General features: G+C 34.1%; 1 protein-coding gene across 1 annotated transcript; it reads left to right on the top strand.

Annotated features, from left to right (window-relative positions):
• Positions 1-65,493: 65,493 nt before the first annotated feature.
• On the top strand, positions 65,494-127,367 carry LOC149532189 (disease resistance protein L6-like). Its single transcript, XM_089808445.1, has 5 exons — positions 65,494-65,735; positions 66,319-66,602; positions 66,990-67,441; positions 67,824-67,920; positions 127,231-127,367. Exons 1-5 carry the CDS (start codon positions 65,494-65,496, stop codon positions 127,365-127,367), a joined length of 1,212 nt encoding a protein of 403 aa, XP_089664571.1.
• Positions 127,368-127,724: the final 357 nt, after the last annotated feature.

Genomic DNA, 127,724 nt, shown 5'->3' with positions numbered 1-127,724 from the left:
GCACCATAAAAAATAATGAAATGCATTGATAAGACCTGTAGTAAAAGGCTTACACAATATTAGCATCATAAAATCACTTTTTGTTTCAATGCCTCATTGCAAATGAGTATTCAAACTTATTGACACCTTCCCCAAATTGTTTTTTAAGAAATCAAGTATTCTAATTGTTCATCCATACTTTCTAAATTTTTCTTATTTGATTAGTTTGATAAAAATAGTTTTAATAATCATAATGTCAGCTCTATGTCAAATATAAAAAAAGCCAAACTTGTAATAAGATATCCACAAGCAATTATCTTTCATATAGTTATAAATGCTCTTAAAATTGTCCTTATAGCCTTGTATCACATGCAAATATGATTTGCAAGAACTTGTTCAATATCTTCCTCTTATAATTTCTTGCAAAGAACCTACCAAAATAAAAATTAGAATGTGCAATCAATTTAACCTTTCTTTTTCATTATTACAAAAACCATATACAAAAAATGTTCACATTTTACATCATAATACATCATAAATCTTAGGAATTCTCCCCAACACCCCCCCCCCCCCCCCCCCCCCCCCCAACTCTTCATGATGTACCTACATTCCAATATCATAAAAAAATTAGTAACTTATTGTATTAAACAAGATAATCATCAGTTCATTGAATCATTATGAAAAAAATAACATAAGAAGTAAATATACCTAGTCGAGTGTTCTAGTAGGGTCCTCTCTCTGTTTAAGGGTCTCCAACAGGGCTTCATGATTAGCATTAGCAATAGTAAAAAGTTATTTTACTTTTGGTCTTCCTTGATGCTTCAACAATTTTACATTTGTTGCTATAATAAGATGCAAATATATGAGAATTATTTTGTGCTTCTGATAGTCTTCGAATGCAGGAATTCAATTCCTTCTAAGCATGTACGTCCGCAACCATGTTCCACCGACAACTACTGAACTAGTAGGATATGTGAATCCATCATCATCTGTGATCGATTGTGCAAGTTTTTGTTTACCTCTTACACAATATGCTAACCAATAATCAGATTTCTCATCATTTCCCTATGGTGCAACCAATGCAAAGACATGTCCTAGCTCAAGTAGATCTAATAGATGGTTATGCTCAAGTGAACTTTCCATGTCATCATTTTTTATAGAGGGTATGATAGAAAATGGAGTAAAATAATGTGGAGCCCATGTGTCCATCCACTCACTTGACTCACTGTCATCTCAATCACACTGAAAAACAACTAAGACAAAAGAAAGCTAGCTGTCATGTCCAAATGGTCCATGTACTAGAATCAGAGCTCCAGAATGAACACATTTTTTATGAGTCTCTCACTATAGCACAATCTGATCTATCAACTATGGACCCTTCCTCAACCAACCAAAAGAACTTGCGTACCACTGAATCAAGAGTCCCCCCCTGTGATAATGCTAAACTACACCAATCAACAATGCTACGAGCATCAAGAAGCTCTACTGCTAAAATCTTCAGTTGCTCCTTAACTAGAGCTCTCTTCACACATGCCCTTGCTCCATCATGTTCCCCTTTTCCATGGTCGGACTCAAAGAATTCCAAATATGAGCCACCCCTCTCTCTACGTGCACCCTACACAACCAATAAAACATGTGAGCCTTCTTGAATTGACTTGATAGTTATTTGACCAAATGATATGTCTATCCATAGCAATTGCATGCTCATGTAAGAAATCAAAATAATTCTCGAAAGAATGTTGCACAAACTCATGAGAGTGAGATCTATCATCACTCATATAAAAATGATACTCTCTAATAATCTTCTGATTATCTTTCGCACTATTAGGGGCATGTATATATGTTATGTGAACAAAAATAGCAATTTGAACGGAGTTGTAATACTGAGATTGTGTCTCATTTTGAGGTTGCAATGTGTAGTTCTTAGCAAAATCAACAATTGATATAATAGTGCCAATGGGAAAAGTCTCCTTACACATTCTAAATTGTTAATCCAACCACTGAGACCTGTGACTATGTCTTGCATACTTGTAAAAAAGATTTGCCTTGAAATCTAAAATAAAACTAGCCACACTGATATCTTTTCCAACCAATTCACATCTAGAGCTCTCACCCCCACTCTTCAATGTGTATTTCACTGTTTCATATACCTTTTTTTTCACTATTGTCTTTCCAAGATCTTGTTTGCATGCCTCATGGAAACATGTGTCAAACTTGGATAAGCCACCACATTCTGAACACTTCTCATTTAAGCAAGCATTTCTATAAAAGAAACAACCATCAACTCTACGACATAAAAGTTGATCTAGCAAGTCTCTTAATGATTTTGGAAGCCCACTAGCACCACAATCCTCCAACATTTTTTTACTATGCAAAGTAGAACGGATGGAGCTTAATAGTTCATGGTGCATAGAAAACTCAACATGATATTTGCAACAACACGTATTTTGAATTTTGAGTGGCACATAATAAAATGGCTTCAAAGATTCAAAATCCCTTTGTGATATATGAAGACTTGGATGACTCTCTCTAAATTTTTTGAACAACATAGTTTGACTTACCTCCAAATAGTGTTTAGGATGTGGTGTGCGGTCTCTGATGCCAATTCTCAACTTTAACACGTCTTTAGCATTGCGTGATACTCGTGAGCTAGAGTGCTAAAATTGTGTAATTTCTTCCTTCACATCATCGGATAGCTTCTTATCAAAACGTGGAAGACTCCCACCAAATGGCCATGTTTCATTTTGAAGAGGATCATCAATTTTCTCTCGTCGACTAAGTGCTCTTCTCAAAGTAGTACGATTTAGATTCAAATCAATACAAGTTTGTCTCATATATCTACCCTTTCTCAAATGATGACTTACCAAAGAGGTTGTAATAACCCTTCGAGTAGCTTTTTTATCCTTCTCGCTGCTATTTTTTCCAATGCTATTGAGAGCACTGAAAAGATTCTTCACAATAATAGCATTTCTTTCCAACTTTTTATTGACACGAATCTTCAATTTGGAAAGCATAGGTCTCATCTTTTGCATCTTTAATAAGTGCATGAAAAGCTGACATTGCTCTACCACTGTCTTGTTGCCGAAAAATATCTTAGATAGTCTTGAAGCCCATAACCGAATGGTTCTTTCTGATTTTTTCCCTTCCAAACTGGTAATAATCATTTCATTAATTTCAATTATCCATTTTGGTGTTTTAGAACCTTCATGTCGATTATAATTAGGAGATATGTAAGGTTCTTGTGCATTAGGTTCCTGTGCATTGTCATGTTCGACATGGTCAATTATGCAATTTGCATTATGACCTGGTAGCATTTCGTCCTCAAAATTTTCATTCTTTAAATTTTTAATTCTGGCATTATCATTTTCAATAGGTACATTTTCATTCCCCAATCGTACATATTCATTATCTGACTCTATATTTCACCTTCGACTAATTAATCGTCAACTTGACTGATATTTAACATACCTTGTCATTTTCTTCGGTGTTCCATTTTGTCCCTTTCCCTATATGCTGCAATGTCTTCATTGGATACATTCCTTTTGCATTTAGGCTTTCGACGACTGCTGCTCCCCATTCAGATGACAATATCAAACACCTAGGGTTATATTTTGAAACTTTTTTCGATTGGTTGGGCCCCAAAACATGACTTTTTGTAAAACTCGTAAAAAATATATCAAAAAGTGATGTTGTCGGGTTTTCAGGGACAGGCAATATGTTGGAAAATGATGCCAGTAATATCAAATATCCGATTTCAAATCGGATATTCGATATGCTCACAAAAATATTTTGGAGGGAAACCCGAATATGTGAGTTAAAGTTTGTGACTTTTCAATTATTTCAGTTATATATATATATATATATATATATATATATATATATATATATATATATATATATATATATATATATATATATATAATAACGTAACATAAAGATATAACATATAATCTATTAATATATAATAATATATTATGTTATTCTTATTATAACCTATAAATATAATATATATTATTATATCATATTATTGTTATTTTTCCTATATTTTTATTAAATATAATAACGTAATATATTATATATATATATATGTTATTAATAAATTATTATTATTATTATTATTATCTATAATATATTATTATTATTATTATGACCTATGTTATTAATATATCATAATATATTATGTTATTAGCATTATAATCTATAAATATAATATATATATGTCAAAGGGGGTCATGGGTTGACCTATGACCCCCTTCGACCCATTACATGATGACATATGTCCCTAGGGGTCCTAGGACCCCTAAGGACATATTAGAATGCTTCTTATGAATCAAAGGGGGTCATAGGTCTTTGACCCATTACATGACAACATATGTCCCTAGGGATCCTAGGACCCCTAGGGACATATTAGAATCCTTCTTATGGGTTGAAGGGGGTCATAGGTTGACCTATGACCCCTTTAGACCCATTACATGACAACATATGTCCTTAAGGGTCTTAGGACCCCTATGGACATATTAGAATCCTTCGTATGGGTCGAAGGGGGTCATAGGGTGACCTATGACCCCCTTCGACCCATTACTTGACAACATATGTCCCTAGGGGTCCCAGGACCCCTATGGACATATTAGAATCCTTCCTATGGGTCGAAGGGGGTCATAGGTTGACCCATTACATGACAACATATGTTCTTAGGGGTCCTAGGACCCCTAGGGACATATTAGAATCCTTCGTATCGGTCGAAGGGGGTCATAGGCCATTACATGATGACATATGTCCCTAGGGGTCCTAGGACCCCTACGAACATATTAGAATGCTTCTTATAGGTCGAAGGGGGTCATGGGGTGACCTATGATCCCCTTTGACTCATTACATGAGGACATATGTCTCTAGGGGTCCTAGGACCACTAGGGACATATTAGAATCCTTCTTGTGGGTCAAAGGGGGTGATAGGTTAACCTATGACCCCCTTCCACCCATTACATGATGACATATGTCCCTAAGGGTCCTAAGACCCCTAAGAACATATTAGAATCATTCCTATGGATCGAAGGGGGTCATAGGTTGACCTATGACCAACATATGTTCTTAGGACCTATGACCCACTTCGACCCATTAAATGATGACATATGTCCCTAGGGGTCCTAGGACCCCTAGGGACATATTAGAATGCTTCCTATGGGTCAAAGGGAGTCATAGGGTGAACAATGACCTCTTTCGACCCATTAAATGCTGACATATTTTCTTAAGGGTTCTAGGACCCCTAGGGACATATTAGAATGCTTCCTATGGGTCGAAGGGGGTCATAGGTTGACCTATGACCCCCTTTGACCCATTACATGATGATATATGTCCCTAGGGGTCATAGGACCCCTAAGGACATATTAGCATGCTTCATATGGGTCGAAGGGGGTCATAGGTTGACCTATGACCCACTTTGACCCATTACATGATGACATATGTCCCTAGGGGTCCTAGGACCCCTAGGGACATATTAGAATCTTTCGTATGGGTTGAAGAGGGTCATAGGTTGACCTATGACCCACTTTGACCCATTAAATGATAACATATGTCCCTAGGGGTCCTAGGACACCTAGGGACATGTTAGAATCCTTCATATAGGTCAAAGGGGGTCATGGGGTGACCTATGACCCCCTTCGACCCATTACATGACGACATATGTCCCTAAGGGTCCTAGGACCCCTAGGGACATATTATAATCCTTCGTATGGGTCGAAGGGGGTCATAGGTTGACCTATGACCCCCTTCGACCCATTACATAATGACATATGTCCCTAAGGCTCCTAGGACCCCTAGGGACATATAAGAATCCTTCGTATGGGTGGAAGGGGGTCATAGGTTGACCTATGACCCACTTTGACCCATTAAATGATGACACATGTCCCTAGGGGTCCTAAGGACATGTTACAATCCTTCATATGGGTCGAAGGGGGTCATGGGGTGACCTATGACCCTCTTCAACCCATTACATAATGACATATGTCCCTAGGGGTCCTAGGACCCCTAGGGACATATTAAAATGCTTCATATGGGTCGAAGGGGGTCATAGGGTGACCTATAACCCCCTTTGACTCATTACATGATGACATATGTCCCTAGGGGTCCCAGGATCCCTAGGGACATATTAGAATGCTTCCTATGGGTCGAAGGGGGTCATAGGGTAGGGTAACCTATGACCCCCTTTGAACCATTACATGACGACATATGTCCCTAGGCGTCCTAGGACTCCTAGGGACATATTAGAATGCTTCGTATGGGTCGAAGGGGGTCATAGCTTGACCTATGACCCCCTTCAACCCATTACATGACGACATATGTCCCTAGGGGTCCTAGGACCCCTAGGGACATATTAGAATGCTTCTTATGGGTCGAAGGTGGTCATAGGTCACCCTATGACCCCCTTCAACCTATTACATGATGACATATGTCCTTAGGGGTCCTTGGACCCCTAGGGATATATTAGAATCCTTCCTATGGGTCGAAGGGGGTCATACGTTGACCTATGACCCGTTTCGACCCATTACATGACGACATATGTCCCTAAGGGTCCTAGGACCCCTAAGGACATATTAGAATCCTTCGTATGGGTTGAAGGGGGTCATAGGTTGACCTATGACCCACTTTGACCCATTACATGATGACATATGTCCCCAGGGGTCCTAGGACCCCTAGGGACATATTAGATTGCTTCTTATGGGTCGAAGGAGGTCATAGGGTGACCTATGACGCCATTCGACCCATTACATGAGGACATATGACATATTAGAATGCTTCCTATGCATCGAAGGGGCTCATAGGTTGACCTATGACCCCTTTCGACCCATTATATGAAGACATATGTCCCTAGGGGTCCTAGGACCCCTAGGGACATATTAGAATCTTTTTAATGGGTTGAAGGGGGTCATAGGTTGACCTATGACCCATTTCGACCCATTAAATGATGACATATGTCCCTAGGGGTCCTAGGACCCCTAAGGACATATTAGAATGCTTCCTATGGGTTGAAGAGGGTCATAGGGTTACCTATGACCCCCTTCGACCCATTAAATGATGACATATTTTCGTAGGGGTCCTAGGACCCCTACAAAAATATTACAATGCTTCATATGGGTCAAAGGGGGTCATAGGTTTACCTATGACCCATTTTGACCCATTACATCATGACATATGTTGAATGGGGTCATAGGGTGACCTATGACCCCCTTCGACCCATTACATGATGACATATTTCCCTAGGGGTCCTAGGACCCTTAGGGACATATTAGAATGCTTCCTATGGGTTGAAGGGGGTCATAGGGTGACCTATGACCCCTTTCGACCCATTACATGACAACATATGTCCCTAGGGGTCCTAGGACCCCTAGGGACATATTAGAATGCTTCGTATGGGTCGAAGGGGGTCATAGGTTGACCTATGACCCCCTTCGATCCATTACATGATGACATATGTCCCTAGGGGTGCTAGGACACCTAGGGACATATTAGAATACTTCATATGGATCGTAAGGGGTCATAGGTTGACCTATGACCCCCTTCGACCCATTAAATGATGATATATGTCCCTAGGGGTCTTAAGATCCCTAGGGACATATTAGAATATTTCTTATGGGTCTAATGGGGTCATAGGGTGACCTATGACCGCCTTCGACCCATTAAATGACGACATGTTTCTAATGCTTCTTATGGGTCGAAGGGGGTCATAGGTCAACCTATGACCTCTTTCGACCCATTACATGACAACATATGTCCCTATGGGGTCATAGGACCCTTAGGGACATATTAGAATGCTTTGTATGGGTTGAAGGGGCTCATAGGTTGACCTATGACCCACTTCAACCCATTATATGATGACATATGTCCCTAGGGATCCTAAGACCCCTTGGGTCATATTAGAATGCTTCGTATGGGTTGAAAGGGGTCATAGGTTGATCTCTGACCCACTTCGACCCATTAAATGATGACATATGTCCCTAGGGTTCCTAGGACCCCTAAGGACATGTTAGAATCCTTCATATGGTTCGAAAGGGGTCATGGGGTGACCTATGACCCGCTTTGACCCATTACATGATGACATATGTCCCTAGGGGTCCTAGGACCCCTAGGGACATATTAGAATCCTTCCTATGGGTCAAAATGGGTCATAGGTTGACCTTTGACCCCCTTCGACCCATTACATGATGACATATGTCCCTAGGGGTCCTAGAACCCCTAGGGACATATTAGAATCTTTCCTATGGGTCGAAGGGGGTGGTCCTAGGACCCCTAGGGACATATTAAAATCGTTTGTCTGGGTCAAAGGGGGTCACAGGTTGATCTATGACTCCCTTCAACCCATTACATGATATTAGAATGCTTCTTATGGGTCGAAGGGGGTCATAGGGTGACCTATGACCCCTTTCGACCCATTACATGATGACATATGTCCCTAGGGGTCCTAGGACCCCTAGGGACATATTAGAATGCTTCATATGGGTCGAAGGTGGTCATAGGTTGACCTATGATCCCTTTCGACCCATTACATGATGACATATGTCCTTATGGGTCCTAGGACCCCTAGGGACATATTAGAATCCTTCCTATGGATCGAAGGGGGTCATAGGTTGACCTATGACCTCTTTCAACCCATTACATGACGATATATGTTAGAATCTTTCGTATGGGTGGAAGGGGGTCATAGGTTGACCTATAACCCACTTCAACCCATTAAATGATGACATATGTCTGTGGGGTCCTAGGACCCCTAGGGACATGTTAGAATCCTTCATATGGGTCAAAGGGGGTCATGGGGTGACCTATGACCCCCTTCAACCCATTACATGACAACATATGTCCCTAGGAGTCCTAGGACCCCTAGGGACATGTTAGAATCCTTCATATGGATCGAAGGGTGTCACAGGGTGACCTATGACCCCCTTCAACCCATTACATGATGACATATGTCCCTAGGGGTCCTAGGACCCTTAGGAACATATTAGAATCCTTCGTATGGGTCGAAGGGGTTCATAGTTTGACCTATGACCCACTTCGACCCATTAGATGACGACATATGTCCCTAGGGGTCCTAGGACCCCTAGGGACATGTTAGAATCCTTCATATGGGTCGAAGGGGGTCATTGGGTGACCTATGACCCCTTTCGACCCATTACATGATGACATATGTCCCTAGGGGTCCTAAGACCCCTAGGGACAAATTAGAATGCTTCCTATGGGTTGAAGGGGGTCATAGGGTGACCTATGACCCCCTTCGACCCATTGCATGATGACATATGTCCCTAGGGGTCCTAGGACCCCTAGGGACATATTAGAATCCTTCGTATGGGTTAAAGGGGGTCATAGGTTGACCTATGACCCCCTTCAACCTATTACATGGCGACATATGTTCCTCTAGGACCCCTAGGGACATATTAGAATATTTCGTATGGGTCAAATGGACAATATTATATTTAATAATTATATTATATTGTATACTTTAATATAATAATAATATATTATTATATTATATAACAATAATAATCATATATGTTACTATATTATAGATTTAATAATAATAATAACAATATATATTATTATATAGAATAATTTTGTCATATAATACTATTATATATATTTAGTAATAATAATATATATCATATATATCACTATATTATATTTAATAATAATAATCATATATATTATTATAATATAATAATAATTACAATATTAATGTTCACACATTCACGAAATATATTTTCTTCTAAAATTGTCTAAAGTTATTCTCTTAAGTTTATTTCCCTTTAAATTTGTCTCCCTCCAAATTTGTAATTAAAAAAAACTTCCCTTTTGAAATTCCCCTCCAAAAATGGGTGGGAACTTACCGAGCCATATCGGATATCTGATTTGAAATCAGACATTTGATTAGGCCTGGTATTTACCAAGCCTACTCAGTAAACCCAAAAAATGTGTTTGAGGAGGGTTTCAGTGACACTTAATCTTCGTGTAGCCATCTGACAATGTTATTTTGATCGAAATTGAATGAAACGAAAATGGTTTTTTAATATCACTCTCAAGATTCCATCGATATAATTACTGTCAAATTCTAATTTCGATAAGTATTTATTAGTTAATTTTCAATGAAGATTATTGTAAAGTGCTGATTGACATACTGATTGAAAATAGCTATAACTTTCAAACGGTATAACATTTTTTAAATCTAAAAGCTTTGTCACATTCTATGCTTCACCTAGTATAAGAAAAAAAAATTAAATAAAAAATTGGGTAAAATTTTCTATTAGCTAAGGTGGTCAAACACGGGATTTTTTTTTTCAAAAAAGTTTTGGTAGAAAATTCATATTTAATTATTTAATTGGAATAAAAATACGAAAAAATATGCATCACATTCGGGCATGAGTCTACTTTTTATATCTATAATTATATTAAAAAATAATTATCATTTGATTTTGACTAAGGTGGTAAGACATACACCTACTTTTTATTTTCACCCTGAAATTTTCGTTGTACTGCATTAAAATCCAAACTTTTGACCAATCAATTATTTTTTTCTCCTAATAAGGCTTAGTAGTTTAGAAACTACATTCAATTTCTTATAGATTATTTTCTTACAACTTTTTTATATAAAGTCCATAACAACTTTAAAATTATGTGTCAAGTTGACATAACCCTGATTTGTTGATTTTTCACTGCCACTTAACGCCATAGTTGTGTACACCATGATCCTGCACATACCGTATACATTTAGTATACTCTATTTAAGTACAAAGAGAAATAAAGGTAGAGATGGGAGAGAAATATCTAGACAAACATATATAACAATTATTATCTCTATCTCTATACATCTCCATGCCTACTCATCTCTCATTCTTTGCATCTTTATCTTTCCCTATCTATATCTCTATTTCTCTCTCTCTTTCTATCTACTTTTGTCCCTCCCTTTATGTGTTCATTTCTATCTTTATCTCTGCCTCCACCTCCACATCCACCTCCATCTTCTATATTTTCCCCCATGTCTCTCTATCTCTTATCATCTTCATACATATGATTTTTTTACATGAAACATGGTCATATATACTGTATAATTTTCTACACATTTTATGAAAATTAACTTGGAATGTTTAAAATTGCAATTCAGAACACTATCAAATTAAAAGTATAACATGCATATGCAACTCACTTGATATATTGAAGGGTTGTAATAATGAAATATGTTCAAATATAACCCATCATCAATATTGTATAACTTTCATCAAACTATTGGGTTGTTATGTGTGGATCATATGATAAAATATACTCCAAAATAGATAAGTTACAACTCATAAATAGTATTCCTAAGATTTTTAAGGATGGCTCAAAAATCAAACGTAACCCATAATTGATATAAAAAATTACCCTACATTCTAAAAAAATAAAAGATCATATTGTTTCTCATTCAATTTTACAAATATAATCTAAAATTTGTGTTATCCATAGATCATATACATTGATGTACATAAGGGAAGAAATAATAAAATGTCTTCTACTTTCCATTAGCATTGTTTACTTAGTTACTAGATGAAGGAAATTTAGTAGGGAGTTGAAGGATCCTATAATTACCATTACCATGTATTATAGGGCTTCAAACACAAACATCTCAGTATGGAAATTCACTTTATTTGCAAGGAAATAAGGATTTGGTTTTTTATCATGTGGAATGAGTGGGTGAGCCTCAAGGTTCTAATTGGACTGATAGAAAATCAAATGGTGAAGGATAGTTTAAATTTGATAGGAGTACGCTCTTACACTTGGTAAAAACCATCAGTATGATAGTTTTCACACACGCACGCACGCACGCACGCACGCACGCACGCACGCACACACACACACACACACACGACAAGGTTAGAGATCAGAAATTTCTTTGTAGAGTAATGCTAGAGAGTGATGAAATCATTTCACAGTATATGTGGAACTTGGATGAAAATACTTTTTCTTGGATGCTTGTAAATGACTCATGTAGAGATGTTAAGGATGGAGATTTAGTATATAAATTATATATTGAAGTAAAAGCTAATAAAATATGACAATATATGGAACTATGCTAAAATATGTTATATTTGAAATATACAGAGGGATAGATATAGAGGGACATAAAGCAATAGAGAGACAAATATCTAAGGGGGAAAGAGTGACAAAGAAGGTATTAATGAGATAGAGGTGGGGAGGAAGATAAAGATATAGTTGGAGATTGATATGGAGGAGAGGAATATATAGAGAAGAAAATGAATTTATAAAGACAAAAAAGAGGGGTGGATAGAGATGGTAGAGATAATTATATATAGAGGATACATAAAGAAAAAATGAGAGACGGGGAGCAAAAAAACGAAGATAGAGATAGGAAGTTATATAAAAATAGAGATAGAGAGAGGTATGGACCTAGAGGGATAGATAAAGACAAAAAGGTAATTTTTGTTTGTGTGTGTGTGTGTGTGTGTGTGTGTGTGTGTGTGTGTGTGTGTGAGAGAGAGAGAGAGAGAGAGAGAGAGAGAGAGAGAGAGAGTTGGGGTAGATAGAGAAGGGGATGGAATATATTAATATGTAAAGAAGAGAGAGCAAGATATGAAGAGATATAGATGGTGAGATAGATTGATAGAGAGATGAGGAGATTTAGAAAATATGAGGAGAGAAGAATAAGGGGATAAATAGTTAGTTGAACTTTCATACATTTTTGACGTACCCATTGCATACTAAGGTGTGATTGCTAGTTTAGAGATAGATCACCCTAAATACCGTGCTAGGTCTGGTTTTAATTTTATGAAACCACATCAAAACAATGTGTTGACATATTAGAAGGTTGCATACCTTGGTAAAAACCACGAGTAACAGGGGAAGAAGGTCGAAAGTAAAATAAAAATTCATGGCATGACAACTTTAATATAGCACGTTGTGGCAAATGAAAGGAAATGAAGCCACAATACAATATAACTCTTCCAATTGTAAATTCTCAAGGTGAGTGAATGTAACTTTGTTTTGAAAATCTTAGAACAACATTACAAATAAAAGAAAGGCGTCACAATATAACTTTCATACTTAAACAAATAAAATCATAAACAATAACACCAAATTTATATGGGAAACCCTTTCAAGAAAAAATATACCATACCAAAGTACAAGATTGTTGTATTACAATAAAAGGCTTTTACAAATAATATGAGTTCTTGAAGTTGTGTTTTATACTTCTCCTTTCCTTTTACTCCTTTCCTTTTACAACACTTTTCATTTATAGAGTTTTACAATGCACAAGAAAAATGTTTGTGTCTACATATTTTCTCAATAAGGTTTTAATACAAATATTATTCATCAACACATCTTAAATGTCCAAGACTCTTTCAAGAAAGCCTCTTTGGGGCTTTGACCTCCATTGCAAGCCACTTCCCAACGTACACATATATTACCTGCCCTAAGCTCATGAAAAGTACAAATCATAAAATCACAATTTTCACCTCAATCCTTTACAAGAAATTGGAGAGCAACTATAGATAAAATACGATATTCACCTCAGTACTTTACAAGCAATTGGAAAACACCTAAAGATGAATCACCTCTGTCTTATACAAGAAACTAGAAAGCACCAAGAGATAATCAATCGAAGACTCAAAGGTTACAGCAAGAAAATCACAATAATCACCTAAGTTATATACAAGCAACTGGATAGCACTAACAATCACTAATCAAAAAATCATCATAGAAACACGTGAATACATATCCATGGTCAGATGTAGAAGATCATGAGAAAAATATACATAAACTCACCACATAAGAACATCCCCTAGGCCTCTGGTAAACATCCAAGACTGGTCAACACACTAAGTCAACCCCAAACCCAATCCAACGTAAAATGTACAACATAACAAGTGTAGTTTCATATTTTGTTTGGTTTTTAAACATAAGATTTCAATTTAAAAATAGGGTTCAAGTTTCACAATTGGTTTTTAAGTTTTCATACTTCATTTAAAATATACCCCTAAAAGTCCATTTATAGTTTTTTACAAGTTCCCTCTTAGATAAAAGATCATTTAAGTAAATCAATAAGTAAATTGATTATACCTTGTTTGAATTAAAAATTAAAATCAATTTCCAAATATTCTAATTAAGTAAACTAAGTATGTTTTAATAAATATTATTAATATTAAATAATAAATTATTAAATTATTATTATTAAATCATTAATAAAATAATATTAATATTATTTATTAATAAAAATAATTATCAATTTAATAATGTAATATAAATTATTAATAATTAAAAATATATTAAATATTAATTAATATAATGATATAAAAAAAATCTTTAAAAACATATCCAAAGGTTTATAGCCCCTCGGCTTCATGCAACAACACAAGTCGCTGCTTGCAACGCTCATGGCTATTGTACACAACCTGAGCTGCCATAGCTGGGGAGAAAGGAAGGAGTAAGGGGGTTGGTGGCCCCTACCCACCCAACATTTAAAAAAAAAAAATCTAAACCAAAAAAAAAGTCCCCTGCAGAAACAATTTCATTTCTATTTTATTTTATTATATTTTTACAATTATCAAAATAATTATCAATTATTGTGGTATATATATATAGATAAATTTCTAATATAGACATGGTATAGCAACCTAGAATAAACAGTCGAAAATAATAAACAAATTTGGTTTCTCTTTTCCAAAACCCTCATCCTGATTACAATTAATTTAGTTACAAATCACCATATTTACCATACAAGGGTTTCCAATCTTAAATTTGTTTACAAACATTTTCAAAGTGAAGAACAATAAATTCACAAATAGGGGTTTCAACACAAATTAAATGCTGAATATAGAACCACAAAAAACAAGGAGAAGACAAAGATTTCAAAGAGGAATTTACCGCTTAAAACTCAACAAGATCCTACTTGAATTTGTTGCGAAATGATCGAATGCTCAGAGCTCACAAGAAAATTCCCTTCTTTTCGAAAACCCTCTTTCTAGGAAATTGGCTCCTCCAAACCTATGTGTGGAGAAATGGGTTCTAATCTCTTAATAAAGAGCTTTCTCCCTTTAGGGTTTTGGTTTTGCAATCACATGAAACCTTTTTTTAAATTATTTTATTTTAATTTAATTTCATGTGCAAAATTTTTACATTTTAATTAAAATAAACTTCATTAAATTTATTTATTTATTTTTTTAAATTAAGTCACAAGACGTCTTTAATAAAATATTTATTAATTTAACTAATAATAATATTTAGAGTTTATTATAAAAATGAAACTCCTAAATAAATTATTATTAAATTAAATAAATATAATTTATGACAAAATTAGAACTTTTATTAAATCTATTAAAATTTAATTCTTTTATTTAATTAATTTCTCAATTAATTAAATATAATTAAATATTTATTTTAATTTATAAAATTTTCATTAAATTAAATCATTAAATTATCTTTTAATTTGATTTAATTATAACTAAAAATACAATAGACCCACAAAATTAAATAAGAAAATCCATAATAAAGGACATAGTACTAAGTCAAACTCAAGTGTTAAAATCACAAATTGACATCACCTCATGAATTTGGAAGGGTGAATAACTTAGATACTTGTCCTATTTTCTAGGACAATTAGCTTAAGATTAGGATTTGAACTCAAGAATTATCTCCCCTCTTTTACCATTGAGATACTGTGATAGGGCACAATCATCCTAACAATTTAGGGAAGTTGATGTTTGGTACCTACAACCTGTATAAAATTTGAACATCTACTTACACATATAATCTAAAAAAAACAAGCAATGATGAGGAGTGGTGGGTTGTTTAGATCTTAACTAGCAATGACTTCCTCCCTCAACCACATTAGAAACATCAAACATAAAGTAAAATATACAGGTACACCATACACATGCAAGTATGGGGTAAGCAACCATAGAAACTGCATATAAATCATCCATCTAGCTATCATCATGAAATAACTGAAATCACCATATGAACATACTTGTATCATCATCAAAAGAATCATGAACACATGAAATAACTAAGTAACTTATCACATATATAAGCTAAGTCTGAAATAACATCTAGTCAAATCTGGTAACTAAGTACCACTAAACATAAAACATAATCATTAAACTGGCCTAAAAGAATTCGACAATCCAACAAGAAATGTAAACTAGGGGTAGACATTATAGTATGAACCTGGAAGAAGATTTTAAAATGTGCGAGTTTTAAAAAAAAAACTCAATAAGAACTGTGGGTTATTTTGATACCTTTCTTCGTTTCTACACTTCCATATCTACCATAAAATATTATGAAATAATATTTCAAAATAGATTATTATCTTTTTTGATCCCATCAATATGTTGAGTAACAATATCAAGAATAGTAAAATCCATAGGGGAAATGATACCGAAAATTTTCCAAACTTCCTTAGCAAATATACAATAAATAAAAAGTGTCTACTAGTATCAGGAAGCTTGCATAATTTATAGTAATCAATAGCAACATTTTTATCTCTAATAGGTAAACTATCAAGGAGCAGCAACCATTTAAAACAATTTATTTAGGTTCAATAGAGCCCTTCCACAAAATACTGAAATACTTCTTCCATGAGTAGATGTCAAGGGAGGAGTACCAAAGAGAGTTGACATAGTCAATTATGGAATCATCATATCCAATGATATTGTAAATGTTCTTTTATTTTATTTTGGATAAAATGGTTCCATCTGGCCATTTACAATTTAGGTATCTACGAGAGTCCACATGAGAGGTAGTAGGAAGGTCTTTGGTAGCTTTTATGACCATATTGTATTTTTTTTTTTCCTTTTCTGGGAGGCCAAAATATAAAACTTATTTTTAAGGTCCTCCTAGTTGATTACCCTATTATGTTCAAAGAGATCAACCAACTGAGAGATGCCTTTACTATTCCTATTGTTGTGCATTTTGTCACCACAAAATGTAGGTGACAATACGAAACTTTTTCAAGCTTAGTTTCATATTTATTTGAGTTTAGTTCATTATTTAATTGGTTAGTATTGATCAACCAATTAGTACTAATTGATATAATGAATCCTTTTACTGAAGACCTTCGTCAAGTCATTTTCGTTTTGCTTTCTGTCAAGCCTTTACTTGATTTTTGAAGCCTTCACAGTCTGTTCTTTGCTTTTGAGTTTGTGTTTGCTTGTTTTAGTCCCTTGGTTTTGCTCATGCAATGCCTTTCATTTTTCCCTTCAACTAGGTCTAACCTAGAGGTCAATCAGAGTTGTTAGTCAAGAGTTATGCCTGTTTTAGTGCATCAAAAGTGGACATTTTAGGTGCAACAACATGAATTAAAAATATGATGTTATATTTTCAATTTGACATTCACTTTTTGAAAAATATAACATTATATTCACTTTTTGTTATGCGTTTAAGTTACTTTAAATTTATAACTTAAAGTGACTATAGTGCACTTTATGTTATAATTTTAAGTTGAGTTACTTTTTAATTTTTTCCTTAAAGTAACTATATAACTATATAGTTTCATTTTAATTTTTGGTTTTAAAAATCAAATACTTGTTTAAATGTTACTTTAAAATGATGTTTCATTTTTATAATTTTAAATGAATTAAATGACTTAAAGGCTTCATAAGTGGACATTTTATATGAAATTACATGTAAAAACTATAAAAAGTGGACTTTTTACATTTCATTGCATATAAAGTTTACTTTGGTGGACATTTTTTATGTCATTACATCAAAAGTTCACCATAAGTAGACTTTTTTGATGCTATGACATGAAAAGTGGAGTTTTTATGCTTATGCATCTAAAAAATGAGATGCATTTTAAAATATGCATTTCCTTCCAAAAGGTTCGATTTTCACTTAGAAGTGAATTTAAAAATATGCATTGCACCCAAAAAGGTCCTATTTTCACTTGATGCATATTTTAAAACATGCATTGCACCTAAAAGGTCTGATTTGGAAGGAAAACATGTTTTAAAATATGCTATGCATCTCAAAAAGTTCGATTTTGAAAGGAAAGCATGCATTTGGCCTCCAAAAATTCGATTTTGCTCATAACTTGAGATTTTCTTGGTAGAATTGCATGAAATCTTCTCCATTGAAGATGTTTTTCCTTCGCAATGATTTTCTTTGCATCAAGAATGGATTTAACATGCTGAAAGCTATTTTTGGAGCTCAATCTTAGGGCACGTTTTTGAAGAAAAACTCTAAATTCCTTCATTTTTTCTCATAACTTGAGTTTTATTCAATGGATTTGCATGAGATTTGTTCCATTTGAAACGTTTTTGCATGGTAATAAGTTTCCTTGCTTCTAAAATGCATTCATTTACCTCAAAAACATTTTTGAAACCTTCATGATGAATCATGTTTTTGCTTTAAATGCCTGAAAAAATTGGGATTTTAATCCACTTTTATGCATTTTGAAGCCACATTTTTTCATTTTGATCCATGTATATGCATTTGGGGAATTTTTTTTGCATTTACAAGCCAAATATGACTCAAAAACATCATTTTTTTGCCACATTTTTGCAAAAACAGCCTAGATTTTTGCATTAAAAAGTCATGTTTTTGTTCAAAAAACTCAAAAAATTGCATTTTTAGACCATACCTTTGATCAAGATGGACTATTTTTAGTTTTAAATGCATGATATTGTCTTTGGAGAACATTTATTTGGAATTTTCATGTCAAATTCAACCACTGAATGTCCATTACATGCAAGTGCGAAAAATGTCAAAAGATTGTTTGAAAATCCAGATTTAAGGAAGAATTGGTCTTAAGTCTATAAAACTTGCTATTTTGGCTCTTTCTCCTTCATTTTTGGCACTTAATCTTCATGTAAGTGGACTCTTTCTAACTTGCTCATGAATTCATGCTTATCTTGCTATTTCCATGCATATTATTGTTTGATGATTGCCATTTGTCCATATATATATGCCATGAAATGTGCATTTTGCCTTTAAAAATGATGAAAACTCTCATTTTCACACTTTTGTTGAAATTTTTCCAAACTCCAAATTCAAATTTGAGCTTTAAAGTGCATTGTGTCTTGGCATGTTTGAGTTATTTTCAAAGGTATGTTGTTTCTTTTGTGTTTTATATTTTGTGTTTGCTTGTCAGTTTTCTCCACTTGGAGAAATTACAAGTTTTTTTCCAAGAACCTGTTTTTGCTTCATTACATGTGAAAGCATCGTCATCTTTCACATTTGATTTTCTATTTTCCATTTTTGTCTGTTCATATGCATTTGCACTTACATGAGCAAATACATGTTTTCGACTCATTTCATGCTTTACATCTTGACCTTGATTAGCACATACATGTGAAGTGTGTCCTTCACTCATGTTTGCATCTCATCTCACTTTTCATTCCTCATTACATGTCGCACTTACATGTAATCATTTTTCATGCAATGACATCTTGAAAGCCCAAGTCACATTTTGAAAATTAACAATCTCCATTTGCATGCATTCCCATGCACCAAGTACTTTACTTCAAAAAAAATGGAAAAAAAGGTGAAGGTGCTGGTGGAAAGTTGTTCCGAGTGTACATGCAGACATCGTCAAGAAGGTTTTGAAAGTGTCAGACACTCTAGTTTGTGCTGATCTAAAAAGGGAAATTCATGACAACTTGAATGAGAAAAGTTTAATTACATCAAGCTATCAAAAGATGTAACACCATGGTTATCAAGGTGAATGCAACGGTACAAAGTACATGAACTCCCAATCCTATTATCATCTGGGATTGCATCATCAAGTACAGGGCCCTTCAAAATTGTTTCCTTCTCTTCCGTCTTCTTTCTTCTTCTTTCATGTTAGTAGTTGTATAAAATGCATTACATGAAAAAGTGTAATTACATGTAATGCGAGTTACATGTATGTAAAAGGATGTAATTCGAGTTGCATATGAAGTTGTATGTTACCCTTTATTTTCTCTTGTAGTTAGACTAGGTCAAAGTTGGTTGAGTTGCTCCCACTTTTTTCTCCACCTTTTTCTCAACTTCTTTGCCTATATAAAGGAGTGCCCCCTCATTGCAAAATCAATATTATCTTTTATGCAAGAGAGCTCTGAAGAAATTGTGCCAGCAGAACTTTGTTTGTGTAAGCACTATTTTGAGAGAAAGTGAATACAAAGGAGCATTTGATACTTAACCTTGATTAAGTGAGATTGTTACTTGTGTGAGTTGTAGGCTTTGTCTATAATTCATCCAAGTTATCTTTGGTTCATATTATCTTGTGTTATTGGTAAGTGTATCATTTGAATTGAATAGAAAAGAGTTAAGAAGCAATTGAAGCCAGAGCTTTGATCAGGAGCAATTGTGAAAGTGTAGAGCTAGAAGCTTTGTCTATAACTTATATTTTCTTCTTAATTTGTAAAATAGTTTAATTATTTTTACTTTTAGGAGTCTTTATTCCCTAATTGTAAAGCTTTTTCCATATAGAAGTATGACTAGACTTAGAGCCAAACCGGTACATTTTTAGCTAACATTTGAGTTAGTAAAGATTTATCAGTATCACTATTTCCAGCTCTTGATAGAAGTGTAGTTAGAGATTCACCCTACCCACTACTCACTCCATGAGTAAGTGGAATATTTCTTGAAAGTTAAGAAGAAAGGATATTGGTAACACCCTTTTTACAAAATATCTCGACTTCTTGCTTATCTTGAGTTGATCCAAGGAACGGTGAGATGGGGGAGCCTTCCCTTTAAGGTAGGAGAGACTCTGTCTCACATGCTGTGGCTAGTCATCCTATTTTGTAACTAGATTTTTACCCAAAACTGTCGGTTGCAAAATATCCACCCAACAATTCCAATGCCTAGCAAAGCAACCTTGGGAGAGGGCGAGGGGCTTGCTAGATAACTACAAGTTCCACTAAATGGATCTTTCATGACAAAGTTGCTTATCATCATGGTAGGGCTTGTTAATAATATATTCCTTGACTTGATTCCAAGCTTTCCAAATAGAACTAAATACACTTGATCCATGCACAACAATAGGGAACTTTCCAATAATTAGTTCACTAAAGGGCAGATCCTTCCAAGACTTTACATTTTTTGGGAACCCCCTTTGGATGTATGTCTAACAAGAATTTTCCATGGAGCATTGCCATCCATAGAGTGAAATATCCATTTAGAGGCAAAGGCCACCCCTTGGAGCTTAAGATCCTTCAATTCCAAACCTCCAAGGGTTTATTAGAGTGGCACTAGTTCCATTTAACAACATGCAACTTCTTATTTCCTTTGCCATCAGACCAGAGAAAGTTCCTGACAACCTTTTGAATTTCTATAATTTGGTAATTACTGAACATCCAAGTCGAGGAATAGTATATATTGTAGGAAGAGAGAATTTTTTGGCCGACTTGTACTCTGTCAACTAGGGATAGGGACTTGTTGTGCCACTTATCCAACTTCTTAGTGATTTTCTCTTTAACCCAATACCACATATCCTTCAATGAGTGATCATAAAAAAAGGGAATGCCAAGATATCTCACAATTTTATGAGGACCTCTCCATTGGTAATCATAGTTATCAAACAGTCAGGTGGTTGTTCATCCCATCCAAGACATATAGTTTTGGAGTGCGATAAACGAGCACTAGAAATAATAATAAAAAAATTGAGTTTGGTTTGTAAAATTTCAAAGTTATTAACAAAAACTTCAAAGAAAATAGTAGTATCATCAAAAAATTGGCAATTTACAAGCTCATCATCATTAGGGAGAGATATGCACTTAACAATTGGGGAGATAGAGTTATCTCAAAGAGAATAATAAAGCACATCAAAAGCAATAAAAAAGAGGGAAGGAGTAACCTTACTTGATAGATCTACCAAGAAGGAAGGATTCAGTGAGGGAGCCATTCACATCAACCTAAGAAAAAGTATTCTTGAGCAGCATATTAACATAATTGATGTAGGAGCATCCAGAGGTATAAGGGCAATCCTATGTCACCCAAAAAAAATACTTAGACTTAGTTTCTATTTCATGTGTTTTCATTTTTGGATACCCATTTGGGTCAAATAAAGGTTCCAACTCTCACAGTTCCACTATCAGTGTTCGTGTAAATCTCAAAAAAAATAGGAGTATGTAATTGAGCCATCATTTTGGTGAACTAGGAGGTGTAAATTGGCTAGATGAATGTAACTGTAATTTAGAGCATTCCAGAAAAAGAATCAAGTCAAAAGGCCCCACGGTTTGAAAGTTATTACAGTTTTTTGAGTTGTTGAGACCTCCTAAGAATGCTTCAAAGTCAGGTTAGGGGCATTAAATGACCTCAAAAAGGGTCAAAAAATGGGGTATGAGCAAAGCTGGTCCATAGAGCTATAGAGCACTTCGAGAGCTTTCCAAAAATGTAAACGATTCATCAATCGGAGCTACGGTTCAAAAGTTATGCCTCCCAAAAGTGCGGTTATCATTTTTGGATTCTTCTAGATTTGCGCTGACTTCTAACATAGCTTTTGGAGCCTTCTATTTGGTTGGTGGATGCCTACTAGCACCTTCAAGAAGGTATTCCTAGTCCTTAACCCTCAGAGGTCTACTTAAGGAGATTCCTGGCATTGTAAAAGGCAGTTCAGAGTGGAGTTTGAGAGGAGGTACTAAAAGGAGAAATTATCTCCACATTTATGCTATTGTAAGCCCTTAGGGCATGTTTTGAAGTTTACTTTTCTCTGTACTAAATGTACTAGCTTATTTTTCAGTTAATACAATTTCCCTTTTCTATTGTGTCCATTCTGTTTTTCTGTTGTGTCCTCATCAAGTGGTATCAGAGCTAGTTTTTCTGAGTGTGTAGACAGAGCGCCGACTGTGAGGTAGTTTGCACCAGGACTGTGTGGTTGTGGGTTCAAGTTAGAAGATGCCTCCACAAAGAGAGCATAGTGAAAGGGCCAGAGCTATTAATCTTGAGGAGGTTAGAGCCCTCCAAAGGTAGGTACAAGCATTGCAAGAGGAGCTCCGTAGAGGAGCAAATGTTGCCGCAGGTGACGACAGTGAGGATGACAATGAAGAAGAAGAAATGGGACCAGAAGGGGAATTTGACAGGGAAGTTCTGAATCATGCAGAGGAAAGGCTTTTTAGGGCCATTACTAAGTTTTGAAAAAGACCTACAATTGAAGTGGTTGTATTTTCAGAAAATCTGAAACCAGATGAGTTGATCGATTGGATCAATGAACTGGAAGAATACTTTGAGTATGAGGATATCAAGGACCCAGATAGGGTTAAGTTTTTAAAGGCCAAACTGAAAGTCCATGCCAAAATCTGGTGGCAAGAGGTTCAATTGGAAAGAAACAGAAGAGGAAAGGAGAAGATCACAAGATGGGATCGCATGGTGGACAAATTGAAGAAGCAGTTCATTCCTATGGACTACAAGCTTGATTTGTTTAAGAAGATGCATGGATTAAAGCAAGCATGAAGATCAGTCCAAGAATATACGGAGGAATTTTACCGACTCTTGATTAGATCAGGGCATGCAGAAGCAAATAAGGAGAAGGTTGCTCGTTATATCAGTGGGTTGCGACCTAGCATCCAGGAGGAATTAAGTCTGGTAAGAATGACCAGCATTGAAGAGGCATACCAGTTTTCCCTACGAGTTGAAGAGAAGCTGAATAAAAGGTTTGAAGGAAGACAAAGAGGGCACAGTCAAGGAGGAAGGGGAAGCAGTAGATCATCTGGAGGCCACAATGAAACCCAAAAGAAAAATGAAGATGTGGGTACTAGCAGGAACCAGAGGAATGAGGGTTTCAACCACTCCCATGATCAAGACTTTGGGAATCAGAGAGGAAGAGGTAGAGGATGTGGACAAGGAAGAGGATGCTTCCGTGGTACCTATTTCCATTGCAATGAAGAAGGTCATCATGCCTTTGAATGCCCTCAATGACAAGGAAGGACATATAGGAGAGCTGAGGGCCAAGCTAGGGTTGCTCATGTGGATGAGGATGCACAATCATCACATTTAGAGGATGCAGAAATAGGAGAGACCTTGGTAAATGAAAGAGTCCTACTAAGCGGCGAGATTGAACTAGGACAATGGAGGAGTTTGTTCCGTACCAGATGCAAGTGTGAGGATAAATGTTGTGACGTGATCATTGATGGTGGTAGCACTGATAACTTGGTATCAGAAGAGATGGTCTCTAAGCTGAAGCTCAAGAGGGAGAAACATCCCCAACCCTATCGGATTTCTTGGGTAAAAGATGATCATAAGGTCCTGGTAAGTGAACAATATTTAGTGAAATTCAAAATTGGGAGTTACCATGATGAAGTTCTCTGTGATGTTATTCTGATGGATGTTTGCCATCTATTGTTGGGTAGACCATGGTAGCTTGATAGACATGCAGTACATGATGGGCACGCAAACACATACTCTCTAACAAAGGATGGAGTTCACCACAAATTGAAGCCCATGAAAAAGGAAGGTAAAAAGGTATGTAGCAGTGCTAGGATTTGTCTTGTTGATAGAAAGATGTTTTTAGATGGCATGAAACATCAGCATATGTGCTATACTTTGATTCCTAGGAAAGATAAAGAAGGTAGTAGTGAAATACCACTTGAAGTTTCAGATTTACTAGGGGAATTTGGAGATATTATCTCTGATAATGTTCTAGATGGATTGCCACCAGTAAGGAAAATCAGTCATCAGATAGATCTGATTCTAGGAGCTAGTTTGCCTAACAAGGCTGCTCACAGGATGACTCCTACTGAAACTTAAGAAGGAGGTACTTAAGAAGTTCTTGGGAAAATTTGTTATTGTTTATTTGGATGATATTTTAATTTTCAGCAAGACTTTAGAAGAACATTTATTGCATATTCGTAGTGTCCTTGAAAGGCTAAGGGAAGAGAAACTGTTAATTAATCTGAAGAAGTGTATCTTTCTAAAAAGGGAGTTAGTCTATTTGGGGTTTGTGATATCACCTGAAGGTCTCAAAATGGATCCAAAGAAGGTAAAAGCCATCTTGGAATGGCCTACTCCAAGATGTGCTACTGAGGTAAGATCATTTCATGGTCTTGTTAGTTTTTATAGGAAGTTTATTAAGAATTTCAGTGGCATATGTGCACCCCTAACTGATACAATAAGAGGGGATAGAAAAGAGTTCAAATGGACTGCAAAAGCTGCGAGAAATTTTGAATTGCTGAAGAAGAAGGTAATAGAACAACCTATGTTGGTACTTCCAAATTTTAGAAAGGTTTTTTAGGTGGATTGTGATGCCAGTGGCAGCGCTATTGGGGCTGTATTAAGCCAAGAAGGTAAGCCTATTGCATATTTTAGTGAAAAATTGAATGATGCAAAGAAGAAGTATTATGTTTATGATCAAGAGTTCTATGCAATAGTTCAGGCCTTAAAGAAATGGAGGAGTTATTTATTGCCAAAGGAATTTGTTTTTTATACTGATCATCAGGCATTATAGTACCTAAATAGCCAAGCTAAATTGAATCAGAGGCATATGAAGTGGGTAGAGTTCTTGCAGAGCTATACATTTGTGTTGAAGCATAGAAGTGGAAAATCTAACAGGGTTGCAGATGCACTAAGTAGGAGACAGTTGTTGCTTACAGTAATGTAGGTTGAAGTAGTTGGGTTTGATGAACTCAAGAAATTGTACCTCGAGTATCTTGATTTTGCTTAAGCATGGAAAGCTTGTAAAGAACCTGTTGCTATAGATAGAACCAAGTGGTTAGACTATTTGATTCAGGATGGCATGTTGTTCAAGGGTAGTCAATTGTGCATTCCAAGGAGTTCCATGAGGGAAAATCTGATTAAGGAGAAACACAGTGGAGGGATGGCAGGACATTTTGGTCAAGATAAGACCGTTGCCATTCTTAGAGAACATTATTTTTGGCCTCAAATTTCACAGGATGTGAAGAAGTTTGTACAGAGTTTTCGGGTTTGTCAAGTTGCCAAGGGGTTTAGTCACAATACTGGCCTATATCAGCCATTGCCTATTCCATCAAGGCCATGGGAGGACATAAGTATGGATTTTGTTCTTGGATTTCCAAGGACACAAAGGGGTACAATGACTCAATATTCGTGGTGGTTGATAGGTTCTCCAAAATGGCACATTTCATTCCATGCCACAAAACTCATGATGTTGTCCATATTGCAAACTTGTTTTTCAAAGAGGTGGTAAGACTACATGGACTTCCAAGGAGTATAGTTTCTGACAGAGATACTAAATTTGTGGGGTATTTCTTTAGGACATTGTGGAAGAAGTTGAGAACATACCTAAAATTTAGTTTCACACATCACCCGCAGACTGAGGGCCAAACAGAAGTGGTAAATAGAAGTCTGGGCAATTTGCTGAGATGTTTAGTTGGGGATAAGCCCAAGGGATGGGATTTGATTCTACCACAAGCAAAGTTTGCTTACAATAACTCTATAAATAGGAGTACTGGAAAATCACCATTCCAAATTGTATATGGGAATAGCCCAAGGACTGCACCAAAATTGAGGAAGATAGAGCAAGGGGAGAGGACAAGTGCTGAAGCAAAAGAATTTGCTGAACATATCAAGTGTCTACATGAGGAGGTTCAGGCACACATTACCAAGATGAATCAAGAGTATAAAGCTAGGGCTGATCAAAGGAGAAGACATAAGGAATTCGAAGTAGGGGATCTAGTCATGGTGCACTTACGAAAAGAAAGATTTCCAGCCAGTACTTACAACAAGCTGAAAATGAAGAAATTTGGCCCTTGCAAAATTTTGAAGAAACATGACTCAGGAAATGCATACGAGGTGGAGCTGCCAGATGGTATTCACATTTCTCCCATTTTCAACATTGCAAATTTAACAGAGTATCATGATGATGGTGCAGATGAGGAGCTGGTGTTAGAGCCATGTCCAATTCCTTCTTCTAAGAAGGAGGAGACAGAAGACATTCTAGATAGTGTGGGTAGGAGTACCAGAAATGGGCAGTATGAAGAGTATTTGGTCAAATGGAAAGGACGACTGATCAAGGACTCAACTTGGATTTCAGCAGCTGAGGTTTCCCATTTGGGATTTCCTCTACCATTCATAATGTGACAGGGTCACTTTTCAATCTACCCTGGGTGTCTGATGCAGGAGCATCCAGAGGTATAAGGGCAATCCAGTGTCACCCAAATAAATATACTTAGACTTAGTTTCTGTTTCATGTGTTTTCATTTTTGGATACCCATTTGGGTCAAATAAAGGTTCCAACTCTCACAGTTCCACTATCAGTGTTCGTGTAAATCTCAAAAGAATAGGAGCATGTAATTGAGCCATCATTTTGGTGAACTAGGAGGTGTAAATTGGCTAGATGAATGTAATTGTAATTTAGAGCATTCTAGAAAAAGAATCAAGTCAAAAGGTCCCACGGTTTGAAAGTTATTACAGTTTTTCAGGTTGTGGAGACCTCCTAAGAATGCTTCAAAGTCAAGTTAGGGGCATTAAATGATTTCAAAAAGGGAAAAAAATGGGGGACGAGTGAAGCTAGTCCATAGGGCTATAGAGCGCTTCGAGATCTTTTCGAAAATGTAAACGGTTCGTCAATCAGAGCTATGCTTCAAAAGTTATGCCTCCCGAAAGTTCGGTTACCGTTTCTGGATTCTTCTAGATTTGCACTGACTTCTAACGTAGCTTCTGGAGCCTTCTATTTGGTCGGTGGATGCCTACTAGCACCTTCTAGAAGGTATTCCTAGTTCTTAACCCTTCGGGGTCTATTTAAGGAGATTCCTGGCATTGTAAAAGGCAGTTCAGAGTGGAGTTTGAGAGGAGGTACTGAAAGGAGAAATTATCTCCACATTTATGCTATTGTAAGCCCTTAGGGCATGTTTTGAAGTTTATTTTTCTCTGTACTGAATGTACTAGCTTATTTTTCAATTAATACAATTTCCCTTTTTTGTTGTGTCCATTTTGTTTTTCTGTTGTGTCCCCATTAATAGTTGTAGGACACATTTTGAAATCCAAAAGCCTCAAGCATCATGGAGATAAAGCTTTATTTCACTCTATCACACACCTTTTCAAAATCTAAAAGAAGCATACCAAAATTCTACTAAGAGTAGTTGGTCCAGTTCATGGCCCTCTAGTTAGTGATCAGATTTTCAGGGATACATCTACCCTCAATGAAGCTAGTTTGGGTAGAAGAGATAAAATTGGGCAGGATTTTCTCAAGTCTAAGAGCAAGGATCTTGGCAAAAAAATTATAGGAGACATTAAGGAGAGTGATAAGTCTCCAATTTTTAATGAGGGTTTTGTCCCCATCCTTGGGAATTAACTTAATAATACCCCCATTGATGGAGCCACCCAAGGAACCTCTAGCCAAAACTTTAAAATAAATGGTTTGAAGATCTTTATAGATCCAACTAATATTAGCTTTGTAGAATTCCATAGGGAGTCCATCAAGTCCATGGACCTTGTCATTATTGAGGGAGTTGATGGCTTTTTCAATTTCTTCCAAAGAAATATCCTTAGATAGAAGGTCAGTATCTAGATTGGAGATCCTTTTAGGAATAAGAGATTTGCATTGATTTCTAAGGGAGGCAACTTCTTCTGAATCCTTAGATGTGAAAAGACTTTTGGAAAATTTAGCAAAGACCTTCTTAATATTTTCAAGGTCAGTAACATGTTGATTATCAATAATATAATATTTTGAATGTAATAATTAAAAATATAATTTTATTTATTGTATTAGTGAGCTTAAATATATTTCAAAATTAACAAATTTTGAAAGATAATATTTATGAACAAAAAAAAATCTTTCCAAAAATCTATTTAACATCTACTTTGTTTATTTTATATTACTAACAAATATAATTTTGAGTGTATTTAGTAATATCAATTTAATTTAAATGCATTAATTGTGACATTCAATGTTTAAATTATATTTTATCAAAAAAATCTTTATAATTAACTATAATTATATTTAAAAGTCATTATAATGTCAAGTAAATGCCACTAAATGCCACTTGTTATTTAATGAGCCCAATTAGTTTACACTTTAATATAAGAGCTTAATTTTCAGAATTAAGAAAGATGTAGAAAAAAATTATCCACTCAATAATCAATGAAAAAAGATAACCTCAATCACAAATATGTCTTAACTATTCTATATTCACAAATATGTCTTAACTATTAACTATTCTATATTTAGAGGAATTACAAGATTAAAATCCCTATCCCGAGACCACTTCCAACTCTATATATAATAATGGTAACTATGATTTAAAATTCTAAAAACACTAAATATTGTTGTTAGACATTAAACCTGGAAACCTCCAATAGTTAACCAAATTGCAATTTATTCATAAATGAGAACCTGAATATCCAAGGTGCTCATATTTGTAACAAATTAATCACCAATCCTTGATGTTGTCTTCAACTTGGCAATGCAAAATCACCTCTCCCAATCACAATTAGCAAGGATAGGAGCTTGAAGGGCCTATCGACCCTCTTAATTAATAGCCAAACATAGGATGTTTGGGTATCCAACTTTAGACCAAACACAATGCTGGACGTAGTAGAGATTTAAGACTCTAAAAGAAGGCTAAACAAGCTTCCCCCACATAACTCACATCACACCTCTAAATGTAGATTCTATCCACAAATTATCACCGCCCCTAATTTAGTAATTCTAGCATCTAGCTACAAGAAATATCAAACCCTTAATTTGTAGAGATTTATGCCACCAAGTATAGAGAATTATATCTTCAGGATATAGAAATTCCAAACACCTATATGTAGGTTGATATAACACCCAACAAAAGATAACGTTGGGCATCCAAAAACCTCCAATCCCTACCAAGAGATACTTCTTAGCCACAGTAGAAAACATAAAAGAAGTCTTTAGAAACCAATTCTTTTCAATAACAATGATTGCCAAAACAAAAAACAACAAAAACAAAAGACTAAATTCAGATAAAAAATTCAATCAAATGAATATCTTTATCCTCGGGTAAGGAAATCGAAAACACTAGATTATAAAAGCCTCTCAAAAACAATCAAAGACAAATAAATAATTGAATGCTTTTTCTCATCAAATAGATTCATATTTATAACATAATTTGGCACTTAGCATTTTTATTGCACCTTTCAGTTAAGAAGTTTCATCTACACAACTCCATTTTATAACATTAAATGTCATAATGTGCCTTTATACTTAAGAAGTCTCAATAATTAATTAATTAATATGAATCCATCCATTAAATAGTCCCATCCAATGCAATGATGAAAAATGTAATGTTCCCCATTTTGATGATTTCAATTTTGTATTATATATCTTATGTACATATTTGGTAATCAAAGGGAATGCTTTTGATATCTCTTATACACTTATCACTCCTGAACAATTGTGATTCTTTCGATGCCTTTGTTTAATTTTTATTATATTATAATTCACTAATGATTAAAATATTATTTTTTTATTATATAATTAGTTTATATTATGTTATTTCCATTAATATCATTTATCATTTATTAAGTTTTTAATATTTTTAATATTATAATAATACCAATTTTATATCATAATAATATTTGATGTGTTACTATTTAATATATGCATATAATAATATATTATATATAATATCATATTATGTTATTATATTGATACATATTATATATAATATTATATTATACTATATATTAATTATATCAATATTCAGTAATAATACATTGATAAGAAGGATACATTTTTCACACCCTGACAAATTGTGATATTGCTACCAGGATTTAACTGTGTAGTTTTTGAGTCAAGCACATTGACCCATGTATCATGAGTAGTGATTCATACATGAGTCCATCTCTCATGAGAATTAATGGGACACTTAACACACATTGGATCTAGGTAATGCTCACAAGGTGAAACACCGAGACTTTCTGGGAGGTCACCCATCCCAGTACTACTCCAGCTTGAGCGCACTTAACTATGGAATTTCCTCCATGGTTAAACTCACTCTTATTAAGTACATTCAATAATGTATATTGAGATTATTAAATATTATATTTATTATTATTAAACATTTTTCCTTAAAGGAGGACATTATAAATATAGTTCTAAGTGAGGGATATGGCAGTGCTCCCCTTTCAAAATTTGATCGTCCTCGAGCAAGGACAATAAATATTTCTCTATAAGGATAATATATACAAAATTATTATGTACAAAGAATATACAAAGTATAGATATTAATACATTAAGATATGAAGTAGACACAAAGTAGACATAGGAATGCATGAAAACATGAAGCAGATACATGAATGCATAAAGACATGAAGAAGACACAAAATAGACATATGAATGCATGAAGACGCGAAGAAGAAACACAATAGACATATGAATGCATACAAATGCAAAGCATACACCATTTTTACACATCCTTGTGATTTATAATGTTGATTTACAAAATTAACCACTTCAATAGAATCTTGCAATCAAAAGTGATTATGAGTACATACATGTGTATATAATTTTCAAAGGAATCATGATAAGTTGTATTTCAAGCCAATTCTATACTAAGATCACGCACAAAACCTTTTCGTGATTACATTTCTTTAAGATCTTAATATTGATTATAATGTTCCCTATTATAATTAGTTATTCATATTTAACACTCATATCAACTTCACAAGGATGAAAGAAGTTGATCTTATCAAAGTTACCTAAACATAAAATTTGCAATGGTTCCCTCAAAGTTTACAGGTCCAAGTATGCATCTTAAAAGATTACAGATCACTAATCCCTACCTTGTCTTGGGAAAAAGATCCAATTGCTTGGATTTAAACAAGCCCCTCCTTGGTAACATCATGTACTCTCTTCTTACTAGCCAAATAGGAATAGAATGAATGCCAAGTTACATATAGTCATGAATAGAAAGTAATTAAAATTCTCATATATTTAGTCATGTATTGTCATTTCAACTCAATTTAATGGACAAAGTACCTATATGTTATCCAAGTTTTCTAGATACTAAATTTGTAGTGGATTCCCTCAAAGCTTGCAAGTTCAAGTTCGCATCTCAAAGAATTACGGATCACTAACCTCTAACCTATCTTGGGACAAAGATCAATTGTCTTGGATTTAAAAAAGCCTCTTTTTGGTAACATCATACTCTTTTCTTACTATCCAAATAGGAATGCCATGAATGTCACTACATATAGTCATGAATAGGAAGTAATGTAATTCTCATATATTTAGTCATGTATTGTCATTTCAACTCAACAAGGGACAAAGTAGGTGTTATCCAAGTTTCCTAGATATCAAATTTGTAATGGATTCCCTCAAAGTTTATAGGTCTTAAGTTTGCATCTCAAAGGATTATAGTTCACTTACCCCTACCCTATCTTCGGACAAAGATCTAGTTTCTTGAATTAAAAAAGAGCCCCTCTTTGGTAGCATCATACTCTTCCTCTTATAAATTAAATAATGATAATGTTGAAAATAATTTTTTATTTATAATAATAATAATATTAGAATTTATAATAATATTGTCTCTCTAATTACTATATTCTTAATATTTTAAATGATGTTCTTATTTATTAGTAATACTTTTTTTTGATCGGTAAGAGGCTAAAGCCAAGATTCATTATTTTTAAGTGATGAGATTAATTATTAATCTTGTGTAGAGTCAAACCCAAGACCTCTCGGATAAGAGGCTCACAACTTACTGTTGTGTTGTAGGCTCTTGCCTAATTTTATTCTTAATACTTATCCTTACATTCTAAATCTCATAATAATATTAAACATTTCATTCATTAATAATACTAAAAAACTTATATTATTAGTATTGCCATAGGCAAGTAACTTATGCATCCATTAGATGTTAAAATATAATTAATTTAACTAATAAAATTAAAGAATTATTTTAAGACAAAATATATTATATAGTTTCTAAATTTTGACATATATATTAAATCTGAAAATAAATAGTATGACGGAAAAATGTAAGGAAGAAAATTATTTTTTCAAATAGAAATTATCAAAAAATCAAGGCTTGAATATCAGCAAACTAAAAAGACTTCACACATTTATATCGACCTATAAGATAAGAGTTTCACACATTTATATCCCCCTACAATTGTAATTAATAAGTATATGCTTAGTACATTGGAGAGTAACTTAAAAGGTTTCTCAATTTTAGCAATAAACTATTGATATATGATCTTCCTTTGTATAGGTCTACGTGGGGCTATTAACCCCAAAAGTAATTTTTAAATATTAATTCATAAAATTATATAATGAAATTTTATTTAATTTTTTTAATTGAGCACTTTTGATTATAATAAAGAAATGACTTTCACAAGTTGTGAGGAATCTCAGTATTTGAAATATTTATGTAATGCTAATAAATACAATATTATATAAATAATGATTGTTATTTTTATTTTTAGTGTTATTTATTTATTAATGGTATGTTTATAATGAATATTTAGAAGATAAAGTTATGCTATTTATAATACTAATAAAGATTAATGATTGTAATTTTAGTTATGAAAAAATAGATATTTTAGTTATTGGTACCATATTTTTTTTAAATGATTTTTTTTCCTATATTTTTATGTGGATTGATTTATTAAGAACTAATTATGTGTTAATTATTTTTTGTCATGTCATCTCAAATTAACCAAAGTTCAATTGCTATATATGAAACAAAGTTTGATTTGTTTTATTGTGATTACATGTTGAGATTGTGAAGTGTACGCTTTGAATTTCAAATAGAATAAAAATATTATGGAGCATGCCACTTATGTCATAATTTTGGTTGAACATGGGAAATTTTAAAGCTTTTGAGAAATATCTAATAGTTATGTATGATCTTTTGTACAATTTAATAATGATTTCATTCGGAGAATGCAACTATATTTACATTGGCAAAATTATGAGATTTGATATGGTCAAAATATGATGTATAATGTTATTTAAAACTTTTTAAAAACATAACCAATGACCACTAATTGTTTGTTTGTTTCTAATTTAATATTGGATAATAGATTTATATATTTGTGATGCAAAATATTTCAATAATAATATATGTACAACTTGTTATTTAATAACATTTTTCTAAGCCTCCTCAATAGGAGGGCAACCTAATTACTCACAATCTTCTTGGCTCAAACCAAAAAGCCCTAGATCAAATGCATTTCCCTATTGGCAGGAACTTATTTCTTCATACCTTGATGGTGGGTCACTGTGTCATAGGTGGCATGTGCAATGTCTTTACATATTTATGCCAAATGCTTACCTGTATTGAAGTTTAAAACATCATTGAACAATCAACGGTTGACAATGCTCATCTGGCAATACAAGATGATTGAAAATTTCAAAGTGATTAATTTCGATTCATATGCTGGTCCTCAACACTTACAAATTTATTTTTCCCAAGTCTACTTGAAAAAAAAGTGTGCGTGCAAATTGGCATTTACCCTTATAACTATCGTTTAAACCAAATAACCCATTTTGGTCAAGCTTTACAACATATCTAACCTTTTTTTCTTTCATTTTGCCAATTTTTTTTTGACCGATCGACAAGAATATTTTCTAGTGATCTTTTGAAAAATACCATAAAAATATGTTGCATTAGTTTCATTAATTTTTGGTGGTATAATGTACGTAATTCATGACTTTAGAGTAGATGTTTCCTTGAATTTGGGTATTTCTTGTGAAGAATTTGTGCCAAAAATTCCATTGTGCTTGTTTTTAGGAGGCTTTTAGTGAAGATGTGCAAATCTGATTTTAAGAGTATCAAATTAATGGATTTAATGACTCTGAAATTTTTTGTAGGACATGCATATTGGAATATTAAATGAAGCGTACGTTTGCCCCTTGAGCCAAATGCTCACCTACCACCTCTAACGTCCAAAATAGATAGAAACATAAATACAGTTGGTGAGATTTTTTTTGAAATAAAAAATGAGGGGGAAAATGGAATGTGAAAAAAGGGAATGTTTCTACATTCATTATTATTCAGTTAGATTATTCAGAGATTCAGTTCAACAGAGCAAAGAAAAGGAAGAAGAAGAAAGTGGTCAGCAGATCCACTTGTTGCAGAGACAGAAGGAAGTATGTTCAATGTCTCCAATTGCACATGACTCCTCTGTTCATTTTGTGAGTTGGTTGTTGTTTTGTTTTTTCTTGTTGAAGCAATGATTGCTCCAGGCACCTTTGTATGCAACCATTAAAGCTACAAGTTTACAAGTTTATTGAAGTTTGAAGTATTATCAGTTTAGGGCTATTTTAGGTTTTCTGGTTGAAGCAGAATGCTCTTAGGTTTTGTAATAGTTTAATGAAAGATTGAATGGAAAGCAAGAAGGCATACTTGAATCTATCTTCCTCTTCTGTTCATTGCATTTGACAAGTTTGTTTGGAAGTTTCAAGTGTTGGGTTTCTTTTGGTTTTAATGGTGAAAGCATTCGCATTGAAATTTCATAAGTTATAATATTTTTTCAGTTTGAACAGAACACTTGGCATCCTCTTCTCTTTCTCAGTTGGAGCTGAGTTTACTTGGCATCCATTGTTGTCGAGCAATTTTTCTTTGTGTGCCAAGCTCACTCGACACCTATTGACTTTCACTCGGCACCATCAAGTGTCGAGCAAGCGAGCAAAATTTTTAGGTTTAGGGTTGTGAGTATTGATTTTAATTTATATTTCTCACATGGTATCAGAGCTTTGAGGCCCCACATCCATAGTGAGTTAGGTCATTTGTTTTCTTGGGATATTTGACATGGCAGGAGATGCAGGAAAGATATGGCAGCAGCCACCATCCTTTAATGGGAAAAATTATGATACATGGGCAAAGAAGATGAAGACCATAATGGTTGCAAATAATTTATGGGAGTTTGTGGTTAATGGATTCAATGATGTAACAGACGCAACTCAATATGTTGCTCTCACAAATGCACAAAAGACTCATTTGAAAGAGTCAAGAAGGAAGGATGCTAAGGCATTAAGTTTGATTGAAGCAACAATGATAAAGACAGTATTCTCAAAGATTGCAGTAGAAAATTATGCAAAGGACGCATGGGATATCCTTGAGACAAACTTCAAGGGGACTGATAAAGTTCGCACAGTAAAGCTACAAAATATAAGGAGGGAGTTTGAGAACCTTCAAACGAAGGAAAATGAATCAGTTGTAGATTTCAGTTCAAGGACCTCCAATGTGATTAACCAACTGAAGTCAAATGGAGAAGACTATCAAGAGTAGAGGATAGTGGAAAAGATATTGAGGAGTTTGCCTCATAAATATGACAATTTGGTCATGACCATAGAAGAGGCAAAAGACCTCACTATTTTAACAATGGATGAGTTGATGGGTACACTTCAAACCCATGAGCATCAGATTAGATCTACTTCTTCAGCTTCCCAAGAGCAAGCATTCAAGGCTCAATGAAATTCAAGAGGAAGGGGGAGAGAAATAAATGGCTCAGGTAGAAACTCCAAAGGTAGAGGCCGAGGTAATGGAGGGCAAAGAAATGCTGCAATAGAAAGCTCAGGAAGAGCATATGGAGCAAGTAGCTCACAAAATACTTCAAGAGGAGGTAAGAAAAAATACAACTCAAATAAGAGTAATGTAGAATGCTACTACTGTCATAAATATGGGCATTATGAAAATAAATGCTGGAAGAAGCAAAATGATCAGTCAAGAGAAGCAAATGTGGCTGATGTGAATATGGGAAGTGGAAACAATGCCACTGCCTTCATCATGTGCAATGTTGGTGAAGAAGGAAGCCTTGAGGTTTGGTACCTTGACAGTGGATGTAGCAACCACATGAGTGGTAATGAAACCTTGTTTTCATTCATTGACAAGAGTTTCAAATCAGAAATTAAGATGGGTAACAATGGAACCCTACCAGTTGTGGGCAAAGGATCTATTATGGTCCGCACCAAGAAAGGTGAGAAGAAGGAAATACAAAAAGTGTATTTCACCCTTGGTATGAAGCACAATTTGATGATCATTGGTTAGCTCATTCAAAATGGATACAAGGTGCTGATGGAGAATGACACGTGTGTCATTCAAGAAAAGGATGGGAGCAAGAATTTACTTGTAGCAGTTCAAATGACAAAGAAAAGAATGTTTCCCTTGAGAATAGAGACATGTTTCTCATCTCAAGTTGGTGCTGCACCTCCCACACAATCAGCTCTAAGGAGTGTGATTGAAGACCCTTCACATTTGTGGTATCTCAGGTATGGTCATCTTGGCTATGCTGGTTTAAATTTATTGTCAAATAAAAGAATGGTAGAAGGTTTTCCACGTATAGAAAATTCATGTGACAAGTGTGAGGCTTGTATTTTGGGTAAGCAACATAGGCTTCCCTTTAATTCAAGAAATTCTAGGAGGTCTAGATATCCATTAGAATTAGTGCATATTGACCTAGTTGGTCCTATGCAAGTTACTTCCATTGGGGGGAGTACTTATTTTATGACATTCATAGATGATTTCAGTCATAGGACATGGGTGCATTTCTTAAAGAATAAATCTAAAGCATTTGATAAATTTGTAGAATTTAAAGCCTAGGCTGAAAGAGAACGTGGACACTATATCAAATTCCTAAGATTAGATAGAGGAGGGGAGTATACCTCCAATTCTTTTGTAAATTTTTGCAGGAAACATGGCATAAAGAAAGAGCTCATAGCCAGCTACACACCACAACAGAATGGAGTGGCTGAAAGAAAGAACATGACCATTGTTGAAATGGCAAGGAGCATGATGAAAGAGAAATGTCTCCCAACTAAATTAATGGGGAGAGGCTGTGGCAACAATAGTTTACCTAATTAATAGGTGTCCTACAAAGGCAGTTCATGATAGAATTCCAATAGAAGCATGGTCACGAGGAAGATGGACAGTTGAACACCTAAGGGTGTTTGGATGTGTTGCATAGACACATGTGCCTAAAGAGCAAAGACAAAAATTGGATGAAAAAAGTGTGAAGTGCATCTTCACAGGGTACAAATTAGAATCAAAGGCATACAGATTGTATGACCCATTGAACAACAAGATGACTCTTTCAAGAGATGCGAAATTTCTTGAAAATCAGTCTTGGTATGGTCCAATTGATGAGTCACCAAGCTCTTCAAGTAAAGTACCAATTATGAGTGAAGAAGACACTGATGAACAACAACAAGAAGGAACAAATAGAAGAAAAGGCAAGCAGGTTCAGTCATTTCCGAGCTCCTCTAGGCATGATTGAGTGTCAGTGCAGAATACTAGTGAAGATCGAGCTAGTCGGCAATGCAGCAGCAGTGAAGATTCTAATCCCACACTCTCCTCCCTATTACTAAGAAAGACCAAGAGTCTTAGGGAGATATACCAAGATGAAAGGTATGAAGATTATGATCAGAGTGTTAATTTTGCATTATTTTCTCATAGTGATCCAATATATTTTGAAGAAGCTATTAAGGAGAAGAAATGGTGTAAGGCCATGGATGAGTAAATAGATGCCATAGAAAGGAATGAGACATGGGAGCTAACTGAATTTCCCCCAAAGAAGCAAGTGATTGGAGTGAAATGGGTCTATAAGACCAAATGCAATGCTGAAGGCAAGATTGATAGGCATAAGCCAAGGCTGGTAGTCAAGGGCTACAAACAACAGTATGGAAGAGTATAATTTTTGCTTCTGGATTTGATTGTGTCAATTTTTTTAGCATCAACGTTTCAGATCACACTCTATGATCCATCATCAGGATGAGAGAATGCAAGAATGAAAAAGTGAGCAGATCAAGCCAGTTCAGGGGTTATTAAAGGGAAAAAAGAGGAGGGGTGCAGAAAGCGAGGTGGCTTGAGGAGAAAAAGAATAAAAAATAAAAAATAAAAAATAAAAAATGGGGGAATGGGGAGGGGGGGGGATTGGACCCAAGAAAGAGAAAATAAGTAAAAGAAAAGATTGAAACTACCCCTAGGAATTAAAGAACCCAAAAGTATGGAAGAGATTATGATGAGACCTATGCCCCAGTTGCAAGAATGAAAACTGTGCGTGCTGTCATAGCAATTGCAGCCTAGCACAAGTGGAAGCTATTTCAAATGGATGTGAAATTTGCCTTCCTAAATGGTATATTGAAGGAAGAAGTATATGTGGAGCAGCCACCTCGTTATGAAGTTGCAGGTGAAGAGAATAAAGTATATAGATTGAAGAGAGATCTTTATGGGCTCAAGCAAGCTCTAAGGGCATGGTATAGTAGGATTGACTCATATTTGATGAGCAATGTCTTTAGCAAAAGCAATGGTGAGCCCACTCTTTACATCAAGGCAGCAGATGGCAATGTATTGATTGTTGTCTTGTATGTAGATGACTTAATTTTCACAAGAAATGACAAGGCTCTAATTGGTGAGTTTAAAGAGGCCATGAAAAATGAATTTGAGATGACAGACCTAGGTCTCTTGAAATACTTTCTAGGCATAGAAGTAAAACAAATGCATGATGGCATTTTTATCTCTCAAGAAAAATATGTAGGGCAGATCTTGGAGAGATTTAAAATGCAGAACAGTAAGGCAGCCCCAACACCAATAGCAGTAGGTCTGAAGTTGAGCAAGGAAGACTCTAGCAAGAGAGTGGATCCAACACTATACAAGAGTATGGTTGGAAGTTTAATGTATTTGACTGCAACTCGACCAGACCTAATGCATGCAGTAAGTCTGATTTCCAGATTTATGGAAACACCAAAGGATTCCCATTGGCAAGCGGGAAAGAGGATCCTAAGGTATGTGAAAGGTACCAAGGGATTTGGAATTTTGTATACTACAAATGATGATTTCAATTTGGTTGGTTACACAGATAGTGATTGGGCTGGAAGTATAGATGATAGGAAGAGCACTTCTGGATACATGTTCAATATGGGATCGGGTGCAATTTCATGGGCATCCAAGAAGCAACCTATTGTTGCTCAATCTACAACAGAGGCTAAATACATAGTAGCAAATGTAGCAACATGTCAAGCTATTTGGTTAAGGTGGATCTTGATATATTTGAATGAAAGGCAAGAAGATGGAACCAAAATTTATTGTGACAACATCTCATCAATTGCATTGTCCAAGAATCCAATCTTCCATGGGAGAAGCAAGAATATAGAGATTAGATATCACTTCATTAGAGAGTTGGTGGAGAATGGGGATATCAAGAAAATTTTTTGGAAGTCTGAGGAGCAGCTAGTAGACATATTTACTAAGCCATTAGGCATTGAAACTTTTGTACACCTAAGAGAGAGTCTTGGTGTAGTTGATTTGGATCAGTAGTGATCCTTGTTTTTTTGGCTCAAGACAAAGGGGGAGTGTTGGAATATTAAATGAAGTGTACGTTTTCCCCTTGAGCCAAATGCTCACCTACCACCTTTGACGTCTAGAATAGACAGAAACATAAATACAGTTGGTGAGATTTTTTTTTAAATCGAAAATGAGGGGGAAAATGGAATGTGACAAAAGGGAATGTTTCTACATTCATTATTATTCATTCAGATTATTCAGAGATTCAGTTCAGCAGAGCAGAGAAAAGGAAGAAGAAGAAAGTGGTTAGCAAATCCACTTGTTGCAAAGACAGAAGGAAGTATGTTCAATGTCTCCAGTTGCACGTGACTTCTCTATTCATTCTGTGAGTTGGTTGTTGTTTTGTTTTGTCTTGTTGAAGTAGTGATTGCTCCAGGCACCTTTGTATGTAGCCATTAGAGCTGCAAGTTTAAAATTTTATTGAAGTTTGAAGTATTATCAGTTTAGGGCTATTTTAGGTTTTCTGGTTGAAGCTGAATGCTCCTATATTTTATAATAGTTTAATGAAAGATTGAATGGAAAGCAAGCAGGCATACTTGAATCTATCTTCCTCTTCTAGATTGGGTTTCTTTTGGTTTTAATGGTGAAAGCATTCACGTTGAAATTTCATAAGTTATAATATTTTTTCAATTTGGACAGAACACTCCTCTTCTCTTTTTCAGTTGGAGCTGAGCTTACTCAACATCCATTATTGTCGAGCAATTTTTCTTTGTGTGTCGAGCTCACTCGGAACCTATTGACTTTCACTCGGCACCATCAAGTGCCGAGAAAAAATGACACTCGACACCTTCAAGTGCCGAGCAATTTTTAAGTGCCGAGCAAAATTTTTAGGTTTAGGGTTGTGAGTATTGATTTTAATTATATTTTTCACAATGCAAAAATGCTTGGGCAGAAGTTGGAGAGATGACACTTTGCTATTGTAATTTATAGCACATGCATAAAAAAATTTATTGATTAGAACTTAGCAATGGATTTTCATGATCATCTATGCATGTATTAGAAATCTAATACTATATACATTGAGACTTTTCAAACCATTGTCAGCTGTGAAGATTTGAAGAAAGAATTATTGTAAATATCTTACAATTGGGAAGAACGTAAGTTGAAAAGGAACATCATAGTAAAAGGCTTGAGTTGTTTCCATCTTGAGTTACATTCATTTTTAGGTATATACATTTGCAGTCACGCAAGTTCCATTTCTATACTTTGTAACATTGTAAAGATTAGTATCTGCAATAGAATAAGACAAAAAATTAGTAAGATTCATAAAATCAAACACAAATACTTTGCAATAAGTAAATGTAAAATGAATAGAAAAATACTTAGCAATATGTAAATCTCAAATCTCTTCATCAATTTATTTTTGAATCTAAAACATATTTAAATTAATTCTAAGGTTGCATTGTGTGGTAAAGAACAGAAGATTCCAGGTTCCAGCCCTTGAGGTACCCTTAAGCATACTCTGGTGTGTGTCACATATCTATCTCATTAGTAGACAATCCTTGCCATGCTATCGTGTAATATTCGGGTACCCAAAACATATTGAGAACTTCTATTCAAATAACTTGTGATAGAATGCAATGGGAAACTATGCATCAAAAGAAAATAAGTAAGATAAGATTTAATAATTGTGGAGCTCAATTTGGTCATTTTAGGGAGAATTCAACAGCATTCAAATGCATCCAATGAAAAATTTTATTCAATCATAATATTCAAGCCTCTTGCACAATATTGGCATTCCATTTCTAGTTTCACAAGAGTTGCCACTTTATTTTTTTTTATGCAAAACAAAATGTCTCCATTTGGTTTTAAGAAATCAATGGAAGATATGTAAATGAGTAATTAGGAAGCCCAAAATCAGCCTCATTTTGGTTGCCAGAGGGGAAGTGTTTGAAACATGTCTTTTAATAAGGATTCTCTTCACCATATCAAATAGTCCAATTTCGCATGTCTTTATGGTTTGTCATTTTTTTTCATCTCACGATTGATTTGGATGTCTTCCCCATACTATATTTTAATACATTTGAAGACATTGCAAAAATTTATGATGAAAACTAATTTAAGTACTTTAAGTATAAACATGCCAGAGAAGTCATTCAAGTTCCTCAAAGTTTTTGATTCTCACATCAAATCTTGAATTATACACGAATTTTTAGGGAATTTCTCTTATAAGGAGTACTTTTGAGAACATTTTTGTTAATCTTAAACTTTTTTTTATTCATTCGTCACAACATTTCAAGTGTTGTTCAAGTTAACATTAGTCATTGTTATAATAATTAACCTTTTATAAAATATAATATGACTATATTATTATTTAATATTTACATTTGGATTTTTAAGGTTGATCTTCACGAAAAAAAGATTACCCGGATGCTTTTTTTTTAATGGGTATGTGGATGTTAAAAATTGAATTGCATACTCTGGTGTGTGTCACATATCTGTCTCATTAGCAAACAATCCTTGCCATGCTATCATGTAATATTCAAGGAACCCATAACATATTAAGAACTTCTATTCAAATAACTTGTGATAGAATGCAATGGGAAACTATGCATCAAAAGAAAATAAGTAAGAAAATATTTAATAATTGTGGAGCTCAATTTGGTCATTTTAGGGAGAATTCAACAACATACAGATGCGTCTAGTGAAAAAATAAATTCAATCATAATATTTAGGCCTCCTGCACAATATTGGCATTCCATTTCTAGTTTCACAAGAGTTGCCACTTTATTTTTTTTTATGCAAAACAAAACATCTCCATTTGGTTTTAAGCAATCAATGGAAGATATGTAAAGGAGTAATTAGGAAGCCAAAAATAAACCTCCTTTTGGCTACCAGAGGGGAAGTGTTTGAAACATGTCTTTCAATAAGGATTCTCTTCATCATATCAAATAGTCCAATTTTGCACGTCTTTATGGTTTGTCATTTGTTTTCATCTAACGATTGATTTGGATGTCTTCCCCATACTATATTTTAATACATTTGAAGACATTGCAAAAATTTATGATGAAAACTAATTTATGTACGTTAAGTATAAACATACCAGAGAAGTCATTCAAGTTCCTCAAAGTTTTTGATTCTCATATCAAATCTTGAATTATACATGAATTGTTAGGGAATTTCTCTTATAAGGAGTACTTTTGAGAACATTTTTGTTAATCTTAAACTTTTTTTTATTCATTCTTCACAACATTTCAAGTGTTGTTCAAGTTAACATTAGTCATTGTTATAATAATTAACCTTTTATAAAATATAATATGACTATATTATTATTTAATATTTTCATTTGGATTTTTAAGGTTGATCTTCACAAAAAAAAGATTACCCAGATGCTTTTTTTTAATGGGTATGTGGATGTTAAAAATTGAATTGCATACTCTAGTGTGTGTCACATATCTGTCTCATTAGCAGACAATCCTTTCCATGCTATTGTGTAATATTCAAGGAACCCATAACATATTAAGAACTTCTATTCAAATAACTTGTGATAGAATGCAATGGGAAACTATGCATCAAAAGAAAATAAGTAAGAAAAGACTTAATAATTGTGGAGCTCAATTTGGTCATTTTAGGGAGAATTCAACAACATACAAATGCGTCCAGTGAAAAAATAAAATTCAATCATAATATTTAGGCCTCCTACACAATATTGGCATTCCATTTCTAGTTTCACAAGATTTGCCACTTTATTTTTTTTTATGCAAAACAAAACATCTCCATTTGGTTTTAAGCAATCAATGGAAGATATGTAAAGGAGTAATTAGGAAGCCAAAAATCAACCTCATTTTGGCTACCAGAGGGGAAGTGTTTGAAACATGTCTTTCAATAAGGATTCTCTTCATCATATCAAATAGTCCAATTTTGCACGTCTTTATGGTTTGTCATTTGTTTTCATCTCACGCTTGATTTGGATATCTTCCCCATACTATATTTTAATACATTTGAAGGCATTGCAAAAATTTATGATGAAAACTAATTTATGTACTTTAAGTATAAACATGCCAGAGAAGTCATTCAAGTTCCTCAAAGTTTTTGATTCTCACATCAAATCTTGAATTATACACGAATTTTTAGGGAATTTCTCTTATAAGGAGTACTTTTGAAAACATTTTTGTTAATCTTAAACCTTTTTTTTATTCATTCATCACAACATTTCGAGTGTTGTTCAAGTTAACCTTAGTCATACCTTTTATAAAATATAATATGACTATATTATTATTTAATATTTATATTTGGGTTTTTTAGGTTGATTTTTACAGAAAAAGATTACATGGATTTTTTTTTCTTAATTGGTATGTGGATGTTAAAAATTGAATTGCATTATCTTTATTGAATTCTTCTAATGAAAATTCCATTGAAAATTTTAGTTACTAGGTCAATAGTTGTCCATTGGTATCTATTGGTATACTCAATAAGTGAAAAAAGAAGCTAGTAATTAGGCCAAATGCACAATTTTATTAGTATCAATAGTATTTCATTACTAGAGTGTTTGTGCATATTGAATCATTTGTACAATTTTTAAAGATCTAAGTGAATAGTGAATAGAGTAACAATGAATATGTATGGCACAACAACTCAAAATAATAACTTCTTTGTACCCTTGGAGATATATTGAATCCCATCATGTTCCATGCAACTACATAGTTCAGCCAAAATAATAGCTACTTAAGTCACATGCAAAGAAGACCACAAAATCATCTACTTCTATTGTATCATTTAGGACCTTAAGGTATGCAAAATTTTCTATAGTGACTATTGTTTCCCTTCTTATGATATACTTTATAATAGTATTCCATCTTACATTTTATATAATGTAAATTCATCTTTTAAAAAAAAACTAAACTTGTGCCTATAATTTTATATTATATTTAAATAGAAATGATTAGATACAAATATAATAATTTATAATATTATAAACTCAAAACCCTAAAGCTGCATTTATATTTATTTGTTGAGAACTAGTATGGACTCTTATATTGGGTAGTAATGCAAGGGTTTGTTTTAAGTGCCATGATTATTTTGAAGACATGAGAGCATTTCCACCATGACCGAAGTGATCAGATTGCTTGGTCTACTCCTACCATTGAAAAAAAAAAAAAAAGTTAATTATTTGAATTTCTCTTGCATAGAAAGTGTTAAATTGCTCTCTTGAATTCTACAAAGTACCTTCTCAACAATAACCAAATAAACCTAATCCTTGTTAACATATTTTATACAATCATATTAAAGGCAGTATTAATCACCTAAGCATCACACACAAAATTATCTCTTCTCACACAATTAACTTAAATATTTAAGGTACACAATCCTTCCCAAAACACACATATAACATCACATACAAAGAATTCAATAACAAACAATGCAAAATGTGGAATTGAAATTTGTTTATTTATATGAGTCAATTTATTTGGAATGTTGTATAATATCACTTTTTTAAAACTATTGTTGAATGTAATTATAGTTTCAAAGTAATGTTAATAATTTTAGATTACTCACTAATGTCATTGGTTACAATTAGGTTTAGAGTTTAATATTTGGGTTGTGATTACATATAGTATAATATCATTTTTTAAAAACTAATATTGTACATAATTGTAGTCTCAAAAAAATATTAATCATTTTATAGTACTCACTAATATCATGGTTAAGGTTATGATTAGATTTAGAGTTTGGGTTATAATTTAATTTTGGATTAGGGTTCAATATTTTAGTTAGGGTTAGAAGTAGGATTGGGGTTAGAGTTGTCAGTAAGGTTTAAGAATTACAATTAAAGGGTTGATCATAGTTTGTATTATGATTAGGGCTACAATTTTGATTAGAGTTAGTGTTAAGGTAAGGATTGAGGTTATATTTAAGAGTTTGGTTAGTTTTACAATTAAAGTTAGGGTTTTCATTATGGTTAAGATTAGGATAATGGGTTAGGGTTAGGGTTAGTATTGTATTTAAATAATTTTGATTATGATGTCATATTAAAAAATTACACCTAACTTAGTTTACTAAATATCTCTTCGACATACCTATTGCACCTTACTAAGGTGTGATTGCTAGTCTATTCTATCTTATTGGGGCTTCCACGTTCGATGGCATGGTTTTTTAAATTAAAATCTCCACCTTTTTGAATTCCAAGTTGTTATTTTCCATTAGTTCCACTGACTTTATCATGTCTAGCATTTTCTTTGTTTAGGGATCTTTCCTTTGGTTTATATAAATCTTCTATGTGGCTATGTTGCATGGTGAGGTGTTGCCCTCAATGACAATATACATGGATGTCCACTTAAATAGTTGTGTTTTAAACTTATTTCCCCATGGTGATATGTACAAGCCTACAAGTCAATCTACATGTGTCTCACATTTATTCATATGATAACACTTCATTGATGGATATTATTTTTACATTATTTGATATGAATCATTAGTTTTGATTAATGATTCCCTTATGGTCATCTGGCAATTCCTATTTGTGTTGTTGACTAAATTTTAGTAAATTATCTATCATCATTCATGTATCTTGCAATAATAATTGATGTTGGTCTCCAAGTGTGTCTTCTATTCTATAATTGAACTTCTCTTTAGATTTATCTGTAATCATCATTATCATATTTTTTCTACTCTTTAATTTATTACCCTACAAAATGTAATGTGGTAATGATTGTAGAATTTTTTAACATAGGGTAAGAACATAATATACAAGAAAAAATAAAGGTTTTTATCAGACACAAATCTACTACAATAGTAATCAAATTCTTATCATTCAACTCAAGAAAAATTTAATTGCATCACCTCTTTATATTATAGAGAATGGCATATTATTCATCTTAATTTTATCATCTAAACTAACCTTAAAACTCTATATACGTGGATATTCACTCCACTATGAGTAGTTCAAACAAATACAAATTTAACAGTTTTTAAATTGATCTTCTTGGATGGGAATAATTTCCACCTGGAGTCTTCACTAGTGTAGACTATGGATCTTGATTTCTAATTACATGCACAATCAAAGATAATCAATTACAACTATTATTATTGTGTGGTGGTAAATTGTTGTTATGCGGTGCTGAACTAATAGTTACCTTGCACGGTGGAACTAAGTCTCAACATCAATTATCTCAAAAATGATTATGTACTTGCTACCAAAGTTTTATAATTATGAAGTATAGATTCTTTGTAAAACCTCACAAATCAACCTCTAAAAACATTATTTATAGAGGAACGAAAGATCATGGTCATATTCTTATACTTTGAAATAACCAATCACTTGTTATTTCCATAGATACAATCAATTTCTCTTCTTAAATTGGTCAATCCAATTAGCATAGATGAATAGTGAATATGTTTATCATATTCCTAACATTTGATGTTCTTTTATAGGACTGACATACATAATTATTTCCTTGTCTTTATAAACTAACTAATTGATCATTGTAGAGAGTTCAATTGATCTATTACTTGATGAATCACATTTATTGTATTTGATAAAAGGTTTTAAATTTGTATATGTTGGGAATGGATGTGTTGATGATTATTTTTAATCATCTTTGGCCTTTTTATTGATGATGTGATGATTCAGTATATCCAGATCTTGAAGATTCACTTGTTCACTTGTCTAATTTGATTCATTGCACTTAAGTCTGTATGATATACATATAAATAAAATATGTTTTAATTTTTTATTGTGAATCTTTCACATATCTTATTATAATTTTACCCCTATGATCTACATAAATCTGCTTGTAAAATTTGATTATAAAATTCTTGTATATTTTTGCTTTGTTAAAGTAGTCCAAAAATAATATAAAACACCACAATAATAGATGCTACAATATAAGAGAATATGACAAAAATAGGAAAAAATAGAGATATATAATTGATAAACAAGAATATATTAATCTAACTTGCTTACAACCACTAGAGCTTTCAAATAGCTTATAACTATTCAATGCTTGTTTGTGCATAGTACATATTTATATAGGTAATCAAAAGATTTAGAACTTGCTCTTCTAGAATATTCTACATCCTAGAATGTTCTATTCACAATCTTGAATGTTTCATAGAAGACTCTAGAAATTTTCTCCCATCTACTCTAGAATATTCTAGACAATATTAATCTTCCTAACATCCCCCTTAAGATTGGCTAGAAGAATACAAAAGAGGATGAGAATATTATATTACTATATGGTGCAGGACCACATAGGTAAGGTCAATTGTTAACCTAGGGGTCCTAGTTAGGCTTTGGCTTGTAGTGGCCTTAGCCAATCCACTAGTATAATAAAGGGACTAATGAGTCCTAGTGTGTGTATTTTCCATTAGGAGGTCTAACTAGGTCCTTAGGAACATGCAAGATTACCTAGTCATCCAAAGTTGATAAGTGATGTTCAAATTGTTGCCATTATTGTTAAGAATGGAAATTGTGCATCTAGAGGGATAGATTAGTCAACTAAGGGGTTGAAGGATATTTTCATAACATAAATAGCATATCTAAGTAATTGGTAGATTTTTAGGGGGTCTGGACCAAGTTTGCTCTATCTAAGAAAAAAGTTGTAAAGTTGCTTGACAATTTTGCAAAATTGCAAAAGTTGTCATGACAACTTTATTGCAAAAAGTGCAACTTCGATCAGATGGTTGTGTAACCACCTCAAAATGGTTGAAGAAGGTGTAATCAAGATACATAAGTCCTCTCTCAACCTATAACAAGGGTTGGAGGGCATTGTGAAAGAATTTGGTTGAATGAGCAAGCATATTTCAGTGTTATTTTATCACAGTACACATCTTTGGCTTCTTGAGGGAATTTGATGGATTGAATTACATACTCTACCTTGTTACTAAGTTTTAAGGTGTTGTTTACTAGTTTTTTGTGTGATTATATAGTTTCTAGAATCCATTTCAATTTATTTTTGTAAATACTTTGGTTTCTGCATAGTTGCTATCCTCAACCAGACAATTTGCAAAGATGGGATCATAACTCACCTTTCCACCGTGGCATCCGTATGGTACCTTGAAATGCGTGAGGTGAATCCTTTTACTATAAGCTCTAGAAAGAAAGTTTGGTCAATTTGTAGTGATTCCCTAGGCAAGCCAAGTGAGCATGGTTAGGGATCACAGAGTTTGAAATAGTATTTGATGGGATTTAGTGCGATGAATGCTTCAGTATAAGTGGATCCAAAGAAGTAAATGAGAATAGAAAATTCCTAGATTCTAAAGGGGGCCTCTTGATAACATGCCTAGATAAGGAATTGATCAAACCCTTACGACTCTTGTGAAAAAATTTGCAAACCCTTAATTTTAGGCTTAAAATTAACATCTTGTTGTATGAACAGGTTGGGGAAGTGAGACTATGTAAATCTTAAAGGTCTTCCAAAAGGGTACCAGGATATCAAGTTAGTTTTCCATCTCATTAAGCCTTTTCTTGAGTTAAGTGCCAAAAGATGAGTTTGGAGGCCTAATTCCTTGTAACCCTTCTAGGCCTAAATTGGAGCAATTTCTTGGAATCTATAGAGATTTCAGTGGATTTTTGGTGGATGTGTATTGGAATGAAATCAAAGCCCTAGGGACAAACTTGTCCCTCTATGTTGAATGGATTGTTATCATGTGTTGGTGTTTGGTTTAGATTAGCCAATAAGGCACATAAGGAGTTGTGATTAGTTGATGTTAAGTTTTACATTGGTGTGGACAAGTTGAAAGAGGAAGGGATTGGGAGTGTGATCCTCCTAAGTTGGGGTTAGTGCAAGAACCCTGAAAGGCTAGAGAAGAGACCTAGAGTAGACCCAAGTAGAAGTTAGGGTTAAGGAGAAAGACATGTCCTTACATTAAAGTCGTATCAGAGCTCCAAAATATTTGGGATTGTGGATAGAGGTTTTAGACTATAGAAGAGTTGGTAAGTGAAACAAACATGGTGACTAATGAAGAGTTAGCCAAAGAGATGGGTCAGAAAAAGGAGAAAAATAGGATCCTTGAAGAATCCCTAGAAGAAATGAAGACTAAGCTAGAAGAAGTTGTTGAAGGAGCCAAGAATAAAGATGAAGAAGGTGGAAGTAGTGAAAAAGGAAAGGAAAATATTGATGAGGAGGAAATCATACCTAAAACATACCCTCCATTTAATGAAGAGTCATTCTTGAAGGCTATCAAAGCACTAGGAGGAAAATCCCTAGAAGGAATTCTATTGTTTAATGGAAAGATGGACACTAATACTATGATGGAGTATTGGATTGAGGAGATGGAGAATCATTTTGAATGTGAAGGTGTGAAAAAAGCACAAAAGGTGAAGGTTTCCACATCAAGACTCAGAGGATCAGCATTGACATGGTGGAAATACTTGCAGGATGGAAGGGTTAGTATCAAAAAGAAGCCTATAGCCAATTGGAATGCCATGGTGAGAAAAGTGAAAGAGAATTATCTGCTAGAGGATTATGAGGTAGAGTTGCATAGAAAGAGGCAAGGTCTAAAGTAGAAAGACTTGGATGTGGCCTCTTATACAGAGGAATTTCAAAAACTATGCCTAAGGTCCAAGATTCAGGAAAAGGAACCTATTAAGGTAGCAAGATACTTGGATGGGCTTAAATGGAGCATCCATGAGGAGCTAAACCTATGGACCCCTACAACTATTCAGAAGTTTCATCAATTGGTACTTAAGGTGGAAGAAAAGAATAGGAAGAAGGGAGATTCTAACTTCAAAGGTAGAAGCAGAGGAAGAGACCAAAGAGGGCATAGAGGTGGATACCAAAGTAGAGACAATGATCAAAGAAACCAAGGTGAGTCTAAACTAGCAAAGAAGGGTAGTGAAACTACTCCAAGAGGAGCTTATTCAAGAGGAAGATGCAATTAAGAAGGCTCAAATAAAGGAAGATGTATAGGTAGGAGCAACTCATATTTTTCAAGTATGAAGTGTTATACTTGTGGTCAATTAGGCCACCCTACCTATAGATGTCCTAACAAACCTACTTCTTCAAATGGTGAAAAGAGGGATGCCTATGCTCATGAAGACACCATGATTTCCAAGGTATCTAAGGTAGATCATATTGAGTTAGGGAGAGGAGAGAACTTAATGTTCAAGAGGGTATTGATCATACAACCAGCCAAGGATGAACTTAAGTGCAAAAGAGCCTTATTCAGAATTAGGTGCAAGATTTCAAGCAAGGTGTGAAAAGTGATTGTGGCACTAATACATTAGGGGTCAATTTGTGATGGCAGGAAAATGTAATGTTTTTTTGGCTTCTTTTTTTTTTCAATTTTAGCCTGATGATGTCGCAATTGCGATGCTAACACCAATACATTTGGAGTGGAATTGTGACGATGGAAAATGTTATGTGTTTTTGGCCTTTTTTTTCAATTATAACCCAAAAAAATCACAATTGCAATGCTAACGAGATATAAGACAAAAAAAAAAACCAAAAAATGTTGCTCATTTGAAATTGACACAGGGATCTCTGTGGCGAAAGGGCCAAGGCAACATTTAGAGGAGGATGATCGCAAGGTGCAAAACAAACAAACCCATTACTCTTAGAATCCTGTTTTCTCCAATCATTATTATTATTATTCCATGATCAATGAAATCTATGCCCCACATCTCTAGACATTGGTAGTTTTAAGGGCTTTTGCGAATCAGATGGAATCTTTATTTTTTAAGAAAGATCTTTGTCTTAGAAGCTGGAAAATTTTTGTGCCACACAGGGCATCAGTGTGAGAAGAGTTTAAAACCATGTAGCTTGTTCGAGTATAGAAACATATGAAGAATTTCATGCCAAGTAGCTTATTGGTGCACAGATTATGTGAGAAAATTTTTATGCCACGCTACCTATTCCTTCCTGAAAAATAACCCAACATTACTATAGGTAAAAGTAAACTTTCTCAGCTTATGTATAAATGGTCCAGTCACTCCACATGAAAAGGGAAATGTATCAATTTTTTATGTGGATTAATGTCTATATGAGTGTTGATTTGAGGGTGCAGGTGAATGGGTCCAAAACAAAGTAGGTTTTTGACATGTAGAGATTGTAATATGCTTTCTTCAAAGATTCACACATTCATTGCTTGTTTAATCTGGATGAAACATTCGCACCAGATATATCTCATTTTATTTCTTATTTCATAAGAATCGTAGACAAGTCTTATGAGAAGTCATATATTATTTCAGCTTTCTTAATCCCTATTGATGTTTGAGCTCGATCTACTAGGTTTTAGAGCTTGTGTTCTTTGATCTTTCATGATTCAGTTTCCTATGTTGCATATTCGATTGAGTTTTATATCCTAATATAATACATAATTTGAGTGCAGATTCACTTCTCAATTTAAAGATGATTACAAGCTACCTCATGGCACAAAAATAGATATATCTAGGCTCCCTGGTCATATCCTATAGACAAAGAGTAAGTGATATATGTACTTCTTCAATGCATTATTGTGGTTATCTTTCTCAACAAGAAGATTAATATTGAGAAAGAACTTAGTGATGCATGTCGTGGAATCAACTTATAGGATAGGAAATGAAGATAAAGTTGTCCATCTTTTTATGTACTTATTTTACATGTAAGCTTCTATCTACAAGGTTATGTCTTAAAATGCGGCAAGAAGGTTCTGCAGTTATAAGCAGTATCACTTTTAGATTTACCCTTGTTTTCAAAATATGATTCGTTTGAGTCCTTGAATGGAATTTAGTTCTCAATTCATTAAGATTGTAAATCTATCCAAGAAAAAATTATTTTCATTTGACTATTTATGGCACGTTATGTTTATTTTTTTGGATTGCAACTGCTCATATTGTTTTGCATTTTCTTTAAGAGAATTCTAAATTGGTCTTTTCCTCTAATATCTTGGAAATAATATGTTTGATCTTAGTAAATTATGAATACAAAAATATAAAATTTTGGAAGACAAATACTACATGGAATATTCTCAGACATATCAATTCTGGATGGATTGCATTTGATCTCTTCAATTTTTATATGTAATTCTTTTCATGTACATTTTGTATAGATTATACACAATATTTGGAATTGAAGAACCTAATTTGCTTTGATTAATCCCATATAGTTTATGATAAAGAGATTGGCAGCATTCAGAGCAAGCTATTATGTCAGTCTTTGTTTGATCTCTATATTGGAGAAGATCCACTTGACAAGCAGGCAAAAGAAGAAATTAGATTGGGTTTAGCATCCTTTCTAACCTAGTAATGCATACCTTTTGCTTCTCTTACCCAAGATAAAGCAATTTTCCACTTGCTATGAAGATGTAATGGTTTTGATTTAGAAAAATAAGTTGCATTGTCTAGGGACATGCAAGCAGTTTGTATGTTCTGAATTTTCGAGCTGTTTTAGAAAGTATCTTACTAGGCCATACAACATTGGCAGGCAACTTGAAATGACTCCATCAATATTTATGTGTGACTTCCTCATATGATTCAATGTTTATCAAATTTTTATTTTCCTTTTAGCACAAAGTGAAGGGATAAAATGTTGTATATTTTTGTCAGCCATTTGTTCACAGAGATCAGAAAACATGTAGAAAGTTTTTACTGCACGACGGTTCTGCTTGTTTGCATATAATAGTGAATAATTGTAGAGATCTTTCTTCCCAATCACATGTAAAATAAAAGCAGTGGAATACTTGTAATATAGTAAAAATTGAAGGAAAGGTAACATTGCAGATGAGCAATGCTTTTACCACTGAAAGTATGAGACACATTTTAGGGAAACATTCCTTGCTTAGATTAGTAATAACATTGAGAAAGTTTCAAAATCCTCTGATTTGGTGCATAAGTTTTGTAAGAACATAATTTTACCTTCTCTTCATTGTCATCATAGCCATACACATTTTAGAGTCCTACTTGTATCATTTCATTTAAATTTTAACCTCTACCTTTAGTGTTCAAAGTCTCGACATTTTGTTAAATGTTAGAAATTAATTTTGAATATCTATTATTAAACATTGTGAAATACTATCCACAACTACATTCATGGACTAAGAATTTGTATGGGACAATACGAAACTAAAAACCCCATTTGGACACAAAATCTGGCAATATGGAAGACTTTTCTACTAGCTAGGATTTCTTATCAAATCTTATTAAGTCCAATTACAATACCAACAATTGAAGCAATTTTAAGATGAGAAATGCATAACAATGACAGAGATTTATTAACTAGGGAAACCCTTGATCAGAGGGAAAACCCTGGTGGGGATGGCACCCACAAGATCATGTTCTAATATAAAAGTTCTTTGTAAGAGGATATGACCCTATTAGGAGCTAGTTACATACAATCAATACAAATGAGTCCCTAATAAGAGCCTTTGAATCCTTGTTAGAAGATTTCAAACTTTTTAGGATTTGTTTCAATCCTATTAGGCACTAAGAGGAAGACAACTGAATTCACTATCCAAGCTGCTTCATAACTGTTTTACAAAAAATATCTGTACAATAAGATACCCCAATTGTGAATTGATCAATACAACTTTATTGCCAATACAATTCTTTTGAAGTTAAACATAATCTCAACATCATCTGCTTATCTTCTATGATCAAATTCACATTCTTATCATCAATTTACACAATCACAACACAATTACACATAATACTATTACAACCAAGGAAATAACCTTTCCCTTATACCTTGTCATAAAACCCAATTGAGTCAACCTTGGGACTTTCCAATATACATTGAGTAATATAGGACCTCAATATGATATCACAACAGGGTTTCACACATTACAATACACTCTACAACTTCCAAAATAAATCTCAATTACAAAATTGGTTGCTAGTGAACATATTACACTTTACATTTCAACGACTACCATGGAATGATCTCCAACATCTGCTATCATGAACATAGCATCATGAGCATGTCTTCAACCATGATCTAGGCCCACTTAACATCATTCCATCTTGCTTAATAGATACAACTGAAATACTAGTAAGTTGTTTCCTGGTAGTTGGTGTGCAACCAATCTTCACTGAATCAACTACAACTCATTTGAATATTCATACTAACTTGAGTGAACATAGATGTAGCACTTGAACACATCCATGAATACTAATATAAGCCCACATAACTTAACTAGCTATACCCAAACCTCATTGATCAAATCCATCTTTGGGATAAATTGCAACTTTGTTTGTCATCAACTAGAATACATCAATGACAAACCACTTCACTAGATGTGCTTCCTACATCAGCCTTGTTTTTATCTTCAACAATTACATCTCAAGCAGTAGTTATTAATGTCTATTGTGAATCATTATCTAGTCGAGCATTGGTGATGTTAACTCCCCAAGCCTACTAAGAACCTTGTTCTAGCATTGGTGCATCAGAAATATTAGCTACAGATGCCTGTTGAGAATTTTGATCCAAGTTTGTGGACGTTTGATTTAAATTTTCTATCATTTCTTCAGAGGGCAAGAAAAATTCTAGCTATCCCTATCTAACTATTTCATTTCTTTAATATGCCCTATGGATGACCATTTCATTTCTTCAATATGCCCTATGCATGTCCCTATCTAACTATATATCTTTTAATTACATATAATAACTAATTTATGTGCTTTTTCATGACTATGTTTGACTCATATAATTGTGATCTCTCTAGCACTATGATGTCATTTAATATGTCTTGCTAAAGCTTGTAAATTTTGATCCTTTTTCCATGTCATGTAATATGTATTGCCTTGTAGCTTATATGTTTTGAAATTTTTGTTAGGCCTTGTAGCTATTATAATTTGATTGCTGGAGAGCTTCTACAGCTAAGCAAGAAGGCCATTGCACGAGTTATAGCTGCGTGCTCGGGTATGAAAATTGTATATTTTTTAATCTAATGTATATTTTAACTAGACTTTTAGCTTATATGTTTTGAAATTGCTTTTAGTGGCTTAATGTTGTAAGGTCTCTTGAAATAAGACCTTTAGGCGGTTGGTCAAAGTTTTACAAATAATCTTATCCACAAATTTGCCTAGAGCAATTGACTGAATGTTATAAAAGGTGATTGGGTTAAATGTCTTAGGAATAAAGTCAAAGAAAGTATTTTTAAAATATTAAAGTATTTAGCTAGGTCTAAGAAGATTTGTGTACTTTCGATAGTTTTTCTTAGTTTGTGAAAGTTGTAGACCAAATTTTTCATAGTCCAATTTTTGCTTCCTGCAAAGAACAATCATGTCAGATAATATAAGTGAAAAACAAAATAGGGAGACAATCGATAGATTTTGGTCTAACTTGAAAAGAAAAGGTGATGGAAAATGTTATTGTCCTTGTAAAATTTGTAACGCTTAAACAGTAGAAGACTGCAAATCAAAACAATTAAGAGACATTGTAGAGAGAATGGTCACATTGAAGGGGGGCATGACTATCATCCACTGGTAAGTTGTTCATTATATCATTTTAACAATTTATATACATATGAAATCACTTAATGATTAGTTGATGATCATGGTTTATTTATGTTAATCAATTTTATATAGGTTGATCTCCCCAGGGAAGTACATGATATGAACCACAACAATCTGAAGAATATGGTTTTCGAAGTGGAGGAACATGGAGGTGCGAATATCCAAGGTGAAGATAATGATCCCATGGAAGATGACGATCATGCGCCAGAAAACACAATTGAAGATGATGGTATAAATACATTGATCCATGACACATTTAGTCCAAGCGTATTTGATCATGATGATGATGATAGCCTCAATGTACCTCTACTTGAGAAGGCATACGAGCCCCTATACAAAGACTCCCAAACAATTCTTCTCTCTGTTGTATTGTTGTTGTTGAACTTAAAGGTTATTAATGGTTTATCCAACATAACAATGTCACATATGTTAAGGTATGTCATATATGTCTTTATAGTTAACAAAGGGTGAATAAGGTACCACTAATATTGTTTATATTAACAACTTATATTTTTTGCTGTAGATTGATAGGTGAGTTTCTATTACCACCATCAAATATTCTACCTCGCTCATATCAAGAATTATCTGCTATTATGAAAGATATTGGAATGGAGTATGAAGCAATACATGCTTGTCCCAATGATCATATTATATATTATAAAGAACATGAATTTTCAACACAATGCCTTGTATGTCATATGAGTAGATATTGAATAGATCGACTAACAAAAAAGGTGCCTCAAAAGGTTCTTTATTACATCCCCATTATTCCATGGATGCGACAATTATTCAAGTGTAGTAGCTTGGCTCAATTTATGGATTATCATGCATGCAATAGAAGTTGAGATGACATTATTTGAATCCCTATGGATGGTTCAAAATTTATGCACATAGAGGAAAAGTGGCAACACTTCAAAGAAGAACCTCGTAATCTTAGGTTTTCATTGACAACGAACGATGTCAATCCATTTGGAGAGATGAGATCTGTTTACTCGGTGTGGCCTGTTTTTGTTATCAACAATAACATTCCTCCATGGATGTCAATAAAGAGGGATCACATTATGTTGGCAATGATTGTTCTAGCTATCTTATCATTTGATAGTTATTAATTTACATGTACTTACAAATCTTGCAGTAAAATGGTCACAATAATTATGTAATGTTACTGTTCATTCAAGTAGGTAAATATCAAGTTAAAGATATGAATGTATATATTGAGCCTCTTCTCGACGAGTTGGTGGAGTTATGAAATGGTGTCACTATGTATGACGTGTCTAGACCAATAAGACAAAGACAATTTCAATTCCATGCAATACGTGCATGGACAATACATGATGCCCCAGGGCTAACACATTTTTGTGGTATGTTATAGTGAATTCAAGTTGCACACGATAATTCTAATTATAAAAATCAACATATTTAATAATCCAATTATATCATTATCTTGTAGGTCATCAAACAAAGGGAAAATTTGCATGTCCAGTTTGTGGTCCAAAGATGAACTCTCGTCATTCAAAAAGTTTAGGAAAGAAGATGTTTGATGAGTGTAGACACTTCCTCCACAGGAATCATAAGTATTGAAGTACGAAAAAATATCTTTTCAATGGGAAAGAAGAGACTACATCAAAGCCACGAAGAATGACACCTCATCTATGGAAGTTGGAATATAATAGAATTAATCATTGAGGTAATGTCATTCCACCTAATGGTTTATGTTTGTAATTTATATATTTCTATTGTGATTTTTGTTTACTAATTGTGTAATTAATGATCATGAAGGTCGTCAAGGCAATACTGAAAACCTTCCAAAGGGACTAAAAAGCTATCCCAGACAATTTAGCAAGTTGCCCTACTACGAGCACTTACAAATTGTGCATTTGTTTGATACTATGCATATTGGAAAGAATATAATAGAGACATTGTGGAAAATATTGGATGGAAGGCGTGACAAAGAAAAAATTGTCAAAATTTGTAATGACATTCATGAATCCAATCATGCATTGAAGAATTTCATTCACTCAAATATCAATAGAGATCAGATTAATAGAAGTGCCCTTCCTTGGTTATTAACGAAGCAGCAAAGTGATGCCATAAAAGAAGTCATACGAAAAATTCAATTTCCCACAAGATTTGCTGCGAACATAAAAAATATCATATAAAAAAAAAGTGAATTTGGGCCAGGGCTCAAAACACATGATTGGCATACTTTCATCAAGGTAAGTTATGTTCTTCTGTATTTACAATATATTCATAAACTATGTGTACTGTTCATTATGTTATGTTAGAAAACAATGAAATGATTGGTTTACAATTACTACAGTACGTACTTCCTCTATCTCTCCTAGAGCCCTTCAACAATAACATCAAACAAGTGATATAAGATCTTGGAAAATACATGAGGTAAGCAGTAATATCTGTTCAATTTGTTGTATATATTTATTATATTCGTGATTTGTTTTTCTTGCTATGTAATCTATTGTATATTATTTTGTAAAGTCCCGTATCTATATATTTTTTGTGACTTGAATCTCTTAATGTAGGTGGTTTCCATCTAAAGAAATCCATAAAGAAGATATAAATTATTAGAAGAGAAGAATTCCTCATTTACTGTGTCAAATGCAAAAGTGTCTACCTCCAACTTTTTGCAATGCATAGGAACACTACCTCATACACCTAGTTGAGGAGATTGAATTGTGTGGACCTGTACACACTAGGTCAATGTGGATGGTTGAGAGGCACTTGAAATATTTGAAGGCTTTGGTTTGACAAAGAGCACATCTTGAGGGTTCTATGGTAGAGGGATATATTGTATACCAAACTATGGTGTACATTACTGAATATCTTCCTAAGTTTGCATCAAATATCCATGTAGATCGCGTTTGGGATCTCGAGCCTTCTAAAAAATTAGAAGGGGAGTACTTGATGGGGAAAGGTACATTGAGGAAAGTGAGAGGTAATAAATTATAAGATTTTATTGTAATAAATTATTTCTTAATCTTCAAAGTAAATCGGTTGTAAGTTGTCTTCTTTTTTTTTTGTACAGGTGCTCGAGAGTAAGATGCACTATATTTGTATATTGCAAACAATCTTGATTGGATGATGGTATGGATTGAACGATGTCAACATTCTAGTCAGACATTAACATGGGAAGGTGTATCTTCATTGGTTAAAGAAGCTCATTGTAATGGAGATTCCAATGTTACGCAAAGGGAAATAGATTTAGCACATGGTTTAAGAGATTTCTAGGTACATACAAATTTATTAATCACCCGTATGTTTATCAACTCATGATACAATAATTTTGACATGTTTCACATATTATTGTAGGTTAAACACCACAAGGCTATGTTCTGTAATGGTCAAAAATTTTGCATCGAAGTGTTGGATGACACGAAGAAAACTTGTTATTCAGGAATAACTATAGTCTTTCAAGTGACTAATATTTCATCTAGAAATGACTTACATCCTTGAGAGTCTAAAAATTGATACTATGGCATTTTGGATGATATACTTGAGTGTGACTTTAGCTCCTTCAAATTAGTACTCTTCATTGTCAAATGGTATAGGCTACGACTTAATCCAAATGATCCTGATAGAACTATTATTGAACATGATAATGGATTTACAATGGTTAATACAAGGTCATTTGAGCCAGTTGGAGATGAGCCCTATGTTCTTCCAAGCCAATGTGAGTAGGTATTTTGCTTAGAGGTTCCACATAAATCGGGTTGGTCATTTGTTGTTAGACATGAATCAAGAGGAAGGCCAATAAAGTATAATGCGATGGAAGAAGAAGATACCGAAGAAGTAGAAGATGATGTAGATGCTGCTACTGATGATGATGATGATGATGATGTTGATGTTGATGATGATAATGTTGATGATGATGATGATGATGACGACGACGACGACGACAATGATGGCGAGGATGATGATGATGATGATGATGATGATGATGATGATGATGATGATGACGACGACGAGGATGATGATGATAAAATTTAGAGGTATGCCATCAATCCTTAATCTATTTAATATTCATTTCTTGATAGCAATATATTTGTCTTATATGGTTACATAGTTTATTCATTATCTATTTAAAAGCTACAAGTTTCAACTACAAATAGAATACTGCTAATCTAAATTAACTATTAATCTAAATTAATTAAATAAAACTATTTAAAACATAGATTGATGCATGAATGTATTGAGCCTTATTTTCTTTCAAGTCAAAAGCATTTGTAAGTGTTTAGTTTAGAAAAGGGAATTCATTAAATATCTATAAAAGGGAGTTGTACCTAGAATAAAATTCATAGGGAAAACATAATATAAGTGCTTAGCCCTTCACTAGGTGTACTTCCCTAGTAGGCTTATAATGTGAGCCTGATTTAAGTGTTATATTGTTTACCTTTCAATGTTTTTAATTTTTATGTGATGCTTATGATGGATGTGATTATGATTATGATGTGATTATGCTCACGGTAATTGAATTACATTTGCAAGAAACTGAACCCCTTTAAGGAGCATCCCGCACAGTCTTATGGATCAACAGGTATAAGTCAATACTCCTTATAGACAGTTTATTTAATACACTTATCAATAGTAAGATTGATGTCTTCTAAAATCTCTCCCATTTGCAGGTACCAGCGAATAGGTATTTGTTAGAAGTGTCTTCCTCGAGTGAGGGAAATATAGGAATAGAAGAGGAAAGTGAGACATGCAGTTTATCTAGAATAGGGAGATTAACTAGAGGTCAAAGGACTAGAAGGAAATTCAATAAATGCATGAAATTTTTCCTTGCTCAAAGGGGGTCATGTTCTTATGATGATGAGATAGAAGGCGACATCGAGGTGCCCTTGAGGTACCAACATCTATAGAAACATTGGGTACCCAAGGAACTTCCTCCAATAAACACTAATTTTTGTGTTAACGAGAGGATATATCGCATAGCACCATCATCATTACATCATTTGGGCCTATTTTCTATGGACGGCATAAAGGTTTCTTACAACAAAGTTTCTAAATTGATTGAGTATGTTGGACCATGTTACGATTACAAAAGTTGGATGCATATTGTTCAATATAAAAAAAGTATGCGTAGGTATGCCCTCTCGACAAATTATTTACAACAACAAGACAATAATCAAAGTAAAAGTTTGGCTATATACATTGATGGAAGGCCAAAAGCAATAGGGAATATTGTGGGTTTTATAGATAGTACACGACCTGGGTCAACTATAAAGCAACCCAATTGCATATTTGAGGTGCGTGAGGGAAATCGTGTATTCATCTATGTGATAAAATCAATACATGCAGGGGAAGAGCTTCTTATTGATTACAATTTGAATTGTATAGATACAATGAGGCTACTATCATGGGGGTGGTACATACTATTAAACCAACTTCTAATCAATGACTCCAACATACCATTTAGTCAATAAATTTTTGGCTACCATTTTTATACTCGATCTTTGACACAGGGGCACAATATGGAGCAATCGCCCAGAGGGGATGCTGGCGATGTTCTCGGCTCATCTACAGATGAGCAAGTAAAACTCATTGTAATTGTGCAAACTAGATAGAAGCAAAATGTTATTTTTTTAATGTTGTTTTCTTCATTGTTTTGGAGTAATTTTGATAATACTAATACTATGGAGGAAATTTCGTAGTTAAGCGCACTCAGGCTAGAGTAGTACTGGGATGGGTGACCTCCCGGGAAGTCCCGGTGCTTCACCCCTGTGAGCATCACCTAGATCCAATGAGTGCTAAGTGTTCCATTTATTCTCATGAGAGATGGATTCATGTTGAATCACTACTCATGAAACATGGGTCATCGAGTTTGACTCAAAATCACACAGTTAAAACCTGATATTCACATCACAATACTAATACTATTGTTGTCATAGAGGGCCAGTGGTCGGAGAGAGGGAAAGAAACCTATGCCAGTCCCTCAATAGCCCCCCCCCTGAGGAGGACCCTTTCTATATTTATTTAGCAGAGACCGATGACCCGATCAGTTTGAGTAAAAAGGTGCTAAAGAAAATTGGCAGAGAAATTATACGTTTGGCAACCATAAAGCCTACTACTCAGGAAATAAAAGATAGGGGATCTGAATTGTTGCACACCTCTGAAACCTTAAAAGTAAGTATTAATGAAATTTTTAATTATAACAAGAGTTCAATAATGGTTTTTATGTTATGCTCTTTTATGGCATTAATTAAAATATGGATGCATTGTCTTTACAGAGTTTTTTGCGTGATTTCGAGCCTCATTCCCATGATGAGGGTGTTGCAGGTGGTTCAGGTAGATCACATGTTCCATTCCCCACTTGTGTTTTCCACTTAATATATATAGGAATGATCATAATCATTGTCAATACATGCTTGAACAATCCTTTTTTTTAATTCTCTAACAATCTTGTCCATGCTAGTCCATGCGTTCTATATTTATGCATGCTCTAACAATTTTATTCTTTAGCTTCAAATCAATTGTATCCTATGATGACACCGCCTCCATCTAGGACAACCACAAATCTCTTTCTAACTGCTGAGTCGAAAACACACAGCTTAAAGGCATCGACTGTTGCACCATCTACTGGTACATAAATCCCTCTTTTTCTCTCTTATGAAAACAACAAACAATTTTTTTTTTTATAACTTTTTAACATCAATTATCATTTTTTCTTTTATACTTCGTGAAAAAGACTTATGAAACTTATGAAACTTTTTGCAATAGGAGCTGCAACATCATTTCTTGGATGTTCCTATGTTCCTAGTATGAGAACGGTGAAGGATGTCATATTGATCGTCAGGGACGATGAAGGCATTCCATTAAAAGTAGCCAAAGTTCCAGGTACTTTAAATTTATTATTATTCTATAGTGATATAATAGTAATTTAGTTTTTTATCACTCTTCATCGACTAATGATCCCATGATTTTTTTGTAGGGAATGATGTTTTTTGAAAAAAAACTTGGTGATGAGTGTTTGTGAATATTCGGGCCCACCCTGCATACTTGGTGGAGCATCATATCCTAACTAAAACCCCAAACCACTATTTTGATTTCATATCATTGCTAGAATAGTTTTCCTTTTCATCCATTTCTTGAACTATATTAAAGGTAGCTTCAGTTCATTTATGAGTCTAACATGTTTTTTTTGCTTAAAAGGTGGAATATCCAAGACAAAAAGTTGAAGGATGATCTTATAGAGAGCATGACCCAACTCTTTGGACCTCGTACATTCGAGAGAAACAAGCTCCTTGAAAAAGTTGGTTTATGTTTGAAGTATATTAGGGACCAGTACAGAAAAAATTTACAAGATAACCCTAGGTACGAGCGTCAGCCCTATGTTCTTGAGGCTGAGTGGAAGGCTCTGATTTTGGATGGAAAGTATAAAGCTGAGAAGAAAAATAATATTACCCCAGTAGAGATTACATCAAGGTATGTGATACTATTGAGAATGTAATTATGTACTAATTAACCTCTATATTTATACTATCTAACATATTTCAAACTTTTCATAGATTGCCTGACACATCAAAGGCAACAAAGGCAAGACTAGAAAAGCACGGGACACACAAGCTCAGCTCTGGTGGTTTTTTGAAACTTCAAGCACGAATTGTAAGTATTAGTAAATGAAAAATTGTATCATTTTTTTATATATTGTGTAACAAGGGTTGGAAACCCTACTAACTATTTACCATTTCCTTTTGATATTTTAACTACCCTCCATTGGTTGATGAAACAATGCAAGTAAAATTCACCATACCACGCAAAAATGCAGGGCTCAGAGTTCAAGAGATGCCTCACAAAAGAGGATAAGAGAATTGGCTTCCAACAAGGCTATAAAGCTATGGCTAAATGGCTACGAGCTGAAATCAGTGTGGAAGGTTCTAATAATGATGCATCTGAGCCATAGGTAAATAAGCTAAATGAAATTTATTTCAAATTGAATACTTTACCAATTAGTCTATTTGATGTTAAGTTCCAATATAAATTGATTATATTTGTTTTAAGCAAGCAATGATAACAATGCGTAGGATGTTGGAATGCAACCTAACAATCCTTCTACACAATCTGTGGATGCTGAAGGTTCGCATGATGTGCATCCCAATGATGGAGGTATACATTTTCTATTAAATTTTTTATATGTAATTGCAATTGGTGTTTGGATTAACGTAACATTTTGTATAGCAATTGTAGAGGATCGAGGGGTCGATGTTCATGAGCGTGTTGACATTGAGTCCAGACAAAATGATGTGGTCAGATTAGGTAAAGAGTGCCACAATTATGTTATTTAAAATAATTAAATACTTGTAACAATTACAATAAATTATTTTTAATTTAACTCTTTTATTTGTTATTGCAGAGGACCCCCCTTTGCAACATCATAGGAATTTGAGATCGTCAAGAATAGAAAACAAAACAACTGATGAGGGGGGAATTGATGATGACACTGATGCTCCTCTTAGAGCTTACATAGAAAAAAGAAATAGAAAGAAAAAAAAGAAATGATTGTCATCTACATACCTTAATTGATAATGACTGAATTTTATGTCTCAATGAATTTAATTATGTGCTAATGAATGTTCATGAATTATGTGTTAATGCAGAATATTGATGAATTTTGCATGTTAATGAATCTAATGTGTTAATGAATGTTATCATGTGATATTGATTGAATGTTACATTTTATTAATGGTTGAAAAAATGAATGAATGTTAGATGTTAACGGGGAATGTAAAGTGATGTTAGGGGGAGGGGGGTGGCGCCAAATGAGCTTCACCTTCATGTGGTTGGCCCTATTTAGTAGAGAATATTAAACTATTCTCGAAACAAAGTGAAGCTCAATAAGATACTAACAATGACAGGGGTCCTGATGTGAAATTTTTTTTGGCTCTGCCAGTTTACAATATTCTTCAAGGTATGGGAGTTCTAGTTTTTCTTGATTTGAGAGAGATGGACTTGGGAGACTTGTTTCCTTCTATCCTTCAGAACGCTATTAGCTTTGCTTCAGTTCAAATTGCCATATTCTCCAAAGGTTATGCAAATTCTCCTTGGTGTTTGGCTGAGCTTTCTCTCATGTCACAAACTAAGTCTTTGATTATACCAGTGTTTTATGATGTTGCTCCTGCTGATCTCCGTCACATCCAAAATGGAGTCTATGCAAATGCATTTTTTGAATATGAAAAGAAGGGCAGGTACCTAGACAAGCTTCAAGAGTGGAAGGAAGCCCTTCACTTTGTCTCATTCATCACTGGATATGAATTCAACAAATACTATCAGTAAGACTCTGTTTGTGTGTTTTCCATGAAGAAGTGTTTCTTACTTGATTTTAAACTCAGAGCATAAAATTTTGGCTTGTGTAGCATACTTTAGGTTTCAAGCTGTTTAAATGGCTCGCCAAAATATTTATTTATAGAGGGGCTTTATTGGTAAGTTAGATTTTATTGGATAAGCTATTGTAATTTCAGATGAACCATCTAAATAAATCATATCTTGAATGTTATGTGTAAGTTTGTTTCAATTATTTTAAATGATTCATCTAAAATTGTACTTATAAATAAGGACTATTATAATTCTAAATGACCAATCTAGACAAATCATAACTTTGAACATAGGATTTTAGCTTATAGAACATATCTAAATGAACAATCTAATCAAATAAAAAATTTGAACATAAGATTTTAGCTTACAGAACGTACCTAAATAAAACTTAGAATGTGGAATTTCAGATTACAAGAGCATAACATCTTTCTAATCAAAATTCTTGCAATTTTTTAGTAATCAGGAGCTGCTGCTTAAGAATATAGTGTCCACTATGCTAAAAGAGCTACAAAAGGAAAGATCTTTAGATGTAGCAAAACATCCTGTGGCATTAGATGAAATTATAGAAGATTTTGAACAACATTGTAGACAGGAGGAGGAGAATAGAGTTAAGATAGTTGGTATCTTTGGAATGGGTGGATCTGGGAAGACAACTCTAGCCAAAGAATTGTTCAATTGCAAATGCTTAGATTACCATGGTTCATGTTTTCTAACTGATGTGCAAGAAGTGTCTTCTAAAGGTGAGTTGCTTTCTATGCAAACTAAGCTCCTAAAAGATCTGGTACATGAAAAAGATCCTCCAAAATTTTAGAGTATAGATGAGGGAACTAGCTGTATAAGGAATCATATTGGAAGAGGCCATTTGTTGAGATTTCTTATTGTCGTAGATGACATTGATCACATTGACTAGTTAGATGCTATGTTAGTTAGTGATGTCCTAACTTCTTATAGCTATGTAATCATCACTACCCATGATAAAAGAGTGTTAATTCATGGTGGAATCCATATTCGTTACAAGATGAAAGCAATGAATGTGTATCATAGCAGGGAACTCTTTTGCTAGCATGCATTCCACCAGTCGTATCTTGCAAATGGATATGAAAGTTTAGTTTGAAGCTTTGTTGAAGTTTATGGGGGTTCACCCCTTTCTCTCAAAGTGTTGGGTGGGCATGTTTTTGGCAGAAATGACAAACATTATTGGGAGTTGGAGTTGGATAAAGATCACACAACATTGGATAGAGATATAAAACACAAGCTTAAAATAAGCTTTGATGCATTGGAAAGTGAAGAGAAACAGATTTTCATGGACATTGCATGCTTCTTCATCGGCAAAGAGAAGTGTATAGCCATGAGAATATGGGAGGCTTCTGGTTGGAGGGCAGAGCATGCAATTCAAAACCTCAAAGATAAGTGTCTTATTGAAATGGTTGAGTGCCAAATTCATGACCAAAATGATGAGGAATATGGCGACAAGCTTCAATTCAGAATGCATGATCATCTCTGTGATTTGGGAAGAGAAATGGAAAATGAATTGGGCACCCATCATCGCTTGCGGCACCCTAAGAAGCTTGAATTTTTGGTGGGCTCTTTCTTCCATGAAAATTTTATACTCTACATGCTTTATTCAATTTGTTTTTAAGAGGAAATGGAACATTTTGTTGTAAGCATTACATACCAAGAAAATAATAAGTCAATTTTGATTATTTAACACTTTTAACTTAGAATCAGTCATAAATGTGTAATTCTTACAACCAAAAAAATGTTTGATATGTGAAACAAGAATAATCAAAGATATTCCAACATACTCTCATCGAAAACAATGTTCATAGTTTGAGGTTTTTACACTCATTTGTAGATCCATCCACTGGTTTTGTGGTAACATTCTTTGTAGGAGATTCAAACAATTGGTGTGAAATATCAACATCTTTGTTATGGATTAAGCTTGATCTGAATTGGCGTAGAGTGAGGAGCATTCCTTCAAGTATTCCTTTGCAAAATACCCAGTGTTTGACAATCGTAAATGGACATCTCGAAAAACTGTGGCTGAACGATGCACAGGTATTTTTTCCCATTTTGTTAAAAGTTAGGTCTTCTTTTATGGTAAACCTTGCATTTTTCTATAGTTCTATCTCATGAAATTTTTTTACCTTTGGAATGAATTTATGTATGGATTCTTTTCAGGCCCCTTTTCAGTTAAAAGAGTTGGTGCTTGATGTAGTCTCACTAAAAGAGTTTCAAAACTCAATAGGGATGTTAACTCATTTGGAATATCTAGTCTTAGAAGGAGGGGGTGATCTAATGAGAATTGAATGGAAATCCTTTACTAAATCCCTTAGAAATCTCTCAAATCTTAGGAGATTAGTTTTATGTGATTTCACAAAAAGTAGTGGACAATTTTCTTTGAGCAATAGTGAGATACATACTGTTTCTAAGCCTCAGATGAGTAACCTTCGAATGATGGTGATTAGAGAAGGGAAATATGTATCCAAGGTATCAATTTGTGGAGATTATTGTCCCAATCTCATATCTCTCCACATTGAGTTCATGCCAAATCTAACCGAAGTGAATGTAACACTGACAAAACTGAATTGCGTTAAGTTGAAAGACTGCCCAATACTAAAAATAGTATGGTGGAGCTCTATTGATTTAGAAAAAATCTCAATATTGAATATAATGGAATGTCCCCAGCTTGAAGAGATTCCTATTCTTGCAAAATTGAACTACCTAGAAAGAATCACCATTGATGAATGTGGGAAGCTACAGAGTATAATAGGTATTGAAGAATTGGGACGATTGAAATGCTTGCACCTTTCAAAAGTCAGTGGAACTCTCTTGAATTCCATTCAAATGCTTTAGGTATGTATTTCACTTTTTTAATGTTTATAGGTGAACAATTTTATCTAAAGAGTGTGATCTTAAACTTGTGGAGATAATTGTAAAGTTATGATTTTTTAAGGTTTTTTTTAATGTTCTTTTATGTTTGATTTCATTCTGATGATGGATCACACAGTGTGATTCGAAAAATTGATGCTAGCATAATCAAATCTAAAAGTTGTTACAAATAATTATTATAAATTGAAGAAATCTATTTTCATCAATTTTCCTACATCTACTGATTAGTTCATTTTAACACCTCAGAGGCTTCCAACAAAGCTGATTAGTGTACTTGGGAGAGCAGTTGATGGAGTCAATTCAGTTTTAAATGCAAATTTCTTTTCTGATGTGATTGGGGTAGGGGCAATTAATGAAATCCATATAAATGAAAAGGGAATGCTTGAGGCATCATTAAAAATATCACACTCATTGAGTGCAATCATTATATGTGTTGTAATTCAAAGCTATGAAAATGGGGGAGTTATAAATCTTTGTCATTCAATTAATGAATGGATAGAGAGCACTATCTCAAAAGGGCAATGGATAGTCACCCTCGGAGTTACTGACCAAAAAAGAGTAAGCCATGCCCTAAACTATATTGCTCAATCTTTTTGGATTCCAAGAATAGGCGCTCAAGCTAGATTTGTGAAGGGATATATTGTGACACTAAACTTGGGTGAAAAATGTAAAACCCTGCTTATATGGAAAATAATTATTGGCCAGCTATATGAAAAAGGGATATAATAGTGGGGAAGATAGTCATAGCATTCAGCTAAGCTACTTTGAGCTGAGGGTAACTTGAGCTTCATTTATTTCCCTGTTAATCTTGTTGCAATACTATTTTTTTTACTTTTAGATATAATCAACACTTTCATACTATACCTAAGTCATTCAGTGGCATGTTGCTGCCAATATCTTGAAATTGTTTTATACATAAAGATTGTTAAAAGCCATTCAGTGTCAGTCAACTTTTTGACATAGAGTAGAGCCCTAGCAAAGAGATGGAATCAAGTTGATAATGCGAAAAAAACATGAAAGCCTTGATAATTTGGATTCTGAACTATTTATACATGAAAAATTATTTTGAACCTACAGTCGTGCTCATTAGAAATAATTCTAGCAAGTTGTAAATAGTGAATTAGATCTCTTCTTGTATTCATCCATAAGTTCTCAATAGTTTCATTCTTATGATAGATCATATAGTGTGATTCAAAATATTGATGATAAAAATCTTAATTGAATTGAATCTAGAAACCAATCACTATGATTATAATAAATAGTAGAAATTTAATATCTAATTCTCTATAATTTCTAACTTAATATAAAAAATTTGACTAAAGCTAACTATCACATATATCATTTTTGAAGGACTATCAATAATCTATTATTATAGGAGTGAATTCTATAGACATTAGTAACATTTCAACAAATAAAGCTAGCACGAGTCATCAACCATCTCGAGTGTTGAGTGTTCGATCAAGGGATAAGTATTAACTGTAGTCCTATCATTAGTTTTAGAAATTCAAGTCATGGTCCTCTAAAAGCATAGAATGCTTTTTCCTCCTCTGTTTTAAAGAAGAATAATGGTTCAAATGCAAGATTTTTTATTAGAATTCAAGTTATTTTGTGTTTATTGGCTTATTTTGAACTCTAAAAGATAGATGTTATTTATACCTTTATTTTAAAGAATTAGTAATTAATAAAATTTAAAGTAAAAACATTACTTAAGTCAAAAAGTTCATTTTTTTCCTTGCTAAAATTTTGAGAAAATAAAAATACCTATAAGATAGTTTTATTAATCAAAAAAACTACTTCAAAGTTACATCACTCCTCTATACATAGAATTTTCCAATATTCCTAGTGATTAAGGGTTTGGTCTTAATCATCATCATGAGATAGTGTGGTGACGTGATTTTTTTTATTTGTAATGAATTTTACACAAATTGGATTCATAAGATTTACTTGGAATGTCTCTAAGTAATTGCATTCTTATCATTTTTGTTTCATCTAATTTTCTATTCAATAAAAAAGAGGAATTTTTTGTAATATGTGTATTGATATAATAACAATGTTTACTCTTTATAACAAGATTTGAAGTAAGGATAATTCCTTCAGCATTCTTCTCAATTACAGAGGTCCCCATCAGGTGGTGAAGTGTTTACAGTGTGTGGTGCTTATGAGAATTGAGGGCGTGCAAAGTGCTCAAATGGTGGGCGAAAGGTGTAGAAAAGAACCGATGGGAGATATAGAGAAATGGAGAAGCAAGGAAAAAGTTTGAAAGAAGCTAGAATAGGGTGGGATCGCTAGAGACATTATGAAGTTGCATGGCTTTGATCAAGAGGTGACCAATAGTATGATCAGATAGTGGAAGGAAGGCAGAGTTAGGGTGAACGGGGTTTCTTTTCTAAAGTCAATGGGGCCACAATATGACTTGATGAGAAGATAAACACTATAATTGCATGAATGGAACAAACAGTTGATGTGCAAGGCACTAAATATAGCACTTGTTTTATCAATACAACCTGGAAAGGCATAAGGCAAAGGATTGTGTGTTGGTGAGAGCTTGAGTGATTAGTATTGGCCAACATCCTTCATTATTACAAAGTTCTACACTTAATTTTGGAAAACATAGAAATGATTTGTGTGCCCTATTACTATAGCTGAAGGGCACTACTATTAAAATATTGATATGAGGTATGAGAATCCAAAGCATGGCACATGTACTTGTAGAGTTGCAGAGGAATTTCTTGAATCCCAAGGAAAGAAAATGATGAAATATAGTTTGCAACAACCAACACCACATTCATACTATCATTTATGCACCACCCGTTATGCACCTTACCAACTACATGCACAAGTACCATTTTGTGCACCTAGATGGCAAGGAAAAGGTAGCTATCAACTGAGCCATGGGAATGGAAGGGATAACAAAGGCTACATGTTCACATTTCCCAAATTAAGAGAAAATGGCCAACATCCACAAAAGTGTATTGATTTCCCTCTACATGTGTTTCATGACACTCAAAATCAAATAAAGATTGCCCGGCCTTAATGCAAATATTTGTGTTGTGCAAGAAGACTGCACAAATGATCCATGCCAGAAAACAAAAGCTACGGAAAAGACATAGCTAGACAAGCTTTTCTAAGTTGTCAAAGTAAGTGGTGAATATGGCTTCAATGATGCACAAGATGACCCATGAGAAAAGAATGGTGCTACCAGGGAAACATGGTTATGATATGAGTAGAAATTATACACTTTGATATTGTTGAATGGTGAAAGTTAGTTCATGATGTAGTGCATTTGTTCAAAAAAGAAGAAGAAGAGATTTCTGCTAAAGTGTAGACTAGTAAAGGGAGAAATAAAAATCAATTACGGTAGCATACACCTATTACAATAAGGTGAAGTCCTTCCAAGTTTGGAATAGTTTGAACAAAGGGCTATTTTCAGTAGGTTAGCTCTAGCCAACTAAGTACTCAGAGAAGATGCACACGGTTAATAGAGTTAGAGAGAGAGAGAAGCTCCTAGTGGATACCTACTGTAAGAACATCTTCCTATTTTGTCCTTCAATTTTAGTTTTGTCTCATTGGCATTTCATCAAATAATTGGGGTGCAATGTCTGATTTGAAACTGACTACCCACCAAAGAAATTACAAAATACAAATCCTTTGTATAGGATTTATGTCAAACACTTGCACAAAAATAGAAATCTGATATTTTAATTGTATTAGGAAAACATAAACCCAAATACTTAGCACCCAAGATAAACTTCACCAAAGTTATTGTGCTTTAAGCATAAGCATTTTCACAAACACTTGTTTGATATAACTTATTGAAAATGTTCATAGATTGAACAAAGGCATTTCATTATACATTTTGCATACAATCTTCAAATGTAAGGAATCAATTTCAGCAAAATTGCCAGTACTCAATGATTTAAGCAACATAAGTATGACATATTAAGGCCAGAGAAGGAGTGAGACAAAGGGAGGAGACAAGGGAGGTGAAGCTTCCAGCTACGTCATTCTCAACTACCTCCAACATCAAACCAAATCAAGACTCTTAAACCCTACGTAACTTCATTTGGTCACATCTTATATTTGAGCAGGATGGTGTCGTATTGGTGCTCCCTCTATTATTTCATGATATATTATTATCATGCCATCCAATCAGCTATAGGACAAAGATGATTCCTGAACAATCGAATTAGCAATACGGTCAATCTGCATTGCATTTGGACACTTGGTTTGAGGTTCATCTCATCGATTCCCATTCATCACAGGATCTTTATCTGATTAGGCCTCGATAGAAAACATTGAGATTTTGTGAGCCCCAAGCCCAAATCATGCAAGCTTCAATCTCCACATATTGTAAAGCCTGTATATAGAGCTGAGCATTCTCACACCATCTGAGAGCTAATGCAGGTGAAGCTTCCAGCTACAAGATGCCCAACTCTATATACAGGCTTTATGATATGTGGAGATTGAAGCCTGCATGATTTGGGCTTGGGGCTCGAGAAATATCAATGTTTTCTATCGAGGTCTAATTAGATAAAGATCCTATGATGAATGGGAATCAATAAGATGAACCTCAAACCAAGTGTCCAAATACAATGCAGATCGACCGTATTGCTAATTCGATTATTCAGGAATCATCTTTGTCCTATAGCCGATTGGATGGCCTGATAATAATATATCATGAAATAATGGAAGGAGCACCAATAAGACACCAATCTTGCTCAAATATAAGATGTGACCAAATGAAGTTACACAGGGTTCAGGGTTTAGGAGGTTTGATTTGGTTTGATGTAGCTAGAAGTCACCAATTTTTTTGTTTTGTTTTACTTTGTATCCATCACAATTGTGATGTTTGCCACAAGCATTGCGATGGGGTTGCTGTGGCAGCAACACCAACTGTCATCACAATGCTTGTGGTAGACGTCACAATTGCAATGTTTGCCACAAGCATTACGATAGGGTTGTTGTGGCGATGACACCAACTACCATTGCCATTCTTGTGGCGAACATCTCAATTGTGACGTCCTCCACAAGCCTTGCGACAAGGTCATTGTGGCAATGACACCAACTGTCATTGCAATGCTTGTGGTAGATGTCACAATTGCAACGTCTGCCACAAGCATTGCAACGAGGTCTCTATTGTGGTGACACCAACTTTTGTCACAATGCTTGTGGCAGACGTCACAATTGCAATGTCTACCACAAGCATTGTGACGGGGTCGCTGTTGTGGCAACACCAACTTTTGTCGCAATTGCAACATCCACCACAAGAATTGCGATGGGGTTGATGCCACAATAAAGTGGTTGCATAGCGATGGATAGGCATTGTAATTGCAAAAATATAAGATAGATTTTATAATTTGTGACTAAAAAAAAATGATGTCTATTACTGTCGCAGTGGCGACACATTGCTGTCGTAATTGCGACACATAGCCGTCGCAAATCAATGCCAAATGTATTAGTGTGGATTCAAGCTCCACAAACAACATCATATTAGAGGAAGTAGGGGAGAACTCCAATTAGTAAAGGTGCATCATGCTAACCCATACAAGGTAACATGGTTGAAAAAAGGGCAGAGTGTATTGGTGAATGAGAAAACTTGGGTTGAGTTTTCAATTGTAAGATACAAGGATAAATTGTTTTGATATATTATCTATAGATACCTGCCATCTTCTACTAGGTAGACCTTAAGAATATGATAGAGGTTTTTTCTATGATGGGAAGGAGAATTCTATCTCTTTCAAGAAAGATGGAAGAAATTTCAAGATTCAGTCCTTGTTGGAGGAGGATGAATCACAATGTAAAACTCCCAATGTGTTGTTAAGTAGTGGGAAGGAGTTCATCAAGACCCTTAAAAATGAGGATAGTAAAGGATATTTCTTTCTTCTTAAGACTAATAAGGAAGAAAAAACCAAACAAGAGCCCTTACCCACTGAGATCCAAGAGATGCTTGTGAAGTGTAAGGACATTGTGAGTGATGGGACAGCTACAATTTTACCTCCTAGGAGAGTAATAAGTCATCAGATTGAATTTGTACTTGGTGTTTCATTTCCAGATATGGTAGCCTATAAGCTTATCCTAGATCAAAATAGAGAGTTAGCTAGGCAAGCCCAAGAACTCCTAGATTAGGGTCTGATAAAGAAGAGCATCAGTCCTTGTCCAGTGCCAATAGTTTTGGCATCCAAGAAGGGAGGAAAATGAAGGCTTTGTATAGACTCAAGGGCCATCAATAGAATCAAAATAAGGTTTAGAGGAGCTCAATATTTCAAAAAGTTGGACCTAAAAAGTGGTTACCATCAAATAAGGATAATGGAAGGTGATGAGTGGAAGATAACTTTTAAAACCATAGAAGGATTGTGTGAGTGGCTTGTGATGCCATTTGGGCTCTCAAATGCTCCTAGAACATTCATGAGACTCGATAATGAAGTGTTGAAGGATTACACTAGAAGGTTTATGGTGGTATATCTTGATGATAAACTCATCTTTAGCAAGACAAGAGAAGAACACCTAGAACATTTGGAGCTGGTGCTAAGAAAGTTTCATGAGGATAAACTGGAAATAAATTTGGAAAATAATGAATTTATGAAGCAAGATTGATGCAATGAACAAGTGTGATGTGGCCCAACCAAGTTCACAAAATGAAAATGTGCAAGGGAAAGACTATGTTCCCCAAGCCCACAAACAATAACTATCCACTCTACAACTTTGACACCCTCCCAATGGCTATGGTGGATGTATTTCACTTATCTTAGATGGATTCAAGAGCTTCCAAGTGTTTTTAGGCCCCCAACCCAATCCTAGCACTCTAATCCTCCAATATTGCCTTGTAGGCCTAATTGTCCCCAACTAGGTCTGCACCGAGAAAGATCTAAAGTTTTCTCCAAAAATTTCCAAAGAACTCCTCAAAAAAAAAAAGGTTTTTATATACCCATTTCATCCTTCTTCAACATATGTCAAAATCAGTATAGGTTGTTTTGGACCAACAAACAGATCCCCAAACTTGGCACCCTTTATAGGCATAACATAAGGTGATTTTACAAAGCAAGTATATGTTTCCCATTCATCCAAATCTTCAAGCTTTCAATAGAAATCCAAAATTATCCCAATTAAAGTAAAATCAAATAAATTTGACTCCCCAACCTCTGCAAATAAGAAACCCCCAATTTGGCCTCTTACAAACCCTCAAATCTAGGGCTTTCTCAATGTGTGACCTCCCAAGCCAATATAAACTGAATGAAGGTTGTTTCACCATGTACAATGTATATGTATATGATATCTACCATAACATACCCCTCTCCAATGGATAGATCTCCGGATGCTACACTCCAAGCATGCATTTCATGCACCTACAACCACCAAAAACCCATTAGCAATCTCCACTCATGCAAAATCCTACCCAATCATTGTTAGAATGATTATTTACATTAGAATACAGGTTCATTCCATGGGAATCATATTCTTACATCCATGGAATGACCAAATTCTTCCAAGGTGCTCAAAACTTGCACAAATTGTTGCAAAAATTTGCTTGAAATCAACACTTTTGGTAAAATTCAAAAATGTATTTGTTTTAATGCACTAGAAATGGTTTATATTTCATCCCAATAGGTCCAAAACATCAAAATAGAAATTAGAAACCAATCCAAACAAAAGATCTAATGCAAAATGTTCAAAAGTTGAGTTTTTATTGCATTCCAATTGCCAAATCCATACAATGCTAACGAAATTTGTACAATGCTTTCAATTTGATGATCCTACGCCTTTACCAGGATATATAGGATGAAATACAAATTCCCTAACCATATTCCATTGGTTGGAATCCATAACAAAGGTTAAAACACTCAAATACTAGTTTTCCCTCCTAATTCAAAATATAGTTGTTAAAACTTTAAATTTTAATTTATAACCTCAATAAAAAAAATTTACTCATACTTTATTTGTATCTACCACTTAGGAATTATTATAATACCCACCCAGGACCTATTTTATCTCTCTAACCAATCTAGACCCCTTGTTGGCACTATTGGCCACCCTTACATCATTTTTATGCCTAAATCCTTTATCTGGATCTTTAGGACGACAGTGAACATTAAATTGCTTATTACATTTATCCATTATAGGCTTCAATACATTCCAATCCACTTTCAAGGATACCATAGATCCTTTTTTTTTTTTTCATCCAAGGTGTGCCTAGATGTTTTGCTAGGTGCTCCTGCACCATACACCCCACCTCAAAAAAACCTCTTGCCACAAGAGTGAAGGGGAGTTGCCTTCAAGCCACCCATTCTCCTAGATGTATGTCTACAACTCTTCTTCATCAATCCTCTACTTGTGCCACATGTAGTTCCCATATAAAAAATGTTACAACAAATAAAAACATCAGATTTAGGACACTTATCATTTGCCCTCTCAATTTGCCCTTTCTCTTTCATTTGAGGATCCAAAAGGCCCTTGTCTCTGCCCTTCATGGAAATTTCATCATTATCCTTGCTGATTATCACTAATGGACACTGAAGAGAACCAATTAATATCCTATTTTCACACACCATTTTCTTCAAATCAGAACATTTGCAATCAGCAACATGAGTCTTCATCATCACCAAGGAAGCCTTGTGTTTTAGATCAATACCACTTGCTATTTGATCTTCTAAGGTGATATACTTCTTCTCATGAACACATACAATCCTTCCACCATAACCATCATTACTTGGTAAAGGGTTAAGGTGAAATTTTAGACCATTTGTATGCACAATGTACTTATTTGCCAATGCATGATGTATAGTATCCCTAGAGGCTTACCAAGGCCTTCCAAGAATAATATGACAACATGTCATAGGAATCACATCACAAAGAACTCTATCATCATATTATCCTATTGAAAAATCAACAAATCCTTGCTCTCTAACAATAATATTTTTCTCATCACTTACCCCTGAAGCCTTATATGGTCTCTCAATGGGAAAATTTTGCAATTTCAGTTTGTTTATCATCGCATAAGAAACCAAATTGTCAAATGATTTAGAATCAATGATAATTTTACAAACCTTACCATGACTTACATAATTTATCTTAAAGATGGATTTTGGAGCCTTCTTTTGCTATTGCTTCTCACCATCAATGATTCAGAATCAATGATCATTTTACAAACCTTACCATGACTTACATAATTTATCTTAAAGATGGATATTGGAGCCTTCTTTTGCTATTGCATTCTTCTCACCATCAATGATTCTCCTTCCTTATATGGTCCAATTTCTATAGCATTGCCTTTGTCTTCCCATTCTTCTTCCCTTCCTTGTACTAAGTGAGCTCTCTTCTCTACCTTCTTATGATCAACCTCTTTCTCAAGACACCTAAAGGGCTGATGCCCAATCCCTCCACAACTAAAACACTTACCAGTGAATGTACCACTACCTCTTCCATAACCAAATCTTCCACTTCCTCTTTGTTTTGAATCAACATTCTTTCTTTTGTCCTCATTAGCTCATTCCTTATCATCAATAGATTTGCCTCCTCTACCTTTGTTTGCATTTCCTCTACCACCACTATTCTTTTCTCTTCTCTTCAACCCTTATGTCCAACTTGTAACATTCCTCAATAGATCTAGGGGTTGTAAGACTTAATTCATCTTGGATGTTGAATCTAATACCCCCCAAGTATCATTCCATCTTCTCTTCTACATCCTCATCATGATCCACTTTGATATCCAACTTATGGAATTCTTCAGTGTACCCTTGTACATTCAAGTCTCTTTGCCTAAGACTTTACATTTTCTTGTACAATTGTACCTTGTAGTCACTAGGTAAAAAAGTTTCCTTCATTTTGTCCATCATAGTATACCAAGAAGTAATCTTGCGTATGCCATTCTTCCATCTCTCTACTTGTACACAATCTCACCAAAGTAAGACATGCCCTTTTAGTCTAGTCTTAGCAATTCTTACTTTCTCTTTGTCTACTATGTTCTCAAACTCAAAGTAGTTCTCCATAGCACATAACGATTCAATGAGTTCTTCATCATCCATCTTACCTGCATACAAAGTTAAGTATGATTTTCCTTTTGCATCACCACACCTTATGGCTTTAACAAACCTAGCCATCCTCTCCTCCTCATAATCTAAATGTGCTTCTTCTCTCAAAGGGACATATTCTTCATCTTTCTCTTCAAAGTCATCTTCCTCTTCCAATCTAGCTTTTCCTTTCTTTTTTGATATGGTTAATCTACCAATCAAGGCTTTCATTTCCTTGTCCTTCTCAAGATTTTCCCTTCTTTCTTGTTCGAGGTTGCTCTTATTCTTCTATAATCTTCCATTCATTCATTCACAAGATTTTCAAGTACAAAATTAGTGACCCTCTGAGGCATCCCCTCATCCTCTCCTTCTGATATCTTTTGAAGTACCAAGACCCACTAGGAATGCTCAAAAGGTAAGGGATGCTCAAAGGCTTCAACAAGGATCAAATACACAAATGACCCCAATAACTCTTTTCTTCTTTTAGTCTAGGATTCTACTAGGATCTGATACCATTTGATGCAATGAACAAGTGTGATGTGGCCCAACCAAGTTCACAAAGTGAAAATGTCCAAGGGAAAGGCTATGTTCCCTAAGCCCACAAACAACAACTATCCACTCTACAACTTTGACACCCTCCCAATGGATATGGTGGATGTATTTCACTTATCTAAGATGGATTCAAGAGCTTCCAAGTGGTTTTAGACCCCCAACCCAATCCTAGCACTCTAATCCTCCAATATTTCCTAGTAGGTCTAATTGCTCCCAACTAGGTCTACAACGAGAAATATCTAAAGTTTTCTCCAAAAATTTTCAAAGAACTCCTAAACCAAAATAGATTTTTAGATACCCATTTTTTCCTTCTTCAACAAATGTTGAACTCAGTATAGGTTTTTTTGGACCAACAACCAAATCCCCAAACATGGCACCCTTTTTAGGCATAAAATAGGGTGATTTTACAAATCAAGTATATGCTACCCATACATCCAAAGTTTTAGGATTTCAAAATTCCTCCAAAATGATCCCAATAAAATTAAAATAAAATCAATTCGACTCCCTAACCTCTACAAATAAGAAACCCTCAGTTTGGCCTTTTACAAACTCTTAAATCTAGGGCTTTTTCAATGTGTGACCTCCCAAGACAATATAAACCAAATGAAGGTTGATTCAAAATGTCCAAGGTATATGTAGATAATATATACCATAAAATACCCCTCTCCAACGGATAGATCTCTTACTGCTACAGTCCAGGCATGCATTTCATGTACTTACAACCACCAAAAACCCATGAGAAACATCCATTCGTGAAAAATCCTATCCAATCATTATTAGAATGATTTTTTATGTTAGAATATAGGTTCATTCCATGGGAATCAGATTCTTACATCCATGGAATGACCAAATGCTTCCAAAGTGCCCAAAACTTGCACAAATTGTTGCAAAAGTTGCTTGAAATCAACACTTTTGGTAAAATGAAAACCTATTTGTCTTAATGCACTATAAATGGTTTAAATATCATCCCAATAGGTTTTTTTTTTTTTTTTTTAAAATCAATTCTAAACCAATCGAAACAAAAGATCTAATGCAAAATGCTCAAAAATGAAGTTTTTATTGCATTCCAACTGCCAAATCCATACAGTGCTAATGGAATATACACAATACTTTCAATCTAATGATCCTATGACTTTACTAGGCTACATAGGATGAAATAAAAGTTTTCCAACAATATTCCATTGGTTGGAATCCATAACAAATGTTAAAACACTCAAGTACTATTTTTCCCTCCTAATTCAAAATATAGTTGTTAAGACTTTAAATTTGAATTTAAGATCTTATTAAAATGTTTTAAGTCATACTTTATTTGTTTCTACCATTTAAGAATTATTATAATACCCCCCCAAAGCCTATTTGATCCCTATAACAATTCTAGATCCCTTGTTGGCACTATTGGCCATCCTTACATCATTTTTATGCCTAAATCCTTTATCTAGATCTTTAGGACTTTTCAAGTTAAAATTAAATTGTTCATTACATTTATATATTATAGAACTCAATACATTCCAATTCACTTTCAAGGATACCATAGATCCTTTTCTTTTGTTTGCATCCAAGGTGTGCCTAGATGTTTGCCTAGGTTCTCCTGCACAAAAGAGTTTGTATACCTAGGATTTTTCATATCCAAATGGTTTTTGAAGATGAACCAAGACAAGGTTGCATCTATCTTAAACTGGCCACCACCTACCACAATAATAGAGGTAATAAGTTTTCGTGGGGTAGCTCAATTTTATAGGAAATTCATTAGGAATTTAAGTGGTATTTGTGCACCATTGCTAGATACCATTAAGGGTGGAGTCAAAACCAAGCTTAGGTGGACTCTTAGAGTAGAAAATGCATTTGAAAAGTTGAAAGAACAAGTAACCACACAACCTAACTTTAATCTACCTAGTTTTGATAAATTGTTTACCCTAGAATGTGATGCAAGTGGGATGGAAGTGGGGGGTGTGTTGAGTCAAGAAGGTAGACTAGTAGCCTTCTTTAGTGAGAACTAAATGAAGCTAAGAAGAATTAATATTCTTATGACTTGGAGTTGTATGTTTTGGTTCAGTCTCTTCAAAAATGGAGGAATTACCTTCTACCCAATGAGTTTTTGGTATTTATTGACAGCCAAGCCCTTAGATACATCAACATCCAAGAAAAGTTGAGAAATAAGCATTTGAAATGGATGTAATATCTCCAAGCATTCACATTCATCATCAAGCACAATAAGGGTTAGATAAATAAGGTTGCAGATGCACTAAGTAGGAGGATGCTAACCATTCAAGAAGTTCAACTCCATAGCATTGGTATAAAGGGTCTCAAGGACCTCTGCAAGGATGATGAAGACTTTGATGAAGCCTAAAAGCTATCCTTTGAATTTCAAAATCACTTTCATAGTTCTTTTGTTGAATATATTTTAAAAAGTGTATTATTATTCAAGGGGAGCTAGTTATGTCTTCCTAAGGGTTCTAGAACCTTATCCAAGAAAAACATAATGGAATCCTAAGTGGACATTTTGGCATCAACAAGACCCTAGAGCTAGTTCAAAGGTTCTACTATTGGCCAAAGTTGTCAAGGGATGTGACAAGATATGTGGAACAATGTGTAGTGTACATGAAGGCAAAAGGAGGAGCTAGTAATGCAAGTTTGCACCATCCTTTATCAATCCCTAATAGGCCATGGGATTGTGTTAGCATGGACTTTATTGTGGGGTTACCTAAGAAAAAATAGGGATATGATAGCATATATGTAGTAATGGATAGATTTAGCAAGATGGGCCACTTCATACCTTTTAAGACTACCCATGATGTTAGTCATATAGCACATACACTCTTTAAGGAGATTGTGAGGATCCATGGACTACCCGTAAGCATTATGTTAGATAGAGATTTCAAGTTTACGAGTCATTTTTGGATCACCTTGTGGAGTAGTTTGGGAACTAACCTATCTTTTGGATCAACTTACCATCCTCAGACTAACGCTCAAACTGAGGTGGGCAATAGGACATTGGGTAACTTGTTAAGGTGCCTAACTAAGAAATGTGGTTAGATATGCGATGTGATTATTCCTCAAGAAAAATATACATATAATGACAGTGTGAATAGGACAACAGGTAGAAGCCCATTTGAGATTGTCTATGGGATGCATCCAAGGGGTGTGTTTGAATGAAGACTTCACTTAGACCATGAAGGAGATTCAAGAATAGGTGAAGAAGACCATAAAAAATTCCACCAAAAGGTTGAAGGCTTAAGTGGATGAGAAGAGAAGGGTTTCCAATTTATAGTAGATGACTATGTCATGGTACACTTGAACAAATCTAGGTTACAGAATGGAGTACCTACCAAACTAAAAATGAAGAGAGTGGGACCCTATAAGATTCTAGTTAAGTATGGAGATAATGCCTATAATGTGGATCTACCTAGTGACTTGAACCTCTCACTAGTCTTTAATGTGGTAGACCTAACCAAGTTTAAGGGACCTCTAAGTGAATTATATGGGAACATACAAGACATTAACAAATATGTAGCATTTGATGCCCTACCTCCCAAGGTGCAACTAAAGGTAGAGAAGTATTGGATTCAAGAGTCAAGAAGACTACTAGGCACAAGGTGTACATGGAACACCTCATCAAGTGGAAAGATAAGCTAGAGTTAGAGGAAAATTTGGTCATGGCTACAGATTTCAAGAATATGGGAATTTCTCATGACATCTTTTCTACATGAGTAACTTGATTTTCTTGTGTGGGAGCATGGTGCAGGAGCATCTAGGTAAGGCCAATTGTTAAACTAGGGTTCCTAGTTGGGTTTTGTCTTATAGTGGCCTTAGCCAAGCCACTATTATAATAAAGGACTAATGGATCATAGCGTGTGTCTTTTCCATTAGAATGTCTAGCTAGGTCCTTAGGAACATGCAAGATTACCTAGTCATCTAAAGTTGCTAAGTAATGTTCAAATTGTCTTCATTATTGCTAAGAATGGAAATTGTGCATCTAAAGGGCTAGATTAGTCAACTAAGGGGTGGAAGGATTTTTTTTGTAACATAAATGAAATATCTAAGCACTTGGTATATTTTTAGGGGGTCTAGATCAAGTTTTGTTAAGTGCCAAAAATTGAGTTTGGAGGCCTAATTCCTTGTAGCCCTTCTAGGCTTGAATTGGAGCAATTTCTTGGAATTGATAAAGACTTCAATGGATTTTTGGTGGATGAGTATTGGAATGGACTCAAAAACCTAGGAAAAAACTATCCCTTAATGTTGAGTGGATTGTGATCATGTGTGGGTGTTTGGCGTCGATTAGTTAATGTTAAGTTTTACATTGGCATGGATGAGTTGAAAGAGGAAGGGATTGGGAGTGTGATCCTTCTAAATTGGGGTTAGTGCAAGAACCTTGAAAGGCTAGAGAAGAGGCCTAGAGTAGACCCTAGGAGAAGATAAGGTTAAGGAGCAAGATTTGTCCTTACATCACTATCCCCCCTTAGTGTTCACGTCAATCAAGCCCAACATATACCCTGTAACTTCAAAAATTTAACCTCAAGCACACTCTTAGAAAATATATTAGTTGTTTGATATTCACTTGGACAAAATTGGAGGTTGATAATATTTTCTTAAACAAGATCTCTAATATAGTGAACATCAATCTCAATGTTCTTTGTTTTAGAACAAAAAAAAAGATTATTTGCAACTTGTATATCACTTTGATTGTCAAAATACAAAGTATTAGCCAAACTTTGTGTAAATCCTAACTCAAATAGATGATTTTGAATCCAAACTGCCTCTTTTCCTGCTTCCTTTGCTACTCTATATTATTCTTTGCCTAAAGATAATGATGTAGTTGCTTGTTTTTTGATGCTCCATGTAATTGGACCTATTCCAAGCTAAAAACAATAGCCTACAGTAGATTTTTTGTCATCAATATTGCCACCCTAGTGTAAATCTTTAAAGCCAATCAAATAAGTTGAGGACTTGTAGCCATATTGTATGCCATAGTAAATGGTTCCACGAGTATATCATAAAATCATCTTTGCAACCATCCAATGACTTTCTCTGGGTTCTTGCATAAATCTAGATACCATATTTACTACAAAACAAAGATCTAGGTCTAGAACGAGTTAGATAAACCAAGGTACAACTAAGTTGTCTATAAAATGTAGGATCTACCTTTCTAGAGGTGCATTCCTCAGTAAGCTTACCCCTAGCTTGGAAAGGAATAGGGGTCAACTTACATTCTAAGATTTTAAATTTCTCTAAAAGATCCAAAGCATATTTTTTTTGAGAGATAAACATCCCATCATGAAGCCTACTAACTTGTAAGCCAATAAAATAACCTAGTTCACCCAAATCACTCATAAAGAATGTCGCTTTGAGATCTGATTTCAAGTCATTAATCAACCCGGTATTTGGTCTAGCTATGAGTAGATCATCTATATAAATTGCAACAATAATAATTTGATTTTGTACTTTCTTCACATAAAGATTTGGCTCTTATTTACATTTTTTAGACTCATGAAGTTGAAAATGCCAGTCAATCTTCTCATTCCATGCTCTTGGTGCTGTTGAAGTCCATATATTGACTTCTTTAATATAAAAACATGATTACGATGTTGTTGATCTACAAAACCTAGGGGTTGATCCATATATATTTCTCCATTTAAGAAAGCATATTTTTCATCTATTTGATGAACATGCCACCCAAGACTTGTAGCCAAAGATAGAATAACTCTAACTATATTCATTTTAATGATAGGAGCAAATGTTTCCTCATAATCAAGACCATTTTTTAATTAAATCCTTTAGCAACCAATCTAGCCTTGAATTTTTCTATATCACCATTCTATATAAATTTTGTTTTATAAACCCACTTGTAGCCAATGACATTCTTACATTTTGGTTGGGGTACAAGTTCCCAAATTTTATTTTCCGTTAATACACTGTATTCTTCCTTCATGGCTCACTCCCATTATTTTGTTCCTCTAGCTTCTTTGTATGATTTTGGGTCATTTACTTGTAGTTCTTTGGCCATGAGAGAAAAACCACTCCTTCCTTGGATCTTTGAGTCTTTCCTATCAATTTCTTCAATACTCCTTGTTTTTTTGTCTCTGAAATCAACATATCCATCATCATCAATTCCTGTAGATAATGGTTGGTTACAAGCATTAGTTATTTTATTAGTATCAACAATTTATTTTTCATCTTCATCAATATAGCCTTCACTTCTTTCTATAATCTAAAAAGAATTTATTATTGTGAAAGGAGAGGAGGTGGTTGATATTTTTGAATACCAATCAAACTTTACATCTCTACTAAAAATACCTTGTTTGTTGTCAAATCATATAGCCTATAGGGATTTGATTCTTCACTATAACCCATGATCAAACTATTAGTATGAATGTTGAGGATACTACTTTGTGGGAGTATCCTAAGCATTGGAGAGTGTTGATATATTGCATTCATGACTATGTTTTTCATTGATGTCAAAATATCATTGTTTGTGTAAAGATTGGTAGAGTAGCAGACAAAGATCTTGATGGTACAGACAATGGTTTGATTGTCTAGTCATGTGCAATTATGGGCATGTTCAGCATAGTATCCTGATGACATGGTTAAGTGTGCAAAGCTTGATTTACAAAGAATGATTCAGAGATAGAGTATTGGAAAAGAAGTTCCTAATGTTTGTTGGCTATCTTTCATCTGAGATGTAATGAATAGATGTGCAGTCAAGTGGTGATAGAGAACAATCAGTTGATGATGTCAATGAGTGTGCAAGCCTTAGTATCACATGCATGAAGTTTTGGATAGATTATGAGCTAGTAGTGCTATTGTAATTGTAATTAATTAATTATCTTATTATAATTAATTAGGAAAGCCTCAAGGCTGACTCAAGGAATTATTATGAAGAAATGGTATAAAGGAAAGATTTTTTCCTTTATTGTAAAATGAATTAAGTATGTAGAAGTATTGTGATTATTGTATGGAGTATGAAGTGTGAAAAGAAGTAGAGTTCTTGAGGAATGCATGTAAGGAATCCAAGAGATTATTGGATGTGCAATTCGTGATCCAATTACAAGATCAAAAGAAACAGAGGTTTGGTTGATAGGATAGAGGAAGAGAAAATAAAAGTACACTACCAGTTCTATTATTCTATAAGGAATAATATAGAGATCATTTGGACAGTAGGTTCATTGGTCTTTCCCTTAAAGCTATTTGGGCAGTGGGTTCAACTATCTTCCACAACTCCTAACAGGGTTGGCACAACTCTTAACAGGGTTGGAATCTCCTAATAGGGATTCAAAGTCTCCTAATATGGACTCATATGTACTAAATGTTGTAATAGACTCCTAACAGGGTCTATCCTCTAATAAGGAATATTTATATTAGTACATCATCTTGTGGGTACCTTCCCCACTAGGGTTTTCCCTCTGATCAAGGGTTTCCCTAGATAACATGTCTGGTATTATTGTGTATGAGAATCTTGTTGTGGTTTTAGTTTATATTACTCACATGGTTAATATTGTTTAAGGTTTTTAATTGTGATATTAGTTGGATAACTGACTCACCCCACTCCCCTAGTTTCATCAATGGACTATATATTCAAACAATTGGTATCAAAGCTTTAGGTCCTTGAAGGATGAGCTTAATAGCTTTGGGAGGTCGATGGTGAATCTTTTTAGAAAGGATAGTCCTAGATTTGATGGGTCCAACCATGAAAATTGGAAGGAGAAGATGAAAACTCATATGTTGTGCATAGGTTTGGGTTATTGGATCTTGACAAAGAATGGGAAGATGATTGTGAAAGAAGAACAACTTGAATAATGCACTAAAGAATAGATAGATTTGTTCATGTGTAACATGAGAGCTAGAGAAGATCTACTATCATCTCTTCTAGAAAATGAGTACAGTCAGGTAAAGTCACTTGCACCATCTCATGAAATTTGGAAAGCATTAGAATCTACTTTTGAAGGTGATGATCATGCAAAAGAATGAGATTACAAAATTGGATATGTTCATCTCAAGATGCTAGAATGATGGAAGATGAATCTATAAGAATTTATATTGGTAGAATATCAGAAATGGTTTCAGGAATTTGGTCTCATGGTGGAACCAAGGAAGATGATGAAGTCATATTGAAGATCTTGAAATTTTTGACACCACCATTAAAGCTGATAGCTCAGATGATACAACTAGTAATGCCTTGACTAAGGATTTCAAAAAGGAAACATTGCTTGGAAGATTAAAATCAGAAAAAGCATATCTAAGACAGTCTAGAGAACTTACAAGAGTCAAAGCAGCTTTCAGTGCCTTGAACATTTGACCTAATTTGACAAGGACTGCAAGCACCCATGGAGATTTTGTTGGCAGTAACAAAGTAGATGAAGACAAGAAGATTGAGGAAGGAATAGCCCTTCTAGTGAGAATAGAAAAAGATGGTAATAAAATATTTAAATGTTGGACTTGTAATGAATTAGGTCATTATGCATCTAAATGTCCTAAAAGAGAGAAAAAATTATAAAGGAACATTTAATCCTAGAAGAGATAGAGATAGAAATTGTTTGTATGCTAATGAAGATGAAGAACATGATGAGAAAGGTCAAAGTGAAAGTGATAATGAATTAGGGGGTGAGTGCACCAAGATGGTGTACAAAAAGGGGGGTATAAGTGGACATCTTTTTTCTAAAATCAGGGAAACATGATTTTGGACAAGACATTTGAGGGTCATCCACTAAAAATGAGAAGATGTGTAAAACATATAAATTGTAGTAATCTAAATGTACTTTCTAAAATACTATATTCTTTACAAAATGGATAATATTAGGTGGGTCAAACCCTATGCACACGAAAAATAGTTCTTAGTTTTTTTAGAAAACATACATAGTTGTTTTCGTGTGCAACACAAAAGACCAAGTTATATTTAGTATCTTGTGTATCCCTTTGGTAGGATGATAGTTAAGAGTCATATCTAGAAGTTGTGTTTTTCTTTTAATTTTATGATGAGTATTTTTTTAATTATGAATTATTGAATTGACTACATCCTAAAATTTTGGTACATGTTCGTGTGTTGAGCATAACTTGCATCAAAATAGTCAAAAAATGAAAAAAAAATCAAGTGTAGAAAAGTAATATATAATTTATTTTGAATTTGGTTAAGTATATAAAAATTAATTTAAAAAATGGTAGACATATGTCTGTGACGAATGTCAAGGCTTTGGTAAAAGTAATTAAATTTTACCATGTTAATGTTGTCCAAAAAAATAAAAACTTATATGATTAGAAAGCTAAGAAGATGTGTAATATTATGGTGGGAATTTTAGAGATACCCACTTCAACATTAGAAAAATTGATGAAGGCAAATATGAGAGTTCATATTAGAAGATGAAAAAATGTCTAAAGGAAAAAAAATGGATGGAAAATAGTCTCCCAAGCCTTTGGGTCATTTCCTAGGTTACCGCCAAGCCATAACCCGATTGGGTTTTTATGGATTCAAACAACCCCATCAGGTTATGAAACTAAAAAATGCATTCAGACCCTAATTAGGTTCTAAAAAATGTAATTGGGTTCTACAAAACCCCATTGGGTTTTGCATTACTACTTCATAAGGTTAGATAGAGGGAGGGAGTGAGGGGGGGAGAGAGAAAGAGATCAAGTTATGTATTCTAATAAAACAGTGTCTATCATATCCCCCAATCCTTGTCTCCATTCCATCTTCTCTCTACATCACTCTTTCTCTCTCTCATTTTCTCTCTTTATCCTATCCTCGTCTCTCTTTCTTCTATCCCCCCTCCATTCCCTCTCTCTCTCTCTCTCTCTCTCTCTCTCTCTCTCTCTCTCTCTCTCTCTCTCTCTCTCTCTCTCTCTCTAGTATAGGGAACCCATGCAAGGATAAGGAGCAAGGTCTACATCAACCATCCAAGATGATAAGAACCATGATTTCATCATGTCTAGACATGTTCGATATTGGTCTTGGTTACTTATAAAGGGCATTGCTTCAAGATGTTTTATAAATCCTGATTGCATTAGTCCTATATGACCCTTAGTTAGGAGACTTTGTTAGTTTTGGATTAAATAAGGTCACCTTGGTCTAAAAAATAAGTTTCATTTATGTTTACTATTATATATTAAGTTTATAGAAGTGTAGGAGTCAGTTTTGATGTTTATAAGGAAAAATTATACTTTTTGAAAAAGTTGTTAATTAGCAACTTTTAACCAAGAAATTGCAAAAACTTGAAAACCACCTCCAATGGCCCAAAATGTGATTGTATCCATTTGAGGAAGGATATTTAAATTTGTTTCATCTCTCTCTAGTCAAGAGAGCACCATTGTACGAAAGGATTTACTGATATCAATAAAATAAACTCTGTTTTGTGCAAAAATTCATTAAGTTTTTTGTTGGTACTATTTCATACAAAGTTTTACAAAGTCTAAAAATGATACAGTTGGATAGGAGAATAATTTAACATGATATAGAAGTTTATTTGAAGTCATTCCATCAAGTAGGGTAGAAGTTACATTCATTCTCACAAATTTGGTTTGTTAAACCCTTAAAATCTAGGGTATCCATCAAAGATCGAGCCCTAACCTGACTTCCCACTAGTGGATTTGTATGACCACTTGGGGGATCAAGTTAGGATGAAGTTGAAATAGTTTTCAAAACAACAAACCAGGGTAGTAATGTTTGTTATTTTTCCTTCCTTGTACTAGGCTAAATATCCCTATGTATTTAGCAGCTAGAAATTGAATTTGAAGGATTGGATGAATAAGAAATATTGTATTCTCAAAAGAACAATGAAAACTAGTGTAGTTTGGGGTTAGAGAATCCATTAATGTTAGTGATCCAATCCCATGCACCCATTCTAGAATAGTTCCTTAAGAAACCACATCCAATTAGGCCTATTGGGTTTGTGAGTCTTGAGACCATTTTGGAATTCTAGAGTAGGGTTGGAGTCTGTAACTTTGAAATCTCTAATAACTTCCAAAAGGGTATTAGAATCCATAATTTTTTTCCAAGTCTTTTGGAGAAATATTAATTTATTTGTGAGATATCGAGTTTAGAGGGCTAATTGGGATTTAGGCCTAAAATTGCAGTTTTCTAAATTTCACAATTTGGAGATTGGTGAAGGAAAGTTATTGTAGGATATTGCCAAGGAATTGAACCTTATAAACATTTGCATTTACAACTTTGGGATATTAAGAAATTTCTTCAAGCATATGTGCAACATCCCATTTTTGGGCAACACCATCTTTTGCTGCTAACACTATGCATCAAGTGGTATCAAGCCACTTTGATTTTAATTCAAGAGTCTTCATAAGGACAAGATTTTTGAAGGTGAAGAAGGGGATAGGGAGAGCCCTTTGGGGGTGACCAACATGGAGTTATCCAAGATGGTAAAGGAGCAAATGGGAGAAAGTAGAGCAGTTAGGACCAATAACAGAGCCATTAGAAGAGAATTGGATAAGTTGAAAGGGAAGGTAAGGAGAGGAGACAATGAAGAGTCAAAGGTAGAAGAGGTGGAAGAAGAAGATCCACATAGACCATAAAACATGCCAGAAGATCAAAGGGCTATGTTTGCATCCCTAGAGAGCATAGGAAAGAAGGATAAGGGAGACCTACCTATGTTCCATGGTAAGATGGAACTAGAGGATTGCATGGACTAGATGGAGGCCCTTGAAAATCACTTTGAATGTGATGATATACCTAAAAACTAGAAGGTTAAGATTGCTAAGTCCAAATTGAAGGGACCAACCCTTAGTTGGTGGAACTTCCTGCAAAGTGAGAGGGCGGAAGAAGAAAAGGCTCTCATATCAACTTGGATGAGGATGAAGGAGGAGATCAAGAAGTAATTCATCCTAGAGGACTATGAAATCATGGTTTAAAAGAAGCTACAAAAACTAAAACAACATGACCTAGATGTAAGTACCTATACCCAAAAAAACTATTCTTTATCTTTGAAGGCAAGAATGTATGAAAATGAGAAACAGAAGTTGGTTAGGTACATAAATGGTCTTAAGTATAGTATTCGAGATGAACTCACTCTAGTGTCTGTAGAGTTTGTTCATAATTTTTTTCAATTAGCTTTGGAAATTAAGGATAAACAAGAGAGGAAAGGAGATCAAAATAACAGAGGAGGAAGAGGAGGCAACTTTAGAGGAAGGGGTAGGCTTCATAATATAAACTTTAACAAAACTCAAGGAGAGTCAATTAATCCAAACCAAGAGAGGGACAATTCACCAAGGAGAAAATCTAAAGGTAGTAGAGGTAATAATAGGGGAAGATTTAGAGATAGAGGAAGAGGTGTCTTCAACGGGAAGTGCTTCTCCTACAATCAAGTTGGTCACCAATCCTTTAGGTGTCCCAACAAGGCAAATGCTAGTGCAAATAATCAAAGGGGTGATAGGAGGATCCAATTGACACATGAGGCACAAGAAGATGACTGCCAAAGTATAACCTCCTACCACACCATACAATCAATGTTTGCTAATCCAAAGCAAGGTGAATACATAATATTTAATAGGACTTTGTTAAAATAACCAATTAAGGAGCCACAACAAAAGAAATCTTTATTCATAACTAACTACAGCGTGAATGGGAAAGTATGCAAATTTATTATAGACAATAGGTATACTGAAAACCTAGAGATGATTAAGAAACTTGGACTCAAAATTATTCCTCACCCCACACCTTATAAAGTCACTTGGTTAAACAAAGAGCAACAGACCATGGTAGATGAACAATGTTGGGTTGAATTCCAAATAGGAGAATATAGAGACAATTTTTTGTGTAAAGTTGTAGGTATGAATGCGTGATATCTCCTTCTTGGAAGTCCTTGGCAGTTTGATGTGGATTCCCAATATGGGTGAAAGAGAAATTTGTCTACACCTTGACCAAAGATGGAGTTAGTTATATAATGAAATCCTTACTTGATAGTGAGAAGGAAAGAGTCTTAAAAAGTGATATTCTATTGATAGGAGAGAAGGAATTATTAAAGATCCATAAGGAGAAGGATACACCCTATTTTTCAATTGTGGTAAAACCAAAATAGAGCCTAAGTTGAAGATTAAAATCCAAGAACCTTTGAGAAAAGTAGGACCTAAAGAAGTGCAAGCATTGTTGCAGCAGTACCAAGGAATAGTAGTAGATGAGAAATTGGATTCCTCGCCACCCAAGAGGGACATAGCCATTGTATAGACCTAATCCTAGGTGCCACACTACCAAACAAATTTTCCTACAAACTAACTCCATAGATGAACACTAAGATTGCAAAACAAATTCAGAGGTTACTAGAAAAAAATCATTAGAAAGAGTACAAGTCCTTGCGCAATTCTTGTAGTGTTGGCTCCCAAGAAGGATGGTACATGGAGACTATGTATAGATTCTAGAGCCATCAACATGATAAGATATAGGTTCCCTATGCCTAGAATGGAGGACCTCATGGATTGCCTAGCTGGAGCAAGCTATTTCTCTAAGATTGACTTAAAGAGTGGTCACCATTTGATAAGAATAAGGGAAGGGGATGAACGGAAGATGACCTTTAAGACCAATGAGGACTTATTTGAATGGGCAGTTATGCCTTTTGGCCTCTCAAATGCCCCTAGTACCTTCATGAGGCTAATGAATAAAGTCCTCAAACCCTTTATAAACCTCTTTGTATTAGTCTACTTGGATGATATCCTAATCTTCAACAAGGATAGGAGTGAAGATTCAATCCACCTAGATATGGTATTGAAGAGATTACATGAAGAGCATCTAAAGATAAATTTGGAAAAATGCATGTTTTTGCAGGAGGAACTAATATTTCTTGGTTTTGTCATCTCTAAGGGACATTTGAAGATGGATCCCTCAAAGGTGGAGGCTATTCTAAACTGGCCCACTCCAAGGGGTACAGGTGAGGTTAAAAATTTCCATGGGCTAGCAAGCTTTTATAGAAAATTTATAAGGGATTTTAGTGGAGTTTGTGCCCCAATGATAAATACTATCAAAGGGGGGAGAAAATGTTAGTTTGTATGCCCCTATCCCCTTCTCTCCCTCTCTCTCATTCTCTCCATCTCTCTCTCACTCTTTCTATCATATCCTCTAATATCCCATAATCTCTCTCTATCTCCATCACACCTATACCATATCTCTCTATCACTCTCATATCCTCTCTCTCTCTCTCTCTCTCTCTCTCTCTCTCTCTCTCTCTCTCTCTCTCTCTCTCTCTCTCTCTCTCTCTCTCTCTCTCTCTCTCTCTCTCTCTCTCTCTCTCTCTCTCCATCTCTCTTATTCACTTTCCCTCTTCATATCCCCTTCTATCTCTTTATCCTATCCTCACCCCCTCTCTCTCATTCTCTTCATCACTCCCTCCCTCCTTCAATCTACCTTTGTAAACAAAGTGAAGCAAACCTATCTTTTTTATGACTATGAAGATTAACTTCATAGGAGATGAAAAAATCTTAGACAAAAAGATTTGGATGTCCAAACATACACTGAGGAATTTCAAAAGCTATGTTTGAGATCTAAGGTGGTTGAAGAGAAAATCATCAAGCTTGCAAGGTACTTAAATGGCCTTAAGTGGTCCATTCAAGAAGAGATGAGTCTAGTGAACTTCAAAACCATTAGGCAATGTTATCAAATGGCCTTGAAGATAGAAGAGAAAAGTAAGAGAAAGCAAGAAACCTCTAAAGATAAAGCTAAGAGAAAGGATAATAGAGGTCAAAGATGTGGCTATGGTGGGAAAAGTTTAGATTAAAGTTCTTAAGGTGAGGTGAAATTCAGTAAACAACAAGAAGGAAGCTCAAGTAGAGGTGGTAGATGAAGAAACTCTAATTCTAGAGGAAGAAGTGGTGGACAAGGATGAAGAGGCAACTATTTTTCCAATATGAAATGCTACCATTGCAATCAAATGAGGAATCCATCTTATAGATGTCTAGAGAAAAGTGGATCATCACAAGGAGGTGACAAGAGGACAAACTTAGTTCAAGAAGAGTCCAATACAACAGAGAAGCATGCTAAAGTACCACTGAATTTAGAAGAATGGGAGAACCTCATGATGAGGAGAACTTTGATCAAGGAGTTAGTGAAGGAAGAGCCAATCCAAAGAATATCTTTATTTAGGATAAAGTGTAAAATGATGGGAAAAGTGTGTAGAGTCATTATTGACTCAGGGCCTACTGACAACATTATGTCAAAGGAAGCAATCAGCAAGCTAAAACTAACAAGGATACCTCACACTAATCCTTATAAGGTCACATGGCTAAATAAGGGCCAACATATGTTATTGAATAAGAAAGAATTGGTGGAGTTATCAATTGGAAGGTTCAAGGATAAAGTTTTATGTGATGTGTTACCTCTAGATGCATACCATTTTCTCCTAGGTGGACCATGGAAATTTGATCACCAAGCCATACATGATGGAGGAAAGAATTCCTATTCTTTCAATAAAGACAATGTAACCTTCAAAATTTAGTGATTTCTGGAGGATGTTGAAGCAAAGACAACAGGTCCTAATGTTCTAATGGTAGGTGAAAAAGAGTTCCTACAAACTATGGAAGAGAGTGAAGGCATAGGCTATGCATTGGTATTGAGACCAAAGGAGGGAAATGAAGACAAGGAGATTAAGAAGATGGAGTTACCAAAGGAGATTCAAGGTATGCTACAAGCTTACCAAGGTATTGTAAGTAATGGACAACCATCAACCTTACCCCCTAAGAGAGCTACAAGCCATAAGATAGACCTAATCATAGGAGCCATCCTACCTAACAAGTAGCCTACAAAATGATCCCTCAACAAAATGAGGAAATAGCTATTAGAAATAGATAATACTGAGAGTTGGGGGGGGGGGGGGGGGTGGTGAATCAGTATTATGAATCTTTTTATCCACAACTAAATATTATTAATTACTTTTCCACATGCATAAGGAAGGAAACCAATAGTGCTAAACAAAATAAACAACCATATACAAAGAGAGCTCATAACACCATATTTTTTTTAACTAGGGAAATCTTGGCCAAGGGAAAACCCCAATGGGGATGGAACCCACAAGATGATTCACTATATAAAGAATTTGGTTAAGGATATTGACCCTGTTAGGAGTCTATGAAGAATGTATAGTGTCTTGAGTCCCTAGTAGGAGACTAGGCCTTGTTAGAAGCTTCAACCCTATTAGGAGTTGGTAGATCATATACAAATGTGTGCAAGAAGAGCCCACTACCCTAACATGCAACATTATAATAAGTTCTTCAAGAAAATAAGTATACATACAATACTGGATCACTTGTTTTACTTCACAAATCTTCTGATTGTCAATTCTTCATACAAAGAGTGATTGCACACATATCAATCTACATCATATCTCGCATAACCTTGCTTCACATCATAAATCATAACATCACATTCACTTGTCACTTATATTTCACAACATTCACACTACTTCACAATTACTGGTTACCCATGTATTTCACAGCATTACACACTACACACTAACTTTGCAAATGAAGTTCTTTAATTAAACCAAACATATTGGTAAATTATTCCTTAGTTGGATCACATATTATTCTTAGAGTTGACTCATAAAGAATTAATAATCAAACAATTATTCAAGCCATTTAACACATTCTGCTAACATGCTTTGTTCTACATTATAACATAATTGCATCACTAATTCCTTCATAACTTGAACTCAGTTGATCGTACAGACATGCACATTGGTATACATCATTGGTATGATGTCATGCATCTTAGGTTTACTGCTCAAGAGAATATTCCAAGGGAATATTCTGCTATCATCAAATTTGTCATGTTGTTGTAACATTGTCTAATACATAGACAATTTTCCTTTACAAATAATCATGACTAAATTGCAAAACAATTTTTTTTCCATAAATGACAACCATATAACTTACCTTATTTGATTGAATGATTATATTGTCAATAATCTCCCCCTTTGGCATTGATGGCAACATTTTGGGAAATTTGGCTAAGTCCCAAACATGTTATCATACCAATCAAAATAAATAACCATAACATAGTAAAAACATTGTGTTCATGTTTTGAAAGGATTACATCCCTTATAACTCCAATTACAAAGTTAGCTTGAAGAAAAACTTACTACTATAATTCAAAATATAACTATCAAAAACACTTTTTCCTTATTTCTCCCCCTTACAATTACAATTTTCCATATTTCTCCCCCTTTGACATCAATGAAAAAGGTGCCAAAAAGAAAAATCTATCAAAATCTGGTAGCTACATCAAAACTTGGAAAAAAAATCACTAAAGTTGGTCTTCAACTATGCAAAGTGTTTCTTCCAACCATCTTTTAGTGCACCAGATACACTGGTTAGTGCACATAGAGCATATGTGGCTAACTCTATTGCATTCAAATCTATATCCATGACTTTTTCATATGAGGACTTTGTTGCTTAGCATTCCTCCAACTGATTTTCCAGCAATGTAATATGTAGAGATAAGTGATCTCTCAAAAGAGTGAATCTCTTCAGAACTTTCTCTTTCTCTACTTGAGTTTCCCTTATGTTGTCATGAAGTATTTGCATTGTATACTCAATGGTATCTAACTTCTAATTCTATTTTAGAAAGTTTTTAGTGAGTGTCTGACACTCAGTTACCTTTTCTTTGATTTGATCATCAAAACTTTGAAGATGGATGTATGCAAAGTTGCACTTAGCATAAGCTTATTTTCCTTCATCTATGCTCTTTCTTAATGCCTTAATGCATACATTCAAAGTTTATATATCATTCCTTATATTAGTACACATGGTATTAAGGAGTTTACCATCATGCTCAATTTGCACTTGAATTGTAACCACATTAATGAGCGTTGTGAACTCATCATCAAAAGTTTTACACAAAATTGCTTCGTGTTGTTGAATATCTACAAGTGTGTCAACAAGGCTTACTATCTCTTCCATTCTATCCAAAACTGAAGTCAAAGTCTTTTCAATGGACTTGACTAATTTCTTCTTCTAAAGAAATTTACTCAAAGAAGATATGAGATTTTGCACTTCATCTAACTATACTATTGTTTTTGTGTCCACTACTTATTGAGTAGGTGGTGTAGAGGGTGTTGTTGTTGTTGTTGCTAAGGGCACACTTGAAGTAGCTACTTCAATGCTAGATTCAATTTTATTTTTGGAAGGTGCATCTTCTTCCTTTAGCTTCTGATATTCTTCTTCATCAGATGAGCTATTGTAATCCACAATATTGCCAACAATGTTGGCACCAAAATCTTTAAATGGGTCCTCAGTTCTATCAACTATCACATTGGTGTTATCCACTTGCATAGATTCACTACCAATGGTGATATGTGGTGAATCACTAGAAATTGGTGTTCCAATTGGTTTCTCAAAACAATGAGGTGGACTACCTACAATAAGACTTACTTCCTCTGTCTGCACACACTCCTCATACTCCTTTGGCATAGAGCTTGCCTTCTCTGGCTGTGCACTCTTTTTTGACATAGGGCTTGCCTTTTTTATCTGTGCACTCATAGGGATTGCCTTCTATGGTTGCACACTCTTCTTTGGCATAGCAGACATGAATGTGACTATAGCTTTTTGAGTTTCCACAATTATTTCTCCATAATTTCTTCCCATGAGGAGACTGGATCTATTTTTATTCCTTAATAGTGGTGTTATTCATTTTAGAATTTCTGTTAACTCTTCATCATTATTTATAATGTATAAATTTTTCACCATATTAATTATTATTTGCTTTTTCTATTTCTCAGTTTATTGTACAAGTCTGCAGGTATCTGACCTCTTATGCTATCAAACCTTTTATCTTTTAAGATCATATTTCTAACTACAACATTCTCTAGTTGTCTCCTATCCATATTATTTTACAAATCATAGTACTAATTTAATTGTAAAAAATTATTGTCATTGATAATTTGCATGCATTCCATTTGGTTGAGGTTTTTGCTTCCTGATCAACTGGCTTTATTAGTCTATCACTAATTTCTTCTTTATATTCAAAAGAGCTAATCTACAAGGTTCTTCTCTTCTTGCTTGGATCACTTGTAGTCTGCTTGACTCTCTTCTTAGGAGGGGTGGCCTTTTCCAGCCTTGAAGACTTCCTAGGTGTTGGCACTTCCTCAGTCTTCACTAGATTCTTTAGAGGTTGTTGTTGCCCAACTGTTGTATATGGCACAATAGGTACTTGCGCACTTGTCTAGGCAATTGTGACCTCTTTAGTAGGTTTGACCACTATAATAGCTATAGGTTTAAATAGCTCAAATTAACCACTAGCCTTCATTTCCATGGCTATCCTTTCCACTTCATAAAATTCCTTTCTTGTCATTCCTAATTCATTTAGAATAGAATCAATCACCTTTTCCACCTTCTTCTTAGAGTCCTTGATTATCTTACTTGTTTTGACTTCTCTTATCTTCTCAATATATATCCCCCATCTAGGACATTCATAATCAACTTCTAAGTGAAGGATTATTTGTGCATACCCTTCAAAAAATTCCTCACTCATTTCATAACCCATAGGTTCAATAAACTTAACTTGAGGAACTACTGCCTCCATACAAGTGAAATCTATTTCAACCATGACAGACAGTTCATCCTTATACTTCTCTACTAGCATAGGAGGTATCATGTACCTTTTCTTCAATTCAGCTTGGAAAAATTTCATTATTCTGTCAATATCATTGTCTCTGACTATTTCATGTTTGGCTCTATATGCATGAATGATTGTTTGCATTGCGCACTCACTTCCATCTCAATTTATGATACTAGGAAAATTTTTAATTGTGTAGGAGAATATATGAGTTAGTAGGGATTCAAACCTAAAGACTGTGCTCTTAGACTTCTTGATTCTTGATATATTATTCAACATCTATGTTTGGATAATGTTGCATAGATTAACATATTCACCTTTTACTGCCAGGTAAGTTGGCTGAATCAATCCTAGATTCATGATTGAATTTGTATCCCAAAATTTTGCAAATCAATCTTACTCCATCATCTTGAATGTTTTTGACCTTCATGTTTTTTCCATCAAAACATGTGTTGAGATTTGTCTCAACTATCTTGCGCACATTCTTCATGTTCATTGGATTACTTCTTTCATTATTCAAACCTGTGACCCTGTGAATTAGGTCATTATCAATACATATGATTGAATCTCCTAGCCATAGAAGATCATCATGTACTCTACTTAAAATTATCCTTGTCCATTCATGATTGTTGAAGTCTGTGTAGAACATATGCTTAACTAGGTTAAGTTATTTTAGATATCTATATTCTAGTTTTAGTGACAAATCATTTCTGCACATTTTCTCCAATTCCTTATGAATCTTTGTTTCACCTATGCTTTCAATTTTGCAATGAATATAACCTCTTATGTCCTCAATGTGAAGAATATTTTCTGTAACTTTAAAAAATGCTCCAATAAGGTCAACAAGCAAAGAAACAAATGAATGTTTCTTGAAATTGTATCTAGGTCTATTGCTGACATTAAAAACATCTTGTCTTGTCATTTCTAAAAAATATGCTCAACAAATTCAGAAAATACCTTAACTTTGTGTATTAGGGTTTTTGGTGAATTTGCATGTCTGTACACCTCTTTAACACTTCAAATTTTGCTTTGATCTCGCACTCAGATTTCACACAAACAAATGATGTATGAAAATTAATTTGCATCCTTTAAATCTTTTGCAATCTATACTTCACATTAAATGCATATCTGCCACTAGTTCAGTATAATGTCTATGTATAATATAGAGGTTATTCTTCTTATATATCCTTATCCTGATCATATTAAGCAATATGGACTTCACTATAGACTTCTCTCAATGTCTAGAACGTACTATTAATTGTGCAACCTATGATACTTTTTCTAAAATCAGCTGTGAATAACAGACACTTTGTTTCACTAAGAATGCTTAATTCTGGTAGGATGAGTCACAGACAATAAGTGACTTCATTGCCTTGTTAGGTACATCTTCTAGAGCTGTGTGAGAGCTTTTAGGTTCCCTTGCCTTTACAAATGTTTCCTTGAATTCTTTTGTTTTCTCCTTTATTTGTTCCTTTAGACTATTATCATTTCTTCTACTGTTCCTTCTATAATCTTGATTCCTTTTCAGGTCTCTTCTATCCATTCTCCAGAACTTTGTTGTGTGTCCCAAATTATTACATGATTAGCATACAGGTATATGTCTTCTTTGTACATTCTATTGGTTGTCAAGTGCTCTACAAATCCTTGCAATGTGTCCAAGATTATTGCATCTATAACAAATAATTTGTCTTCTTTCTCCACTTTCATTGATGTGAGATCTTCTTCTATTTCCTGAATGGTTAGTGTTCCTAAACATTCTACTATTTCCATTACTACTATCAAATTTAGGTTTCTTACAATTTACTGCATAATGCCCATAACCATGACAATTATGATAATACAAATTAGAAATAAGTTTGAAAGACTTACCTTGCAATCATCTTCAAGTTCATCACACCAGGCATGAGATTCCTTTCTTTTGTTATCCTTATATTGATCAGATTCTTTAGATTTTTCAAAGTGAGTAACATTCTCTTTGTCTTTAGATGTATCATCTATTTTTCTCAAATCCTTCTTGGCTTCAGGAGTATGAGGTTCTTTTCTCTCAATAGATTTCTTGGTAGATTTTCCAAGGAAAAATCCAAGTCTAGTTTTGTCATAACTTGGTCTTTGTACAGATATTTGTTCTTCAATCTTTTCACTATTGGTATATAATTTCTCAAGTTGTTGTTTGGTTTGCACCAACTCACCTTTCATAATAGTGTTGTACTTTTCTAATTTTACATGCTCTAATTTGATAGATTCCTATTCAAATGTTGCCTTGCTTAGCTAGGATCTTAGATCTGCATTTTCCAATTTAATTTTAGAGTCATTCTTTCCTCCATTTTTCTTAAGACTTAGCTTGAGTTCAAATATCTTTAACTCATGTTTTAGGATCTCATTTTATTTCTTTAGAGCTTTGATATCATCATCATTGGTTTGCTCACTAGGTCCTCTTTGCTTTAGATTATCTATCTTGTCCTTTAGTTCACCAATGTAAGCTTTTGCATTTGTGTATCTATCTTTAAGGCCATCTCTTTCATCTATAAGTAGATCAATCTATTTAAGAGCTTCTTCAAGATTCTTCTTCAATTGTTCCATATTCGTAGGGATCTTATTCAAGTTATTAAGCCTCTTCTAAATAAGTAGGCTCTGATACCAATTGTTAGAAATAGATAATATTGAGAGGGAGGGAGGGGGTGAATTAGTATTATGAATCTTTTTTCCCAAGACTAAATAATATTAATTACTTTTCCACATGCATAAGGAAGAAAACCAATAGTGCTCAAGAAAATAAGCAACCATATATAGAGAGATCTCATAACACCATATTTTGTTAACTAGGGAAACCTTGGCCAAGGGAAAGCCCCAGTCGGGATGGAATCCACAAGATGATTCACTATATAAAGAATCTGGTTAAGGATATTGATCTTATTAGGAGTCTATGAAGAATCTATAGTGTCTTGAGTCCCTATTAGGAGACTGGGCCTTATTAGAAGCCTCAACCATGCTAGGAGTTGGTAGATCGTATACAAATGTGTACAAGAAGATCCACTACCCTAACATGAAACTATACAATAAGTTCTTCAAGAAAATAAGTATGCATATAATATCAAATCACTTAATTTTGTACTTCACAAATCTTCTAATTATCAATTCTTCATACAAAGAGTGACTGTGCACATATCAATCTACATCATATCTCACATAACATTTCTTCGCATCATAAATAATAACATCACATTCACTTGTCACTTATATTTCACAACATTCACATTACTTTGCAATTATTGGTTACCCATGTATTTCACAACATTACACACTACACACTAACTTTGAAAATGAAGTTCTTTACTTATACCAAAGATATTGGTAAATTCTTCCTTAGTCAACTCACATATCCTTCTTAGAGTTGGCTCATCAAGAATTAATAATTAAATAATTATTCAAGCCATTTAACACATTCTTCTGACATACTTTGTTCTGCATTATAACATTACTACATCACTAATTCCTTCATAACTTGAACTCGGTTGATCGTAGGGACATGCACACTGGTATACATCATTAGTATGATGTCATGCATCTTTGGTTAATTGTGCAAGAGAATATTCCAAGGGAATATTCCACTATCATCAAATATGTCATGTTGTTGTAACATTATCTAATACTTAGACAATTTTCCTTAACACATAATATTTACTAGACTGCAAAACAAAAATTTCACCATAAATGACAACCATATAACTTACCTTATCTAATTGATTGGTCATATTGCCAACAATAGCAAGGAAAATCAGGGAGCTCTTAGACCAAGGCCTAATTAGGAAAAGTATTAGTCCATGTATCGTACCTACTATACTTGCACAAAGGAAAAGAGGAACTTGGAGGCTTTGTACAAATTCAAGAGCCATAAATAGGATAGCCATTAGATATAGGTTCACTATCCCTAAAATTGAAGACCTAATGGACTATTTAAGTGAAGCCAAGCACTATAGAAATATAGACTTGAAGAGTGGTTATCACCAAATAATGATACATAAAGAAGATGAAAGGAAAACAACCTTCAAGACCAATGAAGGGTTGTATGAATGGCTTGTCATGCTATTTGGATTGTCCAATGCTCCTTCCACATTCATGAGACTCATGAATGAAGTTCTCAAGGAATACTAGGAAAATTTGTAGTAGTGTATCTAGATGATATTCTAATCTTTAGCAAGACAAGAAGTGAGCACTTAAAAAAAGTTGACATTGTTTTCAAGAAGCTACATGAGGAGAAGTTGATGATCAACTTAGAGAAGTGTGAGTTCAACAAGATAGAGATAGCATACCTTGGGTTTGTTCTAGCACATGGTCAACTAAAAATGGATACAAGCAATATTGAAGCTATCATGAATTGACCTACTCCAAAATCAGCAACAAAGGTAAGAAGTTTTCTTGGTCTTGCAAAATACTGTAAGAAATTCATAAGACAATTTAGTGCAATTTGTGCTCCTATGTTAGATAGTATCAAAAGGAGGAATGAAAACCAAGTTTGTGTGGAATGATCATGCTAACAAGAGTTTTGAGTTACTAAAGGAAAAGATTGCCACATAACCTATTTTAGTGCTACCAAGCTTTGAAAGGCTTTTCACCATTGAATGTGTTGCTAGCAATGTAGCAATTGGGGTTTTTCTAATCCAAGAGGGAAAACCAATAGCTTTTCATTCTGAAAAGTAGAGTAAAGCCAAGAGGAAACACCCATCCGATGACCTAGAAATGTATGCATTGGTCCAAGCACTAAGAAAGTAGAGGTATTACTTTCTTCCCAAGGAGTTCATTGTGTATTCAGACAATCAAGCACTTAGTTTCTTGAATTCACAAGAGAAGTTAAGTCACAAGCACATGAAGTGGTTTGAATACCTACAAGCATATACGTTTAATATCAAGCACAAGAAGGGTGTTCTAAACAAGATGCCAAATGCATTGTCTAGAAGGGAACTCACACTCCAAGAAATTTAGTTGAAGAGCATGGGAATAGATCATTTTAGGGATCTATATGTACATGATGAGGATTTTACTAACATTTACAAGGTATGTATTGAATACAAGAATCATTTTCGTAGTAGATATGTTGAATATACTTTGCAAAGTGATCTTTGTTCAAGGGGAATCAATTGTGTGTTCCTAGAGGTTCTATTAGAGAGAATATGATATAAGAAAAGCATAATGGACCTTTGAATAGACATTTTGGGATCATTAAGACCTAAGATCTTGTTTCAATATTTTACTATTGGCCTAGAATGAATCTTGATGTTAGGAGGTATGCGAAAAGTTGTGTCATATGTCAAAACACTAAGGAAACTTCTACAAATGTTAGTCTTTACCAACCACTACCAATTCCTCCTAGGGCATGGGAATTCCTAAGCATGGATTTTTTAGTTGGGTTACCCAAGACAAGAGGAGAAATGGATAGTGTGTATATGGTTATAGATAGGTTTAGCAAAATGGCTCATTTTGTTCCATGCAAAACCACTAGCGATGCCACTCACATATCTTCCCTATTCTTCAAAGAAATTATGAGAATCCATGGGTTACCTATCAGCATTCTATCAAACAGGGACAATAAGTTTATGAGTCCTTTTCTGAAGACTCTTTGGCAAATTTTAGGCACCAACCTGTCTTTTGGATCAGCCTATCATACCCAAACTTATGGTCATATTGAGGTTATAAATAGGAGATTTGGAAATCTTCTAAGATGCTTAACAAAGGAGTATAGACAATAGTGGAATCAACTGATTGGGCAAGCAGAATATGCCTATAATGATACCATAAATAGATCCACAAGGAATGGTTCATTTGAGATAGTCTATGGACTACATCCTAGGGGTGTCTATGAGTTGAGAGATTTGAAAGATGGAGTCAAAGAAAGTGGGTATGCTGATGATTTTGTATATGCCATGAAGAAGTTCATGTGACAGTGAGGAAGACATTGATAGAGAAGACCATGAAATACAAAGCTAAAGAGGATGAAAATAGCAGGGCAATTGAGATCAATTTTGGTGACTTAGTTATGGTGCATCTTAACAAGTCAAGACTAAAGAAAGGGGCCCCTCAAAAGTTGCAGATGAAGAGGATAGGGCCCTTTCCTATACTGAGTATGTATGGTGACAATGCATACAAGATTTAACTACCCAAGGATAGTGGACTATCACCAATTTTCAACATTGCAGACCTAGTCCATTATAAGGGACCACAATAGGACAGTGACCAGACCATACATGAGGTGATCAAGGATGTTGAATATTACAACTACCTACCGCCACAGCTATAGGATCAAACAACATATTGGACACAAGAGTCTACAAGAAGAATAGAACAAAGGAATACAAGGAACACTTGATAAATAAACATGGACATATAGATGTTGATGCGATATGGATAAAGGAATCCGAGTTCAAGAAGTTGGGGATGTATATGAGCAATGTTAGTATGCTAATAGAAACCAAATTTAAATAAAGCTTCTACAAACTAAAAAAAATTCATAAACTTCAAGATAGACTAAGATGAACTCTCAATTGAGAATATGAGCCATTAATGGACTCTCTCAATGAGAAGCTCTCTTGTTGAGTGGCTTTTTCTAAATAGATAGGATGTATGCTCAAGCTTATGCTTCAAAAAGGGCTTCAAATGGAGTTGGAATTTGGATGTGAGTGTATGGTTTTGATGTAAAATGGCTTCTTAAAATGGCATTATGACTTTACTTCATGGATTGTGTTGTTTTGCAAAGGGGAAGGATCCAATTTATAGGCAAGAGGCTTGAGGGATTGAGGGCTAAGATGCAAGGATGGGAAAAAGCTCATGGAGGGCTCAGATTGCATGAGAGGAGAGCACATGGATTGTGCTTCCTTACAGCCAATCAGGGAGTGACACATGTCACAGGGTGAGAGGATGGAGGAAATGGGAAGTATGAGTCAAAAAAGGAGGCTCAAGGGATAAAATCTTCATAAAGACCCTCATAATGGCTTGTAAGAGCAATAAAAGGGCTTGGAAGAGTCATTTATGGCCTAGTGGACTTCATAAAGTTTTATGGTTGGGATATTTTGAAGGAGATGATAGGAATTTCGACTTGGGCTTGATTAGGAAACTTTTAAGCTTGCTTAGGATTGTGCAAATGATTAGAGGATGGATTAGGATGGTTTAGGATTAGCTTAGGGATAGGCAAGTGGATGGCATTTAATGAGGGTGGGTGAAGGAGGAGATATTTGTTAACTTTGGCTTGGGTTAGTACGTCTTAACCCATGTTTAGAGAATGTGACAAGGTTAGGAGGGGGTTAGGATTAGGTTTAAAGACATCTTCTAGAAGAGTCTAGACTTTGGATGAGGATAAAGACTTTCTAGAATAGTCTAGAATTTCCTAGGATGAGGATGAAGACTTTCTAGAAGAGTCTAGAACTTCTTAGGATGAGGATAAATTAGATTTTTAGGAAATAAATAAAGTTTTATTTATTTCAAGGGTTTGGGTTGAGGAGATATTTATTAAAACTTTCTTAATAAACATGAGGATTAACAAACACAATCAAATCCAGAAGCAAATTGTCAAAAAAGTCTAATGGATTGTGGAAACCTATTCAGATTGATTGATACCCTTCATGGGAGGGAACTATACTACAAATCCACATTTTTTCATTCTTGCATTCTCTCATCCTGATGATGGACCACAGAGTGTGATCCGAAACGTTGATGCTAAAAAAAATAACAAACACAATCAAATCCAGAAGCAAATTGTCAAAAAAGTCTAATGGATTGTGGAAACCTATTCAGATTGATGAGGATTAATATTTAATCTTAATTAAATATTTTGAGTTGGGATTAGAGGTAGGAGATGATGGGATTAGCCTTTAATCAAAATTAAAGAAGGATTAGAAGATTTTGGAAGAGGTTAGTGGTCTTAAGGAAATTGGCCAAGTTTTGGGCAAAAAATAAATTTTTTATTTATTTTGGGTTTTTTTGTCAATTTATTAATTAAATAATTAATAAATAAGGAAATAATGTTTAAATAAGATTTAAAAAATAAAAAATAACAAACACAATCAAATCCAGAAGCAAATTATCAAAAAAGTCTAATGGATTGTGGAAACCTATTCAGATTGATTGATACCCTTCATGGGAGGGAACTATACTACAAATCCACATTTTTTCATTCTTGCATTCTCTCATCCTGATGATGGACCACAGAGTGTGATCCGAAACGTTGATGCTAAAAAAAATAACAAACACAATCAAATCCAGAAGCAAATTGTCAAAAAAGTCTAATGGATTGTGGAAACCTATTCAGATTGATGAGGATTAATATTTAATCTTAATTAAATATTTTGAGTTGGGATTAGAGGTAGGAGATGATGGGATTAGCCTTTAATCAAAATTAAAGAAGGATTAGAAGATTTTGGAAGAGGTTAGTGGTCTTAAGAAAATTGGCCAAGTTTTGGGCAAAAAATAAATTTTTTATTTATTTTGGGTTTTTTGGTCAATTTATTAATTAAATAATTAATAAATAAGGAAATAATGTTTAAATAAGATTTAAACATTTTTGGGAGGGATTTCTTAATTAAATATTTTTAATTAAGATAAAGGGATTTAATGACATTAAAATAAATAAAATAATTAATTAATAAATGATGATGTCATCAGGGACTTTTCAAAAAATAAAAATACTTTATTTTCTAAAGGTTTTTAGGTGTCTACAGGGGATAGATCCAAATATCCTCAATCCAAAGGTGGATTGATCTTTTCATTTTGGGGAAGATGGTGCAAAAGCGCACCTAGGAAACCTCCATTATTTGGCTTGCACTTGACTCTAGCCAAGTCAAAAGCATAGGTTAGCTTTTTTTGGACCTCAAAAGGTCATTTGCATTATTGGCTATGTGACTTAGTCATTAGGAATAAGGTCACACAAATAGCTATTGTTAGTAGTTTTCAATTTCTTAGTGTTTAGAGACAATAGTGAGTTTGAGTCTTTAAATGTGTCCTAACACATAGGATTGGTAGGAAATATGCTTTAAGGTCATTTATGATGTTTATACATCAACCTAGAGGGGTTAGAGGTCCTAGAAAAAAAGGAAGTGGAATAAGTGCAAAGATGCCAAATGTTGTTGAAAAGTTTTCATGACAACATTTTCAATTTATTACAAATATTGCATGCAACTCGGTTACCTTGGATCCCCTAAACATTAGGAGTGGAAAATCCATTAAGATGACCTAAAAACTAGGAAAAGGGCATCTATTACAAATGAAATGCTCAATGAAAGGCTACATAGAGAGAGAGGGGGGGGGGGGAGGGAGGGGGGGGAGGGAGGGAGGGAGGGAGGGAGAGGGAGGGAGGGATGGAGAGAGAGAGAGAGAGAGAGAGAGAGAGAGAGAGAGAGAGAGAGAGAGAGAGAGAGAGAGAGAGAGAGGTGCATTGTAAGTAAGTTTTGAAAAGAAATAGAGTGACTGTGACTGTGAGAAATAGTGCAGACAGAGCATTTTCTTCTTATGTGATGCTATATGGATTGAAGGAGTAGAACTTGCATTGGATTCATGTGATAGGATTAGTTTTAATTATTTTTCATTGTTTGTTCTTAGAGTGTAGAGTTAGTCTACTTACTTTAGTAAATTGTTTTGAATACATCATGTTCATTGGATCTATGCTGACCAGTTTGTGAAGAAATGGATCCCCCATGAAATCTAACCATGGAAAACACATGAGGGTAGATGGAAAGGTTAGGGGATTCATCAATGTAAATATGTATAAGAGTTGGAGTTGTGAAATTTTGGGAAGCTATTTTTAAAGTCAAGTCCTAGGTGAGCTAGGAAGGTCCGGTTAAGGGTCTGATAGTGTTGAATTAAGGATTTCGTGAAAGGAATAGAAGTATTGTATGGAAAAAGTACATTCCAAGAAGGGAATAGTCATAGCTTGACATATCCTAGAAGTTGAGGTCTTACCAATCCATCTAGGTAGGTTTCAAAACAAGTTTGTGGTCTAGTCCTAGGAAATAGGCCTTTTAGACCTATTTGTTTTATATAATAGGAATCACCTATACGGACAACTTAGGGTTTTGAGACCTACAAAATCTCTTATAGAATCCAATAGGGTGTTTGAATATGAAGTTTATTAGTTAGGTTGTTTGGAGATTTTTAGCAAGAAAGAGAAAATAGTGGATTACTAGGGCTAATTGGAACTAGGCCTAATTAGGCTTTTTGAGTCAAAAAATTGAAATTAGTAAGGAAGAGGTCTAAAGATCTTTCCAAATGGACACAAATATAAATAAATGACGTAATCTCTTGATGATGGATGACCCTACATTGAAGGATGTAGTTAGGGAGCAAGTTACACTTGGATCCTTTTGAGTGTGGAGAAGAGTACTAAAACAGAGTGCTAGTCTTCTGAGGGTAAGCACAAATGATCAAACTCTTGGAAATGAGTTTTGATTAGTGTTAGTTAATCAGCTAAACCAATCAAGTACCTAGTTGGATAAGTGCCTAAAAGAGACAAGCGAAGTCTCTTGAGGAGTAGTGTAAGCAATCCTTGGAGCACTCACACCATTTCCATGTGCCAACATCTTATTTTATATTAGTATATTATGATTGAGCATTAAATAATCATGTTAGTATCTTATTTTTTTTTATTCATGATATTTTTTGTAGGGTAATTTGCATCTACAATCATGGGAAAGAACAAGAGAGGAATGATTGAAAATGAGAGGTAGCAAAGGCAAAAACAAGGGATCGTATGACCAGATTACATGAAGGTACATCATCAAATGCCTCCAATATAAGTGATGAAAATCTACCTATTGATATTGATGTCAAAAATGCACCTAATTTAACAAACGAAAATGTTCAGCATACCCTAATTAAAATGATTATGAAAAATACACTTACGTCACCTAATTCCCCTAATGTGACATCTCAAGTTGAAATAATGAATGCACATGGCCTAAGTAATGAAAATATAGAGCATGCACATACATCAACATCTCCTAGAATAATTTGTAGAAAACTAAAGTTTCTAATTGACATTGATGAAAATATTTTGAAGCCAATGAATGATAAAATGTCAAAAATAAATTGTGGAGAATTGTTCAAAAGATTTGGAATATAACTATTTTGAAAATTTAAATCAAAGTGGAAGATGCCAACTTGTTGTTGAAATGGTTAAAAATCTGAAATTTAGAGAGAAAATGAGAATTTTGGGGTTAAGAACATCTAAAAATAGTAGTGAAAGAGCCATTGTTAGAAATCTCTTTGATGCATACAAATCCATTTGTTCAAAAGTGCGTACAAAGATTTTAATAAAACTGGATGGGTCCTCACATCAACCATAATGGGAAAGGAAATGGAAAAAACTCATATGGTAAGAAAAACAAGTAAATCATTAAGGATTAGTAGAACAACATTAGTCAAAGCCTTAGTGAGGCAAGAGAAAATTGAGACTTCTTTTTGTCATTCCAAGGTAGACTCCCATGTAAGGATAAAGTTATTGTTGATGCATTAAGAACATTAATAGAAAACTTTTGGCATGAAAACGCAATGGCTTCACCAAACCAAAAAGATGTTGTGCAAAGACTAATTGGAAAAACAAACCATGGGCCACATGAAAAATAGTTTAATCAAACACAATTTTATGAAATGTTTTTTCAAAGATTTCCTCAAATTAAAATCAGCCAAAGGTTTTTTGAGATGACAAAACCATTCTACATTAAGATATACATGCACTACATATTGTTGTAGGGTTCATGTTGAGTTTTCTATGCATTGTGAGGTTTATCATTATATATGTTGTACTTTTCATACTAATGAAATATTGTAGGAATGTGGTTTACAATTACCTCCTAAGTCACCGCGAGAATTTATTGCAAGTGTACTATGTAAACGAGATGATGGGTGAATTTATTATAAGACCATGTGTTTGAAAGGTTTTTTCCCTCAATGTAGTGGTTTTCAAAAGTTGCATAGATGCCTACATCTAGATAGTACCCATGAAATTGGTAAGACACTAGTTTCTCTTGGAAAGTACAAATCAGCTATATATGGTGTTAAAGATGGAAAATAATTAAAGAGGTGTGAATTAGTGAAAAGTGATGTATGTGTATCTGATTTTATGAAATTATTTCAAGAGAAAATAGTTATGACTACATAGGTCATATACATAGAGCTAGATGGTTAGACGAGCAATTCAAGTTGTATAAGGACACTTTTCCCTTGGGTACAATTGTGTCGGTTGTTGACTTCACTAAAAAATATACATTAAAACCTAAAAATTAAGTGCAAAAAATGTATTACAAATCTATTCAAGTGTCAATTTTTGTACACATAGCATTTATTCATGCACATGGTAACATAGAGGATGATAAAAAAATATTAAGAGAGTATCACTTCTATATTATCGATGATTGAATTCATTCATCAGAGTTTGTGTAAGGATGTTTTAGAGTTTTCTATGACAATTTGAGGGAAAGAGATAAAAGATAGAATCAACACATTATATGTTCAGACAATTGCACCACACAATTCAAGAATGCAAGGATGTTCTATTGGTTGAGTAGGATGCATGTGACAACTGGAGTGCAACATTTTTGGAATTTCATTAAGGAAGGACATGGAAAGGGAGAACATGATGGTGCTAGAGCATGTGTGAAAAGAGCCCTTAGTAGAGAGGAATTAAAGTATGAAGGTGGTGCAATATTAGAAAATGCAAAAACAATTGTCCAATGGTGCAATTCTATAATGGGACTAGGTAATATAGGTAAGTCTATGGTTTCTAGATATTTTTGGTTGATACATGGATCTAAGATTGAAAATTTGAAATATTGTTGTACGTTTATAGGATCAAGTGAGATGCATTCATTTTGAACTTCAAATGAAGTATCACTAGGTATTCATACGATAAATCTTTCAAGTTTTTTTCTCTTCATGTATGCATCATTTATGGGATGAATGTGAATCAAAAGAGTGGGTTGACAAATGCTCTTATAGAATCCAATTGATTCATATCAACTTCCTAAAGCACTGCAACTCAACCAGGTTGAAGCATCAATAGATTTTGAGCATGTATCTAACCTAGTTGAACCAGGTACTAAGTTATCAATTCAATACTTGGTTAAAATAGATTACTTTGAATTGCCATTAACTTATCCTTCTATATAATGTAGGTCATGTATATGTAGTTATTTCACATGAGAATAATGATGAAGGAAAAAAGTACTTTATATGTTAGTGTATTGAGCCCAAAAAGAAACTGATAGCTACAATCATTGATGATGAGGATCTTGAGTACCCAATAGGATCTGTCATTATGATAGGCATGTGGCTTAGAAGGTAGTATTTTTTTCCCCCAAACATGAATATCTATTTAAGTCAATTTGTCATGTATAATGTATTGAAATTCTAACTTTAATTGGTCTTTACAATTAAATGTAGGTACCCTATCAAGAAATCTACCACATGGTTATTTGTGGATTTTGAGACACAAAGATATTCTTCACTACTTTGACCTTATTGTTGGAACAAATATTCAATTGATATTGTATCATGGTAGGCCTCTTAAAAAGAAGTTGTGGAAAGTACATGAATTTGATCACAAGGAAATACTTGATACAATAAGGGTTAGAGTTGATCCAGAAGGTTCCCTTGATTGATTATGTGCTATATAGCTGAATCATTCTACATATGGTAGAATAACTTTGAAAATTTTGTATATATGTTATGTAAAATGTTGCAACTTCATAGTAATGTGCATATGTAGATGCAAATTTTGTATATAAAAAAGAGAAGACATGTAACATGTGCATATTTGTACGTCATATTTTGTATAAAAATTTGATAAGATATGTCACATGTGCATATTTATATGCCAAATTTTGTATATAAAAAAGAGAAGACGTGTAACATGTGCATATTTTTATGCCATATTTTGTATAAAAATTTGATAAGAGATGTCATGTGTGCATTTTTAGATGCCAAATTTTGTATATAAAATAGAGAAAATGTAACATGTGCATATTTGTATGTCATATATTCTTTTTTGTGGGTTTAATGATATCCTTAAAAAACTATTTAATTATCTTCAACTTATATGGATTTAGATGGTTGTCCTTTTGCATTTTTCTTCCAAATTTCCCAAAACACTAGGAAAATTAATTATAGATTTGGATACCCATTTGGCTTCTATACAACATATGCAAAGCTTAAATAGGGTTGTTTTGGACCATATCCTTGCTGTCACACTATGTCACCCCTTTTTAGGCTTAAAATTGTTGGCAATATGGTCAATCAGTCAAATAAGATGAGATATGTGGTTGTCATTTATGGAAACATATGTTTTATAGTATAGTTATGATTATTTGTGATGAAAATTTATCAAAGTATTGGACAATGATAGAGCATCACAATGAGTTCTATTGATAGCAGAATATTCTCTTGCGTAGTTGACTAGTGATGCATGACATCGTCCTAATGATGTATACCAATGTGCATGTATGTATAGATAATCGAGTTTAAGTTATGAAGGAAATATTTATGCAGATACTTCATAGTACAGAACAAAGCATGTCAGCAAATTGAGTTGTATGACATAAAGAATTATTTTGATCATTAAGTCTTGATGAGCTAACTCTAAGGATGATATGAGAGCCGACTAAGGAAGGATTTATCAATAAGTTTGATATAAGTAAAGAAATTCATTTGTGAAGTTAGATGTGATATGATGTGATATGATATGATAATGTGAGATATGATGCAAGTTGATATATTTGTAGTTACTCCTTGTTTATGACATTGAGTGAAGTGGAGAAAAGATTGTCTACAATCTACTAAAGGCTTGTATGAAGATCTAATATATCTAATCAGAAGAATTGCGAAGCACAAGTGATCCAATATTATATGTATATCTATTGTTTTGAATAACTTAACTATATAGCTGCATATTAGGGCAATGGGCTCTTCTTGCACACATTTGTATATGATCTACCAACTCCTAACAGGGTTAAAGCAACTCCTAATAGGTTCAAGGTTTCTAACAAGGCCTAATCGCTTAATAGGGACTTGAGACACTATACATTCTTCATAGACTCCTAATAGGGTCAATATCCTTAACAGAATTCTTTGTATAATGAATCATCTTGTGGGTTTCCCTAGTTAACAAAATATGGTGTTATGAGCTATCTTTGTGTATGGTTGTTTATACTATATAGCATTATTGGTTTACTTTCTTATGCATGTGGACTAGTTATGACAAGACTAGACTTGGATTCTTTCTTGGACAATCCACCAAGAAATCTATTGAGAGAAAAGAACCTGATCCTCTTGAAGTCAAGAAAGATCTAAACATGAGAAAATCTAATGATACATCTAAAGACAAAGAGAATGTTATTCACTCTGAGAAATCTAAAGAATTTGATCAAGATGATAAAAATAGAGAAACAAGAAAAGAATCTCATGTTAGATGCTTTAAATGTGATGAACCTAAACATATTGGAGACGATTGCAAAGGTAAGTCTTTTAAACCTATTTCAAATTTGTATTGTCATAGTTTTCATGGATATGAACATTATATAGTAGATTGTAAGAAACCTAAATTTGATAATGATAATGCAAATAGTAGAATGTTTAGGAATACTAACCCTACAGGCAAAAGAAGAAGATCTCACGACAATGAAAGTGGAGAAAGAGGACAATTTTTTTGTTACAGATGTAATAATCTTGGACGAATTGCAAGGAATTGCAAAGCACTTGGTAACTAGTATAATGAACAAAGAATGAATGTACTTGTATGTTAGTTATGTAATAATTTTGGACACACAAAAATATTCTATAGAATGGATAGAAGAAACTTGAATAGGAATCAGAATTACGAAAGGAACAACAAAAGAAATGATGATAGTCTAAAGGAAGAAATGAAGGAATAGACAAAAGATTTCAAGGAAACATTTCTGAAGGAAAAAGAGCCTAAAAGTTCTCATACAGCTATGGAAGAAGTACATCATAATGCAACTAATAAGATATAAAATTCACTTATTACCTGTGACTCATCCTACCTGAATTAAGCATTCTCAGTAAGACAATGTGTTAGTTAAATGAAAACTAATGTTAGAGAGAATACCATAATTTGTGTAGTTAGTAGTATATAAAAGACACTAAGAGAAGTCCACAGTAAAGTGTGCATTTCTTGATATGATCAATATTAGGTTATGTAGAAAATGATCTCTCTGTTACATAGAGACAATATTTTGAATTTGTGGTAGATACGCATTTAATGCAAAGTATAGATTGTAAAATATTTAAAGGATGTAAATTGATTTACGAGCATCATTCAATTGTGTGAAATCTTAAGTGAAATATTAAAGAGTGATTTGATAGCTATTTGAAGTGCTGAAGAAGTTTGCAGATACGCATAAACCCCTAAACAAAAAATTGAGGTATTTCAAAAAAATTGAGCATATTTTCATTAAAATTAGTTATGGCAACACAAGAAGTGTTTGATATCAGTGATAGACCTAGATATACTTTCAAGAAACACCCATTTGTTTCTCTACTTGATGATCCCATTAGAGCATTTTTGCAAGTACCAAAAAGTGTCCTTCATGTCGAGGACATAAGAAGTTATATTCACTGTAAGATAGAAATCATAGGAGATACTGAGATCCATAAAGAATTGGAGAAAATTTGCAACAATGATTTATCATTGAAACCAGAATATGCAAACCTAGAACCACTTAACCTAGTTAAGTACATGTTCTATACAGACTTTGAAAACCATGAGTGGACAAGAATTATTTTGAGTAGATTTCATGATGATCTTCTATGGTTAGGAGATTCACTTATATGCATTGATAATGACCTAATTCACAAGGTCACTAGTTTGAGAAACAAAGGATGCAATCCCATGAACATAAAGAATGTGTGCAGAACGGTTGAAACAAATCTCAACACAAGATCTGATGGTAGAAACATGAAGGTTAACACCATTCAAGATGATGGAGTAAGACTCCTTAGAAAAATTCTGGGTTATAAATTTAACCATGGATCTAGATTAGATTCAATCCTAGCCAAATTTCTTCACACAGCTTATGTGATGGTAGTAAAGGGTGAAAATGTTAACCTATGTGATATTATCCGAACTCAGTTGTTGGATAACATAACAAAGATCAAGAAGTCTAAGAGCACAATCTTTAGGTTTGAATCCCTATTGACTCATATATTTCTCTATGCAACAAAGAAGTTTCTTGGCATTTCAAATTGGAATCGAAGCGAGTACGCAACACAAATTATCATTCAAATTTACAATTCTAAATTGGAAATAGTCAGAGATAATGATATTGATAGAATGACGAAATCATTCCAAGATAAAATGAAGTTGATAGATAAATACAAGGATGAACTGTGTTTCATGGTAGAAACAAATTTCACATGCATGGAGGAAGCAGTTCCTCAAGTAAAGTTCATTGAATCTATGGGTTATGAAATGAGTGTTGAAGTAATTGAAGCCTACGCGTAGATAATTCTACATTTTGAAGTAGATTCTAGATGCCCTTGATGGGGTACATATATTGAGAAGATGAAAGAGGTTAAACCAAATCTAATGGACAAGGACATCAAGAAGAAGGTAGAAAAAGTAATTGATTCTATCTTAAAAGAATCATGGATGTCTAGGAAAGAATTTGAAGAGGTGAAAGGAATAGCCTTAGAGATGAAGGCTAGTGGTCAAACTAAAATCCTAACTCCTACACCTATTGCAATGGCTAGACCTAATGTAGAGGTCACAGTTGCACAGACAAGTGTGCAAGCACTTGCAATGCCACATGCAGTAGTTGTATAGCAAAAACCCTTGAGGAACCCAAAGGAATCAGTGGAAAAGAAAATAGAGGAAGCACCAGTGCCAAGAAATTCTACAAGACTTGAGAAAAAAAAAAACTATATAGACCCCCTCTCCTGAGAAGAAGTTTAATGAAACATCAAGTAGATCGAGTAAGAGGAGGAAAACCTTGCAGATCAATTCCTCGAAATCTAAAGAAGAGACTGGTGATAGACTAGTAGAGCTTGCAGAACAAGAAGTAAAGACTTCAACATGAAGGAGAGCATGGAAACCTAAGGCAGAAAATGTTAATATACAAATCATTAATGACAACAATTTTGTGCAATTGAATATGTATTATGACTTGTACAATAATATGGATAGGAGACAACTACAGAATATTGCAGTTAGAAATATGATTCTAAAAGATAAAAGATTTGACAGCATAAAAGGTCAAATCCCTAAAGATTTGTATAATAGATTCAGAAACAGAAAGAGTAGATTAATTGAGGAAGAAAAATAAATAAGGATAAATATAGTGAAAAAGCTATCTATAGTAAACAAGGAAGAAGAGTTAAGGGAAATTTTGAAAGGTAATGCACCCTTGTTGAGGAATAAGAAAAGATTCATTCTTCTTATGGGAGGAAATTATAAAGAAGTAAATATGGAAACTGAAAAGGCAATAGTCACATACATGTCTACTTTGCCTAAGGAGACTGAGAAGAGTACGTAGTCAAGGGAAACAAGCCCCACTATGACAACAATCAGTCCTTCTCACAATTTTGAGCAACCAACTAAAGCTTCAATTCCAAGTGATTCACCACCACACATTACCATTGATAGTGAATTCATGCAAGTAGATAGCACTAATGTAACAGTGGATAGAACTAAAAATCCATTCAAAGATTTTGGCTCTGACATTGTTGGCAATATTGTTGACTACAGCAGCCCTACTGATGAAGAGGAAGAGTAAGAGCAAATGAAAGAAGATATATTTGCCGAGAAGAAATTTGAAGCTGTGTTAACCAGCACTGAGGAATGCAGTTGGATCTAGAGGTCCCAAAAAAATTCATAGTCTCAAAATCTCCCAAAATCAATAGCAATGTGAAGAGCTCGAAAAAATGAACCCGATGCAACTTGAACAAGCGAAGAAGGAGCTTGTATGTAAAAGTTATGCTTGGTCAAAGTTTTGGTCAATAGGCATAATAGGTGGCTAGAGAAAAGGTGAAATTTGACCATCTCAAAAGTAGTGAACAATGGGTTTCAAGTTAAAGATCTCGTCAAGAGCTTTCCAACGATGTTCATTTCATCGAAAACAAAGGTCGTATGAGAAAATTATGACAACTTGAAGTTTGCAAGACAAAAGGTAATTTTGATGACATCATAAATCTAGTCACCATGCTGATGTGAAAAAAATATTTATATATTCCCCAAAGTTTACTCACCACTACACCAGTTTTTTATTAGAAATAAATTGGTGGACACTTACTTTATATCACAAAATCCACTTTTGTGTCCCATAAAAATTATGGGATTTAAAAGAAAATCTCCTCAAAATTAGAAAATAAAAAAAATTTAAACAAATAAGTAAAACAATATCCTAAACTTATCCATCTAAAAGGGATTTATTTATTTTATATGGCTTATAATTTATAAGAGCCAAAAGGAGGTTTTCATATGGTTTTATATTTGTTAATTTGTTATGGTAAAATGGGTAAATGGTTATTATGTGGTTATTTGGTTTTAGTCCAAATATGAATAATTGCTATGTATAAAAGGGGAGTTACTCTCCTTTCGAAGACAATCAAATTTTGGGAATGAATTAGTCCTTGGGGGAAAAAAATTGTCTTGGAGAATTTCTAAAGAGGGAATCTTGTAAAGGGAGGAATATTTTTTCCTTGTGAGAGAATTTGTAAGCACAAAGGTATTGTGTATTCCCTTCAAGTGCATAGGAGAGACTATGAATGCCCAAAGTTTGGATTCTGTAACAAAGTGTTTTGCTTAGCAAAATTAATAGAGCATTCCCCCGACTAAGAAGCAAACCTAAATACGTAGTCCTACTTGAACAAGCTTCATATCAAATTGTTTGTGTCTCTTTATTCTCTTTCTTATTATCTCAATTCTTTAAGTTTATTCTTATCAAACACATAGTTGATTAATTATGTTTAAAGCATAAATTTTATTATAATTTCAATAGTTTAAAGTACATACCACACAATTATTGCCTGGATCAGGGATTAAATCTATTTTTTGGATTAAGTTATAAAACTTGTAAATCCTAGTTTACAAATCAAGTTTGGTATCAGAGCCAGGTTTTTCAGTGAAATTGTAGGTGGTGAATGTTAACTAGGTTGAAGTTGAAACAAAGAGAAGGTGAACTTGTAGAGTTCAATCCAGATATTGGGAAAAGAAGAACTTTTCATGAGTCATGGCACTTGAACAAAATCTTTTCGAGTTTGATGCAGAAGCCTTCCGGACATCTTTTGTGAAGTTGAAAGCTTTGGTGGACATTTTTCTTCAAAAGAAGCATGAATGATAGTTGAGAAAGGCATACAAGGCTAAGAAGAAGGAAGAAGCTAAATCTTCATCAAAAGATGATAAAGGCAAAGGAATAGGAGGTGGTAGTGACCCTCATAAACCTTCATCCCCATCTTCTTCAGCCTCTTCATCCTCTTCTTCTTCTAAGTTGTATTCTTCCTCTAAAAAGAAACATGCGAAGCCACCTTTGTTAAAAATTGATGTGAAGTTTGATTTGCCTATATATAGTGGTGAATTAGATGCAGAAAAAACTAGATAACTAGCTTAAGTAGATTGAAGTGTACTGTAGGGTTCAAAATATTTTGGATGATTCTTCTAGAATCCAGCTAGCTACTCTCAGAATGGGAGGTACTAAATTAGTCTGGTGGGAGAGTAAGATCCATGATGACCTTGCTACACACGGTAAAATCATTTCATCTTGGTATGAATTTACTTTTGCTTTGAAGAAACAGTTTTATCCTTTGGGTCATATACAACAAGCCATCATGGATTGGAAAAATATGAAACAAGGTAAAGGGTAGCTTGTGCAAGAGTATACACAGATGTTTAGGAAGAATGCTTTAACTCTTGGAATTCCTCTTTATACACAATATAATTTGCTAAAGTATATAGGCACAGAACGCATTCTTATTTGAAACATACAATATTCATGTTTAGTCTTTCTAACTTTGATGAAGTGTGTGTTCAAGCAACCCATATTGAAGCAGGTGGAGGAAACACAAATTTTAATTCAAAGAAGGAATTTGTTCCTCCTAATGGAAACAACAAGGACAAGAAAGTAGCCACAATGAAGAAAGAGGAAGGTGAGAAGCCTATTTGTTCACATTGCTAGAAGAAAGGGCATGTGGATGCAAAGTGTTGGAAATTGCATCCAGAGTTGAAACCAAAGTGGTTTAAGAAGGATCACAAAGGAAAGAAAAAGATTATAGTTGTTGTTCAAAATCTTGGATCAAATTCTGGTGATGAAACAAAAATACCAGTTGTGGAATTGAAAGGTAAAGCTTTTGCTGATTCTGCCACTAATGTTTCATGTTCTACTTCCAAAATTCTTGATTTTTTTGTAGATAGTAAAAGGTGTGAAGTTTTTCATATAAAGGTGATTTCTAAGAACACTAAAATTGACACATTAATAGATAGTGGATCCCAAGTTAATTTAATTCTAGAGGAAGTTGTTAAATATTTTGGATTGGAAACTAAGCCACACAAGAGATCTTATCCTTTAGGTTGGGTGTGCAATGATAATAGATTGCGAGTAACAAAGAAATGCAAGTTAAGATTTGTAATTACATCCAAGTGCATAGATGAGGTTGACTTTGATGTGGCTCCATTTGACATCTGTGGGATTGTTTTGGGTAGCCCTTATTTATATGATAGGAAAGTGATCTTCTATAAGGAGCATAATAGGTATCATTTGTTTAAGTATGGGATTGAATACATTGTAAAGGCTCATCATATGAAGAATGAAGGATCAATTGTAAATATAGTGCATTTGAAAATGATTGCAAATGCAAGAAGTAGACTGACTCTCATGTCTCCCACAACAAATGAGCATTAGGTTCAAGCATAATCAAGTCTTCAACTAGTGATGGTAAAAGAGGATTTGAATGATTCATTTTCTAATGGTTTTCCTGGGCAAGGGATCTAGATAGTTGATACTTTTCCTTTTTCTTCAGTTTATTCATTGTTGTTGCTTCTTTTTCTACTAGTAGGTGCTATGAGAAAGTTATGACAACTTGAAGTTTGCGAGAAAAAAGGTAATTTTGATGACATCATAAATCTAGTCACCATGCTGATGTGGAAAAAAAAAATACCCCCCTAAGTTTACTCACCATTACACCATTTTTTATTAGAAATAAAATGGTGGACATATACTTTATTTGACAAAATATGTTTTTGTGGGATCCCAAAAAAATTATGCGATTTGAAAGAAAATCTCCTCAAAATTAGAAAAAATAAAATAAAATTTAACAAATAAGTAAAACAATATCCTAAACTTATCCATCTAAAAGGGATTTGTTTGTTTTATATGGCTTATAATTTATAAGAGCCAAAATGAGGTTTTCATATGGTTTTATACTTGTTAATTTGTTATGGTAAAATGGGGAAATGGTTTTTATGTGGATATTTGGTTTTAGACCAAATATGAATAATTTTTATGTATAAAAGGGGAGTTATTCTCCTTACAAGACAATCAGATTTTGGGGATGAATTAGTCCTTGGGGGAAAAAATAGTCTTGGAGAATTTCTAAAGAGGGAATTTTGTAAAGGGAGGAATAATTTTTCCTTGTGAGAGAAGTTGTAAGCATGAAGGTATTGTGTATTGCCTTCAATTGCATAGGAGAGACTATGAATGCCCAAATTTTGGATTCTATAACAAAGTGTTTTGCTTGGCAGAATTAATAGAGTGATCCCTCGATTAAGAAGCAAACTCGAAGATGTAGTCCTACCCGGACGAACTCTATATCAAATTGTTTGTGTCACTTTATTCTCTTTCTTATTCTCTCAATTCTTGAAGTTTATTTTTATTAAACACATAGTTGATTAATTGTGCTTAAAACATAATTTTTCTTATAATTTCAACGGTTTAAAGTACATACCATGCAATTACTGCCTGGATCAAGGATTAGATCTATATTTTGGATTAAGTTGTAAAACTTGTAAATCCTAGTTTGTAGATCACTACTACAAGTGTACCTATAGCCATAGTGACAGTGACACTCTCTACACCACCTACATAGGAAATAGTGGTCACCACAGTAATATAAACAGATGATGAAGCTTAAGCAAAAAACCTTATATCTTCATTAAGCAATTTTTTTGAAAAGAAGAAATCAGTAAAGTCAATTGAGAAGACTTTAACTTCAGCTTTGGATATATTAGAGAAGAGAATAAGTGTTGTGGATACATCTGCAGACATTTAGCAGAGAGCAAAAATTTTGTGTAAAACTTTTAACAATGAGTTTACAACGCTTACTAATGTTGCTACAGTGCAAGCACAGACTAAGCATGATGCTAGTCTTCTTAATACTATGTGTAGAAATATAAGGAATAATATAGAAACATTAAATATATGTATTTAGGTATTGAGGCAGAGTATGGAGGAAGGGAAGAATTTTTATTCTAAGTGAAACTTGGCATACCTTCACCTTCACAATTTTGATGAACAAATCAAAGGAAAGATAACTAAGTTACAAGCACTTACTGATAACTTTTTGAAACAAGATCAGAAGTTAGAGAACTTTGAGCATACAATGGAAGCAATTCATGATACATCTGGGATATACAAGTAGAAAAAGAGAAAGTCCTAAAAAAAAATTCACTTTTGAGAGACCATTTATCCCCACACATTACATTGTTATAGAATCAGTTGGAGGAATGCTTGGCAGCTAAAACTTCATATGACAAGTTTGTGGTTACAGACTTGAATGTAGTAGAGTTAGTTGCATATGCCCTATGTGCGCTAATAAGTGTGTTAGATGCATTGAAAGATAGTTGGAAGAAACACCTTGTGTAATTGGAGACTAACTTCAGTGATTTCTTTTCCATATTTTGATGCAACTTTTAGATTTTGAAGGGATTTTCCTTTTTTTCACACCTTTTTCATTGATGTTAAAGGGGGAGAGATAAGGAAAATTATAATTGTAAGTTGTATAGTTATATTTTGAAGTATAGCAGTAAGCTTTGCTTCAAGCAAGCTTTGTAATCGGAGTTAGAAGGGATGTAATCATTTTGGATGTAATCTTTTTAAGATATACTACATTGTGTATGTTTGTTTACTTTGATTGGTATGACAACATTTTTTGGGAGTTAGCCAAATTTCCCAAAATGTTGCCATCAATGCCAAAGGGGGGGATTGTTGGAAATATGACCAATCAGTTAGATAAGATGAGATATGTGGTTGTCATTTATGGAAACATATGTTTTACAGTATAGTTATGATTATTTTTTATGGAAATTTGTCTAAGTATTCAATAATGATACAACAACATGATGAATTCTATTGATAGTGGAATATTCCTTAAGAATATTCTCTTTTGCAGTTGACTAGTGATACATGATATCATCCTAATAATGTATACTAGTGTGCATGTATGTACGAATAACCAAGTCTAAGTTATGAAGGAAATATCGATGCAGACACTTCACAGTATAGAACAAAGCATGTTAGAAAACTGAGTTGTGCGACTTAAAGAATTATTTTAATTATTAAGTCTTGATGAGCTGACTCTAAGGATGATATGAGAGTCGAATAAGGAAGGATTTACCAATATGTTTGATATAAGTAAATAATTTAATTTGTAAAGTTAGATGTGATATGATGTGATATGATATGATAATGCGAGATATGATGCAAGTTGATATATGCATAGTTACTCCTTGTTTATGAGATTGAGCGAACTGGAGGAAAGATAGTCTATAGTCTAATAAAGGCTTGTATGAAGATCTGATATTTCTAATCAGAAGAATTGCAAAGCATAACAAGTGATCCAATATTGTATGTATATCTATTCTTTTGAAGAACTTAACTTTATAGTTGTATGTTAGGGCAGTGAGCTCTTCTTGCACACATTTGCATATGTTCTACCAACTCCTAATAGGGTTGAAGAAACTCCTAACAAGGTTGAGGCTTCTAACAAGACCTAGTCTCCTAACAAGGACTCGAGACACTATACATTCTTCATAGACTCTTAACAGGGTCAATATCCTTAACTGAATTCTTTATATAATGAATCATCTTGTGGGTTTCATCCCCATCAGGGTTTTCCCTTGGCCAGGGTTTCCCTAGTTAACAAAATATGGTGTTATGGGCTCTCTTTGTGTATGGTTGTTTATACTGCTCAACATTATTGGTTTACTTTCTTATGCATGTGGCAAAGTAATTAATAATATTTAGTTGTGGGCAAAAAGTTTGAAAATACTGATTCACCCCCCATCTTAGTATTATATATTTCTAACAAAAATAGCCCTCTGATTGGCACAAGGCATGATGTTGAAATCATAATGAGGTCAATAGGGTCCATGAAGAATTAGGATTAGGTTTTTACCATAGGTAAGGTTTGTGGTTAAGTTTAAGGTAGGGTCAATTTGCAACTTTTTGCAAAAATTGCTCAAGCGACTTTTTGAGCAACTTTATAACTTTTGAGCAATTTTTGCTCTTGACATCTTTTGGTTGAATGGGTTCATATAGGAGTATTCTAGGACCTAGTTAAGATTCCTAGGATTTATTAAGTAACCTAATACCTCAATTTCTCATCCCTAACAACTCTTAACCTATTCAACAACTTTTGGCTCATTGAGCAACTTTTGACCAACTTAGGACTTAATTAGCAATTTTAGCTTTTCCTAGAAATCCACAACTACTCCATTAGCTCAATTTTTTTAGTTTTACCAACCTTATTTCAGCCACAAAATCCCTCTAACGGAATCAAGCAGACTGAACAGAAGCATCCCTAAGGGTCTCTAAGCACCATCGGGTTGTGATCTTTAAACGACCATTTCTATGAGCTCATGCAAGGTATTGAAAAATTATCAGGTGCGACAAGATCATGCTATCTATTCCTACAAAAACCTATCTTAGTTTTTAGAGATTCAAATTTGTTTAGATTTGGCATCTGTATCTCACATATTGCCAAAAGTTAAAATGTTGCTTATTTAGGTTGTCTATATTTCAAACCATTGGTCCTAGGCTTGAATCATCTGCTCCATTAGCTCTAGTTGGCTAGGTTTAGCCTAGGACCAACCTAATTTTAGCTATAATGTCCCTCCAACGGTATCAACCACACTAAAAAAAAAGCGTCCCTAAAGGTCTCTAGGCACCATCCAGTTACAATCTTTGATCAGGCATTTATCTGAGCTTGTCCAAGGTATTAGAAAACTATCAGGTGCCATAGGATCATATTATCTAGACCTAAAATGACCTATATTAGTTTTTAGAGATTTTTTGTTTTTTTAATTTGGTATTCGTATCTCATCTATTGCCAAAAGTTGCAATGTTGCTCAGCTAAAATGAGCAAGGTTGTGTATATTTCAAACTGTTGGTTCTAGGATCAAATCATCTGCTCCATTAGCTCTAGCTGGTCAAGTTTAGCCTAGGGAAAACCTCATTTCACCTAAAACATCCCTCTAATGGTATCAACCACACTAAATGGAAGTGTCCCTAATGGTCTCTATGCATAATCGGGCTGCAATCTTTGACACAAATACAAAAATCATGACATGTTTTTACTTTTCCTGTCTTATTACATCAAAATAAGTGATATACGATTACATGTTATAATTAATTTGATAAACATGTTACATTTTCTATATAAAATAATGAACATTTATGTGTTTGATCAATTGCAAGAAAGTAAGCTAAAATTTAAGTTTGTATGCACACATTGAACAAGTTGGATGGAAATCCAAGTTTACTGTATATCAAAATGAATAATATATTATGTCATATCAATCATATAGTTACAAAAATATGTTATGTCTCATTGAGACAATACAAACGTCAAACACTCGACAAATGTCGAATGTGTACAATAGAAATGTCGAATGTGCACAATACAAATATTGAATATATACAATACAAAGGTTGAATACCTAACAAATGTCAAATATGTGCAATATAAATGTTGAATGTACACAATTCAAATCTCAAATATACACAATATAGAAGTTGAATATATATCAATTTCATGTGATGACCACAACTACATATGTATATCACTATCAATATCGATGACTATGCAGAATCATCAAAATTAAGCCTCTTTGATGCAATTTGTGGCTTGCCAAGTTTCTGCAAAAGAAAAATTAAAATACACTATCAAATATATTATCTATAAGTAATATGAAAATAACTAGAAATTGGGTTCTAAATTGTGGATAGTTGAGTTTTTCATTATCTCATCCCTTTGTCCCACAGTTGGACTGAATGATAGCAATTTTGGGCTCCTTCATCGATGGTGGGACTCCTCACAAAATGATGAGGTAGAGTGACGATGGGAGACACAACTACCAATGAATCAATGCTCATGGGAGGCATAACCTATATGATAAGTGATAAAATTTTAGCATTATAGAGTGTTATTAGGGATTACAAATAGTGTAAAAATACAAAAATTATATTGCAGCCTGAACTAGATCTCCCATGCTAGCAGGAGGTACAAGCACTGATGAATCAATGTTGGTATGAGGCACAACTTGTGTGGTAACTGTTAAAATGTTAGAATTGTAGAGTAGGCGTTAGGGGTTTCTATCACACACACAAGCAATCCAAATTGAGATTACAAAAGCACTTCAACTATGCAATGTTCTCGTACCACTTGTTGTACCCTGCATTGCATATTGTTTGAAGATATCAATCTAAAGTGATCTATAAAAAAAAAAATTTAAAAATTACTCTTATGATATTTCTTGGCGATTAAATAATATCATGTCAAAACTCATGAGGTTCATTAGATGGGGTTTGGGTAATGCTATGAGCAAGAGATGTGGATGGGAATTGGATGGATTTGATAAATGAGAGGGTTTCAATGATGGTAGGAGATGGAAGAGGATCTATATGCCGGTTAAGTGTCATACCAATTAAGAAACAATATTTTAAAGCCAATCTATTATTGTACTTTTAAGAATATTTTAAAAACTTTATCTCAAGTGTTCTTACTCATAGCCTCACACCTCTAGCACAACGAGTACTCAGTGGTGTTCTCGCACTGCCTGTTGCACCCTTCATTGCATATTGTTCACCTATAAATATAGAGTGATCTATTTTTTTTTTTAAATAAAAATTTATGGTATTTAGGTGATTAAATAATATCATGTCAACACTCAAACAAACAAACAAACTTATGTCCCCTGTTCATCGAAGACCATCACCATCAAATCATCTTTGAATGTGAAATCTCCACCTCCATATGAAAAAAAAGTATGACCTTAATTTTCACATGAATGAGATGACACTCCATCCTGAGTCACCTCCATATCTATCCCATCATACATGTGCTAATAGTTAAAACAAAAATGTTCATTTGGCCTTAAAGATTGTAATGATGCATGTGATGACAATGTAGGTGGCATGAGTGAGGATGACACTGGTGATGCAAGTGACACAAGAAAAGATGACACTAGTGGTGTATGTGACACAAGTGGAGATGACATTGGTGGTGTAGGCAATGCTCATGGAGCTGTCATAGGTTGTTATGAATGAGGTGCCATAGGTGATGGTGATGGAGTTGTTGCATGATGTGATGACCCTAAACGTGCATTTGATGATGGTTGGGGTGCCATAGGCAAAGGAAAACCACCTAACTATGAGCCATATTGAATGATACCATATGTTAATGATGCAGCTGCATGAAGAGTCTGTAAATCAATGGACTCTTTTAAAATTGATGGGAGCACAACATGAGGAATGGTTTTTCATGTTGTACATCTCCTCTCATGTCCTAGTACCACCCTATGAGCCCCAAGTCTATCCTATGCAAATCCTCTCCCTCTTCCATAGAACTAGCAGATGTCAAAGTAATTTGGCTTCTTGCCAGGTATGAACTCACAATATAGCTTT

The sequence above is a fragment of the Cupressus sempervirens genome, chromosome 11 (assembly GCF_028749045.1).
Source record: "Cupressus sempervirens isolate cs-2001-9-10 chromosome 11, ASM2874904v1, whole genome shotgun sequence".
NCBI lineage: Eukaryota > Viridiplantae > Streptophyta > Pinopsida > Cupressales > Cupressaceae > Cupressus > Cupressus sempervirens.
The sequence above is the reverse complement of the archived record's forward strand: the minus strand, read 5'-3'. Positions and strand labels throughout refer to the sequence as shown.

Bases quoted from the DNA above. Each gene is read 5' to 3' on its own strand.
- LOC149532189 (XM_089808445.1), top strand. From the start codon at position 65,494: ATGGACTTGGGAGACTTGTTTCCTTCTATCCTTCAGAACGCTATTAGC. The intron at 67,442-67,823 runs GTGGGCTCTTTC...GAATTGGCGTAG, and splicing joins CTAAGAAGCTTGAATTTTTG to AGTGAGGAGCATTCCTTCAA. The intron at 67,921-127,230 runs GTATTTTTTCCC...ATGACAATGTAG, and splicing joins TGTGGCTGAACGATGCACAG to GTGGCATGAGTGAGGATGAC.